This window comes from Saccostrea cucullata, unplaced genomic scaffold (assembly GCF_032062105.1).
Source record: "Saccostrea cucullata isolate Sc308-1 unplaced genomic scaffold, CSIRO_AGI_Scuc_v1 ctg456, whole genome shotgun sequence".
NCBI classification, from domain to species: domain Eukaryota; kingdom Metazoa; phylum Mollusca; class Bivalvia; order Ostreida; family Ostreidae; genus Saccostrea; species Saccostrea cuccullata.
The window spans coordinates 1,814-122,438 of NW_026927684.1; the positions used below are offsets into that span (position 1 = coordinate 1,814).

At 33.4% G+C, this 120,625-nt stretch overlaps 5 protein-coding genes, 1 long non-coding RNA gene and 1 pseudogene across 10 annotated transcripts; 3 read left to right on the plus strand and 4 right to left on the minus strand.

Annotated features, from left to right (window-relative positions):
- Positions 1-1,372: 1,372 nt before the first annotated feature.
- On the minus strand, positions 1,373-29,069 carry LOC134275202 (adhesion G protein-coupled receptor L2-like; annotated as a pseudogene).
- Positions 29,070-33,161: 4,092 nt separating this feature from the next.
- Positions 33,162-55,112, plus strand: LOC134275208 (suppressor of SWI4 1 homolog). 2 transcript variants are annotated; one of them, XM_062757463.1, is made up of 10 exons: positions 33,162-33,287; positions 33,642-33,812; positions 34,096-34,419; positions 34,716-34,792; positions 35,384-35,491; positions 36,529-36,642; positions 40,687-40,830; positions 43,396-43,538; positions 51,452-51,547; positions 54,770-55,112. In XM_062757463.1, exons 1-10 carry the CDS (start codon positions 33,273-33,275, stop codon positions 55,063-55,065), a joined length of 1,488 nt encoding a protein of 495 aa, XP_062613447.1. In that variant the 5' UTR covers positions 33,162-33,272; the 3' UTR covers positions 55,066-55,112. The 2 variants fall into 2 exon arrangements, with proteins under 2 accessions (XP_062613447.1, XP_062613448.1); XM_062757464.1 differs by having other exon boundaries at positions 51,461-51,547.
- A 219-nt stretch (positions 55,113-55,331) lies between these two features.
- Positions 55,332-62,145, minus strand: LOC134275209 (collagen alpha-1(XII) chain-like). Its single transcript, XM_062757466.1, has 4 exons — positions 61,844-62,145; positions 61,520-61,588; positions 59,126-59,377; positions 55,332-55,984 (listed from the first exon to the last, which is right to left on the minus strand). Exons 1-4 carry the CDS (start codon positions 62,067-62,069, stop codon positions 55,635-55,637), a joined length of 897 nt encoding a protein of 298 aa, XP_062613450.1. The 5' UTR covers positions 62,070-62,145; the 3' UTR covers positions 55,332-55,634.
- Positions 62,146-66,941: 4,796 nt separating this feature from the next.
- LOC134275213 (uncharacterized) lies at positions 66,942-70,282 on the minus strand. Of its 4 annotated transcripts, none has more exons than XR_009993775.1 (3): positions 67,878-68,184; positions 67,112-67,194; positions 66,942-67,035 (listed from the first exon to the last, which is right to left on the minus strand). It is a non-coding gene; the product is annotated as an uncharacterized LOC134275213 (long non-coding RNA). The 4 variants fall into 4 exon arrangements; XR_009993776.1 differs by lacking the exon at positions 66,942-67,035 and adding an exon at positions 70,223-70,282 and having other exon boundaries at positions 67,111-67,194; positions 67,878-67,983; XR_009993774.1 differs by lacking the exon at positions 66,942-67,035 and adding an exon at positions 69,959-70,181 and having other exon boundaries at positions 67,111-67,194; positions 67,878-67,983.
- A 10,127-nt stretch (positions 70,283-80,409) lies between these two features.
- On the minus strand, positions 80,410-82,547 carry LOC134275210 (collagen alpha-1(XXIII) chain-like). Its single transcript, XM_062757467.1, has 4 exons — positions 82,345-82,547; positions 81,700-81,774; positions 81,075-81,407; positions 80,410-80,880 (listed from the first exon to the last, which is right to left on the minus strand). Exons 1-4 carry the CDS (start codon positions 82,502-82,504, stop codon positions 80,594-80,596), a joined length of 855 nt encoding a protein of 284 aa, XP_062613451.1. The 5' UTR covers positions 82,505-82,547; the 3' UTR covers positions 80,410-80,593.
- A 1,678-nt stretch (positions 82,548-84,225) lies between these two features.
- On the plus strand, positions 84,226-102,554 carry LOC134275204 (uncharacterized). Its single transcript, XM_062757460.1, has 4 exons — positions 84,226-84,346; positions 84,446-84,485; positions 92,840-92,951; positions 98,910-102,554. Exons 1-4 carry the CDS (start codon positions 84,324-84,326, stop codon positions 102,548-102,550), a joined length of 3,816 nt encoding a protein of 1,271 aa, XP_062613444.1. The 5' UTR covers positions 84,226-84,323; the 3' UTR covers positions 102,551-102,554.
- Positions 102,555-104,375: 1,821 nt separating this feature from the next.
- On the plus strand, positions 104,376-117,578 carry LOC134275207 (cytochrome P450 3A24-like). The gene is made up of 14 exons (XM_062757462.1): positions 104,376-104,473; positions 105,750-105,846; positions 106,723-106,775; positions 106,956-107,052; positions 107,648-107,764; positions 108,120-108,208; positions 109,288-109,433; positions 110,204-110,331; positions 111,206-111,317; positions 111,437-111,594; positions 113,063-113,151; positions 114,568-114,705; positions 115,195-115,357; positions 116,793-117,578. The coding sequence occupies exons 1-14, from the start codon at positions 104,400-104,402 to the stop codon at positions 116,877-116,879; spliced, it is 1,548 nt and encodes a 515-aa protein (XP_062613446.1). The 5' UTR covers positions 104,376-104,399; the 3' UTR covers positions 116,880-117,578.
- Positions 117,579-120,625: the final 3,047 nt, after the last annotated feature.

Consider the following 120,625-nt stretch of genomic DNA (forward strand, 5'->3'; position numbering starts at 1 on the left):
GGAGAAAGATGGGATAGTACTAAGGACTAAAACTCTCACCAATCTTCTGTGGGATTCTAACTTTTAGGACTTCATATATTTAAAAATGAACATATGTGTGAGTTCAACATGAGACTCTGTGATACTGCTAAGAAATCTCGACAAGAGCTATAAAGTATATTTTGGACATCACAATTAGACATGGTAGTTAAAAGTCTGGACAATGTCCTATCCGGAGTTAAATGTGTCATCAGTGTTTCAACCTTTGTATCATAACGGTTGCAATGCCTCTTTATACTTACAGGATAATTCTGTTTGTCTTTTCACTGTTTGTGTAAGTTTTCGTTGTGCTCTTTGGTTGCAAAAATCATCACCATTACAGAAACCTCACGAGAATAACAAAGATGCGATATGCAATAAAACCTTGTATGACTACTCAGATCTATATCAAGTAATGAAATTTTATAAAAATAATTTGAAAGATTTCAGATTCAGTGACATACTGCTTGTAATCCAAGCGCAGGGGCAACAAACAACCTAATGTTATCCCAGGCAATCCAGCACCTAGCAAACAACATACACTGGTATTTTTTTCTTCAGAAGTTTTATTTGAGGTTGCAAAATTGAAATTCATAAAAATCATAAGAAGAAAAGTTTTACGTACATATCTTTCGCATAATAGGATTCTCCTTGGGATCCAACAAAGGCGCCCACCAAAACACCGGGAAAAACTGACAAATGAATAATTTTTAACTGATTAATTCGGTTTTTATTTTGAATATAAGATAGCCAGGTTAATGACCAATTTATGTTATTTTAAAATAATTTGTGCAAATGAAATTAGTACTAAACCTTCAACACAGAAATGATTTATGTACCAAATCGTGGGGTTAATGGATCTGTTTAAAATGTTTTTAATCATCCTTTTATAAATTACTACGAAACAATTATTACTTTGAATGCAAATTTTGGGGAGTGTTCTGTGAAAATTTTATTGCAAGAAAGGATACTCCATTGTTATTATTACGAAAATAAGCATTTCTTTCTTTTATTATTAAAATATTAACTAATCTGAGGACTTACTTTAGCCGAGGACGTAATAACGAATCATTGACCCGTTATCTGTGAGCTACAGAGTGAGAATGGGCAGCATTTTGATGACAATATACTGATTAAAAACTTCGTTCATCAACCAGGAGAAATTGGACAGGAATGCATAATGTAATAAAATCGCAAAAATGTGACATATCATGAAAAAAAAAGATAAAAAGGATAGAAGAGTATTCTTTCTTTAGTTTTATTCCAATTATGATTTAGCAGTTTCTAAATCTCATTCCACTCGCCTTTTTAAATGAAATATACATATAACAACAAATTATTTTTATTTACTCACAGGGTTGTCGTACTTGTCTATACCCGCCATAAATACCACCTGACCTATGACAATGGACGCTGCCAAATTCTTATGGAGTGATGCAGTGGTAGTGGATGATCTAGAAACATATTCAGTTTTTTTATTTGTAAGGAAACAATCAAATAAACAAAAACAATCATCATATAGTTTTGTTTTAAGTCTGGTAACCTACCTGAATCTAACGTGAATAATGATGCTGACAAGGCACATAACAGTTGTCAATGCGCACCCTGCATATGACGCAATATTCATAAGAATGGTCTTTTAATGCCTCTATCCCACTAAAACAAAATTTTTAAAAAGTATACGGTATTAAAATATGATCAACAAAATACTTTTTTGTAAAGTTGAGGTTAAGTCATTGTTTTTCTTCCCCATGGATAAATATAGGATCAGTTATAAGCATCCACTCACGTTAACATTATACATGTCCGTAATGAGGGCAAAAACACCAGGCATATAGCATTCACAGTAGCCCTCTCCACCTGTGTCTGACACCAGGATACACTGATCCCTACTCCAAAACCACTGGCTCTGACTTTAATATGAAAACAACTGTCCTTATAGTTTATACATGATCTGGATAATTTCTATAATACAATGGTCATGAAACTCTAAATTACAAGTAGTATGATTCTTATTAAAATTTATAAAATCAACATATTTCAAATAAAATAATGATGTGAAATGTATAAGCAACCTTGATTTGTTCCGATTTGGGTGTTCGATCCTTACACACTCAGCATTTGATATATTAAATGTCTGAAAAAGAAATAGAAATATTTTAGGCACTTTGAAGGGTTATAAAAGACGCCGATTTATCAAAAGAGGAAACTTACGTCTAGGTAGGCCGCGTGGTATCTGATTGGCGTACTCAGGTTATACGGTGTATAGTTCTCTGTATTGTGGATATAAAGAGCTAATATGGCTGAGTTCACATTATCTTCTTTGCTTTTGCTGCAAAAGATACATAATCACTAGATTTAAATACTGTACACTGAGTACATAAAATAGTAAAAATCTACGAAAAAAAGAAACAATATTATGTGTTTGTGAAAAACTGATGCCCCGTAGGCAGCTTATGGCGAGGGTTGAACGTCAAATGCATGTCAATCTCCAAAGGTCCAGGAACAACAGTTCAAAAGTGTGTGTACCTAAAGGAAGGTCTTGTTACAAAGAATACACCTGTGAAATATGTCCCACCCACTCAATAGTTATGGGTGAGGTTAAAGTTTACAACAGATACATGTAAACAGAAAAATTAGCAGAAAAACGGGACAAAAAAACAATATACTCCAGATTTCGATCCCGGGTATAAAAATAAGAACTTACCCTGCATGATTCGGTAGATATTTTGCCAAGTTCCTGAATCGGAATCCAGATAGTTTTACATAATCTTAAATGCACAATTTATTTATATAAGGGGATCAAATTGCAATGGCTATTTTCAATACTTTAAAAGTATAAAAAAAAAACAAAAAAAAACAACAATTTTTAAAATTTAAATAACATCAATTCTATATAAACATAAACATAAAGAGTTGCAAAAAGTAATAAACCAGTACACGTGTTTACTCAAAAATACCAAGCATCTATTGAAAAGAATTTATAAATTGGGAGAGGATGTACTATAGAAACTGCAGAATAAAAATTACCAGATGAAATAGTCATGTTGCCCAGGGCATCGCCATCAGAAGGGAAATATCGGACCTCGCCTGCCTCTCCATTCAATCCAAACAGCACGCCATCAGAACCGTCAGGGAACATAAACTCTCTCATCGAATCTTTCCTCTGTATCTCTAGTTTGTATTCTGGATGAAGAATAAAATTTTATTTCTTAATATTACTAGTATATCTTAGGCTACTAGTATTTGAATTTCTTCTAATATTTTTGGAATACAGTCAATAGTACATACAAATTTTATATTAAATTTTGTATTTGCCGATTAATTGGAAAGTGTCACAATTTGGAGCGTTTTCTTTACATGACGAAAGTTGGTCTCTTCATCTTGAAAGATAAATGTTAATGTTTTTAAAATGTGCATCTTTGAAAAAATTATTTATATGCCATCGAAAAACCTTTTCACTAATGTATATCGAACTTTTTGATACCACAGAGTCTGACACATCTGTTTCATATTTGTATACTTGAAAAAGACGTTAATGGTAATCTAACAACTATGCTCTATGATAAACATGATAACTTTAACTTTTCTATCGTCAACTTCCCTTTGCAGCAATATACCTTATCACATCCATGCGGGGTTTATATCTCACTTGATTTGATACGCAAGAGGTTGCTCTACCTATGTACAATTCCTAAAACGAGGTAATTATTGACAGACAAGTTTATGAAACAAGAGTATAAGCAATCTCGTTTAAAGTCATCATTTCATACGTTCTATGGTCGATACAATGACCTTTTCAGGTAACACAATTTATCTTAGAGCAAATGCTGACTGACGTTCTTCATATTTATTGTTAGGCCTTTATTTACACACTGTATAACAAGGACCACACAACAGGTGTGACCGGTCAGCAGAGGATGCTCATACCTCCGTTTTAGAGGTCCGTGTTTGCTCTGCTCCTATTTATGTTCCCCAAACGAAGTTGGGGAACATATTGTTTTTACTCTGTTTCTTATTATTATTATTATTATTATTAAGGTCTTCCGACTTCCTTCGGAAGACCTTATTGTTTTCCTTCTGTTTTCTATTATTATTATTATTATTCTTTCTTCATAGTACAGCCGATATCTCAGCTGTGCGTGGACGGATTTCAAAGATTTTCACAGGGGAAATGTATCATGTGAATATCTCCAGACGTGTTTTTCATTTTTTTTAAAATTCACTTTCTTTCGCGATTTTTGGGGATTTTTGTTTTTTTTAAAAGGCATTTTGTCCAGCAGTTTTCTCGAGAACAGCTGAACATATGAAAGTGAAACTCACTGAGGTGATAGAACATCAAACTCCGTTATGGTGAACGACCTTTATTTTTCGTCGTCGGCACTTCCGGTCGCAAACGGAAGTGAATTCAAAACGTCCCAATTTTCAACTTTTTTGTTTTTCAATATTTTTCTTTAGGATTTACATGGTTTATAGTGTGTCTTATGAGAATTCCAAATATGTGTTCAGTATCTTGATGCGTGCATATATTGAAAAGATATGACAGAATCAAACTTTGTCCTACTGTCGGGGGTTCGAGTCCCGCTGGGGCCGTATCAAATTTTTTTTCTTTGTTTATGTCTTTTTTCAGTTGCAAATGACTTTTATCTCTTTTATATTACGTATGAAAGAGTTTGCCGATTTTTAAAAGCTATTTTTGAGATATTTTGAGGAATACTTGTAATAATCATGAGGTATGTTAAAAGGCTGCTGTAAATGAACGTAAACGGAAAAATTACATTCTGAAATCTATTTCATAGGATGACGCAGCATAGAATTCTAACGAAAAGCGGTCGGAAGACCTGCTTGTTGCATCAGCAACAAGAACGCATCTAGTTATTATTATTATTCCTGGGAAAATTTTGTCCTTGAGTGATCTTGTAAACTACACATCCGACTAAGGTAAAATGTTTTTAGGGTCAATAGACATGTTATGTAGATTTGCCGAACAAAGGTCATTTTGCGCGCACGTGCTTGCAAGAGCGCGCACGTGCAACATGTAAAATGACCGATTTAATTGATATAGGCGTAACTTTTTAAATTTTTGATGAAATGCTTTGAAACTCATAATGTAAGGATATATTAGTAATATAGACAATATGAAATGGTCAAAATAGCAAGATCTCACGCGCATGCACGTGCGCTTTGCTCTGATTGGCTGAAACTAAAGTCTCAATATCTTTCTTGTTTTTTGAGGAGATCCTTTGAAATTTTGAACATAGCCATGCATTAGGATATCCTACAACATGATACATAGAAATTATCATGAAAACACGTGCATGCACGTGCGCTGCAATCTGATTGGCTGAAACTTTAAATAGCTATAACTCCCTTGATTTTCAACCAAACAGGATGGGATTTGGAACATAGATATATATAATGGACATCTACAAGAAGGTATGGTCTCCATGCACATGCATACATGTACGTATACGTGAGCTGCAATCTGATTGGCTGAAACTTTAAAAAGCTATAACTCCCTTGGTTTTCAACCAAACAGGATGGGATTTGGAACATAGATATATAAAATGGACTTCTACAATAAGGTATGGTCACCATGCCGTGCATACACGTGCGTGTACGTGAGCTGTAATCTGATTGGCTGAAACTTTAAACAGTTATAACTTCCTTGGTTTTCAACCAAACAGGATGGGATTTGGAACATAGATATATATAATGGACATCTACAAGAAGGTATGGTCTCCATGCACATGCATACATGTACGTATACGTACGCTGCAATCTGATTGGCTGAAACTTTAAACAGTTTTAACTCCCTTGGTTTTCAACCAAACGGGATGGGATTTAGAACATAGATAGATTTAATGAACTTCTACAAGAAGGTATGGTCACCATGCTCATGTATGCACGTGCGTGCACGTGAAATGGGTAAAATCAAAAATACACTTGAATAAGCGATTTTTTTTAATACTTTTGGATTAAATACTTTAATATTTAGTATATTAAAATATATAGATTGTGTAGACAAGATGATATGGTCATTACGTATATGCCTTCACATGTGCACACGTGCAATGCTAAAATTTGAATGAGCATGGTACATTTCTGGGTAAACATTGTTAAAATTTCAAATGCATAGAGTTTGTGTTAATAAATAAAGCTTACAGGGAATATGGCACCAAAGGGGAGTTGGGGAGCGTTTGGGGAACATCTGTAACGGTCCCCGTTACAATTAGCACTAGTTTGTATTGTTTTGGGGACTTTTGATCTTGAATATTGTTTGTTATCTCCATATGTTTCATTGAATTAGATTGCAACTAGAATTTGTCTCTGTTGTAACTACATGTATGTCTATGTTGCAAGAATAGCCATAGGTCTAACTCGCCACAATATCCTGTAGGATGCAGTTAATTGCAAGTCCTCAAGTTGTGCAGATTCGACTAAGTTATAATTTGAAATAAACATAATATTAATATATCAATACCTGCATATATTTTAAGCTATATACATGTAGATAACAAATAGCATTCTCAAGAGTCCATAAAACAATACAAAATAGGAGCAGAGCAAACATGGACCTCTAAAACACCAGAGGTTGGATTAAGTGTCTTGGAGGAGTGAGCAACACCTCCTGACCGGTCACATCCACCGTGTGCTCATTGTCATGATCGGGAAATAACGAAAAAATCCGTCGTCAATTCAGTGTGTAAATAATGGTCTAACAATTAGTATGAAAAACGTCAGTAATCATTTGCTCTAAGATAAAGAAGATGGGGGGGGATAAGGCAGGCGAAATGTCTATAGTGCGAAAGATAAGAAATAAAAAATTGAATTTCAATTATATCCAAATTTTATTTGATATTTCATCTAAATATTAAAGTATACTTAATGTAAAATCTCTACAATTTACAAAAATCTCACAAACACTGAAATTATTTGCCCATGAAAAAGCATACACACACTAAAAAGAACAAAAACGACACTTTCTCATACTCGAACAATCTTTTTTTGATATGAGTGGGTCTTAGCTCCATTTTTTTGAAAGATAATCCTAAAACGTTGTAATAAAATATACATTTTTTGGTTTACAAAAACATGGCGCGAAGACCCACTTTACTTCAAAAGTACACTTTTTTGACACAAAATTCGCATCTTTCTGAGAAATACTTAAAGTCCATTACGTCAACGGTCATATCACAAACATGAAATATTCATGAGACATGTAGCATAGTGGTTAGCGCGTTAGTCTCACTTTGAAAGCAGTCTGATACTTTGGATTTTTACTGCTAGGGTTCGAATCCCACGAATACCATCTTATATTTTTTTATAAAAGAAAAATGTTTTACGAGATTTTTTTCTCTCATAATTTCAGATTTTCAGTAATGAGAAGTTGGTTTAAATATTCATTTCACATATTGAATATGATTTCTTAATATCTGACGCTACAGGCAGTCTGCTCGCCTTGTTCCCCATCTTCTGTATTTCGTGAAAAGGTCATTGTATCGACCATAGAACGTATAAAATGATGACTTTAAACGAGATTGCTGATATTCTTGTTTCATCAACTTGTCTGTCAATAAATTACAGTACCTAGTTTTAGGAATTGTTCATAGGTAGAGAAACCTCTTGCGTACATGTATCAAATCAAGTGAGATATAAACCCCGTATGGAGGTGATGAAGATATATTGCTTCATAAGTAAGGAAAGTTAACGATTGAAAAATTAAAGTCATCAAGTTTAAACATAGAGCTTGGTTGTCAGATTACCATACACGTCTTTTTAAAGTAAAATATCCAAATATGAAACAGATGCGTCATGATCAGACTCTGTGGTATTTTTTTCCTCTAACTCATTTGGATATATCGTATGGACATGAGTGGAAATAACCATTGTTAATTGACAATCCGTCGTCGATATATCGTAATGCAGATATACGTGTAATTATTTTTAAATACCTTCGACTATAAAAAAAATTATAAATGATACTTTAAATTTACTTTAATGATTAATTTTGCCTTAAAAGCTTCTTTAAACATGTATTATTATACTTTGTTGAGAGAAAAGGAAAATTTGCTGAATTAAATTGTCCCTTGGGCCTAAACATCTGTTTAAATAAAATTCAGAATTTAAAAAGTCTATATCCCATCTATATGTATAGACAATATGTATTTCATACTTCGTATTCAATAGTAAGATAGACTAAAAATAAATTTCTTAATATGACGTCACTGGACTTTTATTTTATGACAACGTAATGATGTCACTGGACTTTTATTTTATGACAACTTAATAGTCTTAAGCTAAATATATAATTTAAAGAAATAAATGGATCTTTTATCCTTAACATAATTATATCATACTATAGCATTGATTTTGATACCAACATAAGCGAAATGCCTACCAATGTGTTCTCTGATCTCTAATTCCGGTTTTTCTTTGTACTGTATTACACCTCTCTTCATCTGTTCCTCCAATATGTCTGCTACAACAGTTGCAAACTCCTCAACCACCAGGAGAAGGTTGTCCCCTTCCACGCCTGCAGGTTTGGTATTTTTCCAACCCGCATCATTTTTAGATTCCAACAAATTGTTGACAATATCAATAAATTTCTGCGTAAAAAAATTAACAATGTAAAGGATGTGGTCAATGAATGTAGGAATGATAGCCGGAGTAGACATATTTCAAAACAAAAAGATCTTCCTTATTTGACTCGAGCTTTACTGTTAATCTTCTAACATAAGTAGAAAAAAGAAGTACGGAAACCTAACACTATGGCTACACCATTAAATAAAATAATTCTCCTTGGCAAGTTTAATTTCGGACTGGACTAACTGTAGAAGGTGTAGTCTCTTGGAAGAATTTCATAGAGACTTCTAGTTTTAGTTTCATATTAACACGCATTCTCTGTAAGCACCAACGAATTTACTATAGGGCTTGGAAACGACATGTCTCAGATTTTGATGAAATTTTTACCATAGGTGTGTCTTGGTACAAAACTAGTAAATATGGTGTCAGAAGTTCCACACGTGCACTTGGTTGCCATGGAGACGGATCCATTGAATTCGGCCATTTTTGGCCCATTTTGACTGAATGAAAACATGAAAATTTAGGAAATGTAAATGAATATTTCTCGGTATCTAATACACTCTAACAAAAATCATTGGATCATATGATAACATGACCTTTTAAGGTACACAGGGCATATAATCGTTTATTCTAGAAATATTCTTCCTGTAAGAAAAAGGTCATGCAAACTGACATGGTTTCTAAGAAATTGAAAAATGGGGAAGTTGTAATTTTTTGAGATCTTTGAGGCTAAATAAGAAAAATTGTCCGCGGAAATTTCCCAAATCTTACGTGGGTTATTATACTTGGGAATAAGTAGTGTCATTTCATGAAAAAACATAAGTGGGCTTTTGCTCCCATTTTTAGTAACATGCATCTATAAATAGATATATTTTAGAAAAATGTGAAAAATCAAATTTTGGCAAAGTTTAAATTGTCATTACTGCATAATTAGAACGTATGTTGTAAAAATTGAGATTCTAATGACAAGAGCTGGACACCACTAGCTGGTATGGACAACGGTTGAGGGAAATTCCAATTTCTATTTTTAGTAACAGGTGGCTATATATAGATATGTCACTGAATACATATGTATTAGGAAAAATTGCATTTTTGTTGTAATTGGAAGCTTCATATAAAAAGTCCTAACAAATATAAAGCTTTCTACAATATGCTTTCAGAATGTACATGTGTTTGTTCAAAAATTGCTTCAATATTGAGGATGGACTCTTGTTTCATTTAATGGTAACAACGGTCTAAAAATAGATTACTCCAATACTTAAGAAAATGTAGATTATTGCACCCTTTCAGGCACTTATAGATGTAGTTGCTGCATAATTAGGAAATATTTTGTAAAATTTTAGATGTAAATGACAGGATCTGGATACCTCTAGCAGGTATGGATAATTGATGAGGGGAATTCCCATTTCTATTTTTAGTATCAGGTGGCTAAATATAGAGATGTCTCTGAATATCACGAAAAATAGAATTTTTTTTCAAATTGGAAGCTTCATATAAAAAGTCCTAACAAATATAAAGCTTTCTACAATGCGCTTTCAGAATGTATATGTGTTTGCTCAAAAATTGCTACAATATCGAGGACGGACTCTTGTTTCATTTTATGGCAACAATGGTCTAAAAATAGATTACTCGAATAATGTGAGAAAATGTAGATTATTGCACCCTTTCAGGCACTTATAGATGTAGTTGCTGCATAATTAGGAATTATTTTGTAAAATTTTAGATGGTAACGTCAAGATATGGATACCACTAGCTGGTTTGGATAATTGTTGAGGGAAATTCCTCTTTTTCTATTTTTAGTATCAGGTGGCTAAATATAGAGATGTCTCTGAATATTAGGAAAAATGGCATTTTTGTTCTAATTGGAAGCTTCATATAAAGAGTTTTAACAAATATAAAGCTTTCTACAATATGTTTTCAGAATGTACATGTGATTGTACAATAATTTCCACAATATTGAGGATGAACTCTTCTTTCATTTCATATCAACAATGGTCTAAAAATAGATTATTCGAATAATGGAGAAAATGTAGATTACTGCACCTTTTTAAGCACTTTATAGATGTCACTGCTGATTACTTAGGAAGTATATTGTAAAATTTTAGATGTTAATGACAACATTTAGCAGGTGTGGACAATGGTTGAGGGGGTTTCCCATTTCTATTTTTTTTATCACGTGGCGTAATATAGATATGAAGTACTCTTAATATTAGGGAAAATTGCAGTTTTATGCTAATTTGAATCTCCGTACAAAATGTCTTTATAAATATAATGCTTTCTACAATATGCCAACAGAATGAACACTTGTTTGTACAATAATTGCTACAATATTGAGGATGAACTCTTGTTTCTTTTTAAAGCAACAATGGTCTAAAAATAGACTCCTGGAATAATCGAGAAAATGTACATTATTGCACTTTTTTCTGGCACTTTTTAGATGTCATAGCTGCATAATTAGGAAGTATATTGTAAAATTTGAGATGTTAATGACAGTAGCTGGCCACAACTAGCTAGTGTGGACAAAGGTTGAGGGGGGTTCCTATTACTATTTTTAGTATCACGTGGCGAAATATAGATATTTAGGCCATTTATAGGAAAACTTTAAAAATCTTTTCAATTGTTCTGTAAAATAATTCCTGATTGTCCTAATTCTAGTCTTTTACAATGTACCTGTATTTTCATCTACAAGTTTATTTTGTCCAAAAACTTTTAATTTTTATAGACGAAGACTCAAAGAGCGTATTCTATATGGCAGTTTCTGTGGTCGGCATTTTTTTTTTTTTGATAGTCACCATATTTCAAGAACCATTTGTCATTTTTTGTCAAAAAGAAGGTACGGTTTGAGCTTTATTGTCCCCTAAAGATTTAATGTTCTTAAAAAGATTTGAAATTGGCTTTAACAATCATTGAGTAGATGAATATGATAGATCATTAAAGAATATGACAATAAGGGGGGTCGTTCAGGATATATGACGTCATTAATTTGGTACACTTTTAAGGTTTAATGCAGAAAAGCCTTAAAATGACTCATTTCTGTGCTGATTTTCCTTTAGCCACCGTCGCCCTCTTTAATTTTTGGATTATGTAAACTGCTATGAAAAATTACATATCAGTTATCTAAAAATCTCTCTGGGCGAGAGTGGCAGAGTATGTCTTCTGAAAGAAAATATTCCAGTGAAAATTGATGTATTCTGCAACTTTTTAAGAAAATACGGGAAAATACACAAGTTAATGACGTCACAATTAGCATTTAGGAGGTCATACAAGAAAAACGATTTGTGTATTTTTACTGCAGGGAATTCTTATGATTCAGAAAGAGTGAATTTTGATTTCCTATATCACTTTCATATATTAGAAAAATATAGAGCTTTAAATATTTTGTATTGAAACTGTACCTTGTTCTTTGTTTTTATAAATATAACTGGAAGTCCTCATTGATTTCGCATATTTCAAATATAATAGGAACTGAATATCATCATTGTTTTTATGCTTGTTAGTTAACGGTAACTACCGATATTACATATAGTTTATACTTATCAGTCACATGATTATTTTGTCCCCCGCTTTCGCGAAAGCGAGGGGACAATAAATCTCATTCGTCTGTCCGTCAGTCTGTCCGTCACAAAAACTTTATCCTTGCCCATAACTTTTGATTTAGTAAAGCTATGACTTTCATATTATACATGTGTATTTCTTGTGACAAGACCTTTCTTTGGGTACCACCAAATTTGACCTTTTGACCTTGACCTTGGAGTTTAACCCACTTTTACACAAAAATTCCAAACTTTTACTTTGACCATAACTTTTGAATGGTAGATACTAGGACTTTCATATTTCACATATGTATTCTTTGTGGCAAGGCCTTTCATTAGATACCAACAACCTTGACCTTTTGAGCTTGACCATGGAGTTTCACGTACTTATGAAAAAACTTTAACCTTGACCATAACTTTTGAACGGTAAGGACTAAGGCTTTTGTACTTCACATATGTAATCCTTGTGAAAAGACCTTCCATTGGATACGAACAACTTTTACCCTTTGACCTTGACCTTGGAGTTTTAACTACTTTTTAAACTTTAACCTTAGTCACAACTTTTAAACAGTAGCTACTAGGACTTTTATATTTCAAATATGTATTCCTTGTGGCAAGACCTTTCATTGGATACCAACAACCTTTATCTTTTGACCTTGACCTTTGAGATTTACGTACTTATGTATAAACTTTAACCTTGACCATAACTTCTGAACGGTGAGAGCTAGGGCTTTCGTACTTCAAATATGTAATCCTTGAGAGAAGACCTTTCATTGGATACCAACAACTTTCACCCTTTGACCTTGACATTGGAGTTTTAACTACTTTTAAGAAACTTTAACTTTGGTCACAACTTTTGAACGATAGATACTAGGACTCTCATATTTCACATACATATTCTTTGTGGCAGGAACCTTTAATTGGATATCAACAACTTTGACCTTAGAGGCTTTTGACCTTGACCTTAAAGATTTACATACTTATGCAAAAATTTTAACCTTAAAAGACCATAACTTTTGAACGATAAGGGCTAGGACTTTCATACTTCATATATGTAATCCTTGTTAGAAGACCTTTCATTGGATATTAGCAACTTTGACCCTTTGATCTTGACCTTGGAGTTGATCTACTTTTAAAAAACCATTAACTTTGGCCATAAGTTTTTAACGGTCAGGATTAGGGTTTTCATCCTTCAAAACAATTAACTTCAATGATAATTTCTAAATAAATGACATATGATAAGGTGTTCATATTAGACACAATATGTCATAAAAAATAACATCTCACCCACAAAGACAACGAAAGCGGGGGACCACAATTCTTTGAATTTGCTTGTTACTTTGAAAACTTTATTATACTCATGACATATTGAACATGTTGAATACAGCAGTTTATTATTTTTTGTATTGTTCCAACTATCTGATCACATGATCAAGTATAAAAAGTGTTATAAACTCGATGTTTCTATTTTAAAAATTTATATACCTGTTGTTTCTAAAATTGGAAACGTTCTTCTGTGAAGCAACAATAGTGCTGACGTCACAATAGTCTTTATAGACTGGATGTTTCTAAAAACAGATACTGTAGCTGGTTTTCATTACTGTGACGTCATAATGCAATGACATAACAATGCCTTGTATGAGAAGGTACTGAGTATTAGAAAGAAGGATTTTAAGACATTTCTTATTAACTGATAAAATATAATAAAACAATTGTAGCCTTTTGATTCGGTACAATCCCTCAATATATAGACCTTAGAGAAAACATATCGACCTCGCACTTCGTGCTCGGTCGATATGCTTTCTCTAAGGTCTATATATCGAGGGATTGACCTCATCAAAAGGCTATAATTGTATAATATTTCGTAAATATGTTATCAATGAAGCTCCTTTAATCCTTTGTCATTTTTCTTCTTCTGCTGAGAAGTTGCTACATATAAGTGGATGTGCTATAAATAGAAAAGAGAGCCCCACGTTCAGATAGTGTGCATTTGACTAAATAGATTGGAATTATTTGTCAGTCACACAACGTCTACTGTAAATCTGGAAATTTTTACGTCGTTTTTATTTTGCGAATTCAGGTCAAATTGGAGCTTATTAATTTTTACGTATCAAAATTTTGCGAATAACCACTGCTTTGTTAACATTTTCTTATTTGTTATTTATTTTTAAGAAAAATATTTTTGCAAATGCAATGAACTCGCAAATTTGCTAAAAATTTATCTACAGCAAAAATTTCCACACTAACGGTATAACATTGATTTTTCTTTCCAACATTGCCTGAAAAGGTACAATAACTCATATTTTTTCGATTATTCTAGGAATCTTTTTAGACCATTGTTGATATAAAAAAAAAGGGTCAATCCTTAATATTGTAGCAATTCCTGTACAAACAAGTGTTCATTTCGAAGGCATATTGTAGAAAGCTTTATATTTAAGACATTTTCTAGGAAGACTCAAATTAGCAAAAAACTGCCATTTTTCCCCAATATCTAGAGACAAATCTATATTTCGCCATTTGATACTAAAAATAGAATTGGGAAACCCCCACAACTATTGTCCACACCGACTAATGGTGTCCAGCTTTTGTCATTAACATCTCAAATTTTACAATATACTTCCTAATTAAGCAGCAATGGCATCTATAAAGTGCCCAAAAAGGCGCAATAATCTACATTTTCTGAATTATTCGAGTAATCTATGTTTAGACCATTGTTGCTATAAAATGAAGCAAGAGTCCATCCTCAATATTGTAGCATTATTGTACAAACATGTGCATTCTGAAAGCATATTGTCGAAAGCTTTATATTTGTAAGGATTTTTAATATGAAGCTTCCAATTACAACAAAAATGTCATTTTTTCTAATATTCAGAGACATCTCTATATTTAGCCACCTGATACTAAAAATAGAAATGGGAATTCCCCTCAACCATTATTCATACCTGGCCAGCTAGTGGTGTCCAGATCTTGTCATTAACAACTCAAATTTTACAAAATATTTCCTAATTATGCAGCAATTGCATCTAAAATGTGCTTGAAAAGTTGCAACAATCTACATTTTCTCAATTATTCGAGTAATCTATTTTTAAACCATTGTTGCCATTAAATGAGACAAGAGTCCATTCTCAATATTGTAGCAATTTTTGAACAAACACATGTACATTCTGAAAGCATATTGTAGAAAGCTTTATATTTGTTAGGACTTTTTATATGAAGCTTCCAATTAGAACAAAAATGTCATTTTTCCTAATATTCAGAGACATCTCTATATTTAGCCACCTGATACTAAAAAAAGAAATGGGAATTCCCCTCATCAATTTTCCATACCTGCTAGTGGTATCCAGATCCTGTCATTTACATCTAAAATTTTACACAATATTTCCTAATTATGCAGCAACTACATCTAAAAATTGCGTAAAAAGGTGCGATAATCTACATTTTCTCAATTATTCGAGTAATCTATTTTTAGACCATTGTTGCCATTAAATGAGACAAGAGTCCATCCTCAATATTGTAGCAATTTTTGAACAAACACATGTACATTCTGAAAGCATATTGTAGAAAGCTTTATATTTGTTAGGACTTTTTATATGAAGCTTCCAATTAGAAAAAAAATGCCATTTTTTCTAATATTCAGAGACGTATCTATATTTAGCCACCTGTTACTAAAAATAGAAATAAGAATTCCCCTCAACCGTTGTCCATACCAGCTAGTAGTGTCCAGCTCTTGTCATTAAAATTTTAAATTTTACAACATACGTTCTAATTATGCAGTAATGACAATTTAAACTTTGCCAAAATTTGATTTTTCACATTTTTCTAAAATATATCTATTTATAGATGCATGTTACTAAAAATAGGAGCAAAAACCCACTTATGTTTTTTCATGAAATGACACTACTTATTCCCAAGTATAATAACACATATAAGATTTGGAAAATTTCCGCGGACAATTTTTCTTATTTAGCCTCAAAGATCTCAAAAAATTACAATTTCCCCATTTTTCAAATTTTTGGAAACCATGTAATTTTGCATGACCTTTTTCTTACAGGAGGAATATTTCTAGAATAAACGATTATATGCCCTGTGTACCTTAAGATGTCATGTTATCATATGATCCAATGATTTTTGTTAGAGTGTATTAGAAACCAAGAAATATTCATTTACATTTCCTCAATTTTCACGTTTTCATTTAGACAAAATGGGCCAAACATGGCCGAATTCAATGGATCCGTCTCCATGGCAACCAAGTGCACGTGTGGAACTTCCGACACCATATTTACTAGTTTTGTACCAAGACACACCTATGTTGAAAATTTCATCAAAATCCGAGACATGTCGTTTCCAAGATTTTTTGGTGCTTACAGAGAATGCGTGTTAAAGAATAATTTTTATGTAGCCAAAACTAAAGAAGGGGTAGCATTTTGAAAGGATTTAAGAGAAATTGTTATTTTTCAATAACTATCTCAAAAATTTTGTCAAATCAAAACTGATATTAAAAAAAACGCATCCTCCTGGATGCTATGTCTTGTGAGTATTATGTTTCCTGGAATAAGACCTCAACTCTAGAAGGAGTAACATTCTGAAAGATTTTTTTTATGTCTAGTAGCCAAGGCAACACGGACATTGATACATAAAATTGTATATTTTTGTGTAGTCTATTACATTTATGTTCCAAGTTATTGAAATCGGAACAAATTTGTGGAAGGCGTAGATTTTGGAAGGAATTCATAGAAACTTATATTTTCAACAATCAAGTTAACATCGCTTATCAAAATCAAAAATCCATTTACATTACTAATAATAAATTAGTGTAGTTTAATTGTTTGTAAAGTTCTAATGAAAGTAGGAGGGGTAATATTTGATTTCAGTTTTACAAGCTGTCGACAGATGCCTTACTATCACACAAACTCTGCTGGTCTCTGACCTGTAGAGCTGAAAATCGTATTGTTTTAGCGTATATACATTTACAAAGAAAACAGACAACCTTTATAAGATCTTGAATGTCTTCTTGAGTCGGAGTAGCTATGTTTGCTTTCTTAAATTCTTCAAATCCTTTTTCCGACGTTTGGACGTCGACGGAAATTGCTTTGGCCTGAAGCTTCACTATCATCTTTAACAAATCAATGACAGTAGCGACATCTATAGGATTGGTATAAAAATTGGTAGATGTATGGTTCAACAGCACTGAGGCAAAGTCATTTATCCACGTAGCATCAACAACTGAAGAGCTGGACATTCCCAAAATCTGTTATCATTTTTAAAAAAAAATTCAGGAAAATATCACCTGTTAAGCATGAGGTCAAAGAGTAAGTTTGAAACATTTCATCTTTCACCTTTTATCTTAGCTTCTAAGAGAAGACTAGCAAATTGAAGTATATTTGAAAATGTAACATTTAAACAACTTTTGGATAAATCCTTGAGAAATTTCCTACTTTTCCGCGTATGACAAATATTTTTCTATATTTTGTTTGGTAAACTATTTTGTATGGAAATAAAGTCCATTTAAATTTATTGAAAATAATTGCACCTTTACTGACCAACTTGGATTTAATCTAGTATAGTATATATTGTGTACAATATTGTGTCAAATGCCATTTTCTATGGTTTTGGTAATTTGCATACCTCATGCTTCATATCAAGAAGATCTTCAGAGATACATTCATCAATGTAAGGTTTCCCCCATATACCCTCGTTCTGGGATGTTCTGTAGCATGTTCTGGAAGCCGAATCTGAAAAATTGAGCAATGCTAACAGATTCAAAATCACAAAACAGAATTTTCATTTGGTTTCTTTGGGGAAAACATTCATTTATAAGGACTTTGGAGTATCGCAAAACACAGCTTTTTACGTAGTAGAGATACATGCAGGGACAAAAAGACTTTAGATTTGAAGTATGACAGTAATATTCTGTTTATACGGTCTAGCTCCTCTTATAACAATAGTTAAGTGTATCCATGTATTAATTTTAACAGCAGAGATTCAGACTTTACTACCGTATGTTTCGTTCCTGGCTTTGTTTTCTTCTTGCCCTGGACAAGGTACGGTGGCATTTGTTATGGCAGGAGTTCGCGCCCATACCATGTTCTCCACTGTTTCCATGTTGCATTGAGCTCCTATGAACAAATTGTCCTTCTTTTGTACATTTTATTTACTTGCAAGTGAATCAAACATTTTCTAAGGGATGCAATAATTACATACATGTACATTCATGATTTCAAAATTACTAGTGTTGATGTTTATTTCGTTTGTGTGTACGTACTTACCAATAACGTCACTACAATACTTGTTACATGTGATTGCTTTTTCAAGTTTTGTATTGCATGGTTTATTCTCCTTTAATACGACGGCTGAAAAAATATACATAATAAATTATTGTAATGAAGATTAAAAGAGTGTTTGTATTAACGTCCTTAATAAGTGTCAGAAGCAGAACTTACATACAATATTGGACGGCCATCTCATTTTCATTGGGCCTCGAGTACCACTCCTTAGGTCGGCCCATTGGACGGCATTTCCACAGTACATAAATATACAAGAAGTAAAAATAGATGTCATCAATCGGGTATCCAAAACCTGGTTCCAGATGTTTAGATGAGCGATGTCGCCAACAAAGGCATCTTGAGTGTTGAAGAGAGGAACTTTTCCCTGGGGGACTGTCCCACTACAAAGTCCCCGTCCCTTGGGATAGAGAGGGCTAAAGATGGATCAGATCCCTCCTCCTTCTTTGTGTTGTTTACGAAGACTTTCCACGATCCATCTAATTATTAAAAATTTACAAACGGAGAACCAAAAATGTTGATATCAACAAACCTTGGACAATGAGTTTTATCGTAATTTTGTAATCATATATTTATTGTTCTAATATCTATATTTGTCATTTAGAATTTGAAATTTTTTATTCATTGTACAAAGTTTAGTACTTGATATTATTGTGTACCAATCATGTATAAGCTTATTCTATAAACATGAGACTGACGCTGTTACGTGTTTACGCACCAACGAAAAATTCGACTGTTCAAACTTTTGAATTCATTAACGTTCATTGGTTTTCAAAAGCATTTCAGGTACTACCTTACTTATTTTTATGCTCCGAATAAATGCAATGAATGACTTTTGACGACATTGAAAGCATTGTATGTCAAAATCTTACGTTCATATTATTACTCCTCGAGTTTTAACTGTATTGTTTTCCACCCGCCATAAGATCAATCACAGATATGGATTACAGTGTATGTGATTGCAAAATACAAAGAAAAAAAAATTCATGGATTCTCCTGTAGTTTTCTTACATTTTGACTCCCATATCCAGAACACATGATACCAACTCTCGTATCCAAGTCTGATGTTTGTTCGAACAGTTGTTTCCCAAATGGTGAAAACCAACAGATCGTGTGCCGAGTTATCGACAAACAGTCGGAACACCTCTCCTTTCTTGCCATGTTTGTAGGACATGATTGTGCTTGCTGACTCATTTTCGTGCTTTCTAAGCCGGATCCAGAATCCAATTGTAAATTTGGGAAGTTTTGGAAAAGCCTTATCCAATAATAATGTGTAGCGAACCGGTTCCTTCGCCGAGAACTCTAGACGCGAATCAATGGCTGACGCTGTAACAGATCACAGTCTCTAATTACCGAACGCTAAATTAGTTTATCCAATTTCCTTATCTAAGTAACCTTATAGAGAGTATTAATTTAGAACAAACAATATTGGCGAGGGATATGAAAGAGAAAATTTGGAATCCTTGATGAATTTGGAAAGATCTTCATCACCCAACTATTGTCGAGACGTAAGGTCCCCGACTGGGGATGCAAACTTCATACTAAGTAATCAATTATGTCTTTCATAGTGGCAGCTTGTTTTATTGTTTTGGTGTTTACTCTGAACAAATTTCGGGAGAAAGTAATCAAATGATTTCATACATAATTAAGTTACAAATTTCTATAGATGAAATGATAAGTCGCATTTCTAATTTCATTAGTAATATTTCCTTTAAAAACTTATCAATAATAAATCAAGTAATGAATGCTGCTTTTCAACCTATTCTATGATAAACAACTGAACCTTTGTTGTAATCTTCACTTTTTTTTACTTCAAATAATAAATAAAACTTTTTAATTTATAACTTTTCTATAGGAATATACAGTACTTGCAGTACTTACACATGCACATTTCAGTGTTCCAGTGGAAACCTGGGCCGCATTCGCACCCGTACCCATCCGTGTGATTTAGACATTTAGGTCTTGTGTAGTAAGAAGGGTGGCACTTCTCCGTCAGAGTAATGTCTTTTTTTAATGGAAAGATAAAAATGCACAATCAGCTTCAAAGATTTCAAACACTCCTACACATTTGCAAATTTTTAAAACTTGTTCTTAAGTATTTTTCAAATTCCAAATTCGTTTGCTTTTAAAATTACCATATTTTTTGTCGTAGAATTCTTTTGTGAAATGTGAATGATTTTATCACTATGAGCTTACATGTAGACGTGTAGAGAGAAAACTGGTATCAGATAAATGGTCATATGTAGCCTTTTACTATAAAAATGCGGCATGACTTAGACTGTCCACTTAACAAAAGTATTATAATAGAGGGTTTTCTTAGAAAATCTCTTAGATATTTTTGACTTCACACTCTGAAAACTGCAAAAAAATGCAGATTATTTGAAACACATACTGCAATAATTACATGCAATAAGCATTCAAACACATGGATTACACTTAAATTCATTATCATTTTCAGGATGATTTTCACAAGGTTTTTATGCATCTGTTCTAAATTTCGTGTGTAAAGAACACATAAAAAGGACATGCATATTAATTGACCAAATTTTCGTTCATGTTAATTATGCCGTTTTTTGACAATATTTTTAAAAAATTAAATATTTTAAGTTAAATGTGTCGAATTAATATTTATCAAATTGTTCTTATAATACGAGGGGTGATCAGAAAGTTCACGAACTATCTCTATATCTACAAAACCACAATTCAGATTAGAATGAAATTCGGTACACACATAGCATACACAAGGTCTATAAATAGCATATGCTGAATAAAGTTTTTCTCCTTGTTTGTGACGTCACTATGTAGGTCACTTCTGACGAAAAATGGTTGTCTCAGTCGAACTAGTTCAACAAACGACTGTACAATTTATTGTATATCTTAGAAATCCCTCTACAGTATCATATAATAATTTGTACACGGTTTATTAAGATAAATAAGTTCCTATAAATTCAATTAATGATTGGATTGATCATTTTAGTGAAGGAAGGCAGATGGTTAAAAATGATACTTGTCATCTTGCCCAGTGAAAGCAAGTTTGAAAAGATATGTGTTTTTAATTAAGCAATTTGCTATCAAAGACTTCCAATTTACACTTAAAAAAATAGTTGAATATTTGAACAATGATATAATTATCAAATACCTAAGATATCGTTTACTTTAGATTTTAAACATGTTAGATAACTCAGAAAAATCTTTCAACTTTTGTGACAGAACGCTACGGAAGGGGTCACGTGACTGCCAATATCACTTGCTTCGCGCATGCGCAAAACGGTGGTTGCTGTGCATTAAAATTGGAGAGGATTAATTTAAAATATAATTAACATTGATACCAAATATTCTTTCTTTTATGAAAGTTATTCAATTAGTTCGCGAACTTTTTGATCACCCCTCGTATGTTTTGAGAGTCGATTCAAAACCCAAATACTTCGAAACTTTCCTAATAATTTTTATTTAAAACACTAAGAAAATTTGATAACGATAGTAAATGTATTTGAATCTTAACAAGATTTTTCTTAAGAACCAGAAGTCTCTGTCGAGACCGAAGCTCTACTGGTTTTGTACTTATAGCAAAGGAAGATAAAAATACTTAAGCAGTTGGGAATTGAAACTATACAACAGCAATAAATAGAATAATGATCCTTGATTAGGTCTGTTAATGTTCTTAGTGTAGTCTACTTGCATGCCAATTATATTATAATCACACTAAAACAATATTTGAAGTAGTATTTTTAGGGTATTTAACAGGAATTTCTATTTTTAGTGACCAAGGCAATAATGTTCATCCAAGTCAAAAACAGACAAGCAGAATTGTGTATCTTAGTGTATTCTACTTGTGTGCCAAGTTATATTGAAATCAGACCAAAACTGTAGGACGAGTTGCATTTTGAAAGAATTTCACAGAAATTTCTATTTTTTGTAACCACGGCAACACCGTTCATCGAAATCAAAAACTGATAAACAGAATTATGTATCTTAATGTAGTCTACTTGTGTGCCAAGTTATATTAAAATCAGACCAAAACTGTTGGAGACGTAGCATCTTGAAAGAATTTTACAGAAATTTCTATTTTTAGTAACCACGGCAACACCGTTCATCGAAATCAAAAACCGATACACAGAATTATGTATCTTAGTGTAGTCTACTTGTGTGCCAAGTTATATTGTAACAAGACCAAAACTGTGGGAGACGTAGCATTTTGAAAGAATTTTACAGAAATTTCTATTTTGAAAAACAAAGGCAACACCGTTCATCAAAATCAAAAACGGATACAGAGAATTATGTATCTTAGTGTAGTCTACTTATGTGCCAAGTTATATTGAAAACAGACCATAACTGTAGGAGGAGTAGATTTTTGAAAGTATTTTACAAAAATTTCTAATTTCAGTAAGCACGGCATCACCGTTCATCGAAATTCAAAAACGGATACAGAGAATTATGTATCTTAGTGTAGTCTACTTATGTACCAAGTTATATTGAAATCAGACCAAAACTGTAGGAGGAGTAGCATTTTGAAAAATTGTTTACAGACAGACGGACGGACAGACAGACAGCTAGACAGACAGACGGACAGACGCCGGACGCATTACTATCGCATAAGCTCTTCTGGTCTCTGACCAGTAGAGCTAAAAATGAAAATTATTGTATCTAATTTGGGGGCTTCTGACCAAAAAAATGTTTTAATCAATTTCGTTTTCGTTATGTTCTAGAAGAGTGTTCTGATGTTCTAAAGTAACAATAAAGAAAGAAGATTGGTAACTTTGGATGTTATCAGAGGATAAATTCAACTTCATGATGATAAAGATTTACAAATTGCTATTAATAAATACATATTGCGTAACCCTATTTTTTTTCTTTACGAATGTGTAGGACTGTTTTAACATGTTTTGATGTCATGCATACAATGTTAAGAATAACATATTCTATATTAAGTACATGTACATATAACTGACCTATGGTGTTTTCCGAAGATGCGTTGGACGCCACAGTATTTGCATCAGACAGTTGTACAAAGACAATAACGACATGGAAGACGAGAATCGTCACAGTGACGTCTGATGGTTTCCAACGACAGGAAATTCCGCAAATGTTGATCATGGCATCATACAATAAATTCCGACCAGGCAAGATCTTTGACCATCAACCCAATACATCTAGCGCCAATCTGAAAATAGAGGCCAGATTACAATAACATTCTTATTACCCCTCCAATCGATTCACATATGTCAATTCAACAAGACAACCAAAAAGATTTTTGTTGCGTTTCTCCGTTCCTCACAATCTTGCCGAATCTAATAGCCGGGCTGAACCAATCTCCATCTAAATGGAATGACCGAGACAAGTTTTACGGCAAGTCTTTCGGAGAGCACAGGAAGTTGTTCTACATTTTTGCCGCTAATGATGGTTATAGGGAAATTAACTTGGCTTGGTAAGATTATAAAATGAGTGGATAGCGTGATTAATGAAGATAAAATATTCATAGAGGCTAGTTAACTTCAAAATTTAACATCCAAAGCAAAAAGACCGACGAAGTGAAAGTGCATATAGGTTTTCTGATTGTGCATTCAAGTAGCAATCAAAGTCGGAAATGCAATCACTAATGGAATCACGTTGATGAATTCATTTCTTTTTTTCCTCAGTTCTTTTAACACTGTATTATGTCACCAGAGCTATATGAAGATTGTAATTGGATTAGCGATATATTTACATCAGCAAAAAAAACCCAAAATGAGTTTTCTAATAATATTTTTTCTATATTCTTAGAATCCATGAACTAAAAAAATGTGAACAAGAGCATCTTCTGTAGGAACAATTGACTCATTTAGTTCAAAATCGGTTAAAAAGACACCTATCTCTCTCTCTCTCTCTCTCTCTGTGTGTGTGTATTGTGGAATCTCACATTTGCAGGTATACCCGGTATCTTGTTGCAGGAGAAGACTGTCGAACATATTGCGTATTGGATATGATATGGTTTTTAGATTAACAATAAAGTGATTTTGATATGAATACACAATTATGTGATTTTGAACATTTGAGTTGATTATTGAGGTACCTAGTATTTCATTTGAAGGCTGTATATGAAAAACTTACATTTATTAGCATAAATGAAGGATTCAGATTCAGATCAATTAATGTATGTTTAATGTTGTCTTGTTTGTATGCAATAACTCATATAATATGCAGCTGTCAGCAGATGTTTTTCCGTATAAATGTCAATGTAAAGGTACAACTGGACTCCCTATCGTGCCTCCGCCTTTGTCCTGGTATGGTGATTTTGAAGTCTGACACCTAACAGGGATGATTGCATATAAATAATACAACAGAGACATATTTCTATCCCCATAAATGTCAGTTTTGAACATTTCCAAAATACATGTAGATTGAAAGAATGAAATTGGCAATTTTGGCCTTTGGCGATACAATTTTAACATTCATAGTACTTACAGAACGCAAATTTGCTAAGATAAAATACCAGCATATTGTATTGACATCCTAATTCCCCAACATAAGAAAAAGTCAAGTCTGAGAAGACCTCTGCTCTTTGAATTCTATATTTAAAGTTCTGACGTAAACCATACCATTCATTTGCTATCGAAATCAGTAAAATTTTTCTTCATTTGTCATTTTCTTGACGTCATATCTAACATAACGGCTTTGAGAGTCTGCAGATACACCTTCCGGTTCAAAACAAAAGAAAAGGGTTTTGTCCATCAAAGTTTGATTTCTGGAAAAGGTATTGGCCATTAAATAATTTAGTCTTTTGACAAGTTTTGACCCTGTTTCCCCAGAGTTTTTTTGAACACGCCTGCCTTAAAATGGGACTTCGATTTTTAAGGTCTCGTCTGAAAACCCGCAACTTTCATTTCAAAGTGCTGAGCGCATGGTGAAGGAATAGTTTCTATCCATTTTTACAGACGTCGGTCAGTCGCGGCCGAGATTCGAACTCACGACACGGAGCGAGCGCTCTACCGACTATGTAGAAGAAAAATAATCATCCATAATTTTTTTTTATTTTAGAATATCGATCATGCTATTTTCCTGAAAATTATTGCAAGACCACGTAATCGAAGATCCGTCTGTCTGCATGTCTGTTAATCCGTTTGACCGTAAAACCCATAACCTTGACATTAACTTTTAAATGGTTGGTGCTAGGGATTTCATGCATGTATAAAATTATCTGAGTATACCGTGTGACATGACTTTTCGTTCATACAATACTAATAGTACTAATATATAGACCTAAGAGTTTTACTTACATTAATTTGTAAAAAAAAAATTGTCTATAACCTGTGAATAGTTGATTATATAACTTTCATATTTCACTTGATATATATTCCCTAGTCACCTGCATACGGTGTTAATATATCTCAGTTGATTCGATTTGCAAGGGTATGCGTGAGCAATTTCTAAAACGAGGTAAATTGTTGACAAACAAGTTGATGAAACAGGAATTTCAGCAGTCTCGTTTAAACTCATCATTTCGTAAGTTCTTTTGTCGATACAATGACCCTGTCAGCAAATACAATTTATCACTGAGTCAAATGCTGACTGACGTTTTTCATACTAATTGTTAGTCCATTATATATACAAATTATACGACAGATTTTTCATTTATTTCCCGATCATGACAAGGAGCACACGGCGAGTGTGACCGGTCGGCAGGGGATGTGCTCACTCCTCCATGGCACCTGATCCCACCTCCGATGTTTTGGAAGTCCGTGTTTACTCTGCTCCTATTTTGTATTGTTTAATGGACTTTTGATCTTGAATACTGTTCTTTATCTCCATATGTTTCATCTATCAAAACCCCTCCCTTGGCACCAATATTTTCCAATGCTTAACCTCAGAGCATGAAAGACTTTTGCCATTTTTCTGAATGAATTTTTTCTTGGGACAAAGCCTTTCTTTGAATACTAGCATTTTTGAACCTCTGACTTTGGAGTTGGACCTGGACTTGAAAATCTTTAACCTCTACCTTAAGCTTCCATAAGAGTATTTCACACTGTATAATAAGTATTCCCCACTCCCACGCCATATTTGAAAAATTTTGACTATTACTCATATCTATAAGTATGCTGGAAAATATATCAATTTCTTATACACCTCATTCTTTTTAAACCAATATTGGATTTTAATATTCTTGCATCAAAAAAGTCAACAATAAACAACAACAATGGTGAACATAATGTCATAATCATATATCTGAATGTCTTCATTAACTTGTTACATTCGTCAATAATTCAAGGATTCCATGTCTCTAATAAATCTCGTTTCCCCTATTAATGTCCAAGTTCCTGAAGCCTTGTCATCAGCATCTATAGAGTACTGGAAGACGGCCCGACAGACATCTTCATTGTCAGGAAACTAGTGACATGAATTAAAGGCCAGAGCATCTAGGATCAGGAAACACCGGTACGCCTGTCTACTGACTTAATAGCAAGATCAACAGGGAGTTGTGCAATACTAAAGGCGTATAGAAAGATGCACAATCAATTTGTCCGTTGCCGGGCCATAATGAATTAAAGTTCAAACTCGTAGGAAAAATTCAGTCAGTCAAAAAAAAAATATGTACCCATGCTTAGTGTAGATTCAATTTTGTTCAAATCATATTCCCTCTCCCTGTTAAGGGTATGTCGTGTCCACTTTTGCATTTAAGCTTTTTGAAACGATACTGATTTTTGTTTTCCTACCCAGTACTCAGGTGAGCGATGTGGCCCCTGGGCCTATTGTTCTTCTTTTATTGGCGCGCTCAACGATCAGGTATACACAGAATATACCCACTTTGTGTGTTATAATTTCACAAAATTCTTATGAATAACATTGTAATGCATTAAACATGCAAGTTTTGATTGAAAGAAAAAATATGTACATGTACGTCTAGATGTTGTTTATCAATTTTTTTTCAAATATTTATTCAAAATATTTAATTTAAGATAAAGGAGATGAAAAACTGATACGCCTGGATATGTTTACTTCATTCGTATATGATAAAGGTACAACAACAGCCAAATTTATACTTGTGTATATATATATATATATAATAGCTGTATAGCAAAAAGAAATACAGCAAAATGAAGTACGTGTACCCAAATCCTGAACGTCATGTTCCATAACTTTTTCTACTTTCCATATTTATCAATGTAATTTATAAGAATTTTTTTAACCATTCTTAATTAAAGGTGTATAAATGGATTTTCTTTTACTCAAGGGAGTACCGCTCCATAATTATCGTAGCACTAATGTAATTAAGCGGACGTTTATCAACTCTCTTAAAGCATATCGATCCCTGCTCTTCAGCCTTTCATCAATTAATAATCGTGTTCCGATCGACGACATTATTTACGTTTTTCTAAGGGCCCTAATATAAAAGGTCCTTCAATACACATGATTGTTTGAATTACGAGACCACTATTGCCTTTACGTTTTTCATGCCAATTAAGCAGTTCTCACCTTAAATTGTTTCTTTTCATAAAAATAGGAATATTATATTTGGTCTTAAACAATTGATAATGGAAATGTATTATATTATTATGATCGTAAAATAAAAACGTTTTTTCCCTTAATTGATTTTCTATATATTTGAATTATTTTTTTAAAAGAAGGAAATCTAGCTAGCTTTTATATTCTTGTCATCACCATGAAGTCTTATATTATATTAGTTCTTAAAATGATTATTGAAATTATATGTCTTTTGGATGACATAGAAGAAGAAAGAAATATACTGTGATATCTTATTTATGTTTTATTGTCGTTTCTATTGTTTGGTTTCTTTGCTTTGTTGTTCTTATATTCCCTAGATAAGCTCCAAATTGGAACAAGATAATTTACTTATTTTACCAATAAAACATTCAAAAAACGTATTGAAAGCCAATCAGATTTAAAATCAGGAATAGAGTTCTTTATAAAATTGAAATTCAATTACATGTATGTATTAATTCTTTATATAATGGTCCTGTTCACTTTTCCTGTTCTAATAATTTTTTTTTTTCGTTTTAAAAATGTCTTACAGTCAATATGCCTGGCCACAGTGACCAATTTACAACAGCAGCAATCAATTACCATCAATATATCACTAAATTTATATACGGCCTGTAGCAGATTGTTTTAGAGACCAAATACAGATACTAGATATGACAATCTTGATGAGTCGGTTTCCCGTTTGAATATTGTCACATGACACTCAAATTTATAAAGTTTTAGGGAATATATTCCGTGTGCAACCTGTCACGTGAGATATCAAGCGTGCACAGGATATGTATACAATATGGCATTCTCACAATATTCTTGCCGTCAAATTCCACAATTTAAGTTTATAGGCAGTATGTGATTTCTTATTTTTGGTATAGTACATGTAGTAGGAACTTAGTCAATTATAGAAACCTAATTAATCCAAACATGCAATCTTAAATATGAAGGGGCAATGTCAAAGCGATAATAACAGAAAACTGCCAAGTCGGTTGTAAGAGACCCTCTACTGATGTTAAACTAAATACTGACCTGCTGTCTAGCTCCAGCCTTATTTGTCCTCCATTGCACACCTATAGCATATAGTACCACATCCGATCTGTAACATGTAAGGACATCACACCGAACCGCCTTCTTTCTCGTGCATGAAATCGATCGCCGAGTCACAGACGTGTCGAGCGAATTCCAACAAAAATGTCCGATATTAAAGCACAGAGCCTAATAATTCACACTAATCAATACTGTTGCCTTTCTTAACTTGTCTCTATTTTCATGTCCCTGTTATTCTTTATTTTTTTTTATAACAGAAATTGAAAATTTGAGAGACACGAAATCAACATTTTCAGGATCTGCAAATCTAAAATTTGGTTGAGGTACCATAAATCAATCAAATTATTTGGCTTATAGTCTCCTTTCAGTCTTTTTATGTACATTGTAAACATCTTACTATTGGCCCTTCAGTTGAACGTTAATTATAAAATGCAATAAGTCGATGAAAAGAGCAACAACAAGCACACACAAGTTAATTCTACTAAATTTTACACTGCTACATGATTATTTGTACTTACCAAGGCTATTAATCAAAGGCAAATAATTGGTTTTCTGTGCCAGTTCAAACGATTCCAGCATTTGGTATTTTTATAGCATATGTGCAAATAAATTTGCATTTCTATAGAAATTTCTTTTAAAAAATAAAAGGACCTGCCGTTTAAAAACAAATACTTAGTACCTCGAATAGTCTAAACGATATACTATATGTGATTAATTTTTCAGGTTTTAAGTCCCAGTAAGTTCAACTGAATTTCTTAACTTGATTGAAATTAAACAAAAGATTTATCAACGGGAAATATAATATATAAAATTGGGTGAGTGCGACATAAAATGCCAAGAGAATCATTAAATTCACAGAGCATTGCTGAAGCAACAATATTCCACTATGTTCTAAATGCCACAATTTTTCACGAGAATAAACAATATCAGGGGCGTAGTATCCGGGGGGGGGGGGGGCCAGGGGGGGCCTGGCCCCCCCACTTTTTTTCCCAACCTTACTTACACTATAGGAAATGTTAATTCAAAGCCTGTTTGGCCCCCCCACTGTTAGAAATGTACCGAAAATGTAGTATAAGAATTGGTACTAAAAGTAGTTGACACTGAAAAAAAGTTTACCTAACCCCCCCCCCCCCCCCCCCCACGAAATAGGATTTTCGACTTCGGGCAACTATTGCTTTTTTTTTTTTTTTTTTTTTTGCTTGTCAACTTTTTCAGGTAAGTAAAAAAAAATTTTTCTCTGCCTGGCCCCCCACTTTCAAAAACGATGCTACGCCACTGAATATGGGTATAGTACAATAATATAGTAACTACCGGGTATGATGAATTAAATTGGTTTGAAATAATGTGCTTAACTAATATAGGCTACAATGTACACTAATACAACTGCTGTCCAGCTCAAAAACAAAAGAAATGGATAACCTTCAAAATATATGTACATGTATATGTTTTGCACAAAGATGAAGAAATGGAATGTTGGATTTATAAATGCTTTACTCATTCATACTTAATATTATAGTTTAAAATTTTGTTCATTTGAAATGTTCTACTCTTCACAACATGATTAAATGTATGTATACACCCATGAGATTATGTATTTTGGATTTAATAAAATCTGAGGTCTGAATAAAAAGAAAATGTTCGTTTGAAAATTTACAAGTTTATCGACTCTGGTGTACACGGTAGTGAACAAATATTAACATTTATATACGAGGTATCTTTTAATTGATTTAGATCATATTGAACAAAAAAAGTTTCTAAATGGTAAATCTTTCATTAGAAAGTTAACTACGAGTATATAACAATTTTATATTTCCTGGAGGATGATTCTCTATATATATTGTAAAAAATTCTTATCTAGAATTTTCACTAAAGTATATGACTGCATTGATTACATTATGACCCATAAATTATCAAAGTATCATGTTTCAACAAGATTGCCTAATCCATGCATGCATCATTCATGTGGAGGGTTCTTATGCGGAATAACTACTTCATGAGAAGCCGTCCTTTACTTACTTACTTACTATTAGGCCTGTCGTTCCGTGAAGAACATAGGCCATCAACGACAGGCCTTTGGGAGAAGACAAAGGTGGACCCAGGGCCGGCGCGCCGGGCGTGCACCCCTCCCGTTTGAAAATTTTTGTTTATAAAACTTGTATGTCCAATATCCCAGGCCCCCTAAAAGACCTTGTCTTAGAGCCACTGGCGGCTTCAGTAAAGCCACAAGACCCCCTGCTTTCTACTGCGCCCCCCCCCCCGGCCGTTACGAAATTCCTGGATCCGCCACTGGAAGACTACATACATGTACATAATATACCGATGAAATTACTGTAAACCCTTTTTTAACCGTTGCCATCCTTCAAAAATATTGCACAAAATCAGTATTTAACAAAACTCTCTGTGTGAACAGAATAATAGTCTAGCACTCATGATGAGTAACTCATAAAGGAAACTGGTACTGGGGCAAAATTCACAATTGTGTAAGAAGCACCCTTGCCCAATATAAGTGTGCATTTCGGTTATACCCTACTCCTACAAGTAAGAGCCTCGGTTAACGTCCCTACGCTCCTTATATACCTCGGCGGCGTCAAATCAAAAGTATCTCGCCGTGAACCTCTAGCATGCTGGAGTAGGTTATACCCATGCAGCTAGGAGAAGAAAAGATTACTAATATTTCAAGAGAATTCATGCACATTAATTTGGCTGTAACTTTTGAATAGTTGTTACAATGAAGCGCATTGAAATTGTAAAAAAAATCTGTTTAATAAGAAGAAGGGAAATCTGTTTAAATGTATGATACGTCCATTTCGCCAGAAACTGAGAAAGAAAAACAGCTGTCAAATGGCTCATTCGAATACCTGTGAAACAGATATTCCAAAACAAAATAGCAAATCAGATTTATACTAGTATTAACAGTCTACATAAACACCCAATAAACACGTGTTCGATCGTGGTTTGTTTGTTGATGAACATCCTTTTTCGAGAATTTTTCAAGAGTATTCAGACGTCGCCACTTGCTGTTTTAGGACTGTGAATTTAGACCTACACTTGGCACTGACGGCCTTTAAGCATCTTTTTAAGTCGTCCACAGGCACCGGTACCTATTGCGAACAGGACCTCGTTTATATAGTCTCATCCGAAGTACCACTGTACCAGTATCCAAGTCCCACGATGGGATATTAGTCCCCGACGTAAGGATCAACTCCTTATTCCGAAGCTCTAAAATCTGGACCTTGAAGTTTGACCTAACTACTTTGGAAACACTAAACCTTGGCCATAAGTTTTAAACGGTTTAAGTGCTAGAGCTTTCTTATTCCATATGTATATTCCTTGTGACCGGATCTTTCCTTGAAAACCAACGATCTTGGCATTTTCGCTTTTATCTTAGAGTTTGACATACTTTACTTTAATTACTGTTAATTGACCACTAACTTTTGAATGGATCAGTGGCCATGGTGGATCCAGGAATCTCAGTTGAAAAGGTGGACCCCGACCAGTTTGGGGTCGGGGTACATGTAAGTCGGGGTAGAAACCCACACCCACACACCATTGGCGTCGAAAGCAAATTAAAAGTGGGGGGCTAAGTGTAAGAATTTTTTTTAGACCTCCCAAAAAAAAAACTTGACAAGCAGAAAAAAAGAAAAGGAAATGTTCATTGTCGAAACACGAAAATCCTATTTCGTAGGAAGGGGGGGGGGGGTATAGGTTCGAACTTCAGTACCAAATTTTTTTCCGAACAGCATGTACCACCTTCCCAATTTTAAACCTATACGTGTTTGTGGAAAGTGGGGGGGGGGGGGGGGCTAAACCTACGCAGCAATGTTTAAAGTCTATACTAAGTCTATCTTTGGAAAAAAAGGGTGGCTAAGCCCCCCCCCCCCCCCCCCTTCCCCCAGCCCCACCCGGTTCCGACGTCTCTGCACACTTACAAAAATGATCTGTTAATTTTGCAAATGGAAAACATGGAAATAACGAATATTATTCAACCTCAAAAGTCCGTCTGGCGTCAAACAATTCAAATGTACATGAAAATGTTTTTAACACAAAAGCGGGGTTGGCAGTGTGGATGGCGCTAGCGCTTTCATATTTCATTTTTCCACTTGTGTATTTCCTGGGACAGGATCATTCCTTGGGTGCTGATTGTTTTGACAACTGTGAAATATAAAAACCTTAGCACCAAGCCATGGAGACGGAGGGACGCAGAGGTTTAAGAAAGCGACTCATTTATGTACGATTTATCCATCACTGACAACGCAACCCTCCATTTCCGTTTTAGATCTGGCACGTGCACGATGGATTTCTGAAAATGTTGCTTGTAAACACTACAAGATAATTCGCTAAAATGACCAAGAAAAAGGTAATTTTCGATTTTTATCGATTGCACAATACTTTAATTTCATCCTTTAATACTTTGTTACTGTCACTAACCCGACGAGCTAGTAACAGTAACTAATTTTTGCAATATTGCACACCCCGGTTGAACCATCCACATGTCCAGTGTCAACTCATTACCATGCCAGCCGTCGGACCTTGGACAAATTTCATTTGGTATCTTTTGGGCTGACTGCAGCAAAATCTTTTTAGAAATTTGAAAATCTTGATCATGTTGATTGTTTTTCTATCTTCTAACCAATCACATTAAACGAGTAAACCTCTAAGTGGAAAGAATTTTTAATATTTTTTGCAGGTTTTATTGGTTTTTTTTTTTTAGAGTAAAGTAATTCGTTCCATGAAAGCTAAGCAGAATGAGGGACAAGAGGAAGACTACAGAAAAGCCCCACATTCTTTTGTGTTTCACAGAGGTCATGTCGGTAAAAATATTCTTCAACTTATCAAGGACATGCGCCATGTGATGGAGCCCTACACAGCCTCACGACTTCAGGTAATGAGATAAAGTAACAAGGGTAATTATGTAATAATTTTGTAACATTGGGTACTGATCAAAATAAAGTTACTAATATATTTTTATTTAAGGATTATCTGACATCAGGTAGTGAGATAAATTTACAAATTAATGATATAAATTACTTAGCAAGTATCCAGATTTCATGATAGGAATAGCTTTTGACTAATTTGAGATATTGGTTGCACTCCATGGCCACAACTTTAAGTGGTAATTTAAGTTACTATAATTGTTTTTGTTGTTACATATAATTATTTTGTAGGTCAGAAAGAAGAATGTGTTAAAAGACTTTGTCAGTATAGCTGGTGATTTAGGAGTGTCACATTTTTTAATATATACAAAATCAGAGATTAATGTACACCTTCGAGTGTGTCGATTATCAAGGGGACCAACATTAACTTTCAGAGTGAAAGAATACACACTGTGTAAAGATGTTGTGTCTTCCCTGAAAAAGCCAAATGTGGACCCCAAACAGTTCAATCACCATCCATTATTAGTGATGAACAATTTTAGTGGAGAAGAAATGCACCTGAAGTTGATGTCCACAATGTTTCAGAACATGTTCCCTTCAATAAACATTAACAAGGTAGGGTTATTTCTTATGAAGATAAGATATAAACATTAATTCACAAGGTAGGAATTACCTATAATGAAATACGAGACTTAGTAAACATTTAAAAGGTGTGGGTATCTTATGATAAAACATACAGATCGAAACATAAACAGGGTAGTATGTAAAAATAGATAAATGCTAACTCAAAGATAGCTTAAGAATTGGAACTCTTAGTTTGCATAAATTTAATTTACTTAGTCTATAAAGTAAGAAATCATGAAAATTTAATAAATCTGTAGATATAAAGCATACATTTTGTTTTGTTTCAGGTAAATTTGAATAACATAAAGAGATGTGTGATGTTGAATTACAACAGTGAAGATAAAACAATTGACTTCAGACACTAGTAGGTTAAATTGATTAAATTTATCATTGCATTTGAGTTATCTTTTTTTTATCAAATATAACCAAATACATTTTTGATATATTGATATTCATTTTATTTCAAATTTCATACAAAAAGTAATGTAGAATGTATGTATTAATGGTAACCCTTAGTCTTTTAATTTACCGGTATGGGGTTGGGTATACAGTAAAACAAGCTGATAATGATGTTCCAGGGACATACATTTTACTACTCTAAGCCTACAAACGTAATTCATTACATCCATTATGTTTACAGTATATTTTAAACTCAAAGGGAATGAAAATCATTTGCTGTGAGCATCATTTATTATAAGCATGTTGGCTTTGAAGTGTGTTTTACTGTATTTGACCAAATGTTTTATAGGAAACAAGTATATAAACAAGTACACAGTAACTAAAACAAGTACAAATTATGCTGAAAGTAGTACATACACTAGAGAAAAGGTAATGCTAGATGAATATTGTCTCTGCTTATTACATGTATTTTTAAAATAATTGAGATGTTGATAGGGAGTATAACTGTATATGCTTTTATAGAATGTTGAATTTCATCATCAGTTGACTATTTCAGTAATGTGAAGGTTGTACCAGTGGGGCTCAGTAAAGGGGTCAAGAAGTTAATTAAAGCAGAAGTTCCCGACCTTAGTCGCTACAATGATGTCTGTGATTTTATAACAAAGTAAGCAGAAACAGTACTTGCGTATAGTTTTTACTGATACCTATAAATCTGTTCTTTTAGTTCAGATACTAATTTCTAATGACTCTTTTGTTCATGATCATGCAAAGGAGGGTTTGTCTTGTGGTTTACATGTACTTTACAAGCTGGAACATTGTTTAATGTGTTAGAATTCATTTATTTATTTGTTTATATGTTTGTTCAATATCCTTTTTGAAAATTTTCACTCATATTGACTAATATCACAGCATTTGCCAGTGGAAGGCTGCAAATTTAGACCTATAATTAGCACTCATGGCTATTAAGAAATGAGGAATCATTTTTTTATGCCAGCACATACTGTGATATAGGACCCCAGTAAAAAGTCTGATCTTATCAGTTATGAATCTGTCTCCTCATCCTGCAGTGGGATTCTTTCTTGCAATATATAAGGATCAACTCCTTACTGTGTAACTCTAGAAAAAATGCAATAACCACTACACCATGCAGGTAACATACATATATTAAGTCAAAGTGCAGATAAACTGCTTGGGATTGAACTTGGTACCTTTGGCATGCCAGTTTAACATTCTAATGTTTGAAAGGTTATTCCACTAGCTCAAGGTTTATATGAAGGCACGTATCACACACTTTTGTCTTGACACCCTCCAGAAAAAGAGATGAATTTCTGCTGGAGTGCCATCTGTTATGATCCAAAACTTTTGGAGCAATTACTTTCACCCACCAGAGAATACATCAGTCACCTAATATGGGCATAAACTCTAACATAAATATGTATGGTCTCCACTTGGAATTGAATGTCGAACCACTAGCATGCCAGTTCAGTGCTCTACAAATATAGCTACATATGTAAATGGTTAACCCACAAGCAAAAGCTTGTATAGCACACACTAAGAACTACATTTTGGCTGGCAAGTAATAAAAAATATTTTATTGAAGGACTTGTATAAATAAAGGATCTTAAAATATGTTATATATCTTAGAATATGTTTTATAGACATGGAATAGGCTCTTAATACATGTACATTGTGTATTTAAAGGGGAGGTAACCTGTCAGAGAGTGAAGCAGAACTGGATGGAGAACATAATGAAGTGGTCTTACCGCAAGACATCAGAAGTAGGGGCAACATTAAAGCTGCTAAAAGTGCCATCAGGTAAATATTTTAGTGATACAACCTTATAGTAGGGGCAACATCAAAGCTGCTGGAAGTACCATCTGGTAAATATCTAGTGATACAACCCTAAAGTAGGGGCAACATCAAAGCTGCTAAAAGTGCCATCAGGTAAATATTTTAGTGATACATTATGTACAACCCTAAAGTAGGGGCAACATCAAAGCTGCTAAAAGTACCATCTGGTAAATATCTAATGGTATAATTCCCAAAAAGTAAGGTCAGCTTTATAAGGATTCATAGAGTGTCATCTGGTGTAACTTCTAGTTGTACAAGTCTAAAAAAGTACAACAAGCTTTTAAGAGAGTTGTCATGTACACTAAAACACACTTAGAGCAAAGCAAAACTGTCAGTCCAAGCATTTAATTATAAGCATGTTTTACTTTAAATTTCAAGTAGATTTCTTAGATTTGTCAGGGTGCATTTAGTAATACCAAAACTGGTGTATGTACATTAAATCTAGAAAAGTTATAACTGTGACAGAGTCATTATGATGAAAGCTTACTTCCATGGCTCTGAAACATGTGAAGAAACTTGTTACACACTCTGAATGAGCTATGTCACAGCAAAGTAAGAATTATGTAAATAAATAAAAAAAAATTACAGACATATATTTTAAAGAATTCTAAATTGGTTGAATTAGACAGTAGACATAGAAAGGAAAATAATCTTATTTTAAATACTTGCTCTACTTTTATATATTTCTAACATGATAAAGAGGATTTGAGCCTCCATCAGATTATATTAATATAAATATGCATAATTACTTGCAATTTTAAAAGAATGAATAAAGATAACAAAAAACGAGAATTTTTCAAATAACACTGTTTTTATCCTTTGGCTGTGCTGATCTGATATTTACTTGAGTTATTGCCCTTTGTTCTGAGCCAAATTTACACATTTTAACAATAAAATTTAAAGACGATTAGGAAACATTGATGTTTTAAAGACATTCTTAATAATAATTATTGTATAAAATGTATATGTTCATATTCTTTATTTTATACTTTGCTAATGTTTAACAGAAAAGTGAAAAATAATGGGAGGGGGGTATATAAATTTATTCTGATTTGATATATATTTTATCAGTTATATTCTCTGGATAATTTCTCGCTGACTTAAAATTTAATTTTTACCACTGATAAATATTTGTGGCAAAACTAATTAAAAATGGCTGATACTGTCTGACTTCACTTAGGTCACCATGATGACAACTTACTTCCATGGCTCTGAATTAAATGTAGAACCATGTTACACACACTGAGTGACCTTTATTTTTTAAAGCCATGAAATAACACAAGAAATAAACATTATCAATATATGAAAAAAAAGTTTGTATTAAATTATCACTGATGCAACAGTATGTTCAGTAATCAGATATTGATTTAATGGCTATATCTATTGACACACAGGTTCATTTTGGACATTCTCCTCTGACAAGCAACGTGGACAGTTTCAAATGTGTATTAATACAAGGTGCCTTAATTTTAAAAATATGATTCAAATGTTCTTATGTTGTACATGGTCTGCATCTGAATATATATGAACAAGTTATAGAACATATTAACTTCCCTTTGTTATTATAGTTGGACATATTTCCCAAGATCATGGTGATGAAAACATACTTCCATGGCTCTGAATACAAAAAATGAAGAACCATGTTACACACACTGAATGATCTGTTTTTCTTCGAAATTAAAATGACATCCATAAGAAAAATCCAAACTTTTTGTGGAGCTATAATGAAAATAACTAATGCCCATGGTATTCACTTTGGTGAGAGATGAAGAGAATACACTGTATTAAAGGAATTTATCTTTCAGTTCTTATGATTTATCATACCACCAAACTGTAGTATGTGTCTTTTTTGAGTAATCTTTGTCTCGGAACAAAACTCTCACATCGGTTATAATATGTCCCCTATAGTTTAGTATAGCAAATAAGAGCCCACTTTTTTCTGGCATGATCTTAAGAGTACTAATTAAAAGAGTACAGATGTTGCACGAAAAAAACCAAAAACAAAAAAACTATCAAATTAGTAGATGGAACTAGTTAAATGTTTTATATTTCAAACATCAGTTTAAAAATCGAAACTAACAATTGAAAGAGTTCAAAGGAAATAGAACCTGTATAAATTTTATAGAAATTAAAACAAATGATGCGTTTTCACATGACACGTTAGATGTAAAATAATACTATAACTACCCTGGTATATACTATGAAGGATATCTTATGTCACTGTGATGAAATCTTACTTCCATGGCTCTGATGAGGTTAAGAAGCATGTTACACACTCTGAGTGACTTCATGTATAAACTAAGAAAATTGGAAACACTTAATTTATTGAATCATACTACTTGTACTAACAAGAAATCAAATGTTTCATTTATGTCACTTTATCCTGAAACAATTATTTCTAAAAGTAAATATTTTGGAATTGTGATATGATTTGTAATAATTTATCTCATCATATATTTACCACTATGTTAACATGGGTAATTTTTAATTTGTGAATGACATGAGTACAGTAAAAATCAAATTGCATTGAAAGTATCACATATTGAGCAATTCTATTCCCCTATCAACAAATGCAACTGTTTCCTTTTAAAAGAAATCAAAAACTCAATTTATCAAAACTCAAGCAGAATGATATAAAACATGATTTGTAACTCTTTTAAAATGAATATGGAATTGAATACCTAAAATTAACTCAATATCTGCTAGAGTGTAGCAAAAAATGTAACAGACAAACAAACAGATAGAAAAGGAGAAAACCTTAAATTCCCTTAGGTTTAACCTTTATGGTCTGTATTGGACTAATAAAACTACATGTATGTACACCATTTCCAGATTATTGTGATGAGACCTTACTTCCATGGCTCTGAAATAAATGAAGAGACATGTTACACACTCTGAATGATCTTTCTTAGGCAGGGTTTAAAATTTTTTAATAAGGAAATGCCTTGGAGGTGTAGTGTGAATTTTGGCAATAAAAAAGACAACAAAAGTTTAATTAATCAATCAAATAGCACATCACAGCCATAGTCATATTATTTCTATATAATTATACCCCCCGCAAACGAAGTTTGGGGGGGTATATAGGAATCACCTTGTCCGTCTGTCTGTCTGTCCGTCTGTCTGTCTGTCTGTCTGTCTGTCCGTCTGTCTGTGCAATCGTGTCCGGTCCATATCTTTCTTACAGAGGGACATTAGAATCTACTACTCCACATTAAGATTGCTCATAACCTAAGGGTGTGTCATGACCTTGACCCAAGGTCATTTGGGGAAGTTCAAGGTCACTGGAAGAAAAATTTCATAATTCGTGTCTGGTCCATATCTTTCTTATGGATAAACTTGGTAGGTTCTCATTTCAAAAAAAGATTGCCCATGACCCAAGGGTGTGTCATGACCTTGACCCAAGGTCATTTGGGGAAGTTCAAGGTCACTGGGAGAAAAATTTCAAAATTCATGCTTGACACATATCTTTTATGGATAAGCTTGGTAGGTTCTCATTTCACACAAAGATTGCCCATGACCCAAGGGTGTGTCATGACCTTGACCCAAGGTCATTTGGGGAAGTTCAAGGTCACTGGTAGAAAAATTTAATAATTCGTGTCCGGTCCATATCTTTCTTAAGGATAAACTTGGTAGGTTTTCATTTCATACAAAGATTACCCATGACCCAAGGGTGTGTCATGACCTTGACCCAAGGTCATGTGGGGAAGTTCAAGGTCACTGGAAGAAAAATTTAATAATTCGTGTCCCGTCCATATCTTTCTTATTGATAAACTTGGTATGTTCTTATTTCACTCAAAGATTGCCCATGACCGAAGGGTGTGTCATGACCTTGACCCAAGGTCATTTGGGGAAGTTCAAGGTCACTGGAAGAAAAATTTTATAATTCGTGTTTGATACATATCTTTATTATACAAAAACTTACTTCTGAAAAACCCAGCAGGGGGTATTTTGTCCCGATTGGACAGTTCTAGTTTAAATTCAGTAATTAATTTTTCTGTTTATAAAAAGATTGACAGAGATTGGTCCCCGTATGACGTTACAGCTGCTGAAGATTGAGGACGGCGTATGTCAGGGGGAAGTCATGTTCCACGAACTGGTCATCAAATCTGACAAAGACCTCAAGGATCTGAAAGCTCTGAGGGATTCCAAGAGGTAGCTCCTTATTACTGTTTTGCTTTCATATAAGTATTTTTTGATCACATAAGAAGTGTTAGATAAACTGATGTAACACTCTCTCTACCCAAAATAAAAAAATTAAACATACACAAGTTGCGTGAACAACTTACTATATAAATGTTAAGACCGCGGAACATTAACTGGCAAAATTGGAAATATACAGCGTACGTCATTTCTATCTGTTACAATCAAAACATTCAGTGATAGACAATGAAATGGGCGGGTACAATTCGACGCGGACGTTTGGAAAACATCGGATTGAAATTGCAGATCGAAATTCATTTTCAATCCACCTCAGCTACGCTAGAAGGCACATTATTAGTATTACTGATTGACCCAGAAGACAAGTAATTTCAATTTTGGTACAGTTTGACTTTTTTTGTCCAGTGTTTTAAATGCATAAATATTTAAGGGAGAAATATTTCATTTCTGTTTGGTAAATATATGTATATCTTTGTGTTGGGGGGGGGCTGGGGGGGGGGGGGGTTGAACGATTTTTAAATAAAGTTGTCCAACAGTTTTCAGTAAGAATAAGTATAGCACTCATGCACTCTTATAATCCTAGAAATAAAATATATTGTCATGTTAAGCCATGACCTGACTCGACAATTTTTTAACCCCCCCCCCCCCCCCCTTCTTGTAGAATCAAATATTTCCTGAAAAATAATCTTTGTCTTGTATGATATTTCGCATTCTAAAAATTATAAGCTAAAATTCATATTAATGTGAACCTCAAACAATATGTATTTGGGAGTTGAAACATATTTGAGTTTTGGATCATACATTCACTCTTTGCTTTGAAAACAGCTCAGGTGGATTGAAAATGAATTTCGATCTGCAATTTCAATCCGATGTTTTCCCCATGTCCGCGTCGAATTGTACCCGCCCATTTCATTGTCTATAACTGAATGTTTTAATTGTAACAGATAGAAGGGGCGTAAGCTGTATATTTCCAATTTTGCCACTTAAAGGCCGAGGTTTTCAACCGTACGGTTTTCCTCAGGTAAGTTTGGTGTGGGGTGGAGCTTAATCGAAGTGGCTGAGAAGCCCCGAGGGAACGACGCTGGCTTGTGTATACTACCTATATACACAGGATGTTACCTGAGTGTATTACCTGTATGCGTTTTCCTACGACTTTGTAAACCGAGGCCGTTTTTTTCATGTTTAACTCATGAATTGAAATGCGAAATAAAGCATTTTTTGTTGCAGACAGAATCCTTCTCAATTTCTTTCTTTTAAAATAATTGATATTTTTAATAATTCGACTTTTTTATATACAGTGTGTTTCTTAATGAAGTGGTATAACGAAAATACATTTAGCACCAAAATCTGTCGTTGTAATCTGGCGACAAAAAGGGAAGTAATTCAAATTACACGTCGTCTACGCAAAACGAAAGAAGAAAGTGATTCATAAAACAGACTCTCGTAAAATAACAATGAAACTTAGAAACGATGTTTTGAGAATAAAATGTTGAAGTAGAAATATTATTGCCTAAATAAATATCTTTTTAAGATAAACCCTACTTGATTTTTCCACAACGCATGGTCTGTAAAAATAGTCAGGGCTTCGGACCGGGGTTGATTCCCCGACAGCTATGAAACGGGAATGGAACCATCTGCATCATTTTTTTTTTCGGGATTCATTATTAATTTCAAACATTAAATTCAAAGCAAGATGTTATACTCAGAGTAATTTCTCTTCTAAAACTTATTATTATACCGTAACTTCGTCACCATGTCTCGAAGAAAAGCGACACGTACAGGTTTGTTTTATAAATATAAATTCGCTTGAACAATGTTACAATGTTGTCATATTTGTTTTAAAAAATAATTTTATTTAATTCCATGTCAGATACTAGCTTCAAACACAGGTCGGTTTATTTTGTTAATTAATGGAGGAATAAATGTACTTTAACTCATGTTTTGACACGGAAATTAAAATTATCGATTGTAATCGTGATATGAAATCCTCCCTTTTAAAATTAAATTTTTAATATATGTTATATAGCCATGATTTTTCTTGTCATTTATTTAATTATTTGATAGATAGATTATATTTATGGCATATTTTTATGAATTAAAAAGGAAAAGAACGATTTGATTGTTTCTTTATCACGTGCGGTAGGCATCAAAAGCCTGAAAGTTAATTCGATGGTCGGTACGATCTCCAGACAAGGTACACAAGATATACACAACAGCAGCAAACTAAATGTCAATCAAATTAAAGTATCCAATCCCAGGCTTAATTTCAGATGATTGACATGAGTTCTAAGACCAGGTAAATTTGAAGGAGGTGCTTATTTCCTCCCCCTTTAATGTTCCGAGGTCTTACATTTGGCTGTGAATTCTTTAAGTGCCTTTCGCGGAAAGCAGCCTTTGCTAAATCAAGAACATTGCTAAATGTTTTGTGTATATAGGTTTATATAACACACATTCACAAAGTGACAAATCAGATTTATGCAAATGTGTTGAAAAATCAATTTCTGTTAAATATTGTAAAGGCAAAATAAAATGCATTTACAGTATTTAAATTTTTTTTAGAAAGTTGAAAGAATTACGCAAGAAACAACAAGCTGAGAATGTCGAAAAGAAGAAACTTAAGACTGAGGAACACAAACAAAAATGTTTGGAGGGAATGAAGAGGAGGAGAGGGGAGGAGGATGTAGAGGAGTCAGAGCTGGGAGGTAAGTCTGATATCTGTGTAGGTATAGTAAGTACCGACCAGACACATTCTAGCACCAGAGCAAACCTCAAAAGCTAACAAAAGGTTGGCTTTGTATTCAATCAGGGTCCACTATTGAAAAATTAAGTGCACTTTGGGTTCATTGTGCATTTCCTTGGTGTTAGGCACTTAAATTTTTATATATTAAAAAAAATTCTCAAAAATGTGTTTATATTCATAAATATACATTGCTTCTACTCTACAAGTATAGAGTTTTAATACAGTCAATTCTCGAATTATCGCCATTCGATTCATCGCCATTTTCGCAATACCGCCATGATTTCCCAAGAACGTTTTTCCTGCTATATAAAATTCTCTTTATAACGCCAAATTCGCATACCGCCATCCGCCACCCTGTTTTCAAAACAAACGTCCATTTTTAAATGTCAATTATCTCGATAATACCGCCACAGGTGCATGTGGTCAGTGAAGCACGGTTAATTGGTTGACGCTATCCCTGTTGTAAAGCATGCAAAGCCAGTCAAGGTACATGCAATTAAGTAAACAATAATTTTAACATGAACTGTTAGAATAATTTTGTTTTTCTGTTTAATAAAATCATATAATTAAGGCTTAGCCACGAAAGCGGTCGTTGTAAATTTCGCCGATAACGAATTATTTTCATGATCTCTGCTTTTAAAAACAATGCAAAATTTGCTTTAAAGATAAGTATAAGTCAGAAATTGTGAACGTTTCATTAACAATGCTTTTATAAACAATGAATTTATTTAAGAACTTATTTTACATACTAATTTAGGCAATATATCACGACGATCGACCCCGCATTTTTTTTTTTCAATATCAGACGTGCAGATTTACATGCATACGCATGTACTTGTCTTAATTTCATAACTGAATATTTTGTTTTAGCGAAATTGTACATAAAAAAATTACTTGAAGTATTTTCAAATTTAAAAATATGTTTTTTAAATACATGTACATGTGATAATAAGAACAGAAACGCTAAATGGTATTTCTAAGAACGATAACCCTACGTCTTATTTCCTAAAAGATGGAAAATTCAATTCATCGCCAAATTCGTTATACCGCCATGATTTCTAAATCACAAAAGGTGGCGGTTTATCGAGAATTAACTGTATATGGTGAAATGCCAATAGGCATGCTGGTTGGATACATGCTGCTTGGTCAACTTTTACTGTAAAATTCCTTTTAACCACTAAGGCCCTTAGAAAATTGTTAAAGGGGGGCAGTTGTTTTGGTATTCTTGTTATAGTATTCAATGTCATATTTTAACATCAAGAAGTAAGTTAAAAAAATTGAATACAAAGAATCACTAAATATTTTTTTTATCTTCCTTTACCAAATAAGATAGTCGTCTCAATTTATGCTCAACATTCTCAAATTTATTTTCACCAAAAAACTAGTGAATAAACAAGTAGAACAGATGGGAGGTAACTTTCATTTTCATAAATACACAATGATTACCCACTGAATTGTGTTCAACTTTCTCGATCAAGTAGAGAGAGCCCATAGAGGGTATGAATGATCAGCAGGGGATGTTTACCACTTCAATGGCACCTGATCCCACCCTGATTGTTTGCTCTGCGTCTGATTTGTACAGTTTTAATGGACTTCCAGTCTAATGTTTGTTATCTTCATATTTCATATTAAAAAAGCTGATGATGAGGAACAGCATAGCAAGACCATATTGACTCATGTGAGCATTGTGGCCCAATACCTCCTGTTGGTTTGCCAGTTCATTTCTATGTCTGTTTGTCTGCAAAAACTTAAATTTGCCCATGTTTACTATTGGCTGGAGCTAGGACAATGTTTAGCATGTTTATTACATATGATAAAATGTTTTCATGCATACTTACATTTTTTACCTCTTTTAATACCTTTACAATGGGAGTTTGACCTTCTTGTGAATATAATTTTGTTAACTTTTGACCATAATTTCTAAATGGTTGGTTTCAAGGGCTTTCCTATTTCACTCATGTATTCCATGTAAAAAGACCTATCCTGGTTGCTGGGCTACAATATTCCAATCAGGATTTTTTCTTGAGGATGATAGGGCTACAGTTTGGCATAAAGTTTTTGAAGGCACTCTAAAGTGCTATATGCAGATTTAATCCTTCTTCATAAAGAACATGGTGTATTCATGTAAACATGTGTTTGCTTGTATCTTGTTTCAGCTGTAGAACATAACATGATTGAGATGAAACACATCACTTGACCTTAAAACCTAATCAAATGACCTAAAAAAAGAATTCTATTGAACTATTTTTTCACTAAGTTATCAGATAAGCTTTGCAAAGCTAATTTTTATGCTCCATTGACAAAAATTTCAACCATCATTTAATCTAATTGGTGTAAATATCAGATTAGCATTTAGAGTTTTGTTGAAGCATTTTAAATTTGTGATAATTCACATTTAAAAATAGATATTCCAAATTTTATCATCTTTGAAGATTCAGAGTAGATTTAAGGTAATCCTATATATTTAGAAAAGTCATAATCAAAAATGGATTTTAGACTGAATTTTTGCATGTTGAAATTTTATGCATAATATATTTTTTTGGAAACGTTTACTTTATAAATCTAGGAAGGAGGAAAAGTAGAATAGTTTAATTTAAAATCAGTGACAGTATAAATGAAGATGCTCCATGCTTCCTCCTTAATCAACAAAATTATACATCTCAGCAAGGAATCTTGCCCTTATTCCTTTTAATAATATAGCAATCTTTAATATTGAGTGAAATGCATTTCTAAATGGTATCTAGTTGCAATCAACTAAAAAGGGGCATTTATTAACTTTTTTGGCCATGATAGTTTACAGTACAGGTAAACTTCAGTATCTCGATATCGGAGATGTCGACAACCTGGGATATGTCGACGTCCGTCAGCGGTCCAAGCATTATTTTCTATATAAAATGCAAAAACTTTGATATGTCGACCTCGGTAATGTCAACTACCCCGCTTATCTCGACGTATATTCACAGTCCCAAGAGCAAAATTTACCTGGTATATGTCAACATCGGGGCAATTTTCTGACTTTACCTAATTGTTTTTCAGCTGGTACCTTGTCACACATGGACGACTTTGTGTATCTCAACTTTGTCAGAAATTCACACCTTTCACACCCCATGTTTTGACTACATAATGCTCTGTAGAAATGTGTTTGTAGAGGAATCCCAAGCCCCCTCGGCAAAACCGAGAAGTTAATTGTTTAATGTTTAGCTTGGGTAATACCATTGATAAATCTCGATTCTGCAAAAATGTGAAACCGTTTATTCATGTTGAAATCTAACAACACTTTTAACATTTTGTAAAAAAAAAAAAAAAATAATAATAAAAGTAAAAATAACTGAATAACAATGAATATTATACACATTGAATTCAATTTCACATATAAATTGTTATAAAAATGCATTCAACAGGAAATAATCAAATATACGACATGCACGACTATTGCATCATCCATAATATGAATGCATGTGTAACATCATTAAGTTTGTTTAATGCGCAATTCCAATTAAATTTTGTTTTGAGAATGAAATGAAAATCAATTATGAATGATTATGAAATAAAAAAAGAAGTGAAATGAAATTTTAAAAAATATACGCATTAATTTTTTTCCGTATCACAGAGGTCGACTTTGTACCGTTCCGGTTTGGAGTTTATAGAGCGCATTTCGTATCCTGTTCTGACAGAGCTAGTTGCACGCAGATTGAATGCTGGATGGAAAACTGTTTTTAGTAAAATGAGAAGATTTCGATTTGAAAAGAAAGCATTTCATAAATTACGTTTGTGAATAACTTCTTAGATTTTCTAATAAATATATAGAGGGATAGCTGAAACAAACAAGCTACAGTCTTATTGAAGACGTGTAGGTAGTTACACGTCTGTTCAGTTTAGGTCTATGGTTTTACTGTGCTGTTTAATAAAGAACGTGTAGTCTCACCTCGGATATCTCGACATTTTCTGATGGTTCCATCAATGTCAAGATAATGAAGTTTACCTGTATTTTAGATTTTCTATAACCTGACCTGGAAGGTTATAAATTTTCCAGATAAATTTTAAAAGAGACCACTATTATACCTGTAAGAAAAAAATCTGAGTGTATAACATTTATAGCTCACCTGAGCTGAAGGCTTAAAGACGTACAACACACTGGGGGAGATAACTCTTGCGATTTCAATTGAACGTTTGACGTGACGTCAAATTTAACGTCAAAAATAAAGCGTCAAAACGACGAGTAAAACGATCCCGATGTATATCAATCATGAAAGAAAATTGGGATAACGTTATGGGGCTTAGCTGTGATTGTGCGTACCATACTCAATCAATAAGTATTTTTTAATTAACCCGATTAAACTCCGTAAAAAGCAAAACATAAAATACCACCCCTTAATGTTTATTTCATTTCATTTCATATACAATAAAGTGTATTTTTGATCAAAGCGCAGCATTTTTTTTTATTCTGAAAATTTTATTTTACATTGCCGAAATTCTCATTATGTACAATTGGCTATATAACATTCCGATTAATGGTCTTCATTACAATTTGTGCATTTACGATATAAATATTGTTTTTCTTCTTTAATTAAATAAAACAATAAATAAAAAAAGAACCTTTTTACAATGTAAAATCGATGATTGTTCTCAGACCCTTACTGATCAAAGAGGAACAACTCTGAAAATGTAGGAGATGTTTATTTTCCTCCCTTTATTCACGGTTTTCCACAGAATCAGATACATTTACAGCAAGACCTGATAAATCCGAGAATTGAATACTATAGACCTCATTATACACAATGTAAGTATAGAATTGAAAAGAGTTGTTCACTTGTACTGAAATTATCTGCATTTATGAATATCCTATTGCAGCAAATCGTTTGACTTTCTGTCAACAATGTCGGTTCGCATTTCCTCGAACCAAAACAAAACGTAGCCTATAAGATTTTAAAAAATATCAAAGTGTGATTTGATATAAATTGAAATAGATGAAGAGTTTAATGTTTGATATTTTGAAGTTAATGTGGACGAATACGTAATTTTCATTTTAACTTTAGAAGTGACGACATTGAAAGAAATGCGTACAAATTTATCATGAGGGGTGTACATCTATGCAAATGTCGATGTATCCCCATGGCCACATACTGTCTCGTTTGAAATAATGACATGAAAGAAACTACAATTATTCCATTTATATCAACGGAGAGTTGAACATACACCATTTTTTAATGAATAAAATTAAAGAACTAAAATTAAAAATCAACATATTCAAGTTCAACAAAACTTGAATTCGTATCCAGGTTTCATGTGATATGGAACGCATAACGCATACATATATGGAGTAAACACTAAAATCCTTCAGTAATTTTTTCCTGATACATATAAAAAGAGTAGTCAATATTTATTATGCATTCATGAATTTAAAAACTAATTCATACCTGCGGGATTCAAATGATGAAATACCAGTATATTTGCACTGTAAACGACGTTTCGTCAAACGCTAGTGGTCTGCGACGCAAAAAACGAAGGGGTGGGGGTGATAGGGGTATTCAAAAATTGCCTAAAAATCTACATTTAAATACGCTTTACATATGAGAACTTTTAAATTTGTAAGTTAATATATTTCTGAAACAAAAGCAATATTCCAATTTATTTTTTTTAATGTGTATTTGTAGATTCATATAATAAAGTGATCGACCCCCGTCTGAAAGACGCGCGGGAACGTGATTTATTGAATAGGGGGAGGGGGTAATTTTCCGCTATTAAATCAAAACTGGTTGTACAAAAATTATACAAAAAATTATGAAGATTATTTTTACTACCAGCTACCTAAAGAAAGTTTTTTACTAAAATTAAACGACAGGTTTTTTCACAAAAAAATTTTGAATTTGAAAAATACGCAATTTTCAAGGCTTAGATAATTCATAGTTTTTCAGTTTAAGGTCTTTAAAAATTATTTTAATGATATGTATATCAAAAAGATGACTATGTTTTTGTGTTAAATGGTTAAAGGAATAAGCCAATGAAATTTGATATTTATATCTAACCTGGCTTTTTGAAAATCAAGGTTTAAGTAGTTCATTGATTAAAAATTTTCTCTCTTTGTAAACAACTAAAGGGGAGTAACTTTTGGAAGTTCCTGTCCAAAAACCACTCGAACGATTTTGTCCAAAATGTGCATATATGCAGTAGATATAGTCATGTACTAAATATACAAAATTAACGAAAATTAAACGACAGGAATTTTTTGGGGTAGGTGTGTTGTACATCCTTAAGTGAGCTATTTCTGATCAGAATTTGTCCATTGTCTGTCGTCGTTGTCAACTTTTCACATTTTCATCTTTTCAAGAACCACTGGGCCAATTTCAACCAAACTTGCCAGAAAGTATCCTTGGGTAAAGGGGTTTCAAGTTTGTTCAAATAAAGGGCCATGTCCTCTTCCAAGGGGAGATAATTATGAAATAGTGAAAAATTGATGGCATCTTTTTAAAAATCATCTCAAAAATCACTTGGCTAGGAAAGATGAAAATAATGTGGAAGCATCCTCAGGTAGCGTAGATTCCATTTTGATTTCAAATCATGTTCCTCAGGGTAGGGTAATGTCACAATGGGGGATCAAAGTTTAACATAGTATATATAGGAAAAATATTTAAAAATCTTCTCAAGAACCACTGGGCCAGGAAAGATGAAACTTAGTGTAGATTGAATTTTGTTCAAATCATGACCCCCGAGGTAGGGTTGGGCATCAATTGGGATCAAAGATTAACATTGGAATACATAGAAAAAATCTTTAAAAATCTTCTCAAGAACAGCAAAGACAAAATTGTCTGGGGGGTTATATTGAAGGGACAAGTCACATTGCAAGGGGAGATAATCAGGAAAAGACAAATATAGGGTGGGGTCATTCAAAAATCTTCTCAAAAACCACTGGGCCAGAAAAGCTGAAATTTATGTGATAGTGTAGATTCTGAATTGTTCAAATCATTAAACCACGGGGTAGGGTGGGGCCACAATAGGGAATCCAAGTTTTACATTGAAATACAAAAATAAATCTTCTCAAGAACCACTGAGCCAGAAAAGCTGTGACTTATGCTGTAGCATCCAAGGGAAGTATAGATTCTAAATTTTTAAAATCATGATTCTAGGGGTAGGGTGATGCCACAATATTGCTTTCAATTTTTACATTGAAATATGTAGGCAAATTTTTATAAATCTTATTAAGAATCACTAAGCTAGAAAAGACGAGATGAGGTGAGCAATGTGGCCCAAGGGCCTCTTTGTTTTGAGAAATAAGATTGAGATTGGAATTATTGAGCTTTTGCAAATGTAAATATTGGAAGGAAGAAAAAAACCGATTTAATTCACATATTAATTGGAGCTGGAATTAGATGACACAATTAGATGTTAGGAACTTTGAAGCTGTGGTGTGTTTTATGTAAGCATTTTTAACTGGAACATCTGGTGCAGTATTGAGTAATTAGGACAATCACCTCGTGTTGTAATTAATGAACCACAACTATTTCATTTTGTTATCAGTTGGTATTGGGGCCTGAGAAAGCTGCTGATAAAGACAGGATTCTGTAGTTAATAGTTGTACTCTTTGTTTTCTTTCAAGTAAAGATTACAAAGGCAGCTAGGCTAGCAAATCTAAAAAAAATATTTGTTTTTGTTTTCAATTTCAAGCTTTTAAGTGCATAACTCAATAAATCCTCATGGTCTTTGTTTTTAACAGTTTTTTTTTTTTTGGCAAATGAAATATTCAACTCCAAAAGTGGTAGAAATAGCACATATTTCTAGAAAGATTAATAATGCATATAATTTTAATTATACAAGAAATTTATTCATTTTGAAATTTTAAAAGGATAACTTTTTGCACACCTGTATTTTGATTTTCAGTTGATTCAGATGATGATGATGAGGTTGAAGATGATGATGATGATGATGATGATGCAGCATACTATGAACAGGAAGTTGGGGAAGCCCCTGATCCAGGTACAGTATTCATTATCATACTAATAGTAAACACTTTGTTTTCATTTTTATTTAAAACATTTTTTGCACGTAAATCTAATTAGAATTTCAGTGCAAGACATTTCCTGGAGGTACTCCAAATTTATATGTATGCTACATGTATATCAAATTTAAGAATTTGGGTGATACACGCTGTGTATTGAGCAAAAAATTTCGATACAATATGATACAATATTTTTTAAAGCGATATGTGATATATTGGATTCTAAAACAAGTCCATCAAAAAAGGCTTATTAATCATTTAAATCATGGATTTCATAAAAAAAAATTAGTGTTTTATTACCCATTTCAAAGTTCTTATCCCATAGTCAGTAAATAAAACACTTCAAATCGAAACTTTTGATGACTGTAAAATCAACATGTTCAATTAAAATTGTTATGTATTTTATAATGACTATAGAAACTGTGTTATTTCTTTTATTAATCTATAATACATGTAATTGATCAGTTTTAATGCTAAAAAGTGAAATATAATCTTTGCTGATTAAAATTCCCATCTTTTTAGCAGAATTACTAGAAAAACTTCTTGTCCGATACGTATTGGTAGTAATTTTTCGATACAATATTTTTCTTGAATATCGATACATATCGATATATCGATATATTGATACAACCCTACTGACATGTACATGTAAATATGTTTTTGTTACAAACCCATTAGGGGAGTTCCCTATAGTGATAGTCTGTCCATCCAAAATTCTTTGTCTTGAGCATACAGTATTTTCTATCCACTTAGGCAGTGCAGCTTAAACTTTTTCAATTGTCTGCGAGTTTTTAAGGTCAAAATCAAGGTCATGAAAACCTTACTGTGTAAAAACTTCCATTGAGCAATATATTCTATCCCCTGGGGCCAAGGATAGCTTAAACATAGACTGCTCATAGTGCAGACACTTTGAACAAATTTCCTAGATAATATGTGTACATTAACAGTATATGTAAAATCCTTTTCTAAAGAACATTATTAGCTCTACTGGTCAGAGACCAGAAGAGCTTATGTGATAGTAAGGTGTCCGTCATCTGTCCGTCTGTCTGTCCGTCTGTCTGTAAACAATTTTTCAAAACGCTACTCCTACAGTTTTGGTCTGATTTTAATATAACTTGGCACACAAGTAGAATACACTAAGATACATAAAATAGTGCATTGGTTTTTGATTTTGGTGAATGGTGTTGCCATGGTTACTAAAAATAGAATTTTCTGTAAAATTCCTTGAAAATGCTACTCCTCCTACAGTTTTGGTCTGATTTCAATATAACTTGGCACACAAGTAGACTACTCTAAGATACATAAAATAGTGCATCGGCTTTTGATTTCGATGATCGATGTTGCCATGGTTACTAAAAATAGAATTTTGTGTGAAATTCCTTTAAAATGCAATTCTCCTACAGTTTTGATCTGATTTTAATATAACTTGGCACACAAGTAGACTACACTAAGATACATAAAATAGTGCATCGGTTTTTGATTTTGATGAACGGTGTTGCCATGGTTACTAAAAATAGAATTTTGTGTGAAATTCCTTGAAAATGCTACTCCTCCTACAGGTTTGGTCTGATTTCAATATAACTTGACACACAAGTAGACTACTCTAAGATACATAAAATAGTGCATCGGCTTTTGATTTCGATGATCGATATTGCCATGGTTACTAAAAATAGAATTTTGTGTGAAATTCCTTTAAAATGCAATTCTCCTAGAGTTTTGGTCTGATTTTAATATAACTTGGCACACAAGTAGACTACACTAAGATACATAAAATAATGCATCGGTTTTTGATTTTGATGAACGGTGTTGCCATGGTTACTAAAAATAGAATTTTCTGTGAAATTCCTTGAAAATGCTACTCCTCCTACAGTTTTGGTCTGATTTCAATATAACTTGGCACACAGGTAGACTACACTAAGATACATAAAATAGTGCATAGGTTTTTGATTTTGATGAACGGTGTTGCCATGGTTACTAAAAATAGAATTTTGTGTGAAATTCCTTGAAAATGCTACTCCTCCTACAGTTTTGGTCTGATTTCAATATAACTTGGCACACAAGTAGACTACATTAAGATACATAAAATAGTGCATCAGCTTTTGATTTCGATAATTGATGTTGCCATGGGTACTAGAAATAGAATTTTCTGTGAAATTCCTTTAAAACGCTACTCCTCCTACAGTTTTGGTCTGATTTTAATATAACGTAGCACATAAGTAGACTACACTTACATACTTAAAATAGTGCCATAGGTTTTTGATTTCCATGAACAATGTTGCCAGGGGTTCTGGTGTTAGGGCGGGGCTCTATTGATTATATAGTGAAAATGCATTTATTCTTTGAAAATCTTCTTCTCTGCTTCAGGGTATCAAATAAACTAACTAAGCACATAGTTATGATGAGCAAGAGTGCCTCTTTCAAAATTGTGATATTTATGGCCCCAGGGTCAGGGGTTCTGGTATTAGGGCGGGGCTCTATGGATTATATAGTGAAAATGCATTATTTTTTGAAAATCTTCTTCTCTGCTTCTGGGTATTGAATAAACTAACTAAGTACATAGTTATGATGAGCAAGAGTGCCTCTTCTAAAATTGTGAATTTTATGGCCCCAGGGTCAGGGGTTCTGGTGTTAGGGCGGGGCTCTATTGATTATATGGTGAAAATGCATTTATTCTTATTTACAAGATACTCAGGTGACCTATAAGGCCCGTGGGCCTCTTGTTCTTTCCCCTTGGCACACAGACTGGAACATCGTCCAGGGAATGCTACATGTCAAGACCATGTGCTCTCAAAGTCAAAAAACTTTTTTTTCCTAAATGAACGTTGTAAAAAAAAAATCTGTAATCTGTCAATCTGTTTATCATGAAACAGTTGAAATATATTTTTTTATATATCAACCAAACTTGTTTCATTATCCTTTAAGATACTGTAAACCAGCTTTTATTCGTGTGCAAGAGATTTTTGCAAATTTTGCGAGAACCTCATCATCGCGATTATTTCTTGCCTTGAACTGATCTTTAAAGTTTCTGTGTCTATCAACAACAGATCAAAAAAGCTTGATCACAATAATTAGTTGTTGCAAACTAGTTTATGCAAATCCTGAAATAAAATCGTCACTAATAAAAGTTGGTTTACAGTACCTTATTCAAACATCAGTGAAAAATAATGAAATGTGTATACATGAAAAATTCTGTATTCCAGATTTATTTCAAAGTACCAGGAGAAAGAGAAAGTTTGTTTCAAAGTCACCAGTTCCTCACAAGAAGAGGAAAGCAAACATAGAGAGAAAAGGAGACAAGTCTAACAATAAGGACAGTATGAAGGGAAAAAATGCCAAATTTTCTCGGCATTCAAAACCTGATGAGTCGTGGAAAGTGAAAGGAAAATCCAAAGGTGGAAAATCAAAGCACAAAAACAGGCCAGATAATAAGGTTAAAAGATCCGGAGAGATAACCAAGAAACCCAAATTTAAATCAAAACGAAAAGGCAGAAAATGATGTAAACGTATGAAGAGAATTAAAGTAAATTAAGTACATGTATTGAAGACTGAGTTTTGTTTTGGTGTCCTGGAATCTTTTTTCATTTAATAGATCTAGATCTGTTTAACTATTGTGAAGTTTAGAGGGTACTTTTGTAAATGAAAGGAAATACATGTTGAAGATGGCAAAATTTTGTTGCTTACGCTCAATTTTGTTGCATTTTATGTTTTACAATGACCAGCAATATTTTTTCACTCATGGTATAAGAAAAAAATCATTCTTCTACAACATATATTTATTTTAAAGTAAAAAACATATTTATATCACCGATATATATCACCGGTACTTATACAAAATATTTCAGGATATCGTACACGTATAGAATTATCACATAGCAGATTCTTCCGAGTTTTAGTGGCTTAGTAGTACAATAAAGATGAAAGGCTACAAACTTGTTTGGATATTTTCTAAAAGGAATCTGATACAGTTTGTAAACGTTCAACGTAATCACCAGATAAACATTCAAACGAAGCTATGAACACTAAGAAAATTTAAAGAATATAAATAAATTGTTGCTCTATGTTCCTTTAACTACGACTACTACGCAGTCTAGCTTGTGCTTCAGCGAATGCCCTGAGGTATTCTGCATATGTTACACCCTGGGGCCCTCGAGGGCCTTGTACCCCAGCATCACCCGGCAGTCCGGGGTACCCTGGGTTTCCTTGTTCGCCCTCTATCCCGTATTCTCCTCTAGGACCGGGCCATCCTGCATTACCAGGGGGACCAGTATCTCCGGGCGTTCCCTTCTCTCCCATACGTCCTGGGATTCCTATTTCTCCGGTTTCACCTCGGTCACCAATGGGCCCCGGTTCTCCAATTACACCTGGCATTCCCATGTATCCCATAAATCCTGGAATTCCGGGATATCCGGGGATGCCTGCAAGAGAATCATTTCAGCAAATTACAAAATCATTTATTTTCGTAAATACATGAATCGTCAAAAAGAAACTTAGTGTCAAGAATGGTATCAAGTTCGGACTAATGCCTTAAATATCAGTAACATTATCCAGCGATGGGGTTTACAATGAGAAGCCGATGCGTTTATTGATAAAAATGACGTGGTTGCCGGCCGGACACCTGTTGTAATCGGACGGTTACTGAGGCCATTTTGCGAATCGGTGGGGGTCATCGGTAAAAAATAAGTTATAATAAAAAATTAGCGATGTCTCCACCGATGCCCCACATCGCTCATCATCGGCGACCCATCTTTCAAGGATTGGCCGATGTATGGCCGAGCACCGTCAAGTGTCCGTTGAATTTGAGGTCATTGGGTGGTTGAATGGTGGGCAACAGACATCGGCCGATCATCGGTCGATGTTCGATCAAACATTGGCCCATAGTCGACCGACGCACGATCGATGTTCACCAATGTATGAGCGATGTAACATACATCAGCTGATTACTCTGGAGCATCGTTTTATGATTAGAAATTCATCGCTGGGCCTTTGTAAGTCCGACCGCCAACCGCGCCATTTTTATCAAAAAACGTATTGGTTGCCCATCGTATACCCCATCGCATACCCCATCGCTGGATAATGTGACTGATACTTAAATTAGGAAAAAAGGAAACATATCGTGTAGAACCTATTGTATAGATACGTTATTTATATTAAAGCGGCACATGTCATGTCATTTAATTTGATTGCTTGATTGTATATTGTTTAACGTCCCTACAGAGAATTTTCAACTCATATAGAGACGCCACCACTTGCCGGTGGAGAGCTGCAAATTTTGTCTTATACTCGGTACACCTACTGCGACATGGGACCTCGGTTTATACGGTCTCATCCGAAGGACCGGTCTCCACATCCCACAGATTAATAATTTTCACATAGTACAAATTTTCCGAATATACGAGTCTTTGCTTTATATAATTTTGAAAAGTATGTCTTCATAGAATGCGCAAGTATAAGGAATTTTTATGGTCAGCACAAATATATACATATGTATTAAGCATCAACAATAGTTTATACATGTATAAATAAACTTTACAACACAGCATTCGCATATCTATCGTATGTAAAACTTAAGTTCGGAGGATGTTTTAATACTAAGACAACTTTTATCCATGCATTTTCGAAAATGTATCTTATGCTATAATAGAACACTAAAAACAATATCATTTTATTTATTCCGTTAGAATATTTTGAGAAATCCAAAAAAAAGGAAATGTAGAAATGTCAAATTTAAATCATGGTCGGGAGATGTTCAAGGCTAGTTCATAACAGAATCAAGAAACACACGTGTATATGCCATTAGACGCTACTTATCATATGAGACTCGTATGGTCACTTGGTGAATGTATCAATCTACGGAAGAAACACCTAAACTCGGCAAGTAAATTAGCTCATTAGAGGTCGCTGCATAGCTCATTTGAGTCGCTTTTCTCAGTCATTTTTTGTCTGTTTACTTTTCGTATTTTGGACTTAAATTTATTCAAATGAAAGGTCTCATTCGATTTCAATACAAGAGGATTGATTGATTGATTGTTGTTTTACGTAAGAACAGCTAAACCTTCTGAATGTGTACGTAGCTTCGATTCAAGTAGTTGTCCAAATCGATCCTCCGGGAGCTGGGCATGGCCAACATAGGTAATAAAAATTTTCATAAAAATGTGTAGAATAAAAACACGTTAAAATCTTTTCAAGCACAGCAAAGTCATTATTAGTCATTTTTACATGTATATGCATCCACAGGTAGTGTAGGTTCAAGTTTGTTCAATGATCATGAAAACGGAGGGTTGAATGGGGCCTAATTGGGCTATTTCCATTTTGTAAAGAAGGAAAATCTTCAAATCCGGACTCAAAGGGTTAGGGTTGGGAGAGCGTAGGTAGTCAGAGTTTTACATAAACTGTATTAAGAAAAACCTTAAAATTTCTCAGGAACAGCAAACCCAGGGATAGTACCGGGTATGTATAATATAGAGTCTATAGCAGGATCTTAAATTTTTTAGGTTGATACTAGTATTGATGCATCTTAATGTTGCTTTATTTACATACCCGAAAACCTTGAAAATAAGACGGATTTAATAATAAGCCGGTTTTGAAAATAAGCCACCTATTTCTTGCATTAAAAATTACTCGAAAATAAGCCTGTTTTGAAAATAAGCCAGTCATGACAATGTCGTTTAGGAAAGAAGTTAAACTATAAAAAAAAAAAAAATATATAAAGTGTGTTTCTTTTTTTAAGTTTACGCCTAAACTTAAATTCTCTATTCTAACTTTTTGTTGGAGTACGTCTAGCAATTGTCATTGGTAAAAGCTCACTGTTTAAAAAAGGGAATTAAAGACACTGGCGCACCTAACTCTTACAGAATTTTATCTGGAAATTTTATTTTTTAGAAATTGTTGAACAAATAGTTCTCAATATCAATGACAAATGCATTGACAACAAGCTGTGATAACGTTCTCGTACTTTACCAGTTTTTTTAAAATTGATAATAAGCCGTGATTTGAAAATAAGATGGTTTTGAAAATAAGCCCCCGCTTTCTTACCAAAACTTAAAATAAGCCGCGGCTTATTTTCAAGGTTTTAGGGTATTGTAACTTGAGACTTAAGGTCTATATTTTGGTCCACAGCATCAACAATCTGCCAGGCTCTAGTGAATTTTATAAACGTTGTGGCCTGTAGACCTCGTTATCATTGGGTTTAATCTCATAGAAACCGCATTTTTATTGCATTATGCGAAAAGTGTTTTATGTCATACTTGCGTGGACCCTGAGGACTTTTTTGCCATGAAAGTACTATCAGTTCAAGAAGGCAAATCATTGTAGAAAATGCCAAGAAACCTACATGAATATTTAAACACTTAAAACTTTTCTAAAACTGGATTTCGGTTAGAAACACATGCATACGGTCCATGTATTGTAGCCCTTTTTCAAAGGACAGCAACTTGTTTTATACCCATTTATTATAGAAAACCGTCTTTTATATTAAAAAAATTGTATGTATTCCAAGCTAAAGGTTATTTTTAACCATGATCCACCCACTTTCTTTACAGCTTTCAAGAGTAGCTTACCTGGTGGCCCGGGTGGTCCTTGATTTCCCCTTTCTCCCTTTCTTCCCATAGGTCCGTGAATACCCTGAGACCCCTGTGCCCCCTGCTTTCCTTGAGCGCCATTTTCGCCTTTTGGTCCCCTTGGTCCTTTAGATCCACGATATCCCTTAGGGCCAGGGAATCCGCGCTCTCCCATGGGTCCCTTGTCACCATCTTTACCAGCCGGGCCTGGCAAGCCTGGTTCTCCATCGTCTCCTCGGCCACCTCGTTCACCTGGAAAAATACATTTATGTGAAATTAAACTACATGTACCAGAGATGCAATTCAATATGGAACGAAGTAATGTGGGTGCGGGAGGGGGGTAGGGTTGCGTCCTGAAGCACCACGAATCTTTAGTAATGCAAATTTAACGTATTTTCAAACATTAAATACATGTAGGCATGGGCAACAACATTTCTTTAAAGAAATTATATGCTAAAAATTTCCAATCTCAGGTTGATCATAAAAATTCACTTTCAGGTTTGTATAACAAAAAACAGAGAGATGTGCTATGAGACGATTGGCTCATGGGCACATGTCTCCTACCCAGTGAAGTAGGGCAAAAGCTACGGAAAAGTATCTTTACACAAAAAAAGTTTTCTGATCTTGACCTAGGACAATTGTTTCAAGGTCACTACAAACCTTTTACATATGGGAACATATGTGAAATGTTGGAGGGCGTATAGTGATCGGACGGTTGTCCGCCTGTCTGTCCGTCCGTGTCCGTCTGTTACGCTTTGGGGTAGCTATCTCTTATCCGTAACTCTACTTTATTTACCACCCAATGAAATTTATTGAGACTTACAGAATCTTTGTTATATATTGCTATTGTGCACCCCCTATTTGACTTTTTGATCTGACACGTCTTTTTGGTTTTCCACAGCAAATCATGAGCACAGCCATTTTTTTTTCTATAATATTGAAGGGTAACCATCTCTTATACGCAACTCCTCCTATACCACTGTATAAAATGTAAGGATAATTTCACAGATTCTTTAATAAATAATGGCATGTTTGCACCACTTAATTTACATTTTAATTTGACACTTATTTCGGGTCTCCCAGTGCACAACATGGACTTTGCCTTTAAAACCATATGGGTGGCGTGGGTACACATGGATCATTTAGTGAGCTTATTGCTCACAGTACCTCTAGTTTTCATTAGGAGGGATTCTTCTCATATTTCTTTTGTTTAAAAATTAATGAAATATTCACAGAATCAGAATAAATTTAACCGTTTGATATTAGAGGCAGGGTCATGTCAAGGTCATTAAATTTTCCCTGGACATTAAGACTAAAAATTAATGTTCCCAGTCATTCGATGCATACTTCTACTTCAAAAGATTAAATGTTTTTCTTCTTGTGTAAAAAATATAACCATTTAGGGTTTATAAGATGATATAACCAAATTTAAGTAAAATGGATATTGGATAATCCTAATTTTCTCTATTATTTCTTCAATTTTTTTTAAAGGATATTAGATATTTTTGATATTTTTCCTGTATTCATTTTTTTAGGCCACCTGAGTAAATCAGGTGATCTATTGCTATCCGTTTCAGTCCGTCGTCGTGAGTATTTTTTTAAAAACATTTTCAGCTTATTCTCTTCAACCACTCAACCAATTTCAACCAAATTTGGCATAAAGCATCTATGGGTGAAGGGGAACAACAATTGTGAATTTCATGGTCCCTGCCCCCTGGGGCCAGAGAGGTGGGGCCAAAACCACTAAAATTAATGCAATCTTTAAAAAATTTCTTCTGTACTCCTGAACAACAAGCATTCAAACTGTTGGCATGATTGTAATCAGCATTGAGATCTCTACCAAAATTGTGAAATTCACGACCCCAGGGTCAGGGGTTCTAGTGCTAGGGCGGGGCTAAATAGATTATAAAGTGAAAATGCATTATTTCTTTGAAAACCTTCTTCTCTGCTCCTCTGCATTAAATAAACTGAACAAGTATATAGTTATGTTCCAAAATTGTGAAATTCATGGCCCATGGGTCAGGAGTTCTTAGGTGCTAGGGCGGGGCTATATAGATTATATAGTGAAAATGCATTCTTTAAATGAAAGTCTTCTTCTTTGCTCCTGGGCATGTAATAAACTAAATACTAGTAAGTACATAGTTATGTTGAATAAGGCTGCCTCTTCCAGAATTGTGAATTTCTTGGCCCCAGGATGAGGGGTTTCTTATTAAACTGAATGAACTACCGATATAGTTATGATGAGCAAGTGTCCTTCTTCCAGAATTGTGAATTTTAAGGCAATATTTCAAGGAATAGGGATCTATCTTATATAATAAAAAATCATGTGATATAAACCCATTATTATGAAAATGACTCCTGTTCAAGAGAAATTGGAGGGCGAAACAAATTTACCTGGCTGTCCATGAGGGCCTCTTGGGGCAAATTGAACGACCACAAATCTCTTTTGGCGGTCATGATCAGCTGCAATGTATAAGTACATTTTTATAAGTTTAGGGCTTATAATGACATTATTTTGCTGCGTTATTTTTCACAATACATGTTATACTGTGAGGTTTATAAGCCATTGTTTCTCTCTGTCGAAATTTCCATTATTTTGAAATATGCTTATTAAAAATTCACATTGAACTCGGTCTCAAAATTAAAAAAACACATTTTACCCCGTAGATTTAATGTAGAATAAAACGCGAAAAAAAGTTTTAATTTGTATTTACTTACGAGCGATTTCCTGCAAATCTTCCTCTTGGACGACCATTAAACGTATCTTTTCCTGGAGCGCTAAAATTTCTGATTTGACTAATTCCATATCATCCGAAAGTTTTTTGATTTCATATTGAATATCAGCTAACACGGACACGGTACCGAGGATCAGGAAAGTGATATAAGTTTTCATGGTGCCGAGGAGAACAGAGATGTGAAGGAAACTAAAGAACCCACAGACCATAAATAATCGGTAAACAGCAATAAAATTATTTCTAATTCAACATCTGCCCATTTGCTTTAAGTAAATTGAATAGTTATCTGGTTTGACTTTTTGGTCAATTGGTTAATCATCCTTATATTAGACTTTAAGAGATCCAAACTTAAAGTGCAAGACTCTTGCAGTTCTTTAGTTTTCCCATGAATGGATGGAGTCTACTTCAAAAGATTCTAAGGTGATTACGAGAATAGATCGAATACCTCAGCTACGAAGAGGATGGAGGAGTACTAGATAGCTTCCCGAAATTAAAATAAAATATGTAAAAGAGTTTATTCATTGGTTGTTGATATTTAAAAAATGGTTTAGTTTGTTAAATGACAATACATGTATATATCTATGTATGTTTTGGAGATAGTTCTTCCGACAACCTGTTGGTGTTCCCAACTAGTAATTCCCACATTAGTATCAATTGCACCCGTTTATTAGCAGACCTAGTTATGAATTGAATTGAATTATTTTTGTAGCCAAATATGCAGAACTTTTTCAAAAACTTCTAAATGAGGCGAAGAAAACACTTGCTGTGGCCTTCAACACATCATTTAAATAATATGTACGAGATATTTAAGGAATAACTGTCTTATTTTTCGAATTCATGAAGTGATCAATGGATTGGCTTGTGTGTTAATTTGCATAAACGCCGAAGGCGTTTATGCATAAAATTATCACACAAGCCAATCCATTGATCATCTTCATGAATTTGAAAAATCTGACAGTTATTCCTTATATTTACATGCTTTGATTCCGCCAATCCACGGGCTCCAAGCCTGCTTCTCTCTAGGTGTTGTCCCGCCCTGCACGTGGTTTTTTTTTTTTTGGAACCGCGCCAAGACATTCATGAGGAAATCAATTACATTTACAATTGGTAATTTTATCTTGGACAAAGACATTGGAAATGTAAATATTACATGTATCAATTAACAATAGTAACCTCTATAATGTTCACTCGGTATATCCCAGTGAGCTTGAAATAAAAGATACCACAGAATCTGAAACGTCTGTTTCTTATCTGTATTTTACTGGTGAAAAGACGTTAATGGTAACATAACGACCAAGCTTTAAGCCAAAACGCGATGACTTTTTTATCAATCGTCAACTTCACTTATTTATATAATAGTGTTGCATTATGCATGTACTATGCCTAAATAGTAGGCAGGGTTTGACACATGGTGCACGAGCCGGAGGCGAGTGCACTATGTGTCAAACCCTGCCTACTATTTAGGCATAGTACATGCATAATGCAACACTATTGTTATTATTATGCTGACTGTTGTAATTATTTATGCGGCAATCCATTTGACTTTTTCCTGAAAATATCGGTGCTAACACAGCGCACTTGCAAGAACTCAATCAAAATCTTCATGCTAAAATTGGTTGCATGCTTAGTTATTTTGGTTACTAGTATTTTCTCTAAATAAGTCGGGATTTTCTGTCCCAAGGCAACTCATCTTTATTTTCAGTTTTGTTAGTAAGACTGATTTGTTTGCAGACGTCGATTCTCATTGATAATTTTCTTTTACATCCTTCAATCAAGCGTTATATAAGAAAGCGTTTTAATGACCCCACGATATCAGTTCATCCAACGATCTGTATGTAATTAGTTTGAAACTTTGTTGTACACATTTATCTAAGGTTCCTTAGAATAATATAACTGTTTTCAAATAATACTTGTCTATTTTTTACTTCTTGTGTCAATTGTATAAATTAAGTTTATATGTTTAATAAAATTCCTCCAATCAGTGAACGTCTCCGTGGCGTAATCGATAAGGCATCGGACTGACAACCTCATGGTCGTGAGTTCATTCCCGGGGTGAGCATGGAAGGATTTTATTCTGTAAATTAAGCCGTGCTCTATTTCGGCATAGTATGCTTACGCTATATAAATCCTTAGACCACTATGCGAGAATAGTAGGGTATGGGTTATATAGAGACAAACTGACAGGAAGCATAATAATTTACAATATACATGTACACCTGTATATGGGGTTTATGTCTTTCAGTTTATTCGATGAGCATGTTGTACGTAAGAACAATATCTTAAACGAGGCAAGTTGTCGATAAACAAAATAATAAAACAAGTATTGTTTAAAGTCAACATTTTGCAGGTTTTTTGTGGTCGATACAATAATATTGTTAGCAAATATACATGTACAACATACGAGGGCTGTTCAATAAATAATGTCCTCGGTGCTCAGAAAGAAGCAAAAGACGCTTTTCAATGATTTAGTATTCATGATTTTACTAATTAATCTCTTTCAAGTAAAATACATGTCCGTAACATTTTTTATCCAATTTCTGATTGTTTTTAGAACTCATTTTCGGGTATGACCCTTATTATACTGGAAAATGGCAGATCCAATGATTTCCCGGACTTGTTTCTTCCCTCTGAAAGGTGTTTTTGTCAAGTTTGGAAATAGAAACAAGTCAAAAGGTTAAAGATCTGGCGAATACTGTTAATGTGAAAAAACATTAACTTTCTGTTTATCCCGAAAACCCCTTTACTCTTCAGGGCATGCGGGTTTGGACGCTGTCTTGAAGAAATTCAGTGTAGTGGATTCCTGATTCTGGGTCCTTCCTCTAATAAACCTTTTAATTTTTTTGCAAAAAAATTGCTTTTAGACTCCTCCAGAAATTAAACTGTCTCTCCGAATACCAATTTGTACAACAATACCACTAATATTTAAGAAAATTACATATAATTTTGTCTTTGTGCTCTTGAATACCTGTGCTCTTGTCAGACATTCGCCATGTTTATCAAGTACATCTTATGGTAAATTTTGTTTTGAGGGTTTTAATCAATATATTCATGTTCCAATATCTGTTTGAAAATAAAACAAACGTGGATAACTAAAATTACTGATATTAAAATAATTGTTAAGAATTTCGTTTACGCTGTCGTTTTCACTCATTTTTCAAAATATAGGGTGACGTTTGAGTACCAAGCTTTTTTACCGTCAAATGTTTCTTAAAAACAGTGTAAACTACTCCCGATATGATGTCTATCAAATTTGCCATGTGTCTTAAAGTCGATCATACATCATCAAAAATTATTTGTTGAAATTTGGCAACCAGTACATAAGTTGTTATAATTTTTGTTGGGAAGGAGGGTACCCATTTTTGATGCCCATTATATAATTTTTTATCATTAAAATCCACCTGCTCTTTTGTCTATAAAACAGGCACTTGTAGCTGTAAATATATATTTCAGTGAATATTTCTTTGGGATTTTTAACAAGTTTTACGGCAGCTATAATGAAGCTTTTATTTTCACTCTAGTTTACTGATTCTTTACCATTCATTTATAATGCAGTGTCTCGAAAAGCCCTTGTTTCCCAGCTTCTCACGATGAAACTATGTGATGAAAAGTGGTGACATAAACTGTTATAAATTCATGAAAGATTCAATAATGAGAGAAAGTCAAGTTTAATGTCATATGACATCTGTAATGCATGTTACATAGTTCAGAACATTATTTATTGAACAGCCCTCGTATATCATTAAGTAAAGTGCTGACTTACGTTTTCCATACTAATTGTCTGTCATTTATTACAACCTACACATTGTTTTCCCCAGTTACAACAAGGAACACACGGCGGGTGTGACATTCAGCAGGGGATGCTTACTTCTCCGTGGCACCTGATCCCACCTCTGATGTTTATAAGAGAGCCGTGCTCTGCTTCCGTTTATATTGATTGTTCATTTTTTTCAAAGGACAAAGGTAGACTCCCTTTTGACCTCTTTTACAATGATGCAAGATTTTAACAACAAAAACTATTGTAACCCCCGTGACAAAGTGAGTATTGGTTTTAAGTTTATGGGTTACAAAGAGGGCAAAGGAATTAAGGTTAAAAGATATGTTAATTTCCATACTTTCTCATTTCTTTGCAAATTTTCATTGATTTTACAGCACTTTATTTTGAAACATCTGTTTTAGAAATCATCGATCACAAGTTTGCTTATCTACAAAATTTATACATGTATTATAATATATCAAATGTAGCCCTTTAGTTCGGTCAATCAATAGATATATCGACTTCACAGAAAAGCATATCGGCTTGGTCGATATGCTTTTCTGTGAAGTCGATATATCTATGGGTCGACCTCTTCAAAGGGTTAAATTTATATAATATTTTAATTAAGGTTTCGTCAAAGGTCAAGATGTCCATAAAATTATTTTTATAATAGCTCCAAAACTATGTTTGGTATAAAGTCAAAATGTTTACAGTTTATAAATATATCATTGATTAATAGATAGAAAGTATCACTTGATAACAAATATTTTTAAAAAGATATTTTTTGAGAAAAATTGTATCAGAAAATGTGCGTATTAAAAGAGAAATGCACCTGCTTAATTCTGTTCTTTTTGTGAAAACCATCATTGCAGAAATAATACCAGTATATGTTTATCATTGATGGGCAACCTGGACGTGAATGGTCTCTGAAAGGCTGTTATTGAAAGCATGACATGTATAAAGACAAGACCTTTGTAGAACCCGCCAGGACAAACACCACCAAATGTTTTCCCATAGACTTCCATACAAACTTTAGCCCCTTGCACTGATACATATATTGAATTCCGGGCAAATGACCTTTTTGTCGTGAAAGTTCGAGATATTGGAAAACAAAAAATGCCAGAAAAAATATACCGTGCCGTTGCACTTTTACTTTCAATTTCCATTTGTTTACAACTAGGTGCGTTTGACACCAAATGAAAATCTCTGACCAAAGTGCATCCCTCCCTTCAAATTTTTACCTGTAACTCCTATATACCTCAAAGAAACCCAAGTCTTGATATGAGATTTTTATCAACTTTATTTCACTTGTCAAATACATAACATAGACCAATCACGCGCCAGCTAGCATTTTCTCCTCCGCACAACTTTGGGTGTCCAAAATGTCTGCGCCCATGTATTTGTTTATGTAGGGGTTTTTCCTATAGAGTAAAAGAAACATTTATAACAAGTGGTCAATTTAGTAAATTTAGAACACATATCCATTGCTTATCTCACCTCTTGAATATTGGGACTGACAGTCTTAGCTTAAGTACACCATTGGCTGTTACATTTCACACCCCAGTCAATCAGACCCACATCTGTGAAACAGAAAAGATGTCTATAAATTGAAGCATTTTTCTATTTTTCTTTCAAACTTTTCAAATAAAATGATTAATCTAGCATATGTTTTGCTTGTTTTTCTTATTATCTCTAATAATTTCTCAAGGTAGATCATGTTAATCATTCAGGGTAGCAGGTACCCGTTATTAATGAAAAATGAAGAAAATCAGCGGGTTTTTGTAAGAAAAAGCTGGGTTATGGAAAGAGTAAAAACTAATGTAGATAAAATAATCAATGGAAAGAAAGAGAATTATATCTAGTTCAAATGTACATAAGTTTAAAAAAATTCTATCAGCAATGGGTTGCTGGCATCAGAGAATCAAATACATCCCCACTGAAAATTTTGTAATTTTGAAGGGGGGTGACCTACATTTTAGCCAATTTTCATGAACATTTCATGTAACTGATGTTAAATATGTATATTCTCATAAATGGCAAATATATTTATTTGCATATCATTTCTTATTATTGACATAATTAATAAATTGATTAAATGCCAAGGGCAGATAAATCATATTGTCTAACTGAATGCAGCGCTCAATTGTAAGCAAAGTGCTTAAATAACTGCAGTTCTGAGGAAATTAATTTTCAAATAATCTATAAAAAGTTCTAAATAACTAACATATTAAGATATTAACTAGATTTTCTAAGAAAACCATACCTTGGAACTCTTAATGAAAGCAAAGGGATCATCCCGAGAGTGTCCATGTGTTGTTCATTGTAAGAGGGTAGGGTTCATTCATCTCTTCCTTCTTGAGAATGCATTGCTGAAATACATTTTATTTTATTAAAACATACTGATAAATGCATCCAGTAGCTTATATCATAATTTTTTATTATTTACACCATCTTTTGAATTTCTTTTAAGCATTTGTGATGTAATACTTTTAAAATAATCATGTTAAAATAGAACTTACTCAGATAATTATTTTAAAAAATATCAATGAAATTGAAAAAAATAACTGCAGATAAGCATGACTCTTGTTATCCAAATAAACCAAATTTAAACAAAATTCCTTCATTTTTCAGCATGATTAGAGCACAAAATTACCCCCCACCTTTCTCAGCAGAATCAAGACTGGATATGGCAAGGAGGAGGGATATTCAGACACCTTTTTCATAATTTTTTCAGTTATATTTTTGCATATTTGTTGCATTTTCAATGTATTTTCTGCAAAAATATATTGTACAGTAATTTAAATTAAATTTCCTACTAGTAATCTCGAAGTTTCACCAAAAGCAGAACTTTTATTTCAAGCCAGCACTGATTACATGACTGAAACTGACTTTGCTGCTGGATTATGCCCCTTATGTAAAAACAAAGTAACCTAATTAGTTAACAGCAGTCAAATTTTGTTATAAATTATTCAATCAACTCTGATTAACACAAATTTGAAAGAGGATTACTCGATCTGTTCCAATGTCTACACTCATAAAATACGACATGGATTTAAATGAATTTCTCAAACTGCGAGGGGGATACTCGAGTTATGTCCAAGACACGATGTAGTTACGATATCGACACATTAATTTTTTATAGTTTTCTATTATATTTCTCTATTCTCGTTTGTTTATTACAATACTTCCTGTTTTAAGACTATTTCCTTACTGTCAATATCCTCGATATCGTGCCGATATCGAATCATGGTTGTGGTTTCAATCCTTAATATTGTGTTTCCGACAACTATTACTTAAAACTTTCTTTATAAATCTTTCCCTGAAGTGTCGATATCGTCGATATCGACGATATCGTTTCGATATCGAATCATGTTTGCTTAGCCCTTGGTAAATACCTTCCCTGTTACTTTGAATGTGTTTATGTTTAATTACTTTACTTTTACAAAGATTTTACCTGCCATCGATATCGTCGATATCGACGATATCGTATCGATATCGAATCATGATTGTTAAGAGCATATTACTTTACCAACCTTCACCCTAAATACAAAACTTTATTTTTTCAACACTTCTGTGCTTAATAAGTTTACCTTACTGTCGATATCGTCGATATCGACGATATCGTATCGATATCGAATCATCATTGTTAAAACATTTTCAAGAATTGTCACCCTAACCCAACATCTTACTCTAAATCTAATCTAAAACAATAACAACCCAAATACGTTCTTAATCATAATTTATTTTCATATTCATGCCAATAATGAATCAATTTTGACTTCACTTGTGACTTTGTAAAATTATGTTTTACCTCAATGTGAAAATAAATTGTGCAAATAGGATCGATATCGATACGATATCGTCATGATATTGTCGATATCGACGACATCGACATAATAGAGAGTTTCAAATATGGCACCAGATATTTCCAATTAATAGTGCTGATCACGATCGATATCGATACGATATCGACATAATATTGTCGATATCGTCGATATCGACATCGAATTCGTTCTTGGACATGTATGGGATACTCATATGTTTTGTGTATTGATGATGCCCATAAATATTGATATTGTATTATTTACAATATTCACAGTAAATTTCGGTATAAATATTTATTTAAAATTATTTACATGTACATTTACTGAAAATATGAGAGCTAGGGCAAAAATTTTGGCATTTTTTCACTATGTGCAGTGCCCATTGTGAGCCTCAACTTACCCAAACCCTCTAATTTTTAAACAAATAGTCAAAACTAACTAAAATATAATCTCAATGCCAAAAAAAATAGGAACTGATTGATTTTTTGGCTGTAATCAATGTTTATCCATGAAATCATACCTATTCTATAGGACAAACACCACCAAATGTTTTCCCATAGACTTCCATACAAACTTTAGCCCCTCTCACTGATACATATATTGAATTTCGGGCAAATGACCTTTTTGTCGTGAAAGTTCGAGATATTGGAAAACAAAAAATGCCAGAAAAAATATACCGTGCCGTTGCACTTTTACTTTCAATTTCCATTTGTTTACAACTAGGTGCGTTTGACACCAAATGAAAATCTCTGACCAAAGTGCATCCCTTCCTTCAAATTTTTACCTGTAACTCCTATGTACCTCAAAGAAACCCAAGTCTTGATATGAGATTTTTATCAACTTTTAGTTTAGGTTTATGGTTTGAAAATAGTTTTTATTAATTTTGAAACCGGTTTTATGGTTTAATGGTTTAGCACTAAATGGAAAGTTTCAGTTAAACACACACACAAACATCAAAGATGGATGACATAGAACTGACTACTTGATTTTTTCTTACAATCTGAAGAAGATATTTCTACAACTTAATTATCTCCAATTACATGAGAGTGTAATTGTAATACTCATGCTGAGTTCTACCCTTCTTATAAAAAAAGAGATGACAAAGGAAGGTTCGTGTCACAAGTTATGTTGAGGCAATACTACCCTTGTATAGAATGGATGATTTCCGTGACAGATTTAGAATGAACAGACATACCCTTGAGTCCCTAATTACCATGTTAGCTCCATCTTTGATTTATGAATGATGATCATAACTTCAACTAACAAGAATGGATCTACTTTTATCATAGACATAATTAACATTTACCGCGGTATTTACATGTATGTCTCTGCTTTTATTAATTTACTTTTAGTATTTGTCTTATTATGGTTACATTTTTATTACAATTGAAGTGAAACAACAATATGTGCCCTAAAAACTAGTCGATTCTGTCATATTGCTGCACACATTGGTCGCAATGCATCACCAAAAATTCTGCATTCGCCATGTTGAAAGGAATTAAAACCGTCAAAACCACACCTGGAGGTGGTTTAAAGTTTTCAGGAAACTAGTTTTAGTTTAAAGCCGATAAACGAAAAAACTAGGTTAGGTTTGAAACCAATCGTAACTACTCGGCCATTTCCGTGAACGATAAATAACTTTATCGTTCACGGAAATGGCCGAGTAGTTACGATTGGTTTGAAACTAGTTTGTTACAAGTTTTGCAAATAAATAGAAAGTTTGGAAAACCGAACTGAAACGTAAACTGGTTTCTCTGCAATAAAAACGCCCTTTATTTCACTTGTCAAATACATAACATTGACCAATCACGCGCCAGCTAGCATTTTCTTCTCCGCACAACTTTGTATTTGTTTATGTAGGGGTTTTTCCTATATTTGCAATATACTTTCGCTTTCAAGTCGTAACATTTGGACAAAATAAACAGAGAAAACAACTTTCCAGAGGCTATCCAAGTCCAACATGCCCTTCATTGATGAACATATTTTGTTTCTGCAATGATGGATTTCACTGAAAGCACGGAATTAATTAGGTGCATTTTCTGAAAATATATGCATTTTTAAAAAGATTTTTTTTCTCAATTTAAATATGTTTTCCATGTATTTTTTATCAAGTGATACTTTCTATCTGTTAATCAATGAAAAAAGTTTAAACTGTAAAAGTTTTAACTTTATACCTCACATAGTTTTGGAGCTATTGTAAAAATAAATTTTTAGACATGTTGACCTTTGACGAATCCTTAACAAATCATATTTTATTTGTATTTCTGATATTTTATTTACCTGTCAATGGTTACAAACGGACTAAGTGGCCTTAATGCAATCTAAAGGGGATCAAGAGTAAAATATATATCTTAAGATGCCATACTTTAAGCGTGAAAACGCATAACAATCAACAAAATAATATTGATGTAATACCCGAAGCGATCGACAAAAAGGGATTGCAGTAAATCGAAGGTTTTTCTAATGATCGATTTTTTTAACCCGAAAATTTTAATTCTGCAGCTAACAAACATTTAGATAAACTAAACCAAATGACAAAGATAAAAAAAAATTACAAAAAATACACGATTTTTAATCATACCAGAAACGATCGACAAAAGGCGTGTATTTTAAATCTGGCCCTCGTAAACCAAAAAATAAAAAAAATACATTTTTATTTTAATAAAATAAAGTCTGTTGCCCCCATCCCAACCCCAATTTATCTAAAATTGTCAAACGACCACTGAAAAATACTGAATATTGTTTGATAATAATATCGTTGGTATCTCTAGCTTGAGTTGTTCAAAAGTCGTTAAAAATATGTTTTGTTAATTAGTTGAGTTTTAGATAGCATCAATTAATTCTAATGTATTAATTCATTTACAAAGCTTAATATTTTCAATTACTATACACATTCCTTTACATTGTTATAATATTTTCAGTTATACTTAAAAAAAAATACTCAGTGTCATCATGCACGAGCAGGACAGGTAGAAGGTAAAAACAAAGCTAAGAAAAACTATAAATTCTTCAATCTTGACGGTTTTTAAAACCAAAATAAAGAAAGAACTAAAAATTAACATGTCTCATTTTGTTTTTAATGTTATTATTGTTGCGAATTAACTACATGTCAAACTTAAATAATTCAAAACTTTTTTGAAATTTAATTTTAAATTCATTTTTTATAATAAATAATGTAAAGGAATTTGTGCAGTCCAAAACTGAATTATTTAAGAGTTTTCTTGATTTGAGTTGAAAACAAGAATATCATCAGTCTCGTTTTAAGTCATCATTTCGTAAGCTCTAAGGTCGATGCAATGACTTTATCAGCAAATACAACTTATCATCGAGTCAAATGTTGACTGACGTTTTTCATACTACTTGTTAGGCCATCATTTACAAGATGAGCAAATACTGGAGATTCTATTATTCTGAGCATTTTGATTTTTATACCTGACTACTGGGAGTATTCACTTTTTAAAAGACAAATTATTTTCGCTTATGTGATTACCACGAGTATCTAGTTAACAGTTTTACAATAGGACTTCAGCTCAATTTCATACGACCCCCGATTTGGTTTAATGAAACTTTTTGTCAGTAAACGGAAGGCAAGTGATTAAAATATATTATACAGTAGTCATCTATAAAAATCAAAATGCTCAGAATAATAGAAATACCGGCATTTGCTCGAATTCATGTTAAAATAGAACTTACTCAGATAATTATTTTAAAAAATATCAATGAAATTGAAAAAAATAACTGCAGATAAGCATGACTCTTGTTATCCAAATAAACCAAATTTAAACAAAATTCCTTCATTTTTCAGCATGATTAGAGCACAAAATTACCCCCCCCCCCTTTTCTCAGCAGAATCAATATTGGATATGGCAAGGAGGAGGGATATTCAGACACCTTTTTCATAATTTTTTCAGTTATATTTTTGCATATTTGTTGCATTTTCAATGTATTTTCTGCAAAAATATATTGTACAGTAATTTAAATTAAATTTCCTACTAGTAATCTCGAAGTTTCACCAAAAGCAGAACTTTTATTTCAAGCCAGCACTGATTACATGACTGAAACTGGCTTTGCTGCTGGATTATGCCCCTTATGTAAAAACAAAGTAACCTAATTAGTTAACAGCAGTCAAATTTTGTTATAATTTATTCAATCAACTCTGATTAACACAAATTTGAAAGAGGATTACTCGATCTGTTCCAATGTCTACACTCATAAAATACGACATGGATTTAAATGAATTTCTCAAACTGCGAGGGGGATACTCATATGTTTTGTGTATTGATGATGCCCATAAATATTGATATTGTATTATTTACAATATTCACAGTAAATTTCGGTATAAATATTTATTTAAAATTATTTACATGTACATTTACTGAAAATATGAGAGCTAGGGCAAAAATTTTGGCATTTTTTCACTATGTGCAGTCCCCATTGTGAGCCTCAATTTACCCAAACCCTCTAATTTTTAAACAAATAGTCAAAACTAACTAAAATATAATCTCAATGCCAAAAAAATAGGAACTGATTGATTTTTTGGCTGTAATCAATGTTTATCCATGAAATCATACCCATTCTATAGGACAAACACCACCAAATGTTTTCCCATAGACTTCCATACAAACTTTAGCCCCTCTCACTGATACATATATTGAATTTCGGGCAAATGTCCTTTTTGTCGTGAAAGTTCGAGATATTGGAAAACAAAAAATGCCAGAAAAAATATACCGTGCCGTTGCACTTTTACTTTCAATTTCCATTTGTTTACAACTAGGTGCGTTTGACACCAAATGAAAATCTCTGACCAAAGTGCATCCCTCCCTTCAAATTTTTACCTGTAACTCCTATATACCTCAAAGAAACCCAAGTCTTGATATGATATTTTTATCAACTTTGGGCGAATTTATTGACCAAAAACTAATTTTAGTTTAGGTTTATGGTTTGAAAATAGTTTTTATTAATTTTGAAACCGGTTTTATGGTTTAATGGTTTAGCACTAAATGGAAAGTTTCAGTTAAACACACACACAAACATCAAAGATGGATGACATAGAACTGACTACTTGATTTTTTCTTACAATCTGAAGAAGATATTTCTACAGCTTAATTATCTCCAATTACATGAGAGTGTAATTGTAATACTCATGCTGAGTTCTACCCTTCTTATAAAAAAAGAGATGACAAAGGAAGGTTCGTGTCACAAGTTATGTTGAGGCAATACTCCCTTTGTATAGAATGGTTGATTTCCGTGACAGATTTAGAATGAACAGACATACCCTTGAGTCCCTAATTACCATGTTAGCTCCATCTTTGATTTATGAATGATGATCATAACTTCAACTAACAAGAATGGATCTACTTTTATCATAAACATAATTAACATTTACCGCGGTATTTACATGTATGTCTCTGCTTTTATTAATTTACTTTAGTATTTGTCTTATTATGGTTACATTTTTATTACAATTGAAGTGAAACAACAATATGTGCCCTAAAAACTAGTCGATTCTGTCATATTGCTGCACACATTGGTCGCATTGCATCACCAAAAATTCTGCATTCGCCATGTTGAAAGGAATTAAAACCGTCAAAACCACACCTGGAGGTGGTTTAAAGTTTTCAGGAAACTAGTTTTAGTTTAAAGCCGATAAACGAAAAAACTAGGTTAGGTTTGAAACTAGTTTGTTACAAGTTTTGCAAATAAATAGAAAGTTTGGAAAACCGAACTGAAACGTAAACTGGTTTCTCTGCAATAAAAACGCCCTTTATTTCACTTGTCAAATACATAACATTGACCAATCACGCGTCAGCTAGCATTTTCTCCTCCGCACAACTTTGTATTTGTTTATGTAGGGGTTTTTCCTATATTTGCAATATACTTTCGCTTTCAAGTCGTAACATTTGGACAAAATAAACAGAGAAAACAACTTTCCAGAGGCTATCCAAGTCCAACATGCCCTTCATTGATGAACATATTTTGTTTCTGCAATGATGGATTTCACTGAAAGCACGGAATTAATTGGGTGCATTTTCTGAAAATATATGCATTTTTAAAAAGATTTTTTTCTCAATTTGAATATTTTTTCCATGTATTCTTTATCAAGTGATACTTTCTATCTGTTAATCAATGAAAAAGTTTAAACTGTAAAAGTTTTAACTTTATACCTCAATAGTTTTGGAGCTATTGTAAAAATAAATTTTTAGACATGTTGACCTTTGACGAATCCTTAACAAATCATATTTTATTTGTATTTCTGATATTTTATTTTTCTGTCAATGGTTACAAACGGACTAAGTGGCCTTAATGCAATCTAAAGGGGATCAAGAGTAAAATATATATCTTTTTTTTTAATCTTTTATTACACAGTTCCCAACAATACCCATTTACAATGGCCAGTTAACCCGGGTATTTAGGATAACCAACATAAAAAGAACAAAGAAAAAGAAAATTAGAAAATAAGTCATTATAACAAATTTGTTAAAAGTTTAACTAGGTCTTTAAACATACAAGTTTTTGACAAATTTAACATGAAATCTATATCTTTTTCTAATGAATATCTAATGCTTTTTTCTAACATGAACTTCTCTTGTATAATATTTTCTATTCTGCTTTTCATTTTAAACTTTTGCCAATCACCTTTTACATTATCACAATCAAAAATTAGATGTTTTATATTTTCATTTTCAATTCCACAAAATTCACATTTTGCATTTTCTCTTAATTTACATTTTTGTAAAAAAGAATTACAACATAAAATATTATTCAACAATTTATAGTTAAATTCACTTAGACGTTTATCAACCATGAGTTTGATTTTATTTCTATAAATATTACGTACACCAGTATTCTTTACTCACACAAAAGTTTCTACCTAATATTGATTGATAAAATGGATATTTAAACTTTTTAGACAACATATTCTCATAGAAAAACTTACATTTTTTATCTGTAATACAATTAAAACCATTGTTAAAATTGAAAGAATTTACAGAAGTTGTCTTGGTAAAAATACAACACTTCATATCAAACATGTTACTCTGTTTCGTTACTACTTTTTTTAGAATCTTGTACTCACACAACCAGTTAGATTTATTTATCAAAGTATTTGAAATTTCTTGTAATGTTTTAAAGTTACCATTTTCATCAAAGAGATCTTTCGTATACAAAATATTACTTGCAATCCAATTTTTAAAACATATTGTTTTACCTTTAAATTGGTATAAATTGTTATTCCGAAGTGGTTGTTGTGCAGATTTGACATTTGATAAATTTGATACTTCTATATCCTTTTTACATTCATTGAAATAACAGAATATTTCTTTATAAAAAGTAGACAGGTGAGAAATAAGTGAAAAGTTTTCGAGTTTTCTTTCAGACAATGTAAGTAAATAATTAATGTCTATATTCATTTCATTCAGGTATCCATTTATGACTTTATTCAGTATACAAGATTCATCACTAAGTCTTGTTACCCAAGATGCCTTTAAGGCCTTTAATTTCAGTTCAATATCAACTAATCCTATTCCCCCTTCTTCTTGTTTGCCTATAACAGTGTCTCGCTTAATTCTATCTCGTTTGTTCCATATAAAATTGAATACACTACTTTTTAATTTTTTTATCAACTCGTGGTCTGGAATCGGTAATATGGAGCCAACATATATTAATTTTGATAAAGTAAAGAATTAACTACACAAGACTTTCCAAAAATTGTTAATTTTCTTTTTTTCCATGATTCAAACAGTTTTTCCATATCTTCATAAATTTTAATCCAATTCAAGTTGTAGCATTGGTCTTTGTTATGACCAATAAAAATACCTAAGCAGCGAACAGCATCATTAGTTACATTTATACCACACACATTTGAGTGCCTATCCTTGAGACTACCTAAAAGTATACATTGTGTTTTATTCAGATTAATTTTTGATCCAGCATGGTTGCAGAAAGTTTGAACACTTTCAATTGCTGTTTCTAATGAGGATATATCTTTTAAAGCTAAAGTTATGTCATCCGCATGTTGTAGATTTTTTATTTCTGGAGAAGTTGCATTTAGTTTAATACCTTTGATATGTTCATTACTTTTTATTTTTATAGCTAATATTTCTGCGACAAATAAAAATAGCAAGGCTGAAATGGGACACCCTTGTCTTATGCCTCTAGACATAGAACAAGTTTTGGAAATCCAACCATTATTTTTTACTTTAAAAGTTGGGTTGGTGTATAAAATTTTTATCCATCTGATAAAGTTTTCACCAAAGTTAAATTTTTCTAGTACTTTGAATAAAAAATTCCATTCTATCGAATCAAAAGCTTTTTCAAAATCTATAAATAACAGAGGTCCTTCACTATTATTTTCCATGCAATGTTCATAAATATCTAAAACTGTTCTAGCATTAATTCCGATATAACGTCCTTTAATATATGCTGATTGTTCATTACTTATCAATTGATCTATAACTTTTTGTAATCTTCTTGCAAATATGAAAGCTATTATCTTATAGTCAGTATTTGTTAAACTTAAAGGTCGATAGTTCTTTAAATCACTCTTGTCTCCTTTTTTAAATAAAACTGTAATAAGAGATATGCGTTGTGAAAAAGTCAACTCTTTATTGTCAAAAACGGATAGCAGTACTTCGTAAAATAAGGAGCTTATAGTGTTCCAAAAACATTTATAAAATTCACACGGTAAACCATCTAAGCCAGGAGATTTATTGTTTTTCATATTAAAAACAGCTTCTTTACATTCATCTATTGTAGGCATTGCATCACATTTTTCTTTCTCTTTATTTTCTAATTCTGGACAATTAACATTTTGTAGATATTCTGATATTTCAGTATTATCAATTGATTTACTACTATAAAGGTTTTCGTAAAAAGTGCACATTTCCTGCAATATTTCAGAATTTGAAGAAAATGTCTTAGTTTCATTTCGTACTTCAAAAATTGTATTATTAGTTTGGTTTTTCTTTTCTAATCCAAGGAAAAAACTTGTGTTTCTTTCGCCCTCTTCTATCCATTGTGCTTTAGATCTTATTTGTGCGCCTTTTGCTAATTCGTTTTGCATTTCATCTAAATCTTTTTCCAGTTTTCTTTTTTCGTTCATATTAATTTGAGCGCTAGGAAGATTTTCAAGTTCATCAATTTTCTTTTCAACTAACTGTATCTTCATTTTTATGTTGTGTTTTGATTGTTTAGCATAATGTATTGAGAAATCGCGAATCTTTACTTTGAATAATTCCCATTTTGAAATTGAATCCAGCGACTTATCTAATTAGTTAAAAATCTTGATGACACCCTAAATATATATCTTAAGATGCCATACTTTAAGCGTGAAAACGTATAACAATCAACAAAATAATATTGATGTAATACCCGAAGCGATCGACAAAAAGGGATTGCAGTAAATCGAAGGTTTTTCTAATGATCGATTTTTTTAACCCGAAAATTTTAATTCTGCAGCTAACAAACATTTAGATAAACTAAACCAAATGACAAAGATAAAAAAAAATTACAAAAAATACACGATTTTTAATCATACCAGAAACGATCGACAAAAGGCGTGTATTTTAAATCTGGCCCTCGTAAACCAAAAAATAAAAAAATACATTTTTATTTTAATAAAATAAAGTCTGTTGCCCCCATCCCAACCCCAATTTATCTAAAATTGTCAAACGACCACTGAAAAATACTGAATATTGTTTGATAATGATGTCGTTGGTATCTCTAGCTTGAGTTGTTCAAAAGTCGTTAAAAATATGTTTTGTTAATTAGTTGAGTTTTAGATAGCATCAATTAATTCTAATGTATTAATTCATTTACAAAGCTTAATATTTTCAATTACTGTACACATTCCTTTACATTGTTATAATATTTTCAGTTATACTTAAAAAAAAAATACTCAGTGTCATCATGCACGAGCAGGACAGGTAGAAGGTAAAAACAAAGCTAAGAAAAACTATAAATTCTCAATCTTGACGGTTTTTAAAACCAAAATAAAGAAAGAACTAAAAATTAACATGTCTCATTTTGTTTTTAATGTTATTATTGTTGCAAATTAACTACATGTCAAACTTAAATAATTCAAAACTTTTTTGAAATTTAATTTTAAATTCATTTTTTATAATAAATAATGTAAAGGAATTTGTGCAGTCCAAAACTGAATTATTTAAGAGTTTTCTTGATTTGAGTTGAAAACAAGAATATCATCAGTCTCGTTTTAAGTCATCATTTCGTAAGCTCTAAGGTCGATGCAATGACTTTATCAGCAAATACAACTTATCATCGAGTCAAATGCTGACTGACGTTTTTCATACTACTTGTTAGGCCATTATTTACAAGATGAGCAAATACTGGAGATTCTATTATTCTGAGCATTTTGATTTTTATACCTGACTACTGGGAGTATTCACTTTTTAAAAGACAAACTATTTTCGCTTATGTGATTATCACGAGTATCTAGTTAACAGTTTTACAATAGGACTTCAGCTCATTTTCATACGACCCCTGATTTGGTTTAATGAAACTTTTTGTCAGTAAACGGAAGGCAAGTGATTAAAATATATTATACAGTAGTCATGTATAAAAATCAAAATGCTCAGAATAATAGAAATACCGGCATTTGCTCGAATTCAACATTTGCATTAAAGATGTTCGTTTAGAACACGAATATAATACAGCACACTTCTATCCACAAATTTGTTATTTCAGTCGTTAGAGCTTCCACGCGATCTGGACCAATGAAAAAATCACTGATTAGTGATCGCTTTCAAACTCCATCTGAATTTTGTATTTTTATTTTGTTTTACAACACATCCGCATACCTCATATATAAATGATATCATTGAATGCATTTTCAACCCATAAATCTTTTGATGACACTTGATCATTTGTTCAGTTGCTGGTACATTACTATTCCCTCTGTTGGTGGTTTAATATGAAGAAATAGAAACAGTAATAGCAAATAATGTTTTAATGTTTTTTATTTAACTTTTTCTCACACTTTTTTTGTACCTCGCCACAATCATAGCTCACATAACCCACAATCTGGGCTAGCCCAAGCACATCTAATTAAACTAATAAATTAAATGCCAAAAAATAACAAGCATGGATGGAATTTTTTTTATAAAGCTAATTTGGAATTTTCATATTCTAACACTATTTAACCTTTGTAGTTTCTTCTACGGGCCTGAGCTTGTGCATAATAAGACGCGTCTTTAACTGGAGCTGCCGCAGCAAACTGTGCTGGCCCGGGCATGCCTGGTCGCCCTGTAGCTCCCTGGGGCCCGCGTTCTCCCTTCTCTCCTGGAACTCCTGGTGCACCTTGGGCACCCTGGTATCCTTGAGGTCCACGTGGCCCTGGTGGTCCATCTGGTCCTTGTGGTCCAGGCTCACCTGCGGGACCCTGAGGCCCTGGCTCACCTGGCATACCTGGGTATCCAACGTCTCCTGTAAAATGAAAAGAGCATTTAATTATAAGCGGTGTTATTTATCTAGAAATACTAAAAAATAAGGAGACCCCTGTACATAAATCGATTCATATGTCAAAGCAAAGTATTATTTTTTGATCATTTTAATGTTTAGCCCCTGATGTTTAGACTTTCAACCATTAAGAATCAATCAATTAGCTTTCTTTTTCCTACCTTTCTCTCCCTGTGGTCCCATGGGTCCCATTGGTCCTGGTAGCCCTGGCTCTCCCTGATCTCCTGGAAGTCCTTGCTCTCCGGGAGCGCCAGGCTCTCCTACTGCTCCTTCGTATCCTTTAAGGCCTTGAGGTCCCTGTGGTCCGGGGGCTCCTGGAACACCTGGGGCTCCGGTTTCACCTGGAACACCTTGGTCACCTTGAGGTCCCTGCATACCTGGTTCGCCTTCTTCTCCAGGAACTCCGGGAGGACCAGTGTCTCCCTTAAATCCTGGATATCCCTGTTTACCCTGAGGTCCGGGAGCACCTGGGGCACCTGGTTCTCCCTTGGGTCCTGAGAAAGATTTAAAAGAATATTAAAAACAAAAACAAGTACAAGTACTGTGATTAAGATTTTTAAAGATTGTTCTGAATCTGTTCTTTTTTATATTCCAAAATTGTATGATATTTTTTTCCTGCTGTAAGCAGAGGCATTTAGCTGTATTAAAGATAATTCTAAATCTCTCTTTTTTTTAATCTTCCAAAATTGTTTAATATTTTTCCTGTATTAAATTTTACCTTATCTCTCTAACTTCTTAAATCAGTGTGCTAAAACTTAATAAAAACACTCAAATAAAGTTTTGTACCCGGGGCGCCCATGGGTCCAACAGGTCCTCTTAAGAAGTAACTACCAGCTCGCTTTCCTCTGCTGTGTGGAGCTGCTGTAAAACGTTTAGGAATAACGTAAATACTACAGTTGATTTAATTCAAAATGAATATTTGATTTTAAAAGAAAGCAGTGATGTATTACAAGAATTATTCCAAATTAAAGTACAAGCGAATGAATAAGTATGCTTTCCAAAATCTTTAAATAAAATTGAAAACATTTCAAACGAAACCAAACCTTATTTTAACTGTTATGAAAAAAACATATTTATATATCCATGCTACCTTGTGTACTTATATTTGAACCATTTCATTTTTTGCTATTTCGTGTAAATACTAGTAATACTTGTAAAAAAAAGACCTATGGTTTCTATTTAATAGATAAAGCCAATGCATTTTTTTAGAAAAAATAATTAATAACGATAGCATTCAACAATTCTGTTAAACAATTATTTTTAATTGCATATGCTTGCATTTTTAAGATCTTTTCATTCTAAAATTATGCCTCCTTAAGAAATACATGTACTTATGATCAAATAAGCTAAATTTTTCCTGGTGTAGTTTCACAAGATAAACTGTTGTTGGTTTGAAAAAAAATAATATATTAAACAGGAAAAACAACTTACTGTGCTCGACCTCCACGATCTCGCTCTGAAGAGTGTTGAGCATCTCTTTCATGGATTCCAACTCGGTCCTGAGTTTGCCTAGCTCTGTTGTACAGTCGCTATTGGGTTTGCCGTACACGGCAGCCCATCCTAGAACGCAGAGCAGCACACAAGTACGCATGGTGATCACAATTCACAGCTGAGTCTGAGACTGAGTGGAACTCACGACTCCCTCTTTTATAAACCCCCGGCCAACTCACACAGAAAAGCCCTGGTGTCGGCAAAAAGTAAATGAGCCTTTGCAAATGTTAAATTTCTTGGGTCTATTCTCTTGATTAATTAGGGGCTCTTTTGGGAGATTCTTTCATGAAAAAATTAGCAAGCATCTTAGCTAACCTGGACGAAATTAAATCAAGAACTACGTGTTCTTTTTATGATAACATAGCATTAATCGTCTTTTTCAGTTTAGAATTTTTTATAAAGCGTTGTATTCCTAGTAAGGACTGACTGTTTAAATTTTAGTTTTATGATGTAATCGAACAGTTTCTCAAAACGTAATTAGACTAAGATGTTTATATGTATGATCTTTACCACAGTATTGAATATATTGTTAACAATTTACAACTTATTTTATTTCACGAAATACAGTAAATACAATGCGGTCATTTGAATGTGTTGTACTTTGCATACTAGTAAGATATGACACTTAACAGTAATAACTAACTTTACGAACCTTTGACATATCTAGAAATACAGGTGAGCATTGTTATACAGGTACATTTTGGTTTTAGTCACGTCAGATTCGTATTTTCTTTACTGGACTTTTAGATTGGTCACTGTTCGTTCCCTTAGAAATAATGATTTAAATTCATTCAAAAATGAAAAACCGAGTGAAATTATCTTTTAATGATCGTAGAAACATATCCATGATATAATTCTCCCGAAAGTAAATATTCATAAAGGATGCACAAATTCGGTCTCTATAGATCGAGCAGCTTAACAAATTGTTATATCAATATGTCTAATTTTACTTGCGCTGATGATAAAAACATTTTACGTTTTCTAAAACTCATAATTGTTATGTAATTGAATTTTTAAGCATGAATCTTATTGCATATGTATACTGTTAAACATTATTCTATGTAAGAGTACATGTTTTATGGATAATTACGCACTTAAGCAGTTTTAATGTTAAATATATAAAGACTTATGGGAAGTTAAAAGTAAGCAATGGGAAGTTAAAAGTAAGCAGGAAATTAAAGGGACGTAGCTACATTAGTATAAATGAAAACTTTCATTTTATTGACATGTAGAAAAGAGCTTAGTGAGATAACATTTCCTCCCTATGCTAAAGATAAAAGCGAAATCCGGGAATTTACAATTACCTTATCACAAGCATGCAAGAAAAAGAAATCGGATTCATCTAATTACAAGTCTAAGTCTGGTCACGGATAATCCATTTCCCACACACGTGTCATTGGGTAACCTCACAAAAACCCCTTTCAAAAAGCAGATTTATTTATTTAATTTTTTAAATTTACTTTCGTCACTAAGTTAATGTACAAGACCTTGATTTAAGTGCAATATATACTTTTTGGTAAAAAAAAATTATGCTTGCACATGTAAATGTATGTACTATACCTTTATTTCCAGACCATCGCAACCTTTTTTCAAACGTATTTATTTCTTTAAAAATGAAAACATTCGAGGATATTTTTTTTTATTCGAAATTTTAAATTGTACTCTAGAGAGATATCCGAACTTTCTATTTAAGTGATAATTCTTATGGTATCGTGTATAAGTTTGAACCGGATTAAATATTATATGATCTATTCAATTGATTTTCAAACAATAAGTGCTCGTTTGTAATTGACAGAGGTGCTTAAAAATGATACATGTAATTATAATTTTCCTCATCTTAAAAACGTTTGTCATATCCGGATTGTGAAGTATAAAGTGGGAGACAACTAGATACAGTCTCACGCTTCGGCAATAAAGGCATGGAAGATCTGCAACAAATCTGGTACTAAAAATGCTTAAAATTATTTTTTTAATATGGCAACTGCATATCAAAATGTCTGACTAGCAGAAAAATACTAAAATAATACTTTTCATATTTCAGTAGCACTGGCGATGCTTCAAGCCGTAATGCAGGACAAAAGGTAATTTTTTTCACTCCAATAAAAAGGGTACATTGACGTAGATTCATATTGCTGAACAAGTTACATACAAAGTATTATATACATGAACATGCATTATTGTTAGTGTATAATTCTGCAAACTGTAGCTCTTTTGAGATTTAAAACTTCTCTTGATAACCGAGACAACAATTTTACACTCAATTTGGCATGAGGTGGTTATATACGTGAACTGGAGCGCGCTCATGCCCCTAGATTGCCCTCTGACATAAAATCTTATCTAGCTCTCTCTTTCCTTTTTTTCTCCCCGATCAATGATTCATTAATTAAGATAAATAAATCATTGTAACTCTCTCTTTACATTTCCAATAAATTTCCCCTTCTCTTTACAAAATGAAATGCAGTATATTTCCTCATTACATTAGGTATGTTTCAGAATAAGCATGAATATCCATTGTTAACAACCGCTCTTAACGTCAAAAAATATAGTGCACACGTTTTCATTTTAAAAATGACAGTTGAACGGCGTAAGTTTATGGCAAGTCATAAGAAAAATAATGTAAATATAAGAAATGAATTTAATTTTTTGAAGATTCATGAGGTATATGAACTACAACGCTTCACGCCGGCATATTTATCATGAAGCGCTAACGCGCTTCATGAAATATAAGTTAATCATATCATGAATCATCAAAAATTAAATTCATTTCTTAAATAAAATTGAAACACATTAAAGAGTTAAGTGGTAAATCAATATGGTTTGACCATCATCTTAGTTAAACATATTGCCTCTTCTATCGCTCAGATACACATATATATTAGAGATCAACATTGCAAAATACTATGATTTCTTCTTTAATGCTCCTCTTATGGGGGCTTTCTCAAGCTAAGGTAAAATATACTTGCCCAATGTATAACCTTATACTGGCCATATTATTGGTTTTCTTATATTGACTCATTTTCAAAATTAAGAAATTACAAAATTATCATTACACAGTAACAAACCCCATAGGCCTATGTTTATTATCATATCATATTATGAATTGGTTTCTTTTAAAACAATTGCACAAGCGGATAATTTTGTTTTCCAAAGCAATACTAAGATGAGGGTTTACTATCAAGTGCTGATGTGTAAAGGAAACATCCTCTATGACCACACTCATATCTTCGAGGGGTACTTTTTCTTTTTATGATTTGTGTGTTTATCTGAATTTATGCAAAAATGTATCACTGTTCGTTGCTTATTACTTTACATTCTATATTCTCAACTTTGAACATGGGTAAAAAAATTATTGCATGAACTCAACTAATTACAAGTGGGCAACAAAAAATTATCTTATTCAGGAAGCATATATGAAGAATTCCTAAAATGAGGGTTTAATATCAAGTGCTGATATGTAAAGGATAACATCCAGAATATATGACCACACGTCATTATCACGTAAAAGGCAAATCTGGTACTTTGATTTAAAATAGGGAATAAATACCTCTCATATTTGTGTACTTGATTAGCACTTAAATCCAGGCTAGGTAGTGTTTTTTCCTAAAAATCATGAAAACAGATACTAGAACAAAGTTTATATAAGTGAAATGAATAAAATTTTGCAAAGAATTGTTATATTTTAATTATTTTAATTTTTTCCTAAAGTTATTTGTAAAGAAAAGAGTGATAATTATAAACAACATAAAAAATATATTATTTTTAATAGTTGTAACCGTATGTTTCTTTATAAATAAAGATGAGTAGAATAGGCGGGCCTTAGTACAATAAAGGATATGTATGTCTAGGGGAATTACGTCATGTGACTATTTCGCACATAGTCGCTTTCAGAGAACAAGTGTACAGTACGATGACTGAATGACAAAACATGCTGTTTTACTGGATTTTTATATATCATCTCAGACACGTAGTGTAGGTCAATTTACACATTGGTAAAGTGGGAGAGTATATAGGGATCGGGATGTCCGTCCGTCCGTTCGCCCCCTCTTACGCTTTTGAGTACTCATCTCTTATCCGCGACTCCTCTTTTACCACTGAATAACATTTAAAGAGACTTGCACAGAATCTTTATTATATAGTGCCATTGTGCAACTTTGATCAGACACATAATTTGGGTTTCTCAGAGCAAAACATGGACACTGTCATTCTTTCTATAATATTGAAAGGTACCTATGGAACGCCATAGCTGCCTTATGTGGCTATTTCATATTATGCTGTGGTTATTTTATATGAAGATGGTGCTCTTGTATATGAAGATGGTGCTCTATTATATTATGCTGTTGTTATTTTGTATGAAGATGGTGCTCAATTTTATTATGCTGTGCTTATTTTATATGAAGATGGTGCTCTATTGTATTATGCTGTGCTGATATCCAGGCTAGGTAGTGTTTTTTCCTAAAAATCATGAAAATAGATACTAGAACAAAGTTTATATAAGTGAAATGAATAAAATTTTGCAAAGAATTGTTATATTTTAATTATCTTAATTTTTTCCTAAAGTTATTTGTAAAGAAAAGAGTGATAATTATAAACAACATAAAAACTATATTATTTTTAATAGTTGTAACCGTATGTTTCTTTATAAATAAAGATGAGTAGAATAGGCGGGCCTTAGTACAATAAAGGAATATGTATGTCTGGGGGAACATATGTCATGTGACCATTTCGCACATAGTCGCTTTCAGAGAACAAGTGTACAGTACGATGACTGAATGAAAAAACATGCTGTTTTACTGGATTTTTATATATCATCTCAGACACGTAGTGTAGGTCAATTTACACATTGGTAAAGTGGGAGAGTATATAGGGATCGGGATGCCCGTCCGTCCGTTCGCCCTCTCTTCATCTTCGCTAGCCAAGGGTTTCTGATACGCTACGCTCCTCATAAACCCTTGGCCTACGGTGTTCATAAAAATCGGGATTTTTTCCAGAGTTCTGATTGGATTTCAGTACACACCCGTCGACCAATCATCAATTGTTTTTTGTAAATGACGAATGTTTGCGTTCGGGATACTTCTTGACTCTTTAATCTCGGAATTGAAAAACGCGAGTAAACAACGATCCGTAAGATAACATGCAATTCTATGAATAGCTATGGTGTCATCCAATATCTTCTAAATATGTGATTAAGAATCTATATTGAAGCTTCCGATTTGTACTATAAGTGATAAATGAACATTACTCGATTATTGCTTCTAAATTATTCTTGAAAAAACTTTAATTTAATTTTTTTTAAACATGCGTCTTTATTTCTGTCGATGACGCAATCTGTGCGTACCTGATAGATTCAAGATCACGTGACGAAAATAATCCCGTCTTTTGACTTCACCGTAGGCAAAGGGTTTATGAGGAGAGTAGCGTATCAGAAACCCTTGGCTAGCGAAGATGCCCTCTCTTACGCTTTTGAGTACTCATCTCTTATCCGCGACTCCTCTTTTACCACTGAATAACATTTAAAGAGACTTGCACAGAATCTTTATTATATAGTGCCATTGTGCAACTCTTATTTTACTTTTTGATCAGACACATAATTTGGGTTTCTCAGAGCAAAACATGGACACTGTCATTCTTTCTATAATATTGAAAGGTACCTATGGAACGCCATAGCTGCCTTATGTGGCTATTTCATATTATGCTGTGGTTATTTTATATGAAGATGGTGCTCTTTTATATTGTGCTGCGGTTATTTTATATGAAGATGGTGCTCTATTATATTATGCTGTTGTTATTTTGTATGAAGATGGTGCTCAATTTTATTATGCTGTGCTTATTTTATATGAAGATGGTGCTCTATTGTATTATGCTGTGCTTATTTTATATGAAGATGGTGCTGTGGTTATTTTATATAAAGATGGTGCTCTATCATATTATGCTGTGGTTATTTTGTATGAAGATGGTGCTCAATTTTATTATGCTGCGCTTATTTTATAATAAGATGGTGCTCTATTGTATTATGCTGTGTTTATTTTATATGAAGATGGTGCTGTGGTTATTTTATTTGAAGATGGTGCTCTATTATATTATGCTGTGGTTATTTTATATGAAGGTTTTGCTTTAATATTATATTATGCTGTGGTTTTAAAATATGGAGGTGGTGCTTTATTATATTATATTATACTTTCATGTAAATTAGTTGAATCTGATTTGTCGAGAAACATTTGTTAAAAAACACTATTACCCACTGAATAATGAAGCCACGCCCTCTAGCGTAGCAACAGTCAACAAAGCTTGACGACGGGTGATATTCCAAAAAATAGCGACTGCGCAGAATTTATGCGCGCACGGTTCACTGTTATATGTATTTGTATAAAACATTCAGTATAATATAATAAATATTGCATGTAGTTGAGTGTAACATTGAAAATTTTCACCCCTCGAAAACCATTGTTTTTTTTATGTGAAGGTGGTTTTTTTAAAAAAAAAATATTCAATGTCAAGGTATTCCTCATATTTTTTTAGATTAAATTTAATACTGAGTTTATCAGCTATTATCTCGAAAAGTTGAAAGTAAAACAAATACTAGTTCTAGTAACTGATGTAATCAAAATCATTTGAATACACTATTGCTAGTCTCTCTCTCATTTTTCCTTTAGGCACTTGGTTTCAGGTTGGTGTATTTTGTGTAGTAATGTTTTTTTCCTTAGTGTGTCTAAATGCACTCGAAAACATAAAATTAAAAACGATCACTAAGATTAGAACGTTTTAAAAATGTCGTTTTACTGTATATAGTAAGAGTGTAGGTACGACAGAACTTTGCCATTTTCGGAAAATCTATAGGGATTTGTTGTCTCTGTCTTTCCGGGACACCTCTACATTCTACTATAAATCGTCCATTGCTTTCACTTTCAGTGCCAAGTACATGAAGTATCAAGACGTTTTTGTTTACTGCATATTTTATAAATAGTGATAGACGAAATGGAGATTTCACTCGAAACTCTGTCCGAAACTGGTAGGAAAAGTGTAGATATTGTTTAAAATCAAGAGTTAACCGAGCTGGGCACCCCGTAATATCGAAGACTGCAACTGTCCTAACGTCATTTCTTTTTTAAAAAGACGATAATATGGCATTTTTAAAATGTATTAATTTTTATTACGGTATTTTACCGAATTTATTCAGACACAGCTTGGAAACCAGAAGTCTCTGTCGAGACTGTAGCTCTACTGGTTTGTACTTATGACAAAGGATGAGAAAAGAAGCCATTGCCATCAGGAATTTCACAGACATTTCTATTTTTAGTAACAATAGCAAAACTGTTCATCGAAATCAAAAACTGATGCGCTATTTTATGTATCTTAGTGCAGTCTTCTTGTGTGCCAAGTAATACTGAAATCAGACCATAACTGTAGAAGGAATAGCGTTTTAAAGGAATTTCACAGAAAATTCTGTTTTCAGTAAGCATGGCAACACTGTTCATCGAAATCAAAAACCGATGCAATATTTTATGTATCTCAGTGTAGTCTACTTTAGTGCCAAGTAATATTAATATCAGACTAAAACTGTAGGAGGAGTAGCGTTTTAAAGGAATTTCACAGAAAATTCTATTTTTAGTAACCATGGCAACACCTTTCATCAAAATCAAAAACCAATGGACTATTTTATGTATTTTAGTGTAGTCTGCTTATGTGCCAAGTTATATTGAAATCAGATCAAAAGTGTAGAAGGAGTAGCGTTTTCAAGGAATTTCACAGAAAATTCTATTTTTAGTAACTATGGCAACACCTTTCATCGAAATCAAAAACCGATGCACTATTTTATGTATCTTAGTGTAGTCTACTTGTGTGCCAAGTTATATTGAAATCAAATGAAAACTGTAGGAGGAGTAGCATTTTAAAGGAATTTCACAGAAAATTCTATTTTTAGTAACCATGGCAACACCGTTCATCGAAATCAAAAACCGATGCAATATTTTATGTATCTTAGTGTAGTCTAATTGTGTGCCAAGTTATATTGAAATCAGATGAAAGCTGTAGGAGGAGTAGCATTTTAAAGGAATTTCACAGAAAATTCTATTTTTAGTAACCACGGCAACACCGTTCATCGAAATCAAAAACCGATGCATTATTTTATGTATCTTAGTGTAGTCTACTTGTGTGCCAAGTTATATTAAAATCAGACCAAAACTGTAGGAGGAGTAGCGTTTTGAAAAATTGTTTAGAGACAGACGGACAGACAGACAGACAGACGGACGGACGACGGACGCATTACTATCGCATAAGCTCTTCTGGTCTCTGACCAGTAGAGCTAAAAACCAATGCACAGAATTATGTATCTTAGTATAGTCTACTTGTGTGCCAAGTTATACTGAAATCAGACCAAAACTGCAGAAGGAGTAGCATTTTGAAAGAATTTCACAGAAATTTCTATTTTTAGTAACCATGGCAACATTGTTCATTGAAATCAAAAACCGATGCACAGAATCATGTATCTTAGTGTAGTCTACTTGTATGCCAAGTTATATCAAAATCAGACCAAAACTGTAGGAGGAGTAGCATTTTGAAAGAATTTCACAGAAATTTCTATTTTTAGAAACCACGGCAACACCGTTTATCGAAATCAAAAAATGATGCACAGAATTATGTATCTTAGTGTAGTCTACTTGTGTGCCAAGTTATACTGAAATCGGACCAAATCTGTAGGAGGAGTAGCATTTTGAAAGAATTTCAAAGAAATTTCTATTTTTAGTAACCACGGCAACACCGTTCATCGAAATCAAAAACCGATGCACAGAATTATGTATTTTAGTGTAGTCTACTTGTGTGCCAAGTAATATTGAAATTGGACCAAAACTGTAGGAGGAGTAGCATTTTGAAAGAATTTCACAGAAATTTCTATTTTTAGTAACCACGGCAACACCGTTCATCGAAATCAAAAACCGATGCACAGAATTATGTATCTTAGTGTAGTCTACTTTTGTGCCAAGTTATATTGAAATCAGACCGAAACTGTAGGAGGAGTAGCATTTTGAAAGAATTTCACAGAAATTTCTATTTTTAGTAACCACGGCAACACCGTTCATCGAAATCAAAAACCGATGCACAGAATTATGTATCTTAGTGTAGTCTACTTGTGTGCCAAGTTATATTGAAATCGGACCAAAACTGTAGGAGGAGTAGCATTTTGAAAAATTGTTTACAGACAGACAGACAGACAGACGGACAGACAGACGGACGGACGACGGACGCATTACTATCGCATAAGCTCTTCTGGTCTCTGACCAGTAGAGCTAAAAAAATCATAATACACAAAATACACTATACTGACTGAAACAAAGGACCTATGGAAAAAAGAGCGGGAACTAGCAATGACGTATTAAATAGGACCACCTTCATATAAAATAACCACAGCATAACATAATAGAGCACGATCTTCATATAAAATAACCACAGCATAATATAATAGAGCACCATCTTCATATGAAATAACCACAGCATAATATAATAGAGCACCATCTTCATATAAAATAAGCACATCATAATATAATAAAGCACCGTCTTCATATAAAATAACCACATAAAGCAGCTATGGCGTTCCATAGGTACCTATATCTTATCCGCAATTCTATACCACTGAATAAAGTTTAATGATACTTTCACACATTATTAGCAATAACAACGACGACAGACAACGAACAAATAAAACTCACTTGAACATTCGGCCAAGTGGAGCTAAGAGTTAAGAAGACCATGATCTTTAAAGAAGACACGGAAATATTTGAACCCCCCCCCCCCCCCCCCCCTTAAAACGAAAGGAAATATTTATCACTCATTCTTACATGATTGTATACGTCCGAAATGCAATTATTGCTTTAGTCAGACAATTAATATTGCAAGCCTTTTGAAAAACTTTTATTTGTTGTATTTATGTGTGGAGATAAGTTATTGAAATTGAAAAAAATGCTATTTATTATACGAAACAAGAGTAAAGTAACAAAGTTATGAAAAGAGCACTAAAAACCTTACTTATCTAGAAACCTACTTACTCCAACTAAGCCACACCAATCCGATACCTAACCCCACCCCACCCCATATGATTTTCAAGTTTTGTCAATTTGCATAATTTTAAAAATAAAAACAGCTCAAATTACTGTAGACGTACTTTTTTCCGCGGGGTCATAATTCCGCGGAATCTCAATTTCTGTTTAATCCGCAGGTAGAAAAGTACGCGGATTTCTTAGATTGTCATTATATGCCCTACATTTTCATTGAGTACGCTTGGAGAAATTTCCGCGGAAAATTTATGACCGCGTACATAGCGTAAATTAATACCACGCGGAAAAAAGTACTTCTACAGTATTAATATGAGAGTTTTTATGACCCCCCCCCCCCCCCGTTTATATTACGTGCTTGAAACTGAAGTGGTAATTCTGATATTTTCTAGGTGAATGGAAGGATAATAGGATTGGTGACAGCCGTTGTCTTGGTTGTTGTACTTGTTCTTGCTATTTCTATTCCGCTAACCCTGAGAAAGAACCAGGCATCTAACAACCCCAGTCCTCTCTGTAAGTCTTCGTAGTATTATTAATTAAAAATCTGGTCTAAAGTAATTTTTTTGTGATGAAACAATAGTAGTAATTAAAGAAGACATAAATTTATTATGTGTGGAGAAAATCACGTGTGAAGAACGTTTCAGAATGTACAAGAATGATGCAATGACAGAGAGAACCAAGGTACAATATCGGCCATGTTCTGGGGCTGTATCCCCTATAATGGTGTCAGAACAATGGAAACATGCATTCCATTATCTATATTGAAACTGTGGATAAATATCTTTGGCCACTCGTGTCAGAAACATTGGAAACAATCCTTGAATATTTCAAGAAGTCAATGTTCCTTGCCATGTAAAAAAATGGAATGCCTGGAAAGAAGATATAAATATTCCAATTCTACCCTCCCAGATAGCAGGATGCTATTGGACCTTTGTTGGGCCAACAATGCTCCTTATGTTGGGCCACCGTTTGCATTCAACATTGGGCCATCGGTAATTTGCTCATCGGCCCTTAATCAAACCAACTTGTTGGCTTATTGTTGGGCCAGTATAACAGTTAATATTGGGCCACTGTTGGGCCAATGTATTATTTCAATATTGGGCAAACGTCATTTTTGTATAATTGGGCCACTGTAAGCAATTAATGTTGGGCCAACGGTAATTTGCTCATCGGCCCTTAATCAAACCAACTTGTTGGCTTATTGTTGGACCAATGTAACAGTTAATATTGGGTCACTGTTGGTCCAATGTATTTTTCCAATGTTGGACAAACGTCATTTTTGTACAAATGGGCCATTGTAAGCAACTAATGTTGGGCCAACGGTAATTTGCTCATCGGCTCTTAATCAGACCAACTTGTTGGCTTATTGTTGGACCAACGAACGGATATTATTGAGCCATTGTTGGGCCACTTATTCTTTCAATATTAGGCAAACATCATTTTTGGGCCAACGTTGGTTTGTATCTTATTGGCTCTCAATCACGACGACTCATTTGCTCTTCACTGGTTGGCCATTTGTCCTCAAAATTGACAAACAAATATATACAATAAGGTTATACTAGTTTGTAGTACAGTTTAATGGTAAAAGCCCTTTAATACTATCTATATATGCTATATATGCTAGATTAATAGTTTAATACATATTCTCAATATCTCATAGAATTGCCATCAACAAGTATTGCATTGTAAGTAGCTCTACATTAATTAAAAAACTGAGGAAAAAGAAATCAAATTATAAAATTAAATTACAACACACTATAATTTTGTTGCTCAGTGCATGAAGAAAACATTAATAAAGAACTAAAAGTTGATGCTCACTTCGAGCGATACATGTAAGGTTACTTAAGGATGCCAGCGAAGCCCGTTATGCATTAATTATCCCATGTTTCCCACTGTTGTTGATGTCCGTGGCATACTATACTAACTAGACAGTGATTTCTTATATTTCCATTTCATTGTGAAATAAAATTGTAGATTTAGACTTTAAAAATGCAGACATAGATTTAAATTACACGAGGATTCCCATCCCACTTTCAATAGTCCTCGCCCACTGACGTCAAACATAACGGAAGCCGCACGAAATTTTCATGCATATTTTGCCTCCTTAGCGTCCGACTGAGAGACAGATGCGCACGAGATTTACATGTATAATAGGGCTTCTTAGCTCCTGACCTATTGACCTGCCTAATTTACATTCTGGTAGAATTATCAAAAAATTAACTCCGCTAACTTTCAAAGAGTTATCACAGAGAGAAAAATTAGAAATGGAAATATATGACTGTATACTCCCTCTTTGATGTAAATTTATGCACAAGTTCAGTAAATTACAGGTATAAATAAGCACGTCTAACAAATAAACAAAGCCCTCCTGTTCTTAAAATAATTCTAAAATGAATTCTGTCATTTTGTTTACTTACACAAAAAATGTTTCTGGCATCTGCATCGTGTTTGTAAGCGACAAACATACACAGAAAAGGGTAGAACTACAGGGTTGTCACACTATATTACAGAAAAAAGTTTAAGGCACTGCCACTTTCTATCTGATCCCTCTCCTAAGCCTCCTCTTCTCTCTCCCAAGTCTCCTCCTCCCCCTTCTTTTCTTCTCTGTCCGTTTCTTCCTCCCCCATCCCTGTTCTTGGCATACCTATTCTTTGATTATGTTCTCAATGTCTTTTTGGAATCTCCAGTAGCACTAAAATTGTAGTATTTGGTACTTAATGCATTTGTTACTTTTCTCAGTAAAGAGTAAACATAGAATTAAATTTACAAGTATATCACTATATGTTTGAGCTGTCAATTAAAGAATAACCGTCTTTTTGTTTTATGGTGTTATTAAGTGATTAGCTTGCGTGATGAATGCATTTATGCATAACATTTCTACGCTTGATCATCATCATCACAACGATTTTGATTCAATGTTGCCCCATATAAAATACATGTATTGAAAATTTGTCGTTACACTGAACAAATTTTAAATTTAAGAACCCAATTTATGTTTAGTACTGAATAAATTTTGTTTTAACTTCAGTTCAACATTTTCAAAATGTTTGATCATGTACTCGACGTTAAGTGTATATAAGTAAATTAAGGTCAGACGAGACGTTCCTCAACATCTGTTTTGTAAATCTTTGTAATGTATGAAAAATATTCAAAATTTTAATAACATTCTGATTTCTAAACCAGTTTCTAAACGTTTTTTAAAAATCCAAACACTTAAACATTTGAAATTGGAAAATTATTTTTCTTCCCCAAAGGATTATATAAGAAAAACTACCCCTGGTATCTTGCAGAAATGCCTGGTAAGGTACCTCGATTTTTTGTGAGTAAACATGTTTAAGTAGCAATACTTCAATGACAAAATCCTAGAAAAAATTATCTATTATTAAGGAACGTCTCGTCTGTCCTTAAGTGGTAGACTTCGGAAATGTATTCTACTAGACACAAATTTCAATCTAAATAAGGGGCAAATTATTTATTTTTTAACTGTATCAAAACACATTTTTATTTTATACTTTCAATTATTTTTCTTGTATAGAAACAAAAAAATTAATCACTGATAATTTATTTTTTTTGGATAAATTATAAGAATTTTAAATTTATTTTAGCTTGCTTGTATTTTCAAATAGGATTGGTTGTAGATTTATTTCTGATTGTAGAGATGATCGGATTTGTTAATATACAGATTTGTAACAATTAAATGTTTATATATACACATTGGCCCAATGTTGGTCCAATATATCGGGCCAACATTGGGCCAAGGAGCAAATTACACTGGGCCAACGTCATTTGCCAACATCGGCCCAATGTTCTTGTTGACGTTTCGCCAACAATGTCGCATTCATTGGGCCAATGTTGGCGCAACGTTGGGCCAATATCTGTAGAAATAATTCTCTACATAGGGCCAATGTTGGCCCAACATATCGGGCCAACATTGGGCCGATGAGCAAACTTAAATTGGGTCAATGTCATTTGCCAACATTGGCCCGATGTAACCGATTACATTGGCCCAACGTTGGCCCAATGTTAGCATGCTATCTGGGGTACAGTGTTGACCCAACAGCTCCTGGCCTCTGCACTTCCCCGTGTCTGATTTACACAGATTTGTACATGATATATCGTTTAAAAACTAAACGTTAATTCAGCTGTGCCGAGGCAAACATATTATAAATACTTACAAAAAGGATCCAGATATGCAAGGTATCAGTCTCATTACGATCGCTCGTGTCAGATTAAAAATGGCGCGGATATTACAAGTAGCCCGGTTGTTGTCTACCCATGATGCTCAGTCAGATTCATGGTATATTGGGCCATCTTAGGACCGATGCCAATCCCCAAACAAATATTTTCTCTCATGATAATAGTTTTATGATATAATGCCAACAGTTAGACCAACATTAGCGCACCATTATACATAACCAGCTATCAATATTCCATGTTGGGCTATCGTTAGCCCAATCAAGGTAACCCAACATAGATAATAGAACCATAGTGTAAGATTGGGCCAACGATGCTCTGCTATCTGGGTTATTACAAATAAATAAGCATAAACACAATTCAAAAAATAGAATAAAACACTCTTTGGTGCTGTGATCACTTAAGTGCAAAGTTAAAATGTTGAAAATATCATATCTAAACAAAAGCAGTCATCCAATGATAAGCATGGACATAGAAAGTCCTCTTGATTATTTTAGAATGTGCCAACGCTGTCCCAAAGTAAAGCTCAGCAGCTAATTATAAAATTGACACCATCAATTAGTTGGCAGTATAATAATTGGGCCAACGTTGGCCCAATATAAATATCCCATCTTTGAAACACCTAAACAATATAACACTTGTGTTTATTACAAACATTGTGCCAACGTTGGGCCAACATACTACTACCAACTTGATAGGACACGTTCTTTAAGGGTGTATTACAAACATTGGGCCAACATAATACTACCAACTTGATAAGACATTTTCTTTAAGGGTGTATTAGAAACATCGGGCCAACGTTGGTCCAACATACTACTTCAACTTGATAAGGCACTTTCTTTAAGGGTGTATTACAAACATTGTGCCAACGTTGGGCCAACATACTACTACAAACTTGATTGGACACTTTCTTTAAGGGTGTATTACTAACAATGGGCCAACGTTGGGCCAACATAATACTACCAACTTGATAAGACACATTCTTTAAGGGTGTATTACAAACATCGGGCCAACGTTGGGCCAACATACTACTACCAACTTGTAAAAAAAAACTTTCTTTAAGGGTGTATTATAAACATTGGTCCAACGTTGGGCCAACACCAGGATCCTTCCTTCCTTGGAAAGTGAAATGAATGGAAGTTGCTTACGTTGGACCAACGTTGGGCCAACATAAGAATTCCGTCATGGTCGAGAAGGTTGACTTGGTATCATTGGTCCAACGTTGGCCCAACGTTGTTCCCCCAACGCCAACCATACAACCTTTAGCAAATGTTGGCCCAACATAGTCATGCTATCTGGGCTGGCCTGCTCATATACTGTAAATTTAATAGAATATGTAAAGAGAGGTGTGAAAATCGACATCAAACACATAAATGAAATAAACAAAAAGTCAGATATTGAAATTGTCAGTAGTGATTGAAATTAAGGCATCATTTCCTTTATAAGCCTTAATCAAAGTAATACACATGTCAGATATGAAAGCCCTATCTCTTCTCAATCAAAAGTTAAAAGGAAAGATAATTGTTTAAAAGCAGGTCTGACTATAAGGCCAAGTTAAAAATCAGTGTACACTGTATATTTAGAAAAAGGTCATAGGTACATATGTAAATATACAGGTTATTATGAAAACCCTCCATTTTCTCTTATAAAATATTTTACCAATTTAAAGTGATGTAACAGTTAATTTTTTTAAGTAGGCCAAACGTCAAGGTCAAAAACCATGCTACACTTAAAAAAGTCTTGCCAAAGGTATTGCACATGTGAAATATGAAAACCTTATCTCTTCTAGTTCAAAATATATGGCCAAGGTCAAAGTTTCTTTTGTGACAGACGAACAGACTTTTGAATAAGATTAGATAGGGCCATCATATTGGACATGTGCATTACCTGCAACAAGATGTATCCGAACATGGTATGATTTTTGATTTCTTGACCTTTGCATTTGACGGTGATTATACCTCTGAATGACATATCGTTTGGCGTTCATATGAGACACAACATACCATGAATAATGGCATCCCATCCACTAAAACACTGAAAGCGGGGGACAACAATTTTATGATTTTACTTGTTAAAGTTATAAGTATTATTGTTGTTTGTTTTACATCACAAAAGTGTAACTCAGCATTTATAACGGTGGTCGCCATTTTGGGAACTAAATTATGGTCAACTACTGTATATGCAGCATAATTGATATGCTGTATTTTTACCAGAACTCACAGCATATGATTAAGTAATAAAACAAATGATCTGCAATTTTATTTTCAGCATCATGTCCTGCTGGGTACTCAGGTCAATTTTGCGATGTGCCGGTTTGTATGAGCATGTGCCATCATGGAGATTGCGTGCTCCCAAACACCTGCAACTGCAATTCTGGTTGGACAGGCCGTGCGTGCGACCAGGCAATGTGCGAAATGTCCTGCAGTCCGCATGGAAACTGCACAGCTCCTGATACATGTAGATGTGAGAATGGTTGGCAAGGAATGACATGCGAGATGCCCTTCGCACCCGGATTTAATCCCACCATGAGATATATCTACAATATATCTATATCCCATACAATGGAAAGTGATACCATGATGAATACTGATTCCTACACTAATGGCGTAGATGTTCAACAATTCCTTTCCAATGTAAACATAACATTTTCCGTTTCTGCTGTCCAAAGAAAGACAAATCACTCGATTGGGATGCTTCGGATTTTGAATGCAGTTTGTCACTCCGACTTTGGAAAACAAATAACAGATTTAAAAAATGCTACCTGCGACCAAGACTTAAAGAATTTATTACGCATTGAAATTATGTTTTCTCAAGATATGACGACTGGAAAAATTATGAATATTTACTACAATTCTTCTACCGAAGCCCAGGCAAACTTTATAGCACGTTTACTTCGCTTTATTGACTGTAAAACAGCGCCATCAAACGAGGACAGGATCGAAGAGACATCAACTAATGACGGAGAACAAACTTATTTGCTTCGCCATCGACTAAAACCTGAAAATGGCATGGATTGCTTTAATTTTAAAAGAGAAGTAAAAAATGAAGAGAATATGATTACCGATCGCGAGGAGAAGAAAATATGTATGGGAGAGACTGGGGCTCCTCAAATTATCACCATGTCAGAGTTTTTTGAGATCGGTAAAAATATGAATGTTAACGACTCTATAAACGGAGATGAATCGAATTTATCGCCTTTGCCCTCTTTTAAAGGGCGGGTCTTTGCAACTGGATCTCTTGTCTCCATGAAGAAAATGACTGAAGCTGAATTAGAAGATGAACTAGAAAATGTACAGATGGCCTTAGCATTTAAAAATATCCAGTCTTCTCCCATCGACGAGTTCGCGTTCAGGAGGATTTCCACGGAGGAGGAATACAAACACAGCAATGCTCCTCATGATATTGGTCACCTTCTTCGTCACCCATTCCGAAATCTTCGTCTATCACTTGGTCTTGATTTGGTAAGGAAAAGCCAATCTACCATTTCCATCATTGGAAAGATGATTTTCTCTCAAAGTGTCGCAGACAGAGATTCTAGGTCACTTCTCATAGCGATTCTTGGGTCATCGCAAACCTTATCGGGACAGAAAATCCTGATGCAACTTTTAGATGCCGAGGAGAAAGTGAATGGTGACCATTACCTTGCCTTGGGTTCCGTGGCTCAAATGTTAAAGCCCTCCGAAGATATGGTTTCGCTATTGCGTAAACTTTTAAGTAACACCCTGGATGAGGATGTTAAAACTAGGGCTGTTTTAGTTCTTGGAGTACTGGGAAGTAGGGGATTGGATCATAAAGTTGTTCCTATCTTGACTGAAACATTGTTCAAGAATAATGTCCCTCACGATGAAATTTGTTTATTGATTTCAGCTTTAGGGAATACTCACTCAGAAAAAGCTTTAAAGCCTTTGTCAAAAGTTTTAGAGAACATGGAGACATTTTATAAAATTCTTTGTTTAAGAGCTCTGAAAAATATTCCTGGTCAAAAAAGTTACAAGCTTGTTTTACACGCCCTTTTGAATACAAGAAATAAGACGGTAGCTCTTCAATGTTTAAAGACGCTTAAATATAAAGGAAATTGGATCAACAAGAATGACTCAAATTCCATTCTACAGCTAGCTCACAACACGAAAGATGTAGGAATAATTTTTGCTATTAAACACATGTTTCATCAGCTACATGAACATGCTATTTGTACAGAGAAACAAAAGGAGGATTTTCACTCCAAATCATTGATAATAAACGAAATTATTGTCAAACTTCAGAACCTGGAAGTACAACTTTTTGAGTTAAAACGAGAGTCTCAGAATTTTGGTGTGTACTTTAATATGTCGGTGGATTCTCAAATACGTGGTTCTGAGTATGATTTCAATGCCAATTCAAACCTTGGCATAAAGGTGTTTGGTAAACGTATAAATGTTTTGGAGGCAGGATCTGCTAACTCGCTGCTTGACTCTGGTATGTTTATGTCTTCAGTTTTTATGACTTTGAATTTATTTGGACGAGAGTACGACTTATTCATGAAATCTTGGAGATTTGAGCTAAATTTGGGTATCGTAGAAGGAGATCCATGCAAGGCGAATAATGGTGTTATCAGGCACACCCTGTCTGAGCACTTTCAATTTGGAAACTTTACTTTTACGTATGGTATATTTGGAATAGCCACAGTCAATTTAAAGGTGGGAATCAGTGCTCCTGTTTCTTTTGGATATGGATTCAGTATTGTTGGAAATGATGGTGACATGGTACCACAGCAAGTGAATGTTGTTGCAAAGCCTGAAGCAAACCTGACCACAAGTGTTGCTGCCTCTGTCGGTGGCACTTTAGCGCGAGTTGGGGTAAGAGGAGACATTGCTGTTCTGACTGGAAGTGTGCAAACTAACGTTGCTTTGAATTTACAAAATCGAAACTTCTGTCATTTTGTAGATGTCAATGGGCACGTATTACAAGGTTCTCTGTACATTTTCGGGCAAGTAGGTTTCTCTTTTTTTAAAAGAAAATTTGAAAGGAAACTTTTTGATTGGACTGGAGTTAATATATCAAGAACTGTAACGGAATCCTTCTGTTGCTCAAAGGTTTTTCATTCTACCAAAGAAACACCCATTCGGAGATGTAGCATGCTGTACCCTGTTCTTTCAAATACTAGTGGAGTATCTTGCAACAGAAAAATGTCTGAGAGTTTATCAGTGCTCACTTCAGTAAGAACGTGTTTAAATTCAGTAAACAGTAGTGGTTGCCCGACAGGCCTGACACAAGCTTTAACAAATGAAGGCATTCATATTTTTGGCCTTAAGTCTTTAAACCAATTAAAGAAAAGTTACGTTTTAACCACTAAACATATAATGCCAATATTAATTACTAATACTGGTGATTATTACGGTTTAGATAGATCAGGTAATGTTGTCCAAGTAAATGAGTATGACAATGTTACAAAGGTTAAGTTGTCTCTCATAAACCTGTTAGCTAGTTTGGTTTACAGTCCAGAAATAAAACAAGTTTATGGAAGTTTGATAAAGAAACAAAGTCTATCACAACAGCCACCAACATTGTCTGTAGTAAAATCCACTTCTAAAGTACTCGATCTCAGACCCTATTGTTACAAAATGATGGCGATTTGTGAGAACATAAAAATGGGGAAAATGTATCATGGTGACAGGATGACATTTACAGAAAATAAAGAAATCAAATCATTCAACGACAAGGAGGCATGCTCTGCGTACATCAAGTCTAACGGAATCAGATATCCGTTCTATTGTGAAGCCTACCCGTTCTCGTTTACATTACAGGGAGGTAAAGGGGCCACTGTAATGTCCGTCAACGTAATGGAAAGGGATGTCAAAATGGAGGCATTCCATGCTTTTATTAGAAGTTCCGGGCTGAAAGGGGGTGATTCTTTTGTTGTTATTGTATAATATTGAGAAAAAAACACGTTCACAGTTATGTTTTCTTTAAAATCCATATTAAAACTATTGAAACCACCTGTTCTTTGAATTTGGAAAAGATTGCATTATGGTTATACATCTTCTGTTGGTAATATGAGGAATAGATATTATGTAGAAAATTTTGAAATGAAATAAACGGAATGTATGTAATGCATACATATAATATACATATGTATCTATACTTTTATTGGTGAATACTCTTACTGTTTTAACTTTGGAAATGCTATCTTTATTAAAAGAAAGTAATAAAGTGTTTCTTTGTTCTTGTTATTTTGGGAGGATGATTTTTGAATGACCCATTCAATTATAAGAAGCATATAAATATTTACAAATATAATTACAGTTTAAGTATCAGTAGTTGTCTATATTTTTATTAATTAAAGACTCTGTAATAATATTGAACAATTACCTGTAAGAACGTGTATAGTCGATATAAAAAGAGGGAGGAAGATGTACGTCTCTGATCTATGCTTGACCCGATGTACGCATATTGTAAGAAATACAACTCTTCTTTAAATTTCTTCAAATAATTTAAAGTTAGAACCATCTGATTAAAAAACACGAGGTAAAAAGTTTTAAAATCAAATCGTTTTAGTGAACATGCATGGTTATGTCAATAAAGTAAGAGTTTCACTGTAAACAATACTTCAACAACTCAGTACCCAAATATATACCTGTATTTAAGGATATTTTTGGAGAAGCATTTTGCACGATCGAGTATGTCTATTTACAGTTTTCCATTTTACTTCAGTAAATATGCTATACATTTATAGTGATTGAAATATTTTTATATCTATCTTAAAAATCTGTTTCTGGTTTAATTTTTTTTGGCATTGTTTTCCCTTTACATTGTATACATGATTTTAGAATACCACCCTGGGGCACGTTTTACAAAAGAAGGTACAACTAACACCAAAGTTTCATTCTGCTATAACTTTTTTTTAGAAAAATTAAAAATGTTTTCAATCTTTTTAAAAGTAATTTAGAGAAATGTTTTACTGCTAGCAAAATTATAAACATTTGGCATAATTTTTCCAACAAGTCTTAAGTTCTTTAGTAAAACGGGCCCCTGAATCCGAACTTGTGTAAATCTGTGACAAGCTCTTTAAGGTCTCCATTTTTCCGTTGTGATGATATGTGCCCAGATGTGTCCTCGTAAGTTTAAATGTTAAGAGGCTAATGTTTGCTTATATCAAACGGGTTTAACAAAATCGATCCATTCTGAGTTCGGTGATTTATCGAAAATGTCTAGAAATGGTTAAACCTTACTAAACAGTGTTAATGTCGAGGGCAATATATCTGTACAGATACATGTAATTATCTGCTGCAAGAGCGAGTTGTGATTTTCTCTTGATCAATCAAAGACATTGATTGGTCACAATCAAGAAAATGATTTAAGTTTTTTAAAAATATATATTTCAAAAATCATATTTCAAGATAAAAGATGTGTAAATAAGGAATAACAATTCTTTTGGTTACACTAATAAAGAAACTTCAAAGCTTGATGGTTTTCTTTCCCTCATAACAAGCTATAATTATAATACGTATTTCAAAAATGAATACTTCTCACAAATTAGCTATTTGGGTTTTGAAAAGAATGAGGAATATTTGAAGGAAATTAATGTAAACTTTAAATTCTGCAAAATAACATGCAAATAGTTATTTATAACAAAAAAAAAAAAAAAACTACGTAAGTAGCATAACCCCATAAGGTAAGTTGTACACGGTGAATATGCTAAAAATAACATGTGGTCATTGTGTGTACATTATATTAGGAGATTGAGGACAGTGATAACTCAAGATCGGTGACCGCTACACAATGGATGTGCTGGGTGTTGTGGACATCAACGCTTGGATTTTACTTATTGTTTTTGCATTGATTGCTATTTACATGTAAGTACAATATAAGTTAATGCAATATTTACTTTGCTTATATCAGATTAACCTGCACATTGAATCATAGGCAACTGTCAGGCAAGTGAACTTGCATAGTGTGACTGAATCCACCTGTAAGATAATCTCTTATTCTTATTTTCCGTCATGATTGTATCTACTAGTATTTTGATTATTCGTCTTATTCAATGCAGATGATTACCTGTCTGTATTTATCTGCACATATTGCACTGTAGGCGGATCCAACCGTGTACGTCGTCTTTCAGTTAATATGTAACGACAAGGAAAAAGAAAATACGTACCTGACTGATGATTTGGGGAGGGGGCGGTTTGAATATATTAGTTATAGATCGCTGCATATTCTCTATTTTGTCGGCTATGTACAGCGGGAAAACTAGTCGGTTTAGGGAAGTTGCAGAGCTTCAATACGCCCCATGTATATGCGTTGTAATATAGCACAATTATATATTTTTGTTCTCCACAATATCAATTTTAGGTAGATCGGACACCTCTTTTAGCTAAACACAGTGAACGTGTTAAAAAGAAACATATGTATGCTGATAACTAGATGTAGTTTGGTACGTAAAAAGCAAGAAAAGGTTTATTTTTTTTTATCACCTTGTTTGTAGCATTGTGCTCAGATCCTTCTGCATGTAATTTAATTAAATGACTAAAAGGTATTTTTGAAAAGGTAACATTCAATCCCGAAAAGGAATTTTCAAGTTTGAACAATTTTCTCCGTTTTAGTTTGTTTATCTTTGATTACTAGTATCTTTTTATTATATTTTTTGGAAGTTGTCAATTACTCCAAATCAAAAGCAATGATTGTATTTGAAATTCAATACTTTTCTTCTGCAAATAGGTGTGTCAAATTTCATTCTGATCTGAATCGTGGTTTTAAAAATATTGAGATAGTAAGTATTTTAATTAAATGCTAAAAGGGTTGGCACTCAAAACAATGATATTTGCCTTCTGCAAATTAAGTGCTGAAAGGGTTGGCACTCAAAACAAGTTAACAATTGCGTTCCCATAATAATTATGTCATATTTAAGGGATTTCTGTGAAGTTGCCCCAATAATGATTGATTGTTTTGTTTCAAAATGAAATTCTTTAGGTACCCTCCCTCTCCTACATGTATAAAATGCTATTCAAGACCAGCTGGTTCACAGAGAATTTAGAATATTTAATAGAACACCAACACCACTCCATTCTCCAAGCCAATTTAAATTTGCTGAAATTTATTTTAAAAAGCTGATAATTTTAATGATGGTTCTAGATACGTGAAATGGAAGTTTGGATTATGGCGTCGTCTTGGTGTCCCGGGTCCTGATCATCTCCCATACATTGGAGCAGTAAAAGAAATTAAAGAGCTGGTAAGAAAAATATTCATAAAGAAAGTTTTCATGTCATGCATAATTAATTTACTGCATTGTTAAATCAAAAACAACCATATGTTCTTATAACTATTGTTTTATTTATTATAATTATTATTATTATTATTTTTTTTTTTTTTTTTTTTTTTTTTTGCTTTTCCTGACTTTTGTTTAAAATGCTCGGCCCTTTCATCCATTTTACTCCTTGGAATAACCAGGGAATATGGAATACTTTAAACTGTTATCTTATCTTCGACTGGTGCACCGGAATAATTAAATTCGATCAATCTATGGAACACGTATTTATATGCCTATGCCCACTGGCCAGAATAAAGGTTATGCACGTATCAGTCACGCTGTAGTTCATAGAGACTAATAATTAAGATCATGCATATACTGGGTTCGAATTAAATTCAATTCCAACTTTTAAAGCGACAGTACAGCTGCAAATCGCGTGCTTTTTCATTCAAATTTATCCAATATATCATTTAGGAATAAGATATAAATTTGAAGTCAGCAGTTTGAGAAACATAAATACTCTCTCCTCATATATAGTTAATGTACATGTAATTAGAACATGTAGAATCTGCAGGAAAATCAATTAGGATAATTAGGTATAGAACGTGAATTCTAAAATGACACGTGCCTTCACTGTAAGATTTATAATTATAATGGAATATGAGCGGAATTTTTTGTGGATGCGCCGTCCTGTCACTTTAAATAACTGACACAGTTCTTGCAAATGGTATTATCTTATAAATCTAAGATGTATAATACATGTAGTACGTATATTAATAAAACAAAATAACATTACGATAAATGGATTTATATCATTTAAATTTTTATAAAATACAACTGCAAGATGTATACTTTTAGGGAATGCATGGATTTGACGAAAAGATGATCCAATCCTATGGAAGCATTGTCGGGTAAGACTACATTTTTTACATCTTTATTTTACATTTTACATGTATTTTTTGTACAAAATAAAATAAAGCAATTCAATACAACTAATGACTTCTAAAAAATTGAAAGCGTTTACTAGTCTATTTTCAAGGTTTTTTAAAGATTTTTTTTTAAATTAAACATTGAAAACCTTTGAATTGTAGTCTCTACTTAGGATCTATTCCTTCTCTACTGATAGCAGACCCCGAGATAATCAAGAAAATAACAACTAAAGACTTCTCAAAGGCTCCAAACAGATTGGTAAATATCAACAAAATTAATAATTTTCACTTTGTGTTATCTGGTGCATTTCATGTACAAACGGACCAGATTGTACAGTAGTAAGAATTTATGACAATCAAGTATTCGTTTGCATTTATTTTATGAGATAAAAATTAAAACGTATAATTTAAAATGCAATAACAAATTTTCAATTATATCTGACGGTAAAACATGTAAAAATTATTGAAAACTTTAATCCTTTTTTTCCTTGCGTTTAATGGTAAAGGATTTTGCATAGACTAAAACTTGATTTAAAGTAGTCGGTAGTAAAATGTAAAAAGATATCATTTCACTATTGCGTCTCTTTTTTTTTCCTATGTCACCCACACAAATTATGTACAGTATGAATAGTCGTTAAGCTTCCCCTAAATTTTATTCGTGACTCTCTTTGTACAAAGAGCATTGGGACGGAATTTTGGGAAGGGTACCTATCTAAACTCTGAATTGTCTTTGCGACATTTTTTGACACAGTACAGAATCTGTCGATAAACTGGGTCGCAAAACAATGGGGTTTTTTTTAACCATGAATCTTTTTTGGACAATACATAATGCACAAAACAAATTTAATTGGCAGAATGTTGTTCGAAACAAAAGTGAACTCAAACATGGCTTGTCTGCTGTTGAAGATGACCACTGGAGATTTATGAGAAACACACTTTTACCAACATTTTCAAGTGGGAAAATGAGAAAGGTACTTTTTAACGTTACCCAAAAAATAAAGGTGTAACACTGTAATTATTTATCGTTGCTCCCAGAAGACTGTCACAGTTGAAGGACAGTTCAAATTTGAAAAACCAATCAATGTATAAGCGTATTGTACATGTTTATATATATTTTACGTAGATTTTTTTAGCTCACCTCAACGATGTGTGTGTGGGGGGAAGGGGGGGGGGCTAAAGTAATACCATCAGCGTCAGCGTCCCAGGATGAAGTGGCTACCGTCAGCGTTCTGTGCAATGAATGGGTTAAAGTTTTACACTTGAATAAATTGATGGTTTATACATAGACATTTTTAATAGTTGTAGAAAATAATATAATTATTACAGATGAATCCCATTCTGAGAAAGAAATATCAGTTATTGCTGGAAGGTCTTAAAAAAGAGGCGGATGAAGGAAAGACCATAGAATTTAAAGAGTAGGTAGCAGTTAAATAGTGTAGTCAACGCTTAAAATAAAAAAAAGATTCACATCTATATGTGTTTTGTGAAGTTGTATAAAAACTGTACAATTTATCGTATTAAATGAAACATATGGAGATAACGAACAGTATTCAAGATCACAAATCCAAGTCCAGATAAAAAACAATACAAAATAGTAGCAGAGCAAACACGGACCTCCAAACCATCAAAGGTGGGATCAGGTGTCATGGAGGAGTCACACCCGCCGTGTACTTCTTGTCATTATCGGGAAATGACGGAAAAATCCGTCGTCAATTCAGTGTATAAATAACAGCCTAACAATAAGTATTTAAAACGTCAGTCACCATTTGACTCAATGACAAACTGTATTTGCTGACAAGGTCATTGTATAGACCATAGAACTTGATGATGAAAATGATGACTTTAAACGAGATTGCTGATATTCTTGTTTCATCAACTTGTTTGTCAATAATTTACCTCGTTTTAGAAATTGTTCATGCGTAGAGCATGCTCCTGCGAATTGAATCAACTTAGATATATAAACTCCGTATGCAGGTGATGAAGGTATATTGCTGCACAAGTAAGGGAAGTCGATGATAGAAAAGTTAGAGTCAGCACGTTTATCAGAGTTTGCGTGTTAGATTACCATTAACGTTTTTTCAAGTTAAATATCCAAATATGAAACAGATGTGTCAGACTCGATAGTTTCTTTTATCTTAAGCTCACCGAGATACATGTATATACAATGTATATCGTATCGAAATAAGAATGGAAATTACCGTTGTTAATTGACTATACGTCGTCGAGTTGAAGGCCACATTAAGTGTTTTCTTCTTTCACGCACAAATTCTGCTTCATATGAATACAAAAATAGGTCTGCTAATAACGGGACACAATTGGTACCCATGGGAATTGCAATAGATTGTTAGAAGACCTGGTCGCCAAAAACAACATAGATAATGTCAATCAGAAACTCAAGCATCTTTTTATGTCAACTTCAGAGTACTTGTGTGTACAATCAGATTGTATTGTAAAATTCAAATGTATCTTCAGCTTTAACTGAATGTATTTACAGAATATTTGGAAGGTACACGATGGACGTTATAGCTGCACTCGGATTCGGAATGGACATAGACTCGCAGACAAACCCAGATAATAAATTTGTGAAATATGCCAAAGAGCTGTTCAACAACAAGTTATCGTTGCGTTTTTTTCTGATTTGTATGTATGCTAGTTTTTTTTCTTTGGTTGCAACTTTCTTATTTGCGACTTATGTATTATTATGCTATTATATTTGTGAATTTAATTGTGAAAGGGGTTCCTCCGAAGGGAATTCAGTTATTAATATAGTTTAAATAGCGGACGGTGGAATATCGGTGGGGCGGGTGCCAGAATACATACTGTAGATGTGTCCTGATATTTCATCCAATAGTTTACAAGATATATATAAACTTCTTATTTTGCAAACTATCTGTACATTTATTAAAGTAATTTAACTGATTTTTTTTCTCTCTGAAATATTGTACATGTATCCTGGGTAAATCCTTTTTCTGAATAACTCCTTCAACGGGTTTAAGCTATAATTCTTTTTGAGTATCAATTGTTCATACATCCGAGATGTGCATAGTACATGTACTTGGATTTTGAATTTTTAATAGTTTTCTAAGAAATTACCCGTTGTTGAACTAAGTTATTATCGTAAACAATATTTTTGAAGGATACATCATTTGAACGGATAACTCTTCGAAAAAAAAACCAAGATTTACAGATCAATAATGCACATAAAAGAGATGTGAATATTACCTGGATTTTATTTTTGCGCAAATAAATACTAGTGTTATTCAATTTTTAACTTAAATAACTCCGATATACGTATACATGACTTGGTGCGTTTCAACGTAAATTAAAAAAAAATAAGATTAGATATTGTGGAGTATCATATTTCAGTCGGAAGTGTATATTAAATATTTTTTTTTTCTTCTAATTTTCAGTTGTTTTGCCATTTGCTGAACGTATATTGGACTACTTTGAGTTATCACCGTTAAATAATCGAAGAGTGATGAACTTTTTTAAATCGGCTGTACATCAGGCAGTTAAAATGCGAGATGAAGGAGATCAGGTATTTGGCACCAACTGAATAACTTTTTACAATTAAAACCCTACCGTCTCTGCCGGCAGATTTGGATGAAATACTGAAACCAACACACGTGTAACGGTGTATACATTCAGACAATTCTTTTTACCACAAATTATTTTTCAAAATCTGTCAAAAACGTATTTTATACTCTGCAACCTACTGTTCAAAATTGCTTTATATTTATATTCCCACCTCCCGCATGAAAAGCTAGTTGTATATTGATACCGTCTGTTACACGCCCCTCCATCTGCAATGTTTAAGGGTATCGTCTTATCCACGACTTCTCATTTCCCACCGAATAAAAGTTTCTAAGAAATTGAATTCAAAGAATCATTGTTTTGTAGTGCCTATCGTTCAACTTTATGAACGTTTTGGATCAGACAGTAATTTGACATTCCCTTAGCTAAATACAATCACATTTTAAACCAAGGTTTAAGAACTGAGAAAAGTAAGTTTCTCATTTTTTATATTTCTTAGAAATGTCCCCATATATGAATTCAAAGAAATGAAACCATGCAAATAAACACACACATTTGAAGCTCTATTTGCATCAAAGTTGAGGATAAGTTAAGAGTGTCAACATTTTAAAATCTCACACGTGACACAGATGGTGTACATGTCCTGAAGATATCATAACCTAAAAAACTTTGTTCAGTTGAAGAAAAAAAGGTTGAAAATGGCAAAAACTAGGTCTTTTTTGTACAATATAAATGCTTTGTATCGAATAATGATTGCTTTCATAGTATTTTACATGATTTCATTGTAGTTCGTTACTACATCGATCTATAGGTTGAAAAGAGTACTACAAGTGTTTCTATAACAGAAAGTAAATTTCAATTATTTTTCTGTGATATAGAATAGAACAGATCTGCTACAGTTAATGTTGAATGCTCATAAAGACACCGAAAAGAATGAAATAGAGAGTGAACACAGCTATGAAGAGGATCCTAACAAATGGAAAAAGCGAGGTCATTTGTAACATTTCTATCTTTCTCTCTCCTTATCTTAATAACTTTAAAAGACGTGGAATTTAAAACGAACAAATGAGCATGCAAAGTGTACGTTCTAATCTGCCTTTTTATACCAGGTTTGACTGAAGATGAAGTGACCGGGAATGCTCTTCTATTCATACTTGCTGGGTTTGATACAACGGCGAGCAGCTTGACTTTTATGGCATACTGTCTGGCAACGAACCCAGATTGCCAAGAAAAACTCATTGAGGAAATCGATTCAACTTTAGGAAAGGTGAAATTGAAATTGTATCTTTTGGGGGATTAAATTCTATTTTCATCATCAATAACATTTTCTCAAGGAAAAGAAAAAAAAAACTTTCAGAAAATTATAAAACACAAATTATTCCTCACGGTAGTCACCAATAAAGTTGCATCACTGTGTCCAGAAAATGTTATATCAAGCCATTTTCTTGATTCCTTACGAAAAAATTAACTGCCGTATTGGAGAAACATCAGACGTACTGTGGTACACCATATTCTCGAAGTGATGTAAAATAGTTATGGACCTAAGAAAACTAGATATAGAAGCAACCTCTGATAGTGTAGATTCAAGTTTGTTCAAACCATACCCCCTCCCCCTTACCCCTTCTGCCTTTTAGGGGTAGGTTTGGACCACTCGTACATTTAAGCTTTTTAATACTAAACTGATTTTTGCTTTTTTCCTTACAACAGACTCAGATGAGCGATGTGGCCTCTAGGCTTCTTGTTGGAAATCCGATATACACTAATTGTGCTCCCTTATTAATTTTCCGACCTGTTGTTTAACGTCCCTCTGGAGAGTTTTTTACTTGCCGGTGGAGGGCTACAAATTTTGTCCTATACTCGGCACTTAGGGCCATTGAGCAGTGAGGGATCTTTTTCGTGCCAGCACCTACTGCGTCACGGGTCCTCGGTTTATGCGGTCTTATCCGAAGGACCGGTCTCCACGTCCCACAGTCCCTTCCTTTGAAGTAGATTTTATTTTTAAAAATGTGTACGTGAAAATGGATATATTTGACATTCAGAAATATCGACAATGTTTCATAAATCAACAGTTAGAGAGTTATTTTCATTTATATATCGACTTCATATACTCCAGTGAACTTGAAACAAATGACACCACAGAGTCTGTAACATCCAATTCATTGGATGTATTTAATTAACTAAAGACAATAAAGGCAATTAACAACTTAACTGTATGACTAATGAAATAATATTCACCTTTTTTATAGTCATCTTTCCTATTAATGTAGTAATATTCCAATATCAGTCATTTATGGTATTGCTCAGAGTACGGTCAATTTTTATTGTAAGTCATGCTTCTTGCTGAAAAAGTTGATGTTACAAGGATTAAAGTGGGATGTATGAACTTCTGTGGTGGGTATATAATGACCTTGCTAGCAAATATAACCTACAAATGGGTCGTGTAATGACCTGCAAGTAGTTCGACGTGTGTTTTTATACTGAATTTAACTACAGAAAAGTTCGTCTAACTGACCGGCTTATGTCGGGTACCGGTGTGCTCAGTAAACAGGGAATGCTTACTCCTTCTATGCACATTATATCAACTCTGGAATTACAAGGGGCCCGTGTTTTTATGTTACGTGTGTTCACAAATTTGTATTGTTGTAGATATTTTTGAGATCGATCATTGTTTATTTTTTTAACTTTTTATAATATTGAAAAAATATAAGTAACATGATAATTATCAACATTTCTAGGAGATACCAACTTATGACAATGTACAGAAGATTGACTACATGGAGTGGGTTTTCAATGAGACACTTAGACTCTATCCGCCAGCTGTAAGGTACTTTATCCACCCCATCCCACCTACACCCGCACCCTCAAACCAAAAAATACAAACTATAATCATGTTTTTTTTGCACATGTCTTTTGTTAAATTGACAATTTAAAATTGCTTTTTTAAAATCTAAAATACGAATGATATTTTTCATATTAAAGACGTTCGATCCTGATATTTAAGGTCTTAAACTTTTTTTGCCAAGTATATTTTTAGTTTCTACATACATAGCTTAATTAAAATTCAAATCAAAATATGGAGGTCATGCTTCTTTTGGCGCTACAGTATATTTAATATGACCTTTTTGCAATGAAATTTGTGTCTTAATAAAAAATTACATCTTCAACGTTTTCCCTGCAATATTTTTATCCAATTAAAGCACGAAACAAAATGAACTCTAAGTCTGTTTAAAAAAATACACTTTAAAATTGTGACTAAGAAAAAGTTTCAAATTGCTTCGCACAATCAATTATTTTACCTTTCTGCACTAATAAAGTGTGATTTTTCTGGCATTGAAAATTTAATAAGCAGGAAAATTATTCTAAAGTCTAAAATTTTTTCTGATTTTAATCAAATAGGTCAAAGTTATCTTGAATATTTAGAAAAGAAACAACAAAAGTGGGGTATATGATGTAAATTTTCAGATATTACTAAAAAAATTGTCAATTTTACGTCAAAATTCGCTAAATTTTTTCCCGGATTTTCAGAATATATATACTATATTTGTCACACTATGTCGATAGAATTCATAAGAAATAATTCATTAGATATTTCAGAACCAGCATAACACATTTCACTGCAAAAAAGAGCTTTGTGTGCAACCAGCATGGAAAAATAGGAATCCACAATAAACGGTACTGGTATAGTGCCAAAGGGGAAAAACTGATCATTTTCGTCTAAAAAACCTTCCGCCACAAAATATAGTCCCTAGTTTATTTCTACTTGAATATAATTTAATCGCTGTTTTTTCATTGAATATAGTTCATTGTGCATTGTAGAATTCAGATTTAATGTTAGAACTTAAAAATGATGCAGAATTTCATAAATAAAGGACATGCCCAAAATCCACTCAAAAGCTCAGGATCGAACGTCCTTGATCAATCAACTAATATCTTAAAGCAATCCTGAACCTTTTTTTTTAAATTACCAAAGCAAGTTTAAGTATTTCTCCATATTGCAAAGTCACGGGAAACCAAAACAAAAATTACATAAAGTTGAGGATTATACTTGACTTTCTGTATCAAAAATATCTCTTTGGATTTCAACAGCATCTATACCCGCCGAAATATGGCTGAAATATTGCCAATTCTGCGAACACCAAGCACTCAACAGCATCTGTCGCTTGCTAAGACACGCCATTGGGTTTTATATCTAACTCTTTGTTTCAAGAGTGTTTGATATCCTAGATAATTTTGATTTTAGAACAGATCGGGTGAGCAAAGTTGAGATGGATATAGGCGGATACAAGATTCCAAAGGGCGTTGATATGTCTTTTGCTATTTATTCACTACAGAGAGATCCTAAATACTGGCCAGAACCTGACAAATTTGATCCAGAAAGGTATATTTCCATAACTATAACTACGTGTACCTTTATGTATTTATCCAGGAAACATTTTACTTAATATAAATATTTATCAGCTACCTTTATATAAAAATAGTCGCCCGCGTTGAGCGTCTGTTCTGGGGTTATTGAGTAAGGGTGATCCTTACGTCATGGATTCATATCCCACTTCAAGACGTGGAGACCGGTCCTTCGAATGAGACCGTATAGAAAGAATCAGTGTCGCAATAGGAATTGGCATGAAAAAGATTCCTCACTGCTTAATGGCCCTGAATACCGAGCACTGGTCAAAATAAGCAACTTTTCATCGGCAAGTGATGGAGTCTATGCAAGTGAAAAATTCTGAAGAGGGGCGTTAAACAAGAAACAAACAAACAAATGCATACAAGAGAAATAAGATCAAATTGAAACAGCTATTGATTCATAAATTAATATTTTTCAATGATGATTTGGTTTGTGCGAGAAATAATTCTTCCAATTTTTCAGGTTTTCTCCTGAAAACAAGGCTGAGCGTCACCCATACGCCTTCCTTCCATTTGGCCATGGACCTAGAAACTGTATAGGGCAACGCCTAGCTGCCATGGAAGCTAAATGTGCCATTATCTACATACTGCAGCATTATCGTTTTGTTACTTGTAGTGAAACAGAGGTATAACTTACATGTATATGCCACATTGATATACATGTATTGAATTCAATTGCCCAAAACTTTATCAGAACCTTTCACAATTGTATAATTTATCGTTGAAAAAAAAAATTAATTCTGAGCTTTTCATGCCCCCGTAAACGAAGTTTCGGCGGTATATAATATTTGTCGTGTCCGTCCGTCTGTCTAGCTGTCTGTTTGTCCGCAAAAACTTTAACCTTGCCCATAACTTTTGATTTAGTGGAGCTATGACTTTCATATTTCACATGTGTATTTCTTGTGACAAAACCTTTCATTGGGTAACACCAAATTTGACCTTTTTACCTTGACCTTGGCGTTTGACCAACTTTTACACAAAAATTCCAAACTTTACTTTGGCCATATCTTTTGAATAGTAAAAACCAGGACTTTTATACTTCATATTTGTATTTTTTGTGGCAAGAACTTTCATTGAGTATCAACAACTTTGACCTTTTGAACTTGACCTTAGAGATTTCTGCACTTATGAAAAAACTTTAACCTTGACCATAACATTTGAACGGTAAGGACTAGGGCTTTTATACTTCACATATGTAATCCTTGTGGAAAGACGCTTCATTTGATACCAAGAAGTTTGACTCTTTAACTTTTGCCTTGGAGTTTGACCTACTTTTAAAATACTAGTACAACCTTGACCATAATTTTTCGAGAGTTAAGACTAGGGCCTTTATACTTCACATATGCAATCCTTTTGGAAAGACCTTTCATTTGATATCAAGAACCTTGACCCTTTGACCTTGACCTTGGAGTTTGACCCATTTTTACACAAAAATCCAAACTTTTACTTTGGCCCTAATTTTTAAACGGTAGAACTAAGACTTTCATGTTTCAAATATCAATTCCTTGTGGCAACACCTTTCATTTGAAACCAAAATTTTGACCTTTTGACCTTGACCTTGGAGATTTTTGTACTTACGAAAAAACTTTAACCTTGGTCATAACTTTTGAACGGTAAGGGCTAGGGCTTTCATACTTCACAATATAATACTTGTGAGAAGACCTTTCATTGGATATCAACAACTAAGACCCTCTGACCTTGACCTTGGAGTTTGACCTACTTTTTACAAACTTTAATCTTGGCCATGACTTTTGAACGGTAAGGACCAGCGCTTTCATACTTCCGATATGTAATCTTTCAGACAAGGTCTTTCTTTAGAAACCAACAATCTAGACCCTTTGACCTTGACTCAGGGGTTGTCTCACCTTTAAAAACGTTAAGCCTGGTCATAAATTTTAAACAGATGGTGCTAGGGTTTCATATTTCACATTTTTATTTCTTGTGAAAAGGCCTTACTTTAGGTACCAACGTATTTGAGAAATGCATTTGAGAAAGCTTAACTTTCGCTATGTTGCCATACGGGGGCATCAGTGTTTCACAAACACATCTTGTTTCTTTTAGATTCCCGTGAAGCTAGACACTTCGGCTTTATTAAAACCTCGAAATGGGATCAAGTTAAAATTAGAAGAAAGACCAAAGGACTCTTAGATGGATGGTGAACTGTGAATAAATCTTTACTTTGAATATATGTTAACTTAGATATATAGATGTATCAGTGGTAAATGTTTAGAATATGTATTGTTATAAAAATTTCCTTGAATACAGTGATATACATGTAGAAAGAATCACGAAAGAAAATTCCAAAATGGGTTTTTGAAAATAAATATGTGAAGTAATGCATTGTGGGTGTGTATACATGTATGTCTGTGTATTTCCCATTAAAATTTTAAGTTATTCAAACCAAATTTCAGTACAAGATCTAAAATTATTGTACCTAGAGCTCGATCCTTTTACCTTGAAATTGATCTCACATGTGTTTAGAAAATCACATACTGTGCTTTACAACCTGGCCTTGAACATAATCTTTGGCCTTCTAAGAACATACTATTGTAAGTAGCTATATAAGCAACTGTAATACATGTTTAGAAGCCTTTAAGTTAAGATGTTTTTGTTTTAAGAGACGAAATGTATGTTTAAAGACTGCTGATAAAACTGATTCAGATAGGGGTTTCAATTCCTACCCTATGAATTATGAATACAATTGACCTTTGATCTACTTTCAAATCCTCAATTTACATTACATAATTGTTACCACCGTAGGTTTTGACTATTAGCATGCATGCCAATAATCATTAGTTATTATCAAAGAAAATGTCAATACAAGAAATAAACATCTAGAAACTTTAATTTCTTTTTTTTTTTTTGTCTGTTATTTAAAAAAAAATGATTGTATCTTGTACTGTTTTTGTATACACTAGATTTACTCTGTTCTCCTAATTATTTTAAATGATTGAAGGACAAATTTTCGAAGAAAGAAGATGAGGGGGGGGGGGGGAATAAGGCGGACGAAGTGCCTGTAGTGCGAAATATGAAGTGAAAAATTAAATATCAATTATATCCAAAGTTTCTTTGATATTTTATCTAACATTAAAGTATACTTAATGTAAAATCTCAACAATTTACAAAAATCTCACAAAGTCTGAAATTATTTCCCTATGTAAAAGCATACACACACTAAATAGGAAAAAAAGGATCATTTTCTCATACTTAAACAACTTTCTTTCAATATGAGAGGGTCTTCGCTCCATTTTTAAAAAAGATAATCCTAAAAGTGTACAATAAAATACAGATATGTACATTTTCTGGTTAACAAAAACATGGAGCAAAGACTTGAAATGCCCAAATACATCATGAGCCATATAGCGTAGTGGTTAGCGCGTTGGTCTCAAAGCAGTATGATACTCCGTATTTTTATTGCTACAGTTCGAATCCCACAAATACCATCTTATAATTTAATAAAAGAATAATTTTTTTCCAGATTTCTTTCTCTCGGAAAAGGTTTATTTCTCATAATTTTATAAATTTCAATAATGAGAACTTAATTTAAATACTAAATTTACAAACTGAATATGATTTCTTAATATCTAAAGCTATTCTGCACGCCTTGTTCCCCATCTTCCTATTAATAAGCAAATCCATACTTGGATTCAACGGTACGCCCCTACATGTAGGGAAATACAAAAACAAAAAAACAAAACGAACCGACCCGTTGCTCATAATCATTAGAAAAACTGTCTTGCATTCCACTATATTTTTAAAAAGGTTAGCATCCGGTATTTCCTATAAATTTTCATTCTCTGTTTTCTCTATGTCTTGGATGTAGCAGTAACTGTACTAACAGTGTGATTATGGGACATTTTATTTCATGAAAAATATTTTTGTACGATGTCTACAGTATATCTTTCAAAATGCTGTCCAGGGTGCACCAGGCATTGTGGTTTTTTATTGTTCTAACCTTTCTCGCGCCAAATGGCGATAGTGATATACATGATTTTAAAAAAAAAATAATGAAATAAAAAGGTTGTGCTGGTGCTAAAAAGTTGCCAATCAGTTCCTATGTAAGGAAAAACTTTGCATTATATAAACCTAAAACCATTGTAATTTTTTCATAAAGTACATTTGCCTGATTTTCTTTTCTATTCGAAGTGATTTTTTTTTTTCTATCTATGGGATTTAAAAAAATATTTAGAAATTATAGTCTCAATTTTCACATTATTAGTCAATTTTAAAAAAATTAAAATCTACTTGACTTATATTGACATGTTTTATAAGATATCGATATTATGCGTATATTTAACAGTAAATTTTAAGCTTTAAATCATTCTTTTTCCCGCTAACAATGCTCTTTTGTACGAAAGCCGATAGGCTCATTTTTTTGTCAAGATAAAAAAGTATTTAATTCGTTATAACGAGATGAATAATCACACGAAGGTTAAGCGAGGTGAGGCGAATGAGTAGAAAAGAGTTGCAGTCTTTCTCTCTGTTTAATGTAGTCGAAAACGATATATTTAAAAACGGCTTATAGAGACAAAAGGGTTATATTATCGATGCCAAGTAGTGCATATTAGACTACCAAAATAGGAAAAATGTATGTCGACCCCAGATTTAATAGTCAAGGAAAAAAAAATAAAATGGGAATGGGGGGGGGGGGGGGAGGGGAGCCCCCAAGTGCACGTGATCAAATACAATCCAGCTACCTATAAGCCAGACTTTAACGTTTCATGCAAATTGTTACGCCATCATTTTCACACTGGTTCTTTTCTCCTTATTTTATTTCCGTTCACAATAGAATTATACAATAGGTTCGACTAGTTGACAGGGGATACCATCTTCTCTATGACAACTGATCCATACAGCATAAATGTATAGAGAATAATACATACCCTTTTCCATATCACATCCTGTATCAGTCCTGTATCAGCCCGAGACACCAATATCAGCCAGAGGGCCGAAGGCCCGAGGGCTGATATTGGTCGAGGGCTGATACAGGATGTGATGTGGAAAAGGGTATGTATTAATATTTTTATTACATACTTAGTAATAAAATACAGCATGCATTAAGTTGAGAAAATAAGTAAATAATCATGCATTGACTTCTTACATACATGTACATGGTCTATTGTCTCATACGATTTGGGTTTGTTTCTACTTCTATTTCAATGCACTCGATCCGTAATTTGAAAATAATCTATTACATGTATTTGTAAATTAAGATTAACCTTATTTTCAAAGAGTTAAAATCAAAAGAATATGAACCCACCAAAAATTGTGTATGATCACAAGTACTGTTTTTGTGGTTTAATTTACTAAGGTGTGATATTGACGTCACAATAGCCGTATCAGCCCTGCAGGGCTGATATGGATTTGCAGGGCTGATATATGTTATCAGCCCAGCCAATCCATATCAGCCCTGCAGGGCTGATACGGCTATTGTGACGTCAGCCATATCGCATATGCAAAAAACCTGTATTTATTACTAAATGTGTAATAAATGATAATAATATATTCTATAACTTAAAACAAGTGAACATAAAATGCAGAATTTGATGTTATTATACCTCATTATAAATATTCTACACAACGCGTTATCTGATTGGTTCTAGGTTATCACGTGATCGGGCCGTAAAACTTCATATTTCCCGGCCGTCGGCACGCTTTTCATCATATTCCACCTCTTCGGAACACCTAGTGTATTTTCCCGCAATATAGTTCTCGTTCGTTGAGCGAAAACTCCCGAGAGTAGTAGACGTCAGAATAGCCTGCATGGTTTACGTCACAAAATTGATGATAATGTGTTGAACAAAGGGCTTTATAGTAACTTTACGTAAAAAATGAAAGTGAATTTGAGAGCGGTGCCGAATTTGAAAGTTTATGTTTACTTCAAAGGTTTTGCT

Coding starts and splice junctions, on each gene's coding strand:
- LOC134275208 (XM_062757463.1), top strand. Junction 33,813..34,095: donor ACACAGCCTCACGACTTCAG/GTAATGAGATAA, acceptor ATTATTTTGTAG/GTCAGAAAGAAGAATGTGTT. Junction 36,643..40,686: donor GCTGCTAAAAGTGCCATCAG/GTAAATATTTTA, acceptor GTTTATAAAAAG/ATTGACAGAGATTGGTCCCC.
- LOC134275209 (XM_062757466.1), bottom strand. CDS start 62,069: ATGGTCTGTGGGTTCTTTAGTTTCCTTCACATCTCTGTTCTCCTCGGC. Junction 61,589..61,843: donor AGATTTGCAGGAAATCGCTC/GTAAGTAAATAC, acceptor TATACATTGCAG/CTGATCATGACCGCCAAAAG. Junction 55,985..59,125: donor AGGACCACCCGGGCCACCAG/GTAAGCTACTCT, acceptor ATTCTCTTGCAG/GCATCCCCGGATATCCCGGA.
- LOC134275210 (XM_062757467.1), bottom strand. CDS start 82,504: ATGCGTACTTGTGTGCTGCTCTGCGTTCTAGGATGGGCTGCCGTGTAC. Junction 81,775..82,344: donor GATCGTGGAGGTCGAGCACA/GTAAGTTGTTTT, acceptor AACGTTTTACAG/CAGCTCCACACAGCAGAGGA. Junction 81,408..81,699: donor TGGACCCATGGGCGCCCCGG/GTACAAAACTTT, acceptor AATCTTTCTCAG/GACCCAAGGGAGAACCAGGT.
- LOC134275204 (XM_062757460.1), top strand. CDS start 84,324: ATGGAAGATCTGCAACAAATCTG. Junction 84,347..84,445: donor GAAGATCTGCAACAAATCTG/GTACTAAAAATG, acceptor TTCATATTTCAG/TAGCACTGGCGATGCTTCAA. Junction 92,952..98,909: donor CCAGGCATCTAACAACCCCA/GTCCTCTCTGTA, acceptor TTTTATTTTCAG/CATCATGTCCTGCTGGGTAC.
- LOC134275207 (XM_062757462.1), top strand. CDS start 104,400: ATGGATGTGCTGGGTGTTGTGGACATCAACGCTTGGATTTTACTTATT. Junction 107,765..108,119: donor CAAGTGGGAAAATGAGAAAG/GTACTTTTTAAC, acceptor TAATTATTACAG/ATGAATCCCATTCTGAGAAA. Junction 108,209..109,287: donor AAGACCATAGAATTTAAAGA/GTAGGTAGCAGT, acceptor ATGTATTTACAG/AATATTTGGAAGGTACACGA.